General features: G+C 42.6%; 1 protein-coding gene and 1 pseudogene across 1 annotated transcript; both read left to right on the top strand.

Moving 5' to 3' along the window:
- Positions 1–13,660: 13,660 nt before the first annotated feature.
- Positions 13,661–20,689, top strand: LOC112267742 (annotated as a pseudogene).
- Positions 20,690–37,044: 16,355 nt separating this feature from the next.
- On the top strand, positions 37,045–108,955 carry LOC112266608 (transmembrane protein FAM155A). Its single transcript, XM_024444235.2, has 3 exons — positions 37,045–38,305; positions 102,446–102,617; positions 105,810–108,955. Exons 1-3 carry the CDS (start codon positions 37,601–37,603, stop codon positions 106,136–106,138), a joined length of 1,206 nt encoding a protein of 401 aa, XP_024300003.1. The 5' UTR covers positions 37,045–37,600; the 3' UTR covers positions 106,139–108,955.
- Positions 108,956–134,136: the final 25,181 nt, after the last annotated feature.

The following is a 134,136-nucleotide window of genomic DNA, read 5'->3' as shown; positions in this document are numbered from 1 at the left end:
TACTCCACTTGCTATTTACTTCACGTTTAATTTGAGCCAATTTCGCCATGGGCTTGGAATAGGGCACCTGGCTCACGCCTGGGAGGCGGTTCCAAAACTAATGCGATCAATTTTCACACACACCAACTCGGGGCTCCCTGGCCAGAATAATTTAATCCCGTTTCTGAATCTGGCTCTGAGTTCCTCCCCTACGAATTCTAGAATGGAAAAACATTCTAACCATTATGATTGGTCCCAGAAATCGATGGGCTGGGCCAGAGCCAGAACACACGTGGGTAAAGCAGTGGTTTGAACATTTGTCAAAGGCTTTTATGATCCGATCACTGGTTATTTTGTTTTGTACAATGCTCCTTATTTTGACATGAAAAAAAAAAATACTTCAATGATGGCAGTTTAAGACTGATCTATGTAGTGAACATAGAGCAGTGGGAGAATTCACTTTGATTCGTCAGGCAAATCTTTTAAGAAGATCCTGTGATATCTTGAGTAGGTTGCATAAGAGGGAGATGTTCTGTGACCTCATGTCCATGGTTGTGATGACTGGAACAAGTACTGGGACAAGTTCCAGTGTGTGTTGTAATGTGCTCAGTTGTTCTCAGTGTCACGCCCTGGTCTTAGTATTTTGTGTTTTCTTTCTTTATTTGGTCAGGCCAGGGTGTGACATGGGTTTATTTTGTGGTGTGTTTGTGTATTGCGGTTTTTCGTAGGTTTTGGGATTGTGGCTTAGTGGGGTGTTCTAGCAAAGTCTATGGTTGCCTGAGGGGGTTCTCAATCAGAGGCAGGTGATTCTCGTTGTCTCTGATTGGGAACCATATTTAGGCAGCCATATTCTTTGAGTGTTTCGTGGGTGATTGTTCCTGTCTCAGTGTTTGTTGTCACCAGATAGGCTCAGTCACTTTGGTTTTTCCTTGTTTTGGAAGAGAAGAGAAGAGAAGAGAAGAGAAGAGAAGAGAAGAGAAGAGAAGAGAAGAGAAGAGAAGAGAAGAGAAGAGAAGAGAAGAGAAGAGAAGAGAACGAGCGCCATTCTCCTTGCGGAGATGGTGCAAAATACATCAACATGGTTGGTCCCTGGGATTGGGCTGGCCAATACGATTCGGTTTGCTTGGAAGGAAAAGGAGTTGGAGCCTTTAGGACGGGAAACTTTTGGAAGGATAATATTGATGGGGATTCTAAAGCTGACGGTGAAGGACTTGTTTTGTTTCCAAGGCAACTCGTTGGAGGGAGCATACGACGTGGCACTATATACAGAGGAGAAACACGATGATATCCTGAGAAGGGCAAGAGCAGTGGGAGGTGAGAGGCCGATGAGCCACTATGAAATAACAAGCCTGGCGAAGAACAACTTTAGGGTTGTAACTGTCAACATTTACAACCCATACGTTAAGGACGAAGAGGTGAGGGCCTTTCTGGGGAGATACATGGATAATGTCTCCTCAGCAAGGCACCTCAAAGACTCCCTTGGGTTTTGGAATGGGAGGAGAGGCTTCCAGGCCCTCCTCAGGGAGGACCCAAAGGGACATGGTGGCTACCTCCATCCTCCTGCTATGTTCTCCCTAGGGGCTGACAGGGGGACGTTGTTTTATGCACGTCAGCCCCCATTTTGCAGGCGCTGTATGGCCTACGGCCACATATTTGCCTCGTGCAGCACAAGAAAATGCAGATTTTGTGGATCTGAGGAACACGAGGCGAGGGATTGTGACAAGCCTAAGGCGTGCCATGGGTGTGGCTCGTCAGCACACCTGTGGCGGGGGTGCCCGGCTCGTCAGAGGTCATATGCGTCTGCGGCTGTGGGGGGGGGAGCAGGAGCAGGGGATGGGGGAAGAAGAGGAGGGGAAGGAAGCACGCCTCATGACCAGAGTACAGGTCCAGAGGGGAAGACCGCAAGGAAGGAGGAGGAGCAAGAAGTGGCGGATGGAAGAGAGAAGGAAACGGAAGGCACGGGAGTAGGAGAACCAGGAAAAGAGGCGGAAGAAGGCAACCGAGTGGAGGAGCATGAGAGAGAAGAAAGCGAGGGAGGAGTGTTGGAGAAGGAGACGGTGGAAGAGCAAGTGGACTGGGGGGAAAGTGCCCTGGTGGAAGAGATGAGGGGTATGGTGGAGGAGCTGGCGGGGGGGAGGGTGGTATCTCTCCACTGCCGCCATCACCAAAGAAGAGAATGAAGAGGAGGGTGCGATTGGCCGACAGTGAGAGGGAGGGGATGGCCAAGAGAGTGATGGGGGTGGGAGAAACCTCTGGGTTGCTGCTGGTTTCCCCAGGCCCTCAATTTCTGTTGGGTGGGGTCACACCTAACAAGACTCAGGACTGGGTACAGGAGGAGGTGGGGAGTTTTTTGTTTGGGGACTCAGCCTCCCTGATTTTTTTCCAAACCAGCTGCAGCACTGGGGAGGGGGAGGAGTGTGGGGGTAGACCCAGGGTGCAGGGCACCCCGGAGCCAAACACTATTCCTGCATCCTGGGTTGGTGAGATGGAGGAAGAGGGGGGGGATGTCGGGAGTACGGATGGTGTTCTCACTGGTAGATATGGAGCAGGGGAGCATCGGGTGAGTCTCCTGTTTTTGTTTTTTTTCTGTCTGGGTTTAGAATTTGAGTGTATTACATGTTTTTATTTTATTATTTCATGGGGTCTAATTTTACTTTTGTTAGTTTAAATGTAAGGGGTTTAAGGGATTTTGTTAAGAGGAGGGCGGTTTTTAGTTATTTGGAGGGTGTGGGGTTTGATTTTTGTTTTTTACAGGAGGTTCACCTGAGGGATGGAGGGGATGTTAGTAGGTTTAAGAGGGAGTGGGACATGGGGGAGTCGGTTTGGGGTATTGGGGGTGCACTCATCGGGGTAGGGATTTTGTGTGGGCACAGGGAGGTAAAAGTGGAGGATTCTTTTGTGGTAATGCAGGGGAGGGTTATAGGGGTGGATGTCACGATAAGGGATTGTAAATTTAGATTAGTGGTGGTGTATGGGCCACAGGTGGTGGCAGACAGGAGGGAGATGGTGGACTGTCTGACGCCCCTGTGTGTCACAAATAGGAAATTAGTGATAGGGGGGGGGATTTTAATACAGATTTAGGAATAGGGGGGATAGCAGTGCAGGCGCCATTACCGGGCTAATGGCTTGCCATGGTCTGGTTGATGGTGGTCTGCACACTACTCCGAAAATGTCCGGTCCTACATGGCGCAACTCCAGGGGGGTTGAGCGGAGGCTCGACTATATTTTTGTACCCAGGTCTTTGGGTAAGTTGTCTGGGCGGCTGTTGCCTGTTTTCTTTTCGGATCACGACGGGGTGCTCCTGCAGGTGGGGTCGCCAGTCTGCCTCTTTGATAGGGGGTACTGGAAGTTAGATCGGGATGTGAGGATTAGGGCTTTTATAATAGGGTATTGCAAGAGGAAAAAAAGGGAGGAGAGGAGGGAGGTGGATCGTATCCAAAGGTTAATTGAACTCGAGTACGAGGCAGGCAACCTCGGCGGGTCGTTTGACTGGGAGAGATCCGCTACCCTAAAGGCGCAGCTCAGGGAGTTGCAGGAGCGGAAGGCTCGAGCTTTCCTGGAGCGTGCGCATAGTGGCTTTCTAGAACACAATGAGACTTGTTCCGCTATGTTCTTTAAGTCGGTTAGGGCCAGACAGAGTAGGAAGGTAATGCATGGCATTAGGGAAGAAAATGGTAGTATAGTTAGAGAACCAGAGGATATGGTCAGGGTGACAACTGATAATTTCCAAGGTTTATTTAAGGAAAGGGAAATAGATGTAGAGCAGGGAAATGTGTTTTTAGAACACTTGTCCAGGCGGTTGCCGGAGGACATTAGAGAAGTGATGGAGGCCCAGATTTCACTAGAAGAGGTTGAGAGCGCTCTTAGGAGGATGGGAAAAGGGAAGGTGCCTGGAATGGATGGGCTGCCGGCTGAGTTTTATCTCAAGTTTTGGGGTATACTTGGACCAGTGGTCCTCGAAGTCTTGAAGGCCATCCTTGAGACGGGGGTCCCGGGGGGATCAATGGCTGTTGGTGTGCTGTCACTTTTATATAAGAAGGGGGAAGTAACAGACCTTGGCAACTGGCGGCCGTTGACCATGCTGTGTGTAGATTACAAGCTACTTGCAAAGGTTTTAGCAGACCGGTTGCGCACAGCCCTTCCCTACGTCGTCCATGAGGATCAGACGTGCGGGGTAGAGGGCCGCTCTATTAGATGGAACCTACAGTTAATCAGGGACTCCATCGCTTGGGTTGAAGATAGAGGACTGCCTTTAATAGGGACTAGGTCCCTGTGGCGGGATCAAATCAGCGGAAATTTTAGAGCGCCACCGAAAGTTTTCGATAAAACTCAAACTTTCATTAAAACAAACATGCAAGGTACTGAATTAAAGCTACACTCGTTGTGAATCTAGCCACCAAGTCAGATTTGTAAAATGCCTTTCGGCGAAAGCATGAGAAGCTATTATCTGATAGCATGCACCCCCCAGAATACCAGACCGTCAACAAAACAACAGATTTTGCGGTAAAACATTCATTACCTTTGACGAGCTTCTTTCTTGGCACTCCTATATGTCACATAAACATCACAATTGGGTCTTTTTCCCGATTAAATCCATCATTGTATACCCAAAATGTGATTTGCTGAAGACCGGTCTGATCCAGAAAAATGCCCCTTTACAAGACGCAACGTCACTTTTTAAAATTACAAAAGTTGCCTATATACTTTTACAAATCACTTCAAACTACTTTTCTAAACCAACTTTAGGTATTAATAAACGTTAATAATCTATCAAATTGATCACGGGGCGATCTGTATTCGATAGCAGCAAGTCTTGAAATCATACTCCATGTTTTCACTTTCATAACATCCTGTGGTGAGCCCCAAGAAAGGAAGTACGTCATCAAACCAAGGATAAAGGAGACTGAAAATGCCAGCACTGGCGACATCGTGTGGAAGCTGTAGGCGTTTACAGGGGATCCCCATGTATTTTCTTCAGCCTTAGACAATACATTGACTGGCGGATGAATATTATTTTTGTGTTTTTGGTGAACAGTTTTTCGAAGGATTTTCACTCCTAAACACGTTATGTTATAGCCACAGACACGATTTAACCAGTTTGAGACTTCAGAGTGTTTTCTATACACACACACTTATCATATGCATATACTATATTCCTGGCATGAGTAGCAGGACGCTGAAATGTTGCGCGATTTTTAACAAAAAGCTGCGAAAATTCGCAGCCTCCTTAACAGGTTTAGTGGTAGCAGCGCTAGATCAAGCGAAAGCCTTTGATCGCGTGAATAGATCCTTTTTATTCAGAGTGTTAGGTCGATTAGGATTTGGGGAGAAGTTCATAGGATGGATTCGTACATTATATGTCGGAGCGGGGTGCCGAGTTAGTGTAAATAGTCACTTGGGTGATGTTTTTGACCTCTCGTCTGGGGTCAGGCAGGGGTGCCCACTCTCGGCTCTCCTCTTCGTTCTGTACATGGAGCCTCTGGGGGCTGCCATTAGGGCAGACACATGGGTGGAAGGCTTGTTGATCCCTGGAAGTGGTGGGCTGCGTGTTAAGATGACGCAGTACGCCGACGACACTTCCTTGCTGCTGTGCAAGGACTCGTGCCTGACAAGGTCCCTTGCCATCTTTGGGGATTTCACCCGAGCGTCGGGAGCGGTTCTGAACCATGCAAAGTCTTCCGTCAAGTTTTTCGGAAGATGGCGCGGTAGAACGGATGTGCCCGGGGGGGTTATCTCTCTGTGAGGGGGCCCTGAGGATTCTCGGGGTCCATTTTGAGACCTCCGGCTCAGCGACGCTAAACTGGAACATGCGTATCGCAGTGGTACAGAGGAAGCTAGCAATGTGGAAGGCTAGGTATTTGTCTTTTATGGGCAAAGTCCTGGTCCTAAAGGTGGATGTGTTGCTGTCTCTTTTGTATTTGGCGTACATCTACCCATTGCCGGCTTGTCTGAGGAGGCCTCTAGTGATGCTTGTGTTTCAGTTCATGTGTAGTGGCAGGCGCGAGTGGGTCTCCAGGGCACGCATGCTCTGTCCCATCGGGGAGGGAGGTAGGGGGGTACCACATTTCCCCCTCAAGCTGGACGCAATTTTTGTTTCTTTCTTGTTAACGGAGCTTGCTCATCCAGTGATACACCCGTCCGGTTACCTCCTGCGGGTGTTCTTCTCGTATCAGGCGAGAAGCGTAATGGTGTGGTCTAACACGGGTCCTCGGGCGGAACAGCTGCCGTGGCACTTTGGTCATGCGGCCAAGTGGCTGCGTGCACACCCTGAGGTTGAATTTGCCTGAGTAGGTTTAGATCACAGGCACCTGTACGAGGAGGTCAGAAAGGCAGGGAGTCCGGCGCCTGTAGTGGGCATCTCGCAAGTGGTCTGGGAGGGAGTACAGGCGCGGGGTCTGGACAACAGGCTCAAGGACCTGAATTGGTTGAGCCTCCATAAGTGCTTGCCGGTACGTTCCATCATGTACCGGTATAATTTGGTGCAATGCCCCACCTGTCCAAGATCCTCTTGTGGCAGGGAGGAGACTGTGCGCCATGTCTTTTGGGACTGTGCCTTTGCCGGAGTAGTATGGGCTAGGGCACGGGTGTTGTTAGGTTTGGTAAGGGGGGATTTTGTATTGACATGGGCCAGGTTAGAGAGAGGTGTAGGGAGAGCGAGAGCGAGAGGGACGGATAGGGACAGGTTTCTGCTCTGGCTTCTCATGAGTCTCTTTAAACGGGGGCTGTGGGAAGCCAGGCAGAACATGGTGAAGACAGGGAGAGATTGGGGGGTGAAAGGGATAGTGTTGAGGGTGGAAGGAGATTTGAGGGGGAGGATGAAGAGGGAGGAGAGGAAGTGGGGGCAGCATGCTGCTCGGGAGAGGTGGAAGGGGGGTTTAGGGCTGGGTGTCATTTAGATTTGTAAGGGGATAGATTAGGGACGGGGAGATAGGGAAAGGTAGTTTGTAGGGTGACGGGGAGGGAAGATGCTCCCCTGAGGTTTTGTTTGGGGTTTTGTTTTGTTTAGTTAAATTAAAATACCATCGTTGGAGTATGTATGAAAATGATGAGTTGTAAAGAATGAATGGTATTGAAGATACTAAATTATTTTTTATAAAATTTTTAAAAAAGATAGGTTTTCACGTTCCGTTTGTTGTTTTTGTATTGTTCATTTTTTCTTCGCTATTAAACATGTATCTAACTTACCACACTGCATTTTGGTCTGACTCTCTTTCGACGGAAGAAAACCGTAACAGAATCAACCACAACTGGACCAAGTGGCGTGGTGACAGGCAGCGACAGCAACAGCAGCGAAAAGAGGAATGGACATGGGAGGACGTTATGGACAGCAAGAGTATGGACTATACTACTTGGGAGGAGATAGACAGGTGGGCGGTTCGACCCAGAGAGAGTGCCGGAGCCCGCCTGGGATTCGCTGGAGCAGTGCGAGGAGGGCTATAGGAGAATGGAGTTGAAGAGACAAGCACGGCGGCGCAGAAGGAAGCCCGAGAGTCAGCCCCAAAAATTTCTTGGGGGGGGGCTCAGGGAGAGTGTGGCAGAGTCAGGGTTCAGACCTGAGCCAACTCCCCCTGTTTATCGTGAGGAGCAGCGATCACAGGACTTCGGGACTTGGGAGGAGATATTGGATGGAAAAGGACCCTGGGCACAGCCTGGAGAATATCGACGCCCCAAAGATGAACTGGAGGCGGCGAAAGCGGAGAGGCACTGGTATGAAGAGGCAACACGGCGACGCGGATGGAAGCCCGAGAGTGAGCCCCAAAAAATGTATTGGTGTGGGGGGGCTCAGGGAGAGTGTGGCAGAGTCAGGGTTCAGACCTGAGCCAACTCCCCCTGTTTATCGTGTGAGGAGCCAAGGAGGAGACCAGAACCAGAGCCGGTGTTGGAGGTGAGTGAAGCAGAGACTGTGAAGGAGTTAATGGGGAAAGTGGAGGAGAGAGTTATGAGGGAGTTGCTAGTTTGGTGCTTTAGGTACGATATTCGCCCGACGGAGCGTGTCGGGGATTTGATGGCACCTGGGTCAGCGCTCCATACTCGTCCTGAGGTGCGTGTTAGTCGGCTGATGAAGATTGTGCCAGCCTCACGCACTAGGCCTCCTGTGTACCTACCTAGCCTTGCACGTCCTGTGCCAGCCCTGCTCTCAGGCTCTCCAGTACACCTTCACGGTCCGGTCCATCCTGTGCCACCTCCACACACCAGTCCTCCGGTGGCAGCTCCCCGCACCAGGCTTCCTGTGCGTGTCCTCGGCCCAGTACCACCAGTGCCAGCACCACGCACCAGGCCTTCAGTGCGCCTCGCCTGTTCAGCGCTGCCAGAGCCTTTCTCCTCTCCAGTGCTGTCGGAGTCTCAAGCCTGTTTAGCGCAGTCGGAGTCTCCCGCCTGTTTAGCGCTGCCAGAGCCTTCCTCCTCTCTAGCGCTGCCGGAGTCTCCCGCCTGTTTAGCGCTGCCAGAGCCTTCCTCCTCTCCAGCGCTGCCGGACTCTCCTGCCTGTTCAGCGCAGCCAGAGCTGCCAGTCTGCATGGAGCAGCCAGAGCTGCCAGTCTGCATGGAGCAGCCAGAGCTGCCAGTCTGCATGGAGCAGCCAGAGCTGCCAGTCTGCATGGAGCAGCCAGAGCTGCCAGTCTGCATGGAGCAGCCAGAGCTGCCAGTCTGCATGGAGCAGCCAGAGCTGCCAGTCTGCATGGAGCAGCTAGAGCCGCCAGTCAGCCAGGATCCGTCAGTCAGCCATGATCTTCCAGATCCGCCAGTCAGCCAGGATCCGCCAGTCAGCCAGGATCTTCCAGATCCGCCAGTCAGCCAGGATCCGCCAGTCAGCCAGGATCTGCCAGAACCACCAGCTAGCCAGGATCTGCCTGAGCTTCCTCTCAGTACTGGGCTTCCTCTCAGTACTGGGCTTCCTGTCAGTACTGAGTTTCCCCTCAGTGCCGAGCTACCCTTCAGTCCCGAGCTACCCCTCAGTCCCGAGCTTCCCCTCAGTCCCGAGCTTCCCCTCAGTCCCGAGCTTCCCCTCAGTCCCGAGCTTCCCCTCAGCCCCGAGCTTCTACCTCAGTCCCGAGCTGCCCCTCAGTCCAGTGGGGTCCTTGGTGAGGGTTATTAGGCCAAGGTCGGCGGCGAGGGTCGCCAATCAAAGGACGCGTTACAGGGGGACTAAGACTTGGTTGGAGTGGGGTCCACGTCCCGAGCCGGAGCCGCCACCGTGGACAGACGCCCACCCGGACCCTCCCCTATGGGTTTAAGTGTGCGGCCGGGAGTCCGCACCTTGGGGGTTCTGTCACGCCCTGGTCTTAGTATTTTGTGTTTTCTTTATTTATTTGGTCAGGCCAGGGTGTGACATGGGTTTATTTTGTGGTGTGTTTGTGTATTGGGGTTTTTCGTAGGTTTTGGGATTGTGGCTTAGTGGGGTGTTCTAGCAAAGTCTATGGTTGCCTGAGGCGGTTCTCAATCAGAGGCAGGTGATTCTCGTTGTCTCTGATTGGGAACCATATTTAGGCAGTCATATTCTTTGAGTGTTTCGTGGGTGATTGTTCCTGTCCTTTGTGTTAGTTGTCACCAGATAGGCTGTGTTGTTTTTGTATTGTTCGTTTTTTCTTCGTTATTAAACATGTATCTAACTTACCACGCTGCATTTTGGTCCGACTCTCTTTCGACGGAAGAAAACCGTAACACTCAGTTCCCACCACAAATCCCAGAGGCCTGAAAAGGTATAGGGGGAAAGTTTTTGGAAAGGGAGAAAATGTCAGTCAAAATGTAGAAATTCCACCCTTGGTCCTTGTATGGAACAGTGTCACACCCTGATCTGTTTCACCTGTCTTTGTGATTGTCTCCATCCTTCTCCAGGTGTCACCAGTTTTCCTCATTAGTCCCCGGGTACTTATTCCTGTGTTCCCTGCTTGTCTGTTGCCAGTGTGTCTTGTTTGTCAAGTCAACTAGTGTGTTGTTTTCTGTTCTCCTGCTTTTCCCCTTTGCTCTGTTTTGCTAGCACCCCCAAAATGTTGAGACATTTCTTGTGATGGAAAAACAAGTCAGAGATTTTAAAGTGGAAAATACAAACTTCAGAAGCATTTTTAAACCTCAAATACACTGCATTGCAGAACAGTTATCCTGCAACAGGGTGGTCCATTTAAGATCCAACATCTGTAGATGATCTGGTGGAATGACAATGAGATAAAAAGTGATACACACACACACACACACACACACACACACACACACACACACACACAGATATTGTGTGGAGGTCAATCTAAATTTAGTAGAAGTATGCTCTGCACTGTCTGGCTCTCACTGCCAGTAGAATAAAGTAAACACAGCAGGACTATCCACACCACTGGCGTACCTCACGCCCTCGCAATGTGGGCAGGACTATGAGCTCTTGGGGGCCCTCAACCCAATACTTTTTTGATGGTTTGATGTCCAGGGGCGCTGTCCCCCAAGATAGCATATGAACACCTCATAAGCCATGTTCCTTGCTCAGACAATGCGAGTGGGCCTTGCAAAACTGTAGTATGCCACTGACACACGCACGCACGCACGCACGCACGCACGCACGCACGCACGCACGCACACACACACACACACACACACACACACACACACACACACACACACACACACACACACACACACACACACACACACACACACACACACACACACACACACGCACACACACACACACACACTGTATGGGGTGTGTATTACATGAACTTACCCTGTCTCCGACCTGCGTGTTGTATAATGTTTATGCTGCTGCAGATACAGATGGAGGCAGATTAAATAAAACCTGCATTGGCAACGTTGATGCACTATCTTTGTTTACACAAAGATACTGCCAGCAGCACATACCTATAGGTGTCTCAACTGGGAGCCTAGGGAGCGAGGCTTGGTATTTTTACCGTACTTAACACAATTTTGTACCAGGTCATATTTAAGCCACAAAAATGCTAAATGAAAATATGCCCCAAAGTAGACCCCAAAATGTCATTCTTATATGCTACTATGAAAATACTGACATGTGGTTTGATATAATTTTTGTGTTAGGAGTTTTGTGTAAAGCCTGTGACTTTGTTTTGTGTAACTTGTCTGTGGCACTTGTTCTCCGCAACAGTTTTAATGAGGGATGGATCATCCATCACTGTTTCTGGGATATAATTACTGCAGCAAGTCCGTATTCATAAAGCGTCTCAGAGTAGGAGTGCTGATCTAGGATTGATAAATACCTCCCCTGGTATTAGGACCATAACAGTCCCAGTAGAAGCTTACTTACAGTTAAGTCAAGATCCAAACATGTTCCATCGGCAGCAGCAGCAGTAGCTGACGTCACTTGTTTACCATCTTCTAGGTCGGCGCTCACTCTACCTCGCTCTCTGACTGTGGCACATAGAGCACTGTTATGCAACCTCTGTTCTGAACCTGGCTAACTCTGCAGTCCTATGCTATGACTGACTGTGGATGTTAGTTTAGCTCAAACATAGGCCTATATCCCTGGCAGGCATCTGCTCCTGAGTGGGGCAGTGGTCTAAGACACTGCAGTACCTGATTTGAATCCAGGCTGCATCACATCTGGCTGTGATTGGGAGACCCATAGGGCAGCGCACAATTGGCCCAGCATTGTCAGGGTTTACGGGGTAAGCCATCATTGTAAATAAGAATTTGTTCTTAACTGACTTGCCTAGTTAAATAAAGGTTAAAATAAATAAATAAAAATAAAGGAGCCATGTCCCCCTATGATAAACCAACATTGTGTGTGTTCTCTGTCCTGCGGCTCCATCTATTCCTGGTTGGCTTCACTACAGCAGCTTCCTGGGTGGCTTCACCACTGTTGACTCAGGACTATGCTGCTCTCTCTCTCACACATGTAGGGGGAGAGGAGGCCCTCTAGTGGGCAAAGATTAATTAGCAAACCAGATAACCTGCTTCAGAGGTAGAAGTTGCCCCCAAAGCACAGATCTAGGATCAGATTGCACTACCCTGAATTCTTACCTTAACCATTAGGAGTATGAAACAATATCTGACTTTCTATCAGTGTCAGGGTATGACCAATAAGTGTCTCTGCATCAAATGCACACCCTATAATTATTATTATATTATAAATAAATGGAGTGAAGACCCTGCTTGTCTCTTTGTGTAATCATAGATATATTGGTCACTGGTTGAACTACATTACCAGTCAAAAGTTTGGACACACCTACTCATTCAAGGGTTTTTCTTTCTTTTTTTCTACATTTTATAATAATAATGAATACATCAAAACCATAAAATAACACATATGGAATCATGTAGTTGTAATATTTGTGTTGTGGAGAAATGACCAGGCAGGAGACGGGAGTACAGTTAGTTTTCGTTTAGTCAAAACCCCTCGTGCTCTATAGTTCCCGGCACCCCAGTTGCGCATGTGCATTTCCTATTAGGTGTAGTAACATAACACTGCTGTAAATGCATTACTGCTTAGTAACAGCACAGTAACTAATATAAACAGATGTAGATCCCAGATACTACACTCCTCCCCCATAGTGTTTAACTCCCAGAGAACAAGGTAAATATGTTAGGTAACTACTAATGCAATATCTGAACAATGCATTCTTAAACATTTTTCAACTACTGGGTTGAAGCAGACTTTTCAGAGCCCAGCACAAATCCAGGGGATTATTCTGCCCCGAAGATGGAGTTTGTGTCCTAATAACTAACCCAGGTAATGTCCTTTTTCTTTCCTTTTATCTAGGACATATTAAAGTGTTTGTTTTACTGTCCGTTACCTCCTTAACCAGCTCAACTCACAGGTCAAGCTTTTGAGGTGCCCTTCGCTGTCGAATAGGATATCTCCGCTCCTCCTGGGCTTCCTGTGGTGGGCCAGGTTCGGGTGGAAGGTCAGGCTCGGTCTCTCCCGTACGTCCACAGTCAGGAGAATAGTCCTGGGGGTCGTTATTGTTCTTGTTCTCTCGGCGTGTCTCTGCTGGGGCGTTGGACCGTAGCAGATGATCCACATGAACGTTGACCTGGCGATGACCAATTTGGACTTGGTAAGTAAAAGGTCCTCTGCATTGCAAGATCACACCTGAGTTCCACAGGCGCTTGGGGTGTCTGAAATCACGTACCATCACCCTCTCTTCCTCTTTGAATTCTCTGACAGTCTTTGAGTGTCTTTCATGAGCTTTCTTCTGCTGTAGCTGGTGCTTTGCCACAGTGCTTGACAAGTCTGGTTTCAACAATGTCAGGCGGGTACGTGGTTGGCGTTTCAGAAACAGTTCAGCTGGTGTACATTCCGTTACTGTGTGTGGGGTGTTACGGTAAGTAAACAGGAACCGCGGAATCCTTTGGTGGGTGGGCACAGACTGAACCTCGAGTCTAGTCCAGGCCTTCTTAAAGGTTTGCACTCCCTCCGCTGCTCCGTTTGATGCCGGATGGTAAGGTGGTGACAGGATGTGCCTTACTCCATTGTTCTTGAGAAACATTTCAAAATCGTTTGACGTGAACGGAGGGCCATTGTCCGATACGAGCTCCTTGACTAGTCCAAAGGATGCAAACAGGTGTCTGAGAAGATTGATGGTCTTCTCAGCTGTGGTCAGTTGAGTAGGGAACACTTCCATCCACTTGGAATGGACATCAACGACAACAAGGAAATGTTGCTTGTCAATTTCGGCGTAATCCACATGGATGCGTTCCCAAGGTGTAGCAGCCCAGGACCATGGATGAAGAGGTGCAGCAGCAGGCTTGTTGCGAACAGCTTCACAAGGTGAGCAGTGGCCTACATGCTGTTGAATGTCCTGATCCAGTCCAGGCCACCACAGATAACTGTGAGCGAGTGCTTTCATTCGAGTGATCCCTGGATGTCCCTCATGCAGGTCAGATAGCAGTCTCCTCTGGAATTTGTGAGGTACCACCACCCTTGATCCCCACAGAACACACCCGTGATCAGTGGACAACTGGTCTTTCTTGTCGATGAATGGACGAAGGTTATCGTCATTTACGAAGGTTGGCCAACCGCCTAATGTTAAGTCCAAGACTTTGGAAAGCACTGGGTCTTTCCTTGTTTCCTCTGCTATGTCAGAAGCAGATATGGGCAGTTCATCAATGAGAGAGATCTGGAAGACTGCTCTATCATCTTCACTGTCGGAGTCACTATTGCATGGTAGTCTTGATAGTGCATCGGCATTTGCGTGATCACTGGATCGTCTGTACTCAATCTCGTAGTTGTAGGCTAACAATATCAGAGCCCAACGTTGCATTCGAAGTGCAGCAAGGGTTGGTATAGCTGATTTTGGTCCAAGGATGGCCAACAGAGGCTTGTGATCTGTCAGCAGTTGGAACTTCCTTCCGTAGAGGTATTTGTGAAACTTCTTCACTCCGAATATTATGCTCAGGGCTTCCTTCTCAATTTGAGCATAATTTTTCTCACTTGGTGACAGAGTCCTTGATGCAAATGCAATAGGGTGTTCTTCACCTGACGGTAGAACATGTGAGATGACGGCTCCTACTCCGTATGGAGATGCATCACACGCAAGTCTCAGCTTCATCTCTGTGTTGTAGTGGGCAAGCCACTTGCTCTTTAGCAGACGCTGTTTGCAAGTCTTGAATGCTTCTTCGCATTGTGGGGACCAATTCCACTTTGTATCGGCCTGCAGCAGTTGGTGAAGCGGATGCAACAATGTGGACAAGTTTGCCACAAACTTTCCGTAATAGTTCAGGAGCCCCAAAAATGACCTCAGCTCTGAGATATTTGTGGGTGCTAGTGCGTTTACGATTGCTTCCACCTTGCTGTTGGTTGGGTGCAGGCCTTGTGCATCAATCTTGTATCCGAGATACTCCACTGAGTCCTGGAGGAACTCACACTTGCTGCGTTTCATTCTCACTCCATATTTCTCCAGTCTTGACATCACTTTGTCCAGCACTACAAGGTGCTCTCCAATGGTTGGTGCTGACACGAGGATGTCGTCCATGAAGCACACAACATGGTCTATACCGTCCAAGATCTGATCCATTGTTTGTTGGAATATCGCTGGAGCTGTCGAGATTCCATAGGCCAAGCGATTGAATCTGAATAGCCCCTTGTGTGTATTGATGGTCAGATACTGTTCTGACTCCGGATCCAGCTTCAGTTGCTGATAAGCGAATGCCAGGTCCAGCTTACTAAAAAACTTCCCACCAGCTAGAGTGGCAAACAGATCCTCAGCGTTTGGTAGTGGATATTCCTCTGGTAGTATGCAGCAATTTACTGTGACCTTGTAGTCACCGCACATTCTGACGGTCTTGTCTTTCTTTGGGACTACAACAATCGGAGCGGCCCAGTCGCTCCTCGATACTTTTGTGATTATGTTATTCTTCTGTAGGCATTCCAGTTCCTTCTCTACTGCTTCCTTAAGAGCATAGGGAACCGGACGTGGTTTGTGAAAGATAGGCTTGGTTCCTTCTTGCACACTCTGACTTTTGCTGTGAAGTCTTGTATTTCACCGTAGCCATCTTTGAAAAGTTCAGTGTAGCCTGACTCACTGGTTTGTCATTTCTGAGACTGAAGATTTCTCCCCAGATCAACTTGATCTTTTGTAGCCAGTTTCTGCCCAGCAAGGCTGATTTTCTCCTTTAACAATGACAAGCGGTAGCGTCCACTCCCTTCCCCTCATACCGGACTGGTACCTGGATCTGCCCTAACACAGGAATAGTGTCACCAGTGTATGAAGAAAGGCGGATGGACGCGGGCTGAAGAGGACACTCTTTCAGTTTTTCTTTGTAGAGTCTCTCTGGAACCAGAGATACAGACGCTCCGGTGTCCAGCTGCATTTTAACTGGTTTTCCCACTAACTCCATGTTGAGATAGATTCCATCTTTTAGTTGTTGAGCTGTGTACACTGTGAACAGTTCCAATACTGTTTCAGTTGTATCTTCCTCTTCTTGTGCTGCGTCTGACACTTTGTGCGCTCTTGCTGTGCGTTTTGAGGCTTTACACATTCTCTGTAAATGTCCAACCTTTCCACAATTGTGGCACTTTTCATTATGGAATCGACATTCACTGTGCTGATGATTATCTCCCCCACATCTGTAGCAACTTGGCTTAGACCTTTGAGATGTGGGCTGCTTTGTTCTTGTGTAACCTTGAGGACGGGACTGAAAAAAGTGTGACCTTTGTGAGCTTTTTCCACCACGTGCATCACTGACCTTGTGAACACCTTTCTGACGTTCTGCATGTCCCGATAGCTCAAAAGTATCCCTGTGGGCAAGCTCGAGTCCAAGTGCTATATCACAGGCTTTCTTAAAGGTCAGGTCCTTCTCTGACAGGAGCCTTCTGTGATATGCTTCACCTGTGAGACCACATACAAACTTGTCTCGTAGAGCATCATCAAGAAATCGTGCAAACTCACATGTACTTGCCAGCCTTTTCAAAGCAAGAATGTAGTCAGCCACGGTTTCCCCTTGACTCTGGTGACGTTGGTAAAATCTGAAACGTTCTGCAATGAGAATTGGTTTAGGCTTGAAATACCTTGCAAGAGTTTCAGTCAGTTCTGCATAATTCAACTCCACTGCTTTCATTGGTTCAATGAGACCTTTCAGCAATCCATACTCAGTTGGACCCAAAACACTGAGAAATACGTCTGCTTTCTTTCCATCTTTGATTTCATTTGCAGCCAGCCAATGCTCAAAACGCTCCAAATAGGAATCAAAATCCTCTTTTGTAACCTCAAACTCTGGTACTCGACCAATGGTTACCATTTTCACAGTTAATTGTTCAGTTTCCTTATATTCCTTAATTTTCTGAATATTCATCTACTTCTTCACTTCAGTTTCTGCAATTACTTCATTCACTGCACTCATTTGTATTAATGTACACACCGTGTTACGTCCCTTCTTCCTTTTTTCTTTCTTCTTGCCAATATTTCTCCACTGAGATCGCCTAATTTCAATGGGTTCATTGAGACAGTTTTTAAAAATTTAACCACCAGAGGGCAGTGTCGCTATTCTGGACTCCAATAGTCTTGCTACTTGGCAGCTCCTGAATACTGTACTAGCAGTGCTAGCAGTGGTTAGCCTTTTATACTGGCGAAAGAAAATAAAAAATAACTGACGAATTACATAATTATTTTGAGTTTCATTACTCACGCAACATTCTTGCCTTCAAGCAATGTCCGTTTATGTAGTTTAATCACCTCGTCGCCACTGTAATATTTGTGTTGTGGAGAAATGACCAGGCAGGAGACGGGAGTACAGTTAGTTTTCGTTTAGTCAAAACCCCTCGTGCTCTACAGTTCCCGGCACCCCAGTGCGCATGTGCATTTCTTATTAGGTGTAGTAACGTAACGCTGCCGTAATGCATTACTGCTTAGTAACCGCACAGTAACTAATATAAACAGATGTAGATCCCAGATACTACAGTAGTATCATGCCCCTGGGCAGTGATTGGGGACACTACCCTGTGTAGGGTGCTGTCTTTCGGATGGGACGTTAAATGGGTGTTCTCATTGTCTGAGGTCATTAAAGATCCCATGGCACCCATGTTAACCCCGGTGTCCTGTCTAAATTCCCAATCTGGCCCTCAAACCATCACGGTCACCTAATAATCCCCAATTTACAATTGGCTCATTCATCCCCCTTCTCTCCCCTGTAACTATTCCCCAGGTTGTTGCTGTAAATGAGAACGTGTTCTCAGTCAATTTACCTGGTAAAATAATGAATAAATAAAATAAATAAATAAATAAAGTAACCAAAAAACTGTTAAACAAATCAAGATATATTTTAGATTCTTCAAAGTAGCCACTCTTTGCCTTGATGACAGCTTTGCACACTCTTGGCATTCTCTCAACCAGCTTCACCTGGAATGCTTTTCCAACAGTCTTGAAGGAGTTCCCACATATGTTGAGCACTTGTTGGCTGCTTTTCCTTCCCTCTGCGGTCCAACTCATCTCAAACCATCTCAATTGGGTTGAGGTCGGGTGATTGTGGAGGCCAGGTCATCTGATGCAGCACTCCATCACTCCTTCTTGGTCAAATAGCTCTTACACAGCCTGGAGATATGTTGGGTCACTGTCCTGTTGAAAAAACAAATGATAGTCCCACACAAACCAGATGGGATGGCATATCGCTGCAGAATGCTGTTGTAGCCATGCTGGTTAAGTGTGCCTTGAATTCCAAATAAATCACTGACAGTGTCACCAGCAAAGCACCCCTACACCATCACACCTCCTCCTCCATGCTTCACCGTGGGATCCACACATGCGGAGATCATCCGTTCACCAACTCTGCATCTCACAAAGACACTCATCAGACCGAAAGACAGACTTCCACCAGTCTAATGTTCATTGCATGTGTTTCTTGGAAAAGCACGTATCTTCTTCGTATTGGTGTCCTTTAGTAGTGGTTTCTTTGCAGCAATTCAACCATGAAGGCCTGATTCACGTAGTGTCCTCTGAATAGTTGAGATGTGTCTACTTAGACGTCTTGGGTCTCCCCAAGAACAGACCGGAGGCCAACAATCTGTTGAATTACCGCACCCCCAACACATCTCAGGGGAGGCTTATGGACTACTTTGTGTTAAAGAAACGCTGCACAATCCAGGGCAACTTCACCATCAGAGAAGTCAATGACTTTCTGGACTTGGTGGCCATCAACAACGCCAGTAAGCAGAAGGACATGGTGAAGCACCTTATCACAAAGAGTACGGCACTGGATCAGAACTGGCTTACCCGCATGATCCTGAAGGACATGAAGCAGGGGGTCAGCAAAGAGACCGTGCTCCAGGTGCTCCACTCAGATGCAGCCGAGCTCTACAATATCACCACAGTCCTAAACAAGGTATGCCGGCAGCTCCACAACCCCTCTGTCCCTCAGCGAATTGTCCATTGGCCTGTTCTCTGCCTTCAAATCTATGCTGGCCGCCGTGGCCAACATGCACCAGGTGGAGAAGCAGATGGGCAACAGCACCTTCTTCATAGAGACCAAGCTGGATGGAGAGCACATCCAGCTGCACAATGATGGCGACATCTACAAATACTTCACGCGGAACTCCTTCGAGTACACCCAGTAATTTGGTGCTGCGCCGCTAGATGGCTCCCTGACGCCTTTAATCCACAATGTCTTCAAGCCCCATGTAGTCAACTGCATCCTGGATGGGGAGATGGTCTACAACCCCACCGCTGACACCTTCATGCAAAAAGGAAGCAAGTTTTACTTCAAGAGGCTAGTGGACGACTCCGAGCTGCAGACGTGCTTTTGCGTTTTCGATGTACTTCTTGTGAACGACCACAAGTTTGGCAACGAGATGTTGAAGGAGCGCCACAACAACCTTCAGGCGGTCTCCACTCATGTTAAAGGGTGGATACACGTGGTTCTGAAAACAGAGGCCGAAACCATGCAAGAGGTGGTGAACTCCCCTCAATGAAGCCATTGAAAACAGGGAGGAGGTCATCATGGTGAAAGATCCCTGATCCATCTACAAGCCCGATAAGTGAGGTGAGGGCTGGCTCAAGCCGGAGTACGTTGATGGCTTGATGGATGAGTCCGACCTGTTGATTGTCAGAGGCTACTGGGGAAAAGGAAGGCGAGGTGGTGGTATGATGTCTCATTTACTAGTCGCGGTGGCCAAAGCTCCGAAGCCTGGAGAGAAACCCTCCGTCTTCCACAAGCTCTGTCGCATCGGGTCTGGCTACACCATGAATGAGCTCTACGACTTGGGGCTGAAGCTGGCCAAGCACTGGAAAGTCTACCGGAAGAAGGACCCTCCGGCCTCTTTCCTGTGTGGGACGGAGAGACCGGAAGTCTATATTGACCCATGCAACTCGGTCATCATCCAGGTGAAGGCAGCAGAAATAGTCAATCGTGACATGTACAAAACCAACTGCATGCTACGCTTCCCCAGAATAGAGAAGATCCGGGAGGAAAAAGAGTGGCACCAGTGTATGTCTCTAGCTGAGCTCAATCAGTTTCACAACAAGCCGTCTGGGAAGTTGTTCTTGCGCCACCTCCGCATCAATGACAATGACGAGCCCGAAAAGAAGAAGCGAAAGGCACCGGCAGCAGCCAAGCCCAAGAAGTCTGTCGGCGTAATCGACCACTTCAAGTCCCAGGAACTATCTGACGTCATCAAGGAGACAAACATGTTCGAGGACGTGGGGGTCTGTGTTATGGACGGAAATGAGGCGCACCCCAAGGCGGAGCTAGAGAAAGCAGTGGCCCGATGTAGCGGTTTTGTGGTCCAGAACCAGGGACTGGACACCCACTGTGTGATCGCCGCTGTGGAGAACATACATGTGAAGAACCTGATCTTTTCAGACCAGCGTGACGGGGTGTGGGCTGCCTGGCTGCTGGAGTGCCTTCACAGGAAGCAGGTGGTGCCATGGAAACTGTGTCACATGAAACACATGTTGCCCTCCAGTACTTTGCCAAGGAATACGACTGCTACGGAGACAGCTACTTCGTGGACACGGACGAGTAGCAGCTGAGGGAAGTCTTCGGTCGGATTTGTAGCGTGGACACTTTGACGGCACAGTGCATCGCTAAGTTGGAGGAACGCTATAGCTGGGATGACCTCCCCACTAGCATGTTCAGACCTTACAGGGTCTACCAGGACAGGTATGCAGACATAGGAGACCCTAAAAGCACCTGTCTGGACACATTTGTCTGGGCTCTGGAATTCCACTTACACAGAGTTACAGTAGTGGAGAAGCTCGGGGTCCCTCATGTCAGAGTGGCGGAGGAAACAAAAGTGTTGGCTTTAAGAACCCTGAGATGACTATTTACCAAAAGGTTTAAGATTGTTAGAGAGTCATGGGTAACAGAGTCTACCAAAGCAGGGTTTTTGCGGAATGACAATGACTACCTAGTGTGATGGTTAAAGCCAATCCATTAAGTTATCTAATGCAAGCACTGGACACTCAGCACATTATGATTGATACATCTCTGGGATTGTAATATTTTATATTTTTTAATATTTTAACATTTTATTTATTTTAGAGTGTAAATAAATGTTTGTTTTAAAGGGTTTTCTGAATCAGAAGGCAGCGTTATGCAGTGTTTTTCTACACATTTGAATATGGATAAAGGGAACTCAAGGATATAGTGTAGGCCTATATCTAATGGTGTATCTACTGTAATTGAGGTAAGCTATTTCAATGTCCTTACCAATGCAGACTATTGTGTTAAGATATTTAAAGACTGTCTATCCCATTGTTTCCCAAACTGACAGGGAGACATCAAGGGTTAAACATTTTGTTTTTTGCCCAGCTGATTGAAATGATCAAAGCTTGATGACTAGTTGATTATTTCAATCAGCTGTGTAGTGCTAGGGCAAAAACCAAAACTGCAACCCTTGGGTTCCCGAGGACCGAGTCTATCCCCTAAACTATTTGTTACATTTAATGCAATTTATATTATACTGTATCTTAAAAAACAATATTTTCAATTCTCATGTTTTGGAACTAAAATAAATATTTTGAATAAATATGCGAATTGGTATTAGAAGATGGTCTTTATGTATTGTCCAGGTATCTACATATTTAAACAGTTGATATGATGTTAACTTCAGTAAATTAACTGACTTTGATGAAAGAAAAAGTGATTTTTATATATCTGTTAATTTGAGACGAAAAAAATAAGAAACCCGCACACTTCTCTTCCTAGTAAGCTTTACATATCGGCCTCAAGGCATTCGTCAGAGCTGGTAATTAAATGACATCTATATGCAACAATTTCTACAATTTTACTGAGTTACAGTTCATATAAGGAAATCAGTCAATTGAAATCAATTCATTAGGCCCTAACCTATGGATTTCTCATGGGGTGGATGAATGGCACGACAATGGGCCTCAGGAGCTCGTCACTATATCTCTGCATTCAAATTGCCATTGATAAAATGCAATTGTGTTCATTGTCTGTAGCTTATGCCTGCTCATACCACAACCATACTGTCACCATGGGGCACTCTGTTCACAACGTTGACAGTTGACAGCAAACCGCTCGCCAACACAATGTCATACACGTGGTCTGTGGTTGTGAGGCCGATTGGATGTTCTGCCAAAGTCTCTAAAATGATGTTGGAGGGTTATGGTAGAGAAATTAATTCCTGCAGTCAGCATGCCAATAGCACGCTCCACCAAAACTTGAGGCATCAGTGGCATTGTGATGTGTGACAAAACGGCAGTTGTCTTTTATTGTCCCCAGCACAAGGTGCACCTGTGTAGTGATCATGCTGTTTAATCAGCTTCTTGATATGCCAGTATAGATCTACAGTACCAGTCAAAAGTTTGGACACACCTTCATTCAAGGGCTTTTCTTTATTTGTACTATTTTCTACATTGTAGAATAATAGTGAAGACATGGTACTGTACATTACATGAAAAACAACACACTAGTAAAGACAGACAATTGACCTTGAACAAAGTCAAGAATGGTCATCTGTCTTTGCTGGTGTACTGTTTTTTTTCATGTTTGTACCTTACAATCCACCTCCAGTAGCCATGCCTGTTGAGTGAGAGGAGAAAGAGTGCATTGCCTGGCCATGCTTTGAGTAGAGAGAATCAGTGAGCTGTGTGGGGTTCTTGAGAGAGATGGGCAAGCCACGGGAGTCCTCCAAAATAGGATCCTCCTGGGGCTCTCGGCAAAGATGTTCCCTCCCGAGAAAAGGTCACAGAGGTACCGTGGGACTGAATGTCTGTTGTTGTTCCCTTCCCAACCAGTCCCTGTTGAGTGTATGGATTTGTCTGAAATGACACTCTATTCCATATAAAGTGTACTAGTTTTGACCAGAACCCATAAGGCTCCGGTCAAAAGTAGTACACTATGTAGGGAATAAGGTGCCATTCGAGATGCAGGCCGTGAGTTTTAGGGCTTTTTATCTCAACCAAGTAAACAGTGTGGTTTAATTCAATTGAGTCTTAAGAGTTATTGGGGTCCACATTGACAGCAACCTGTGAACTAGTTGGAACATTTTATTTGAATAAGTGCCTTCGGAAAGTATTCAGACCCCTTGACTTTTTCCAATTTTTTTAAAAATATATTTTTTATTTATTTGACCCCTTTTTTTCTCCCCAATTTCGTGGTGTCCAATTGTTTTGTAGCTACTATCTTGTCTCATCGCTACAACTCCCGTACGGGCTCGGGAGAGACGAAGGTTTAAAGTCATGCGTCCTCCGATACATAACCCAACCAAGCCGCACTGCTTCTTAACACAGCGTGCACCTGGCCACCTTGGTTAGCGCGCACTGCGGCCCGCCACAGGAGTCGCTGGTGCACGATGAGTCAAGGATGTCCCTACCTGCCAAGCCCTCCCTAACCCAGACGACGATGGGCCAATTGTGCGTCAGCTCAAGGAGCCCTCCCCAAGCCCTCCCTAACCCTAAACCCCCTCCCCCCAAAAAAGTGAAATAGCACATTTACATAAGTATTCAGACTCTTTACTCAGTACTTTGTTGAAGCATCTGTGGAAGCGATTACAGCTTTGTGCTTAGGGTTGTTGTCCTGTTGGAAGGTGAACTTTCGCCCCCAGTCTGTGGTCCTGAGCGCTCTGGAGCAGGTTTTCATTTCTGTACTTTGCTCCGTTCATTTTTGCCTCGATCCTGACTAGTCTCCCAGTCCCTGCCTCTGACAAAACATCCCCAAAGCATCATGCTGCTACCACCATGCTTCACTGTAGGGATGGTGCCAGGATTCCTCCAGACGTGACATTCAATCTTGGTATCATCAGACCAGGGAATCTTGTTTCTCATGGTCTGAGAGTCTTTAGGTGCCTTATGGCAAACTCCAAGTGTGCTGTCATGCCTTTTACTGATTGGGGCAGTGGCCACAATACTATGAAGGCCTGATTGGGGCAGGGGTGCAGAGATGGTTATCCTTCTGGAAGGTGTTGTGGCAGAATCAGAATTCTTTAGGTAACATTTATAAATAAGATGTTTTATTTTCATAAGCATGCTTATGTGGGTAAAGTTACTTGGGCCCAGAGAGGGGAGAGTTCGGGTTAGTCTTATCTGTGAATGTGTCTGTAAACTATTCCTAATCCATGTGAAGGGATGGTGTGATTAATGGGGAACAAGTTAGGTTGGTTCCACAATGTCTGTGTGCCAGTCACGTCTCTCTGTAAGCTTGTCCAGGAGGGGGTGTATTTGATATATGCCATTGAATGGGGTAATGTTTTTGGTTCTAAGTGGTACCAAGAACGAGATAAGAGCTTTGGTTTAGGAGACCAAACTGAACAATAATTTATAGCCAATGCTGTCTGGCTATGGAATACTCCTTTTTCTGGTAAAAGGTTCTTTGTATAATGTTCCTAAGATCTGTTATTCGTCATGTGAGCTTTGATGGGTGTGTCTTGGCTATAAATGATACTAAGGACTGTTTTGTAAGCACTCTCAGAGAATTCATTTATAGACACTGAATTGATCTGAGAGTCACAGGGCTATGGTGAAGCTCATATAATTAAAGATGGACTCTATGATAACTCTGACTTGTGTGTGGTTTGCTCTCTCATGATTTGGTAATACAGGAAATTTCCACGACAAAGGTTCTCCCATCTCCACGGAGGAACTCTAGAGCTCTGTCAGAGTGACCATCACGTTCTTGGTCGCTTCACTGACCAAGGCACTTCTCTTCTCTCAGTTTGGCCGGATAGCCAGCTCTAGGAAGACTTCTTCCATTTAAAAATGATGGAGGCCGCTGTATTCTTGGGGACCTTCATTGCTGCAGAAATGCTTTGGTACCAGATCTGTGCCTCAACACAATCCTGTCTCGGAGCTCTACGGACAATTCCTTCGACCTTATGGCTTTGGTTTTTGCTCTGACATGCACTGTCAACTGTGGGACCTTATATAGACAGGTGTGTGCCTTTCTAAATCATGTCCAATCAATGGAGTGTACCACAGGTGGACTCTAATCAAGTTGTAGAAACATCTCAAGGATGATCAATGGAAACAGGAAGCACCTGAGCTCAATTTCGAGTCTCATAACAAAGGGTACTGAATACTTACAGTACCAGTCAAAAGTTTGGACACACCTAGTCATTCCAGGGTTTTTCCTTTATTTGTACTATTTTCTACATTGTAGAATAATAGTGAAGACATCAAAACTATGAAATAACACATATGTAATCATGTAGTAACCAAAAAAGTGTTAAACAAATCAAAACATGTTTTATGTTTGAGATTCTTCAAAGTAGACACCCTTTGCTTTGATGACAGCTTTGCACACTTTTGACATTCTCTCATCCATATTCAGTCTTGAAGGAGTTCCCACATACAGTATGCTGGGCACTTGTAGGCTGAGTTTCTTTCACTCTGCTGTCCAACTCATCCCAAACCATCTCAATTGTGTTGAGGTCGAGTGATTTTGGAGGCCAAGTCATCTTATACAGCACTCCATCCCCCTCCTGCTTGGTCAAATAGCCCTTACACAGCCTGGATGTGTGTTGGGTCATTGTCATGTTGAAAAACAAATGATAGTCCCACTAAGCACAAACCAGATGTGATTGCATATTGCTGAAGAATTCTGTGGTAGCCATGCTGGTTAAGTATGTTTTAGCAGGGTTGTTCTGTAGGGTGACCTGATTTGTAGCTATGAACATCATTTTGTCAAACAGATTGTGAACTGAAAAATGTAAGTTTGATTCTAGAGGAGGGACAATGAACATACAAATATTTGAGTTAGGGTGTAGGGGTAGATTTATGTAATCTTGTCTTCAGGAGATTTTACTATCTATTTACTTTATTTAGGCTGATTAGTGGAACAATTATCATTATTAACATTGGTCTAAAATAATCAACAATTAGTGTGCTTGTCAGCAAGATCACTACTGTTATTCTCCACACTTATTTTATTATTCCACTTCTTCCCAATTTTGCCAGGGTAATCTGATATGCCTACTTGTGTCTTTGAAAATGTATTATATGAAGCTATGTATTATTGCAGCCATTCATGGACAGTTTTGAATAAGTCATACAAAAAAGCTTGGCTATTAAATGCTCCAGGAATCAAATGTAATTTTTGACATTTTAGTGTTGTGCACATGCTTGACAGAAATGGTAAGGGGACTCAACTCATAAACTTACATTTTGTCTATGTAGAGTAAGATGATGGAAAGGATCTTCAAATAATAGACATAAACCACCTGAATATTGATACTCATTCTATTTTTCTTGAAGGTTGGGTGATTTTGAGAAATTATTGTTATAGCAAGAACATTTTCAAACACCCAGCACTTGGGAAACATAGATCAGGGATGGCCAACCCTCCTGGGGAGCAAGCAGGATTTTCTTCGAGACCTATTTGAAAGAGAGAGTTCACCCAAATTGCAAAATACAAACTGTTTGTGTCCTTACCTTGAAAGCAGTCTATGGACAACGATACTGCAATCTATGATTTGGTTACCCACTGCCATCAACCATTAATATTATTATTTCCTGTGCAGAGACTTGGTGTAGTGATAACACACCCTTGCGCGTACAACTTTCCACCTGAGAGCAGGGATCCCTGCTTCCAACTTTCCCACTGTTTCTAGCATTTGCCTTTCTCCCCACTTCATTACTGTCTGAATAAAGTGTCAAACCTCCCCAAAAAAATTTGTTAAAGTTTCACCCCCCAAAAATCTCAGAGTAACAAAGTCGTAGAATTTTGAGTGTTCATTTAATGTTCAAAGTATCCTGAATACACCTGGGTGGTTACATTTTTTCTCCCCACCCTTGTCATAGGCCTAAGCCATGTCAAAATATGTAGAATTGCAGGAAATTAGCTTTAAAACAGTATAATGATCTGTTTAGGGGTTGTGCTAGGGGGAAATGAAATTCACATAGCAAATCTCACTCCAAGCTTTCTTCAAAAGTTGGTAGCCCTGCGTTTCAATGTTATGAAAATACATTTGTTTGCTTTACATTTTCATAGAGTTTGTCTTCAGTTGAGTTTATATGTGGCTGTAGCTGCATTTCCGGAGGTAACCATCCCGTTTTGCCCCCGTCCCTCCCCCATGGGAGCCTCTTCTCTAGAGTCCAAAATCTGTATCACATTCTGCGCATGTGATTCTTTACGTCTACTTTATGCATGCCTTTTTTTGTCACCCAACCTTCACATTTCTCACTGTCAATTGTGAATGATAGTTTTTCAAGTTTTACCGGTGAAATGTCCATACAGCATCTGCATGCCAATCATTTGATTTCAGTCAATTTCATTGGAATATGCATTTACATTTTCTTGCGTTATGTACAGTGTGGTTTTGAAGTATAGTGTTGTTCTGAATTAAGTACAGTGAGTGAATTTTTGAGTTTTAGAGTTAAGAAATTGTAACATACCTGTGTTATTTTACAATCAAAGAACATATTTTACCCAGTGTGTGTGCTGTTGATTTTTGACTGCATTAAAGAAAACATTTGATCATTTGCAAATTCATCCTAAAATCTCATAAAAAATAGGTGGTGTTTTTCATCTTACAGTAACATTATACTATGCTATTATATTAGTTTCTGTTATGTACAGTGCCTTCAGAAAATATTCATACCTGAATTCAAAATGTATTAAATATATTTTCTTCTCTTACCCATCTATACACAATACCCAATAATGACAAACTAAAAACATGTTTTTAGACATTTTTGCAAATATCTTGAACATTATGTATAGAAATATTGAATCTACATAAGTATTCACAACTCGTAGTGAATACTTTGTAGAAGCACCTTTGGCAGCAATTACAGCTGTGCATCTTTCTGGGTAAGCCTCTAAGAGCTTTCCACACCTGGATTGTGCAACAATTGCCTATTATTCTTTGAAAAATTCTGTAAGCTCTGTGAAATTGGTTGTTGATCTAGCTTAATCTGACATATTTTGATGGGGATTTTTTTATTATGTTACTGGGTGTCTTAATTGGACACAAATTAAAAGGAAATAACGACCAGAATTCCGAAGCCACAGAGGACGCAGCCACACTTTGGTCTGAGAGACACTGTTGATCATCCGTACAGCCTTGCTATTCTTCTCCTGGTCCTGAATGACCAAGTACCTCCCATTTGTGGAGCCCTTCCTTGTTGATGTTACTCAGAGGCTGTGGACCTTCCCGTTGTAGATGGAAAGAGGCTGGAAGGGCATCACAGATTAACCCCGGAGCTGCAGATTGGGAGTGCAGAGCACCTTGAGCACTTTACTGAGGAAGTCTGGGTCTCTGACCTCCAGGTAAGTGAGGTGACAGAGGTACAGAGGGACGGGAACTCTTCGATCCAGTAGCTCAGGCAGCACGGGCTTCCGCTCCAGACAGTCTCTGAACAGCGGCTCCTCACAAACTCGTGGCTAAGGACCAGCAGCACCTTCTGACTCTCCTGGTTTCAGTCAAACATGTTCTCCAACACGGTACAGCTGGGGACAAAGGTCCTCTCATGGTAGCAGAATTGCAGGCCGTAGGACTCAGTCAGTGCTTCTGTAGCTGAAGAAGATGTGGTAGCTTTCCCCCTCTCTCAAGCTGATGTTGCTCCTCATCTCGCCAGCCTCAAACAAGTTGGTACAATAAAAATAGATAAGATAATTTAGATAATGTTTTTTGGATTACAATTATTTGTAAGATTCTTTAAAAACACAAAAACCTATAATAACAGCTTTTTTTTTAAAGGTATTCCTACAGTAGATAGAAAGAAGGTGAGAAGATCTGGTAATCTGCCCTGAAAATCAGTAAAACCTTTAATTATGTGTAAATAATAATCACATACGTAGTACTACTGCATGTGTGTAAACGGTTAAAACAAATATGACACCTGCCATTCTAACAATTGCAAAACTATCAGGATTAGTATGAACCTCTATCAGGAAGGGCTTTAAAGGTGAACTACACCAGAGTAAGAGGAAAAGAGACAGTGTTGCCAACTTAGTGAATTTGTCGCTATATTTAGCGAGTATTCAGACCCCTCTAGCGACACATTTTTTAAAAATCGACTGGCGACAAATCTAGCAACTTTTTCTTGTCTTATTGTAGACTTTGAGACTCTGACGTGAAAGCAGGTATCGTTCTTACTCTTCTCAACAAGCAGTGGGAGCTGCGTGGGCCCCACCCCCATCCCAAAGCACTCACAGGCAGCCCAGTCCTCAGCAGTCCCTCCCAGATGCAGTCAGAGCAGGAGATGTTCCCCCCTCCGCATCCAGACTGCAAATGAATCGCTGGCTGATCCCCGCCCTGGCTTGCATTCAGAGCGGGATGTAAATGTAAAATGTTCTTTGTCTAAAATAAATAACTGCACAAAAATAAAGCACTGCATTTGACTTAAACAGCCTCAGTCACTTACTCACCTTGTCCACTGTGTGTGTGTGCCTCTCTGTGACATAAGCTAAACATCTAGCTGGCTAGCTCATCATGTCTCAGTCTAAACTGTACACTCAAAAATACAGAAAGGAGTGGGAATCAAACCCTGAATTCAAAGGCTGGTTGAAGCTGTTTATTGGTGATGATACACGGACATACTGCCTGTATTGTAAGGCTGATTTCTACGCCAAACTTAGTGATGTAAAAAAACACATATGACAACTCAAAAACAACCTCAAAAGGCAAAGCCTTATAACAGTTCCACCCAAAACAAGCTGCCATTTATGGTTAAAAAATTGACTCTGCAAAAAAGGCTGAGGCCACCATGGCATCAGCTATTGCTGAACACTGTTCCATGCTGGCATGTGATCACATTGGAGAAGCATGTAGAGCTGCTTTCTCAGACTCCACTGCTGCTACCCACTTCAAAATTCACAGGACAAAGTGCACAAAAATGATTAATGGTGTTCTAGCACCATACTTTCCGAAATAGTTGGTCGCAGATGTGGGTGACCAGCGTTTCAGCCACCTCCTCGATGAGTCCACAGATGTGGGTGACCAGCGTTTCAGCATCCTCCTCAATGAGTCCACGGATGTAAGTGTTTCTAAGTACCTGGGGGTTGTGATAAGGTACTTTAGTGACACCAAGCAGACAATTGTATCAACATTTCTGTGGCTTGTTGAGTTGGAGGGAGGAGATGACAAATCTATAGCCCGTGCTGTTGTGGCTTTCCTCGAGAAATGTTGTCTTAAAAAAGAGAAACTCCTCGGTATAGGGACTGACAATGCCTCTGCTATGATGGGGATTAACAATGGGGACCATAAAGCGCTGAAGGAGGAGTATGGCCTCATATCTGGTTCTTATTCGCTGTGTGTGCCACTCTCTGCAGCTTGCTCATTTGTAGTTCTAAACATATTTAGTGTGTTTTTTACACACTTTTTGTCTCTCCCATGACCTTACTCCTCTCTCCTACAGCATCCATCACAATTACATGCACATGGCCAATTATGCAAATTAGGTTATGACATCATTTAGCGACTTCTAGCAACTTTTAGGACAGCCAATAGCTACTTTCCTTACTGAGGAGTTGGCAACACTGAGAGAGGCCCATTGCTTTGCCTAGCAAGCAAGGAGTTTTGTATGGAGGTCAAAGAGATAGTGTCGAATTTGGTCCACAAAAAAATGTCTGGCTTATTTGCTTCGTGAGGTTTATTTGATTGAATATAAGCTTGTAATACTTAAGATGTTATGACTGTACTGTTATAAGTAGGACACATGACATCCCAACAACTTTGACTGCAGTCACTGATTGCACATGTGTTTCTTCTGGTGCTCATTAAGAAATGCATCGGCCATTACTGAAGCACAAACACGAGTTGTCTTTGGGGTGTGGTTTAATGTGGGTAAGTTGTGGTTTAATGTGAGGAAGTTTTGAATCGGTCAGTAGTCTACAGAGTAATATGAGAAGAGTGAAACTGCTGAACTTATGTAGATATTCTAAACAGTGTTTTGATAACTTGCAAGTGTAATAGTTCCATGTAAAATAACGCAGTTGCTATGCAACCAGCTATGTCATGCTTGCTGACAGTGCTTGGGATGAAAGAAGTGCAGGAGCTGTCTTTTTCTAAGTCTGTCCATTAGACTATGTTCACCGAAATTCACAAATTACATTATGCTATACATGTACAGATACCTCTGATCATTCATTGTTAAGGGTTCCTACACATTTTCCATGATTTCTTCATGCCTTTTAACCAAATGTTCATGAATATTATTACAGCTTACAAGAAAAAGAAAGTATTACTGACACTGGAAGGCTGATGTGTCTGCTCCCATGGCTTACCATCTCTAGCTGTTGTGCCCTTGATCAAGGCACTTAACACCCCACAAAGTAGAACTGCACTGTTAGTCACATGTTGTCAACATGCAGAGGGTTGGCTTTTGATCCAGCCCTGAAACACCTTGATAAGTCTGCTTATCAAGGTCCTGTTGAGGAGCTGATGTTTAGCCTACAATGTGGTTAGACCAGGGCTTGAACAAAAGCATGCACACCCAGTAGCTATGCTGGAGGATGGTTGCCACTCTTGTTAGAAAATTGTGCGACATTACAACCATACATTTTGTCTTTACAAAATGATTACCTCATTCAATGAATCAGGGATCAAATCAATAATGTAGGCAGCTTCAAAGCAAGGTATCTAACTAGACATGTTTATATATAAGGCTCAAATATTAATGTTCCAGGGAAGATCTATGCACAGAAAGTTATTTGTCAATCAGGCTATTGTTGGAATATTTGTAACATTGTCGCAATTACATAGCTACTGTTTAATAGAGGGAAATTCCAGCTTTCCAATGGTGCAGATTTATTTAGGCTACCTAGTGCCAGTGGAAAGGTGACAATGACATTAATGCTTATTTAGCTATAGTTAACTAGTGAGATAACTGCAACAAGTTATGTTTTGAATTTGCTATCTATTTAGTCTGTCTGTCATTATTTTATACCAGCAGCTGGAATGTTGTGCTCTCTCTCCTTGGGCAATGGACCCCTCTGGCACTCAAGCAGCACACAGACACACTGAAGGGATATTCCGATAATGGATGATATGCAGATTTTAAGTGGTTGATCAAATTTAAAAGTGTACATTGTACATTTCCAATGTATTTAATGAGGGATTTACCATCACCAAATGGACAGGCTGAAATCAATACCAACGAGCGATTGGACAGTGTCCATTACACATATGCTATATTGTCAGTGTGAACATGCTCTTCTGCAAGTTGACAAGGTCCATTGCCAATGTACAGTCAGAAGTTTACATACACTTAGGTTGGAGTCATAAATTCCAGAAAACGATGTCATGGCTTTAGAAGCTTCTGATAGGCTAACTGACATCATTTGAGTCAATTGGAGGTGTACCTGTGGATGTATTTCAAGGCCTACCTTCAAACGCCGTGCCTTTTTGCTTGACATCATGCGAAAATCAAAAGAAATCAGCCAAGACCCCAGACAAAAATTGTAGACCTCCACAAGTCTGGTTCATCCTTGGGAGCAATTTCCAAACGCCTGAAGGTATCATGTTCATCTATACAAACAATAGCATGCAAGTATAAACACCATGGGACCATACCGCTCAGGAAGGAGACGCGTACTGTAGAGATGAACGTACTTTGGTGCGAAAAGTGCAAATCAATCCCTGAACAACAGCAAAGGTCCTTGTGAAGATGCTGGAGGAAACAGGTACAAAAGTATCCACAGTCAAACGTGTCCAATATCGACATATCCTAAAAGGCCGCTCAGCAAGGAAGAAGCCACTGCTCAAAAACTGCCATAAAAAAGCCAGACTACGGTTTCCAACTGCACATGGGGACAAAGATCGTACTTTTTGGAGAAATGTCATCTGGTCTGATGAAACAAAAATGTATCTGTTTGGCCACAATGACCAGTGTTATGTTTGGAGGAAAAAGGGAGAGGCTTGCAAGCTGAAGAACACCATCCCAACCGTGAAGCACAGGAGTGGCAGCATCATGTTGTGTGGATCCTTTGCTGCAGGAGGGACTGGTGCACTTTATAAAATAGATGGCATCATGAGGAAAGAAAATGATGTCGATATATTGAAGCAACATCTCAAGACATCAGTTAAAGCTTGGTCACAAATAGGTCTTTCAAATGGACAAGCGTACTTCCAAAGTTGTGGAAAATGGCTTAAGGACAACAAAGTCAAGGTATTGGAGTGGCCATCACAAAGCCCTGACCTCAATTCTACAGAAAACTTGTGAAAAGAACTGAAAATGCATATGCGAGCAAGGAGACCTACAAACCTGATTCAATTACACCAGCTCTGTCAGGCGGAATGGGCCAAAATTCACCCAACTTATTGTGTAAAACAAACAGAAAAGGAAAAAGGGATCAGTGGTGGCTAGTAAGTTACCTTCGGTAGAAGTCGTGACAGACCACTTCTTTATTTACCGAGTCACTGGTGCTTTCTGCTTTAGTTGTTGCTTGTTGTTGCTTGTAAGCAAGAATCAGGAGGATATAATTAGGGTCAGATTTGCCAAATGGAGGGCGAAGGCAGAGCTTTGTACGTGTCTCTGGGTGTGGAGTAAAGGTGGTCTAGAGTTTTTTTCCCTCTGGTTGCACATTTAACATGCTGGTAGAAATGAGGTAAAACGGATTTAAGTTTCCCTGCATTAAAGTCCCCGGCCACTAGGAGCTCCGTGTGGACTTAGTGCTAGCATCGGTTTATGGTAGTAAATAGACAGATATGAAAAATATAGATGAAAACTCTCTTGGTATATAGTGTGGTTTATAGCTTATCCTGAGATACTCTACCTCAGGCGAGCAAAACCTTGAGACTTCCTTAATGTAAAGATTTCATGCAGCAGCTGTTGTTTACAAATATACACAGACCGTTACCCCTTGTCTTAATGGTTGCAGCTGTTCTATCTTGCCGATACAGTGTAAACCCCGCCAGCTGTATTTTAACCATGTAATGGGTGTGTGTTGGTGGCAGGGAAGTCAGGCGCAGGAGAACGAACTTGGTAAAAACGGAGTTGTTTAATAAATGCTGATAAAACTCCAAAAACAAAAATGTACAAAATAACAAAAGTGGGTACAAAACCCGTCACACACCAACATAATACATGCACATCACATACAATCAAACAATGTCCGACAAGGACATGAGGGGAAACAGAGGGTTAAATACACAACATGTAATTGATGGGATTGGAACCAGGTGTGTAGGAAGACAAGACAAAACCAATGAAAAATGGATCAGTGATGGCTAGAAGGCCGGTGACGTCGTGACAAACTATGTCGTCGTTCAGCCACTACTCGGTGAAGCATAAAATATTACATTATTTATTTTACTTTTACCCCTTTTTCTCCCCAATTTTCATTGTATCTAATTGGTAGTTACAGTCTTGTCTAATCACTGCAACTGCTGTACAGACTCGGGAGAGGCGAAGGTTGAGAGCCACGCGTCGTCTGAAACATGTCCCAACCAAGCCGCACTGCTTCTTGACACAATGCCTACTTAACCCAGAATCCAGCCACACCAATGTGTCAGAGGAAACACCGTACACCTGGTGACCGTGTCTGCATGCATGCACCCGGCCGCCACAGGAGTCGCTAGAGCACGATGGGACAAGGACATTCCTGACTGCCAAACCCTCTCCTAATCCAGACGACACTAGGCCAATTGTTCGCCACCCCATGGGTCTCCCGGTCCCAGCCAGCTGCAACAGAGCCTGGACTCAAACCAGGATCTCTAGTGGCACAACTGCAATGCAGTGCCTTAGACAACTGCGCCAGTAGGGAGGCCTCAGATATTATACTTTCTAAGGTGCCGTTGGTAGGATATTCGTGATCGTAGCTTGTCTATTTTGTTATCCAATGTTTGTACGTTAGCTAATAGGACTGATGGTAGAGGCACATTACCCACTCGCCATCAGATCCTTATAAGGCACCCATTACCTATGTCCCCAATATCTCTGTCTCTTTCTAACGCGAATGACGGGGATGAGGGCATTGCCAGGTGTCTGAAGTAAATCCTTTGCGTAAGACTCGTTAAAGAAAAAATCTTCATCCAGTACGAGGTGAGTAATCGCTGTCCTGATATCCAGAAGCTCTTTTCGGTCATAAGAGACGGTGACAGAAACATTATATATAAAATAAGTTACAAATAACGCGAAAAAACACACAAAATAGCACAATTGGTTAAGAGCCCGTAAAACGGAAGTCATCTACCTTCTGCGCCATTCAACTTTAACATATCAGCTAACAACATCATATAATATAGCAATCGGATGCCTAATTGTGCAGTCAATGACATGGAGCACAAACATTGGTTGATGAAATGCAACGCCTGCAATATAGTTGGGGGAAACGCCACCAAAAGCTTAATCATTAGAAAACATTTTCCCCCACTATACCCCATACTTGATTCATAACTGATACTTAAGAATGTAGGATGTTTTTAATGAGATCAACAAGAAAAAGACAATATTATTATCAGACATTAGTATATGATACATCAAAAAGACACCACACAACAAACTACCAATAGCAGGTGTTTCTCATAAGCAATGAAGTAGTAGCCTGCCTTTCTACTCCATATGGTGTGTGTGTGCCTGCTCTATTATCAATAATTGTTTCCTGGAATGCATCTATGTTTGCATAACCAATTCTGTGTAAATCCTGAAAATCTTCAATCCGTCCCTCCTGTTAACCCGCCATGTCAAGTGTGTTTGCGTGTCATTGTCTTTGCATGCATACTGTATGTGTGTATGCATGTGGTCATTGGATTTGTGTATATACAGTATGCGCGTATACATTAGTGTTTGATTGTGTTTCTGTGGTGTATTTGAGTTTTTATATTACTTTCTGCTGCATATATGTCTTTTTTGTGTGTGTGTGTGAGAGAGAGAGATTTATAAAGAAGGAAATTCAATAAGACACAGAAATAAATAAATAAAAATTCTCTATCAGCAAACCTCTGATCAACTTATCTGTCTGTATCATCTACACTACACTCTACTGTATATAGCACATCTCTCAGACCAGCTACCTCTCAGACAACTGGGCCCATATTCTTAAAGCATCTCATAGTAAGAGTGCTGATGTAGCTTCAGTTTGAACTTTTGATCACAATGAAAAAGATCACATGGACAAGGGGGACCTGATCCTTGATCAGCACTCCCACTCTGAGAAGCTTTATAAATATGACCCCTGACCTCAGTTCAGTTTCTCGTCTGTGGCCAATTGTCTATAGATTGCAGTCATCAATGGCAAGGACTCAAAGTGATGCAGAATAATTCCAAATGCATGATGGGGTGTTACTTTCCACTGACCTTCTCTTATGCTTTACTTTGGGTCAACCGGGTATTTACAAAGGATCCGTGAAGGAGTAGTAAAGACATTTGTATGGAGAATAGAGAAGGAACTAACAAGTATTCTACAGGAGAGAAGGAAGAGAAGCTGAAATTAGTTCAAGGAGCTTTGTTGCCAGGAATCTTTACCAAAGCTCATCTAGCTATTCACCTGTTTTATGCAATCTATACCACTCTGGATCGTCAGTTATTTAACTGTTTAAATGAGAAAGAAAAACTTTTGTTTGGTTTTTAAATGGTGTGTTTCAAATGTATCTTTGCTTTTATTGCAGTGTATAGGCTATACTATTTGTTTTGTATTTGAAGGACTGTTGCAAGATAAGCCTGTGGGATAAAAGAGAAACAAACAAACAACAAGGTCCACAGCCAAACAAAACACAATACATGATCAGTGTCCTTGGATTCAATCCTGAACCCATGTCACCCTGAATGACTGATTGTGCCATGAATAAATGTTATATTATTGTTATATAAACGTTATAATGATTGTATAATGACATGCACTTGATGAACATGTCAGACATAGCAAATGAAAGGAGTGTGGGTAAGTTTCTTTCTTTTGACCTTGATGGAAGTATTCACATGGCCATAATTCAGTAATAATTCCAAAATAATGCATGCATGCTATACATACAGAACACACTAAGTGTATTTTTTTGTATTCAACTCCACTAGTGGGGGAACCCTTACATAAATGAAATCATTCCCGGGTTTCAGGATCATGGACAGCTATCACTCGAACGCTTATGGCTGCGTTTTGTGACTGATGCTAAATATTTCATATTCAATTTTGTCATCTGTTAGGCTACTTGTTGAGCAGACTATCCTGTCTCTCGAGTCCACACTATTTCCTATCATCTGTTTTAGCTTTCAGAGTAGCTGGATGGCAACTGATGCTGCACCTTCTGAAAACAGACCCTCCAGGTGCGTCAGAATGGAACGGTCGTAGCGCTAAAGATGTCGCGCACGACACAAAAAAAGTGTTTCAAGAAGAACATGATGGCGGCAACTAACCCAGGACCAAGATGACAGTGGACATCAAAATACAACTTCTCAGGCATTTTGCTGGCTAGCAGACACGGAAGCGAAAGTCACTGGGCTGACATAGAACCCAGCCTTCATCCGAGAGCCACGACCGGCAGATTCAAGTCGAACGTAAATGCAGATTGCCGTAAAACGGGTCCACGCAAAGGTCCAGTGCTGAGCGCAGGCTAGAGGAGAGGAGGGGGAAGCGAGACATGTTGCTACAGAAAACTAGCATCTTCATCGGAGAGCCATGGAGAACGCGGCCCCATCAAATCACGGCTTAATCTCCTCCAATATATTACTTGAATGTGAATTACAGATAATCGCGGTGGTAAACCAGCAGCACTACCTACGACCCAACATTTAAGAGGTGAAAAACGCAAATTAGACCCCAAGTCAATGAATGTTGCGGCAGAGAAACCCCCACGGTGGAGTCGGCCGGTGAAGAAGCGCGTTCCCAAAATATGACCTGGGGTGCTTGGACGTGTCTGCAGCAAGAAGACGGCTTCAAAATCTGGCTAGAACCCCGCGAGAACTTAAAGCCATTCGCCGACTCAGAGAGGGCCCAGAGATGGCGACTGTCCTTGGCTTCACTCTTGTTTCTAACCATTCTGCTCTCTGATCACTTATGGTTCTGCGCCGAGGCGAAATTGACAAGGACCCGTGATAAGTTTGCATTGACGGACATGGGAGTTTACCCGTCTGCAAACCCCATCCCATCATCCAGCCTCCATTTAGCACACAGCAGCCTCAGAGAAAACGAATATGCTATTTTTATAGGGAATTCTACCAAACCTTTGTGGCGACTTGAAACTTGCCACCACGATAGTTTATCTAAAAACTGCTTTACTTTTATTGACGCCGATCATTTGTGCAAGGACCTTTCGGGAAAAGAACGGACCCGGACAGTAAATATAAGTGATTTGTACCTTTCATTTTGTAATTCTTATTCTCTTTTGGATTTGTTTTACGGGTCTACGAGTCCGGACAATTTGAACTGCAGTCCTGACGTGCTTATTGATGGCGATGTGGCGAGGTGCAGCCTGTGCGTCCAGGCGTACCAGCGCTACGACCAACACGCCCTGGAGAAATATGAGGAATTTGAGCTTATGACTCAGAAATATGAAACGGATGCATATTCAGTGAGAACATGCATGGATGAATGCAAGGTAGGCTGACGGGGATCATCCCCCAATCTGTTGATTTTTGCTAAATAGATACAGTTTGGTCCCATACAGTCGTCAATCGTCATGGTAACGGATGGCAGATTCAAGGAGATCCTTTGCTCTCTTATCAGAAGGTTCAAGCAGGATGAGAAGCATATGGCCTTGTACTCTAAGGTCTTTCATGTGTGTGCCTTTGGTTGCTTTTCCCCCAATTGAGGAGTTTTAAATCGGTTGTGGAATGGAGAAAGGGCCAGGCCTTTAGGTGTCATAACTTTGCTTCCACAGGCTTCACAATATCACCAGAAGTAGGCTATTATTTCCAAGCAAATATCAGCCATCTTTACATGTTAATTCTTTCTGTAAATTATGATATTTTCTTTTAGTGCTAGGCTAGTATATGGCAAAGACTACAGTAGCTGCTACTATTTTCCTATTCCTATTGTGGTGCGCATGCGGTGTAGCGGCCACTCGGTGCCAGGTGTTCCGCCATGGCCACCCCACTCCACATTGAGTACATTTCAATAACGTTATTAGGGCACCGGTGGCTTCCATGCCTAATCCGCTGGAATGGTCTTCCCCCCGTCGCATTTGGCACTGCTTGCTCGTTATTCGCTCGCTGTAGCCCAGGGCAGCATTTTTTTCAGTCGTAAACTCGACAATGGCGTTGACACAGAATTACGACAGCTGCTCTCTTTTTATCACATAATTTATACCTCAAATATGATCATGTGGCATGGAGGAAGCTTCGACCCTGTAGTTTTGTTTTACACTTCACCGACTGGTTGGTGAAGAGCCATTAAAAAAGAGGCCTATGTTCCAGTGTGCCCTTGCCATCTCTATTCGGCAATCGTATGCAACATTCACGAGTAGCCTGCTTGGAAAATATAGTTTATTCTGCATTCAGGGTTTTTGGTGTCAGATATCCTGTGCTCTTATAGGTTCAGTATAGAATTGTTGTATATTTTCTATTTGATTCTTTAAAATCCGCCACTATGGACTCGGATGAGAGCTGTCCATGGTTCTGAAACCAATCTATAGAAAGCCGAAGCTCCAAGCGAATGGCAGCCATGCGGTCATATTCATAAACCAGTTAGTGAAAACAAACAATAAACAAACAAAACACGGTGTGGGCTCGAATTGCTCCTAGACACGATCTTCAGTCAATTTTGCATTTCTCCAACTAATGGTTAAGGCTAGGATTGGGGGTGGGGGGAATGGGGCACCACCTGAAGTGCTCAATGAACACAGGTGTTTGTAAATCCTACACGAGTCATGATAATAGTGTGTGTGTGTGTGGTGCTGAAAGACATCTCCCAGCCTCCCACCAATAGGCCAGGAATCACTGTGATGAGGATGCAGTAATAGCCACACTATTTTTTCACAATTTTGTCAGGATACTTTTGGCAGGATGCTTTCATTCATGTGGAGCTTATTGTGGTTCGATAATGATGAGATAACAAAACAAAAACATTGGCCTACATGCTCATATTTGTTTGATAATTATCAAGGGATATCTCCATCACTACTAAAGGTTTGTTTTCTGTCTTATCAGTATTTTCAGTTGATTTGTTAATTTTTTCTTTTGACTTTCATCCTCTTTTTCTGTCTATCTGTCTCATCCTCTCCTCCAGTACTCCCTCCATCCCTGGTTTTGACAGGCAGATGAGGGATGTTGAGGGCATCACTGTAAACCCCAAAGCATGTTTTACTCAAATACGTCTAGTAAGTTGTACTCAAAGTCAATGAAAAGTCATTATTACTTAAAATGTTAATGTGGCACTGACTCGAAACTAAATGAGAAGTCACACCAACATGTTTTTTAAAGATACAGAATGATAACAAACAAACTTTTTTCCCAGCATGTTGATTTTATATAATTGTTTTTAATATCTGTGTTTTGGCATGTACATTGAGTGATTGATTGATTGATTCAATGTTATGCTACACAAAATACTTTTTGTAAACGAATCCAATTATTTAATTTTAGCCTTCGCAGTCATTATGAATGCAGGTTGCGGGTGAATACAAATCTCAACTGTTGGATAGCCTAATGCAGGCTAGATTCCAATAGGAATTATCAAAGCCAGCATAATGGCATTTACAATTAGTGTTTCAATATTCTAGTAATTTTCCCAGGTTTTCCAGAAATCCTGGTTGGAAGATTACTGGAAAAAATGTTTGGGAAAGTTTGGGAAATTTTGCAACCCTTACTTGCAGGCCTGATGTGGCCTGTAAAAACTATGAGTTTCAGGCCACTGTATAACGCCTTTCGGTATATGTAATGGTTCAATTATAATGATAATATTCACCTAGGAACTCAGTTGGGGAAGGCCAAAGGACTGTAAATGTATGAATTCAACAACCATCTCTCAGTCACCAACAAATACAGTCATCGGTGGTAACTATATAATTCAATCGAAAAGATAAGGCACACTGGGAAATCATTGGAGGCGTGGCTTAGTGGGGGCAGTCAACTAATAATATACCTTACAAAAAAAAAAAATGCATTTGTATTACTCACATGAAGGTAGTACCTGCTCACTTCAGCTATTTAAGTTTCTTAACTTATTTTTAGGTAGTCGGTTTACTCAAAATGTTTGAGTAGCCAGAACTTATCCGGTTTTAAAGTGTTAGGTGTGTTGTTATTAACTTTGCAATACAGCGGGCTCCAAAATTACTGGCACACCTGACTTGCAATGCACAAACAATACTTAAAAAATATAAACAATATCATTATAGAGATAATCAAAAAATACCAGCATGTGAGAAATACTGTACTTTATTAATGTTTTAATGGAACCCACCAAAAACATTTTTTGATTTAATTAAAAATCAATGTCCTCCAAATCAAGGTTTCACAATGAACATCTGAACAATGAACAAATATAACAAATTAAACCAGGAATTAAATTCCACTTATTTAAGTTTATCTAAGTCTTAAGGAACTATATTGAGCCATTACATTACTTCCCGTTTCACTAGGGTTTTAAAAATGAGGTAACACGCATGAAATATCCCTTTGTCATCCAACACCATGAAGAAAACAAAAGAACTGGCAGTTCAAAAGAGACAGATGGTCATAGACCTTCATAAATCTTGTAATGGCTACAAGAAGATCCACAAACGATTGAATATACCACTGAGCACTGTCAGGGCAATTAATAGAAAATTCTAATGATATGGAACAGTTGAAAACCTCACGTGTAGAAGAAGATGCAAATGCATTTTGCTCCCAGGATAGGGAGGACACAGACGCAAGCGCTTGGAGTTTGCCAAACATTATTTAAATTATGACTGGAAGAAGGTGCTCTGGTCAGAGGAGACCAAAATTGAACGTTTTGGTCAGATACAGCATCAGCATGTTTGCCGTCAAAACAGAGATGCATACAAGGAGAGGCCCCTCATACCCACGGTGAAATATGGTGGTGGGTCAGTGATGTTTTGGGGCTGTTTTAATTCCAGAGGTCCAGGGGCACTGGTTAAGATTGATGGCATAATGAATTCCACCAAGTGTCAGGCAATTTTGGCTGACAATCTGGTTGCCTCTGCCAGAAGGCTGGGACTTGGACGTAGGTGGACTTTCCAACAAGACAATGACCCGAAACATACCTCAAGATCCACACAGAAATGGTTCTATGACAACAAAGTCAATGTTCTGGCATGGCCATCTCAGTCGCCGGACCTCAATCCAATCGAAAACCTGTGGGCTGAGTTGAAGAGGACAGTTGATAAGAGCAAACCCAAGAATGTGAAGGATCTTGAAAGGATCTGCATAGAGGAATGGTCCAAAATCCCTCCAAATGTGTTCCTTAATCTGGTCAAACATTACAGGAAAAGACTCCATGCTGTTATCCTTGCCAGAAGTGGTTACACTAAGTAAACAATGAGGAGTGTCAATAATCATGAAACCTTGATTTTGGTGAAATTTATTTTGTATTAAATAATTGTATGATTTTGGTTGGTTGGTTCCATTGAAACATTAATAAAGTACAGTATTTCTCACATGTTGGTATTTTTAGTTTATCTCTATAATTATATTGTTTATATTTTTTTAAGTATTGTTTGTGCATTGCCAGTAACTTTGGAGCCCACTGTCCAATAATGGTAACGTATTACAGAGCTTCAGTATTGGAACAGTTATTCCAACTCCAACAATCATGCTTGCATCCCAAATGGCACCCTATTCCCTAAATCAATCAATCAATCAATCAATCAATCAATCAATCAATCAATCAATCAATCAAAATGCATTTATAAAGCCCGTTTTACATCAGCCGATGTCACAAAGTAATATACATAAATCCAGCCTAAAACCCCAAACAACAAGCAATGCAGATGTAGGAGCACAGCCAGAGCCCTCAAAAGTAGTGCACTAAATAGGGAATAGGGCGATTTGTGTGTTGTTTCTCTCTTTAACTACATGCTTTTGCCATCGAGTCACTTTGTTAGCCTGGTCCTATATCGGTTTGTGCTGACTTGCCAACTCCTATCGTCAATGTTTGGTGTGACAGTGAGAATAGAAGTTGACAAGATAGCGCAAACAGATCTGGGACCAGGCTAGAGTGGCAATGCGTCACAATATAGTGTGCCTGATGTAGTGCGTTCGGTTGGCCAAATGACTGCTGTCACAAGGTCAGGTTCACAGAGAGGTCACACTTCAGTTGGATGGAAACATCTGGACATAGATACTTGTGGTCCTGTGTGGCTCAGTTGGTAGAGCATGGCACTTGTGGGTGTGTCTGTGTGTGTTTAAGTGGGGTCTGGTGGCACTTTACATTGGTGGATGGGCCCCTAGTAATGGCTGGAACGGAATTAATGGAATGGTATTAGCCATTACTATGAGCCGTCCTTCCCTCACCACAAGTGAGTGAGTGAGTGATCCCTCTGCCCCCCCCCCCACACACTTTCTAAATGTAATCCGTTACATTTACCTGTCTAAAATTGTAATCCGTAACCTAACTTTTGTATTATCCAAACTCAGTAACGTAATCTGATTATATTCTGTTACTTTTAGATTACTTTCCCCTTAAGAGGCATTAGAAGAAGACAAAAATGTATGTTACCAATTGAACGACATCTATTGCAGGATAAATCAATTTTAAAGTTTACATAACTGGCCAAATATGGATTTGACATTTTACTTCATGGGTTGGTGATGTAGGCTTCTTCTAACCTATCTCTTTCTACTACATATAATAATAAAATTCAATTATAGTCTATCAGTCTATCAGAATTCCAGCCTAGCTCGCACACGATTTTTCAGTTCTGCTCACAAATTGTCTATAGGATTGAGGTCAGGGCTTTGTGATGGCCACTCCAATACCTTAACTTTGTTGGCCTTAAGCCATTTTGCCACAAGTTTGGAAGTATGCTTGGGGTCATTGTCCATTTGGAAGACCCATTTGTGACCAAGCTTTAACTTCCTGACTGACGTCTTGAGATCTTGATATGCTTCAATATATCCACATAATTTCCTTGCCTCATGATGCAATCTATTTTGTGAAATGCACCAGTCCCCTCCTGCAGCAAAGACCCCCACAACATGATGGTGCCACCCCTGTGCTTCACGGTTGGGATGGTGTTCTTCAGCTTGCATGCCTCCCCTTTTTTCCTCCAAACATAATGATGGTCATTATGGACAAACAGTTCTATTTTTGTTTCATCAGACCAGAGGACATTTCTCCAAAATCTACAATCTTTTTCCCCATGTGCAGTTGCAAACCTTAGTCTGGCTTTTTTTATGGAGGTTTTGGGGTAGTGGCTTCTTCCTTGCTGAGTGGCCTTTCAGGTTATGTGGATATAGATAGTTTTGTACCCATTTCCTCCAGCATCTTCACAAAGTCCTTTGCTATATATATATATATATAAATCCTAAAATGGATGTAGCAACTATCAAAATTGTGCAAGCTTGAGCATGTGTCAATTAGGCCTGTGGATTTTTTTTTTTATCAGCATGAATTTGATTGAGCAATTTAAGCCTTACATTTATTCCATAGGCTTGCACCCGCACTATGCAGCTGTTGAAAGAGCACATTTTTCACTGGCTGTCCACTGGTTTCAAAAACAATGAATGATAGGCAGGTTAAACTTCTTGAATTCAACCATTATTAGGTTCAAATACACATTTCGTTTTGTGAACAGCCATTCACAACAACCACAATCCGTGAGGCACAGATAGATAAATGAGAGAGCAGCAGTGTGATTCACATCAATGCGTTTTGTAGATTTCAATAATAAGTGATATCCGTATTGCCGTAGACAACACTCTGCTGTCATCCTTACCTCCAAGCGTTTAATTCAAGATGGATAATCTTTGGATGCCGTCAGTAGTCGCACCATTGGAAGACATAGCTTTGACTGTAGCCTACAAAAGCCTATTCCTGCTCTTTTCTCGCCATCCATCAAACACATTTGGTTTGTCATCATAGCGGTCTCTGACTTATGGTCAGACTCGCTCAGCTGGAACAAACTTGCGCCTTTTTTCAATGCTGATTTGAATGTAATTGAAAAAACAGAGAAGTGTCAAATAATTTTTTCCGGAAACATCTATTTCTGAATTTAAAACTAATCTTCGAAGTAATTAACTAGTTTTTCAAAAGTATCTGTAATCTGATTACAATATTTTTGCTGTTAACATTAACCCAGCAAAGGAATGTGTGTGTGTGTGTGTGTGTGTTGATTGAGCGGGACAGAACTGGTGCTGAGAGGTGAAGGGTGACGTGAAACTTTCTGTGTGAAAAAAAACCTTCTCATTCATTCAAACACACACATACAAACGCTCGCTCACTCACTCACGGGTAGGTTGTTTAGCAACTGAAGCGGTGTGCTCAACCGTGGAGCAAAACAGGCAGTGTTGGTTAAGAATCAAAGGATTGTTGACAACATGTAAACTATATTTCTCCCCCAAATATTTATTGAAAACATAAATACATTTGCACAATAAGCAGTTGTTGTCTCTCAAATACATTTTTACAATTGTTGGTTAGCTAGCTAGCTTAAGTTTAATCACTATCGGGAAATTATGGTCTTTAGTACCACTTTGTAGGAGGTTTTTTTTATACTGCAAAGAAACTGTGGTGGAGGGTTTATGAGTGGCATTTCTGCATGTCAAATGTCTGTTTTTGTGTGTGTCTATATACTGTTTGTTTATTAATAACACTTTCACACTTACCATCTCAATTTGAAAGTCTATGCCAACGCCGTGGTTTATTGTCTACAATAAATATTTCATAATGACCTTGTTAGTGTCAGGATTACAGAAACATACTAAGATCAAAACCTATGTTGTGTTTTAGCATCTACACCAATTCTACTGTTGTGTTTTTTTCAGACCAGGTGTGATCTCAGGTCTATGGCCCTGTACACACTCAAGTTTTACAACTGATCTACAACTCATTTGACACAAAGTTTGTGATACAATGGAGAGTTTATCTGCACAAAAATATTTATAGAACTATTGGAGGTGTCTTCACAATGCTTGTGCAAATAGTTTTGTGCAGAGATCTTCGTTGTATCACAACCATTTGGTCAAATGTGTTGTACATCAGTTGTACAACTTGAGTGTGAACGGGGCCTATAAGAGTCAGTAGGCAACTTGACCTCACAGTTTCACTTTGGGATTTGATGTAACGTCGATTTTTGACCCATTAATTCTGCGTGGTTACAGGGTTAAAATGTCACGGTTTTCTTCCTGGGAAGGAGAGGCGGACCAAAACGCAGCGTGGTTATAGTTCATGGTTCTTAAGAAAACTCAAACATGAACAAACTACAAAACAATAAACGTGAAAACCGAAACAGCCCTATCTGGTGCAGTAAACACAAAGAAAGGAAACAATCACCCACAAAATACCCAAAGAATATGGCTGCCTAAATATGGTTCCCAATCAGAGACAACAATGAACACCTGCCTCTGATTGAGAACCAATCTAGGCAACCATAGACTTACCTAGACACCTAAACTGAACACAACCCCATACATCTACAAAAACCCCTAGACAAGACAAAAACACATAAATCACCCATATCACACCGTGGCCTAACCAAAATAATAAAGAAAACAAAGATAACTAAGGCCAGGGCGTGACATAAAACAGAAACAACTCAAAGGGTTAAGTTTAGGTATTAATTCCGAGTGGTTAAGGTTAGGGCTATGGTTTGGGGAAAGCATAAAATTAAATAAAAAATACATATAGTGCTCTCCCTGCTTGCTAGACAATTGTGAACTGCCATGGCGCAGTGGTTTATGCAGCATCGTCTGGCTCTGTGAGTTTGAGCAAAGTGCTGTGCCATAATGTCTTTGTTTTTATGGTTTGCGCCGAGAACGGCATATATCGAAGTCCTCAGGATAAAAATTGACGTGTGTTTCTAGTGACCAGCCTGTAATAGGAGCCATATAGCTACAGTTCGGTTCCCAGGGCTGAGGGCTGAGGGCTGGCTCCTGAATCGACTGGCCACTAATTGAGTCAGCATGTCAGCACTGCTACAGGTCACCGTGACTCTGGGCTTCCCCCTCCCTCTCTCCCCCTCGCTGCCGTGGGAGTTTGACCTTGTAACCTAGGAAATATTGATTTTAAATCCCCAAGGGTCTCTCTCTCTCCCCCCTCCTTCTCTCGTTCTGTTTCTCGACCTGACCGCTGAGAGGGAGGGCCGTTAGAGCAGCAGTGAGAGGCAATAGTTTGGCACCTACTGACTTGAGTTTCCTCTTGACTTCGTTGTTGCTTAATGCAGTAAAATTCTCTCCACTAGTGAGAGTGGGTGAGAGATTGAAACCTAATGATACCTTTACAGAATTCACCTCACCTCACTGTGTGTGTGTGTGTGCACATGGGTACACCTTCCCAGAATCTCCTCTCCAGTGTATGTGCTCTGTTGTGTGTGTGATCCCAAACCTAACCCCATCCTTAGGAAATTGAATGACATAGTCTAAGATTCATTGTCTTGTTCTATATCCCTAAGCGTGGTAATCTCAATGAAGGGAGCCTGGCGATGGAACAGCATTGTGGCTGTGTGTGTGTCTCCTAGGATGTTAAGGCTCTCCTCTCCTCTCCTCTCCTCTCCTCTCCTCTCCTCTCCTCTCCTCTCCTCTCCTCTCCTCTCCTCCTCTCCTCCCTCTCCTCTCCTCTCCTCTCCTCTCCTCTCCTCTCCTCTCCTCTCCTCTCCTCTCCTCTGTGTGTGTGTGTGTTGTGCTATACTACGTGCTGTGGGTACACCCTGCCAGACACCCTTGACAGGGGCCTGGCAGCTCCCCATTCATCACCCACCCACACCGTGGTGGGCACCATCACTCGCTCCCTCCCTCATTTCCTCCCCCCATCCCTGAATGAGATACAGCCCCATTCAATCACAGCAACAGTATGTTTATTTTCCTGAACGAGGGAGGAAAGAGGGAGAGAGAGAGGGTATGTTTCTGTGTATGTGTGTGTAAAGAGAGGGAAATGCAGGGAGAGAGAGAAAGAATGAGGGAGCTAGGGAAAAAGATAAATTATGAATGTGTTTGTGTGTGAGATATATTATTATATTACAGAGGAGAGAAAAAATATTCTGTGTGTTTGGGGGAGAGAGAGAGAGACAGAACAACAACAGCCACAGGAAACTGTGATGAGTGAGAGGGAAACTCAGGAGGAGGGAGAAGTAGAAGGACTTGACAGGTGTCTCCCTCGAGGGGAGCGGATAAAGATATTGTGACTTAGTGAAAGGCAATGAATGATGTCTCAAGATATGTGTGTGTGTGTGTGGTTGTGTAGGATTACAACAGGAAATAAATGTGACTAAAGGAAGTTATGTATAGGGTAGTAGTATCTTCATTGTCAGTGTGGTGTACTGTATAAGGTACAGTGGCTTTGGAAAGTATTCAGACCCCTTGAATTTTTCCACATTTTGTTACGTTACAGCCTTATTCTAAAATGGATCAAATCAAAAATTTCCTCAGTAATCTACACACAATAACCCATAATGACAAAGTGAAAACAGAGCGTGACTGCTGTATTTGGCGCATGTGACAAATAAAATTAGAATTGATTTGATTTGATATTTAGCCCCTTTGTTATGAGACTCAAAATTGAGCTTAAGTGCATCCTCTTTCCATTGATCATCCTTGAGATGTTTCAACAACATGATTGGAGTCCAACTGTAGTTAATTCAATAGATTGGACATGATTTGGAAAGGCACATACCTGTCTACATAAGGTCCCACAGTTGACAGTGCATGTTAGATCAAAAACCAAGTCATAAGGTCGAAGGAATTGAGCTTAGAGCACCGAGAAAGGATTGTGTTGAGGCACAGATCTGGGGAAGGGTACCAAAACATTTCTGCAGCATTGAAGGTCCCCAAGAACACAGTGGCCTTCATCACTCTTAAATAGAAGAAGTTTGGAAAGAGCTGGCTGACTGGCCAATCTGAGAAATCGGGGGAGAAGGGCCTTGGTCAGCGAGGTGGCCAAGAACGTGATGGTCGCTCTGACAGAGCTCTAGAGTTCCTCTGTGGAGATGGGAGAACCTTACAGAATGACAACCATCTCTGCAGCACTCCCCCAATCAGACCTTTATGGTAGAGTGGCCAGACGGAAGCCACCCCTCAGTAAAAGGCACATGATAGCTCGCCTGGAGTTTGCCAAAAGGCACCTAAAGACTCTCAGACCATGAGAAACAAGATTCTTTGGTCTAATGAAACCAAGATTGAACTCTTTGGCCTGAATGCCAAGCTTTACGGATGGAGGAAACCTGGCACCATTCCTACGGTGAAGCGTGGTGGAGGCATCATGCTGTGGGGATGTTTTTCAGCGGCAAGGACTGCGAGACTAGTCCCGATTGAAGCAAAGATGAACGGAGCAAAGTACAGATAGATCCTTGATGAAACTTACTCCAGAGAGCTCAGGACCTTAGACTGGGGCGCAGATTCACCTTCCAACAGGACAAAGCACACAGCCAAGACAATGCAGACTCCTGTTTAGGCTGTTTAAGTGTCCTGTTTAGGCTTTGGGACATGTCTCTGAGTGGCCCAGCCAGAGCCCCCACTTGAACCAGATCAAAATTCTCTGGAGAGACCTGAAAATAGCTGTGCAGCAACGCTCCCCATCCAACCTGACAGAGCTTGAGAGGATCTGCAGAGAAGAATCGGAGAAACTCCCCAAATACAGGTTTGCCAAGCATGTAGCGTAATACCCAAGTAGACTCATGGCTGTAATCACTGCCAAAGATGCATCAACAAAGTTCTGAGTAAAGCATCTGAATACTTATGTACTTTAAATGTGATATTTAAGAGTTTTTTTTAATTTAAAAATGATCAAAAATGTCTAAAAATATGTTTTTGCTGTCACGTCTAATCAAGGTGGGTGGAATCAGGCGCAGAGAGCAGATAGCAGATAGCGATATAAAGTTTATTCTCCGGTGAACAAAACAAACACGGTCAACCCAAACACACACAGGGTGAAATTATCCAAACACAGGATAACAGACTAACCGGAGAATAAGAAACACAATAACACTGACAGACGAAAATGAATGACAAAATAAACAATCCCGCACAAAACAAGGGTGGGACAACCTACATTATATACAGACACTAATTAACTAAACAACACACAGGTGAAACCAATCAGACAAAACCAACAAATACACGAAAAGGGATCGGTAGTGGCTAGTAGGACGGTGACGACGACCGCCGAGCACCGCCTGAACGGGCAGGAGAGCCAACCTCGGCGGAAGTCGTGACATTTGCTTTATCATTATGGGGCCATTGCATGTAGCTTGATGAAGAAAAAAACTATTTCATACATTTTAGAATAAGGCTAAGAACAAGGCTATTATCATAACAAAATGTGGAAAAAGTAAAGTGGTTTGAATACTTTCCACAGCCAGTAAAACTTTTAGACACACCTACTCGTACAAGGGTATGAGACATCCCGAAAATGTGTCTTCTCACGAAAACAACTTTAAAGTCAGAACGATTTGGCCTACACATACAGTGGGGCAAAAAAGTATTTAGTCAGCCACCAATTGTGCAAGTTCTCCCACTTAAAAATATGAGAGAGGCCTGTAATTTTCATCATAGGTACACTTCAACTATGACAGACAAAATTAGGAAAAAAATCCAGAAAATCACCTTGTAGGATTTTTTATGAATTTATTTGCAAATCATGGTGGAAAATAAGTATTTGATCAATAACAAAAGTTTATCTCAATACTTTGTTATATACCCTTTGTTGGCAATGACAGAGGTCAAACGTTTTCTGTAAGTCTTCACAAGGTTTTCACACACTGTTGCTGGTATTTTGGCCCATTCCGCCATGCAGATCTCCTCTAGAGCAGTGATGTTTTGGGGCTGTTGCTGGGCAACATGGACTTTCAACTCTATCCAAAGATTTTCTATGGGGTTGAGATCTGAAGCCTGGCTAGGCCACTCCAGGACCTTGAAATGCTTCTTACGAAGCCACTCCTTCGTTGCCCGGGCGGTGTGTTTGGGATCATTGTCATGCTGAAAGACCCAGCCATGTTTCATCTTCAATGCCCTTGCTGATGGAAGGAGGTTTTCTCTCAAAATCTCATGATACATGGCCCCATTCATTCTTTCCTTTACAGATCAGTCATCCTGGTCCCTTTGCAGAAAAACAGCCCCAAAGCATGATGTTTCCACCCCCATGCTTGACAGTAGGTATGGTGTTCTTTGGATGCAACTCAGCATTCTTTGTCCTCCAAACACGACGAGTTGAGTTTTTACCAAAAAGTTCTGTTTTGGTTTCATCTGACCATATGACATTCTCCCAATCTTCTTCTGGATCATCCAAATGCTGTCTAGCAAACTTCAGACGGGCCTGGACATGTACTGCCTTAAGCAGGGGGACACATCTGGCACTGCAGGATTTGAGTCCCTGGCGGCGTAGTGTGTTACTGATGGTAGGCTTTGTTACTTTGGTCCCAGCTCTCTGCAGGTCATTCACTAGGTCCCCCCGTGTGGTTCTGGGATTTTTGATCACCGTTCTTGTGATCATTTTGACCCCACAGGGTGAGATCTTACGTGGAGCCCCAGATCGAGTGAGATTATCAGTGGTCTTGTATGTCTTCCATTTCCTAATAATTGCTCCCACAGTTGATTTCTTCAAACCAAGCTGCTTACCTATTGCAGATTCAATCTTCCCAGCCTGGTGCAGGTCTACAATTTTGTTTCTGGTGTCCTTTGACAGCTCTTTGGTCTTGGCCATAGTGGAGTTTGGAGTGTGACTGTTTGAGGTTGTGGACAGGTGTCTTTTATACTGATAACAAGTTCAAACAGGTGCCATTAATACAGGTAACGAGTGGAGGACAGAGGAGCCTCTTAAAGAAGAAGTTACAGGTCTGTGAGAGCCAGAAATCTTACTTGTTTGTAGGTGACCAAATACTTATTTTCCACCATAATTTGCAAATAAATTCATTAGAAATCATACAATGTGACTTTCTGGATTTTTTTTCTCATTTTGTCTGTCATAGTTGAAGTGTACCTATGATGAAAATTACAGGCCTCTCTCATCTTTTTAAGTGGGAGAACTTGGCTGACTAAATACTTTTTTGCCCCACTGTATGACCACTCTATGGAAATATGAGACTCAAGAACATGGTGTTTTCCCTTTTACACTCACGACCCCTACAAGTGTCACAAGACTCGTCTGAAGGTAACCCATACAAATTAATGGAAGTATGGATGTAGTTTTGTGCCACCAAAAATAAGGGGTTAAATGTGTCCAGAAAATCTAAAATATTTCCTGATCTTTCTTATATCTCCGAGACATAGTACAGACACTTCAAAACCTTATTCATTATTATGTATTTTATTATTGTCTTTTTTGCCATTTATTAATGTGTAATTCAATACATTTCTATGGGCTACAGTAGTAAAGGCCAAATTGTATATTTAAAAAAAAATACAAATAAATAAAATTAAAAAGATAGCTAAAGGTTTCCTTGAATTCAAAATCAAATAGCTAAATGATCCATGGTATGACCATCTTACAACCATTCCACACAATAGCTTAGTAGAACCCCCCTCCCCCGACATCATGAATGGCCATAAATGGAACATTATGTTATATAACCATCAACCGTTAGCTTACCTTGTAACACCGATGTGTCATGACTGTTTGTGTGGGCATGATTGTGTGTATGTTCATGACTGTGTGTGTGCATGTTCATGATGACTGTTTGTGTGTGTGTGTGGGGGGGGTTCTACCTGTTTGTTGCCCCTTCTTGAAATTGTATCTGCAATTTGGAGGGCCTGGACATTACGAATTAGTATTAGCAATGAGAGTGAGAGTGGGAGAGAGATGGCGAGAGAGAAAATGCAAATTAATTTCTAATTATGTTCATGAATGGAGGGGTCTCTGTTTCACAGGTGCGCACAGGGGCCTTTGTGTCTCTCATTAGCGCCAATGCTATCGTCTTCTAGGGCCTGGCAGGAGGAGCAGTGAGCTGTCTCTCTTTCTTTGCTCCCACTTTCTCTCTCCATCTCTCTCTGGTTCTCTCAAAAAATACTGTGTTAAAAACAACCCAGTTTGGGTAAATATTGGACAGAACACACATTGGGTTATTTTTACCATGCCAGTTGGGTCACTTAGTTGGATTATTGAGCAATGCGTATCCTACGAAACAGGTTTGAGGAGGTAGTGAGGTAACTTTGGTCAACTCTGAGTTCAACTCGGGATAGCCGGTCATATGAAAGTGGCAAACCTTTTAGCCAGCTAAAATTCTAGGGCAACGAATCCTTCAGACCTACCCTGCTCTGGGGCAGGCTAACTCACAGCTAACTCAACTACCCTGAATTAAATCTGACGTGTATTCATGGCTACCAAGGGAAGCCAGGCTTCTCCAAAGAATGTACAAAACCCCCCTAAAAAAAAGACTATTTATCTTTCACGTGTCCTTCAGTTTGCAAGAGGCGGAATGTATCTTGCCCTAGAAAACCTCCAAGCAAACTAAACAGTAGCCCTGTGTGTCAGTATGTGTAGCGTATAAATCTGATGCTTTCTGGTTAGAAAGAGTATGACATTCTTCCCGCCCATACCATTAAATGCATGGGAAGCCAGCGAGCATTTGGCTTCCCTTGATATAAACAAATATAAAATAATAGCCAATCAGCTGTCGTAACTCTCCTGTGACGATCTGAAGGATCGGGTTACAGTGGGTCAGCGTGCTCTCTCTCGTAGAGGGGGAGAGCGGAAAGTCAGCTGTTTTATGGTCGGTCATAAAATACGCTGCCTCTGTGCTCTGTAGTGTTCGAGGTTGGAATGTAAACTGTGGTACACAGTGAAACCCTTGGACATAAGAAGTTGTAATAATTAAACAATGTTTATATTTTTGAGAATGTGGGAGTAATCTGTGGGCATTTAAGGGACATTTCGAGTGTGTTTCATTTGGTGATCTCATGAAGGATAGGAAACACATAACTGTATCTCTTGAAGTGTACATTTCCCAGCTGTCAGTTTTACATCTAAATATTGTGAAATGTATGTGATTAAACATGAAACTATTTGTGAAAAGATATAGAAGGTTTTCATATAAAGTTATCCAAATCAATGGCCACGTCGACGTGAGCATAGACATTACATCAGCGTCATGGACCGCCCTTTTCTCAGAAGTGCATTAAACCCACTTCCTACAAATGTACATTAAGTCAGAGAACGCCGGGACGGAGTCCCCACATTGGAATGGCTACAATTCTATAGACCATTAGACCAGAAAATATGGAGCTGATGCTAGATGTTGAAATGGTTAAGAACTACAATTCTATAGGCCATGGAGACCATATGGCTGTAGTTTTGGCTACACGGCTGGAAATGGTTAACCTCTCTTGGGTAGGGGGCAGTATTTTCACGTCCGGATGAAAAGCGTACCCAAAGTAAACTGTCTGTTACTCAGGCCCAGAAGCTAGAATATGCATAGAGTTCGTAGAGATTTGGATAGAAAACACTCTAAAGTTTCTAAAACTGTTAAAATAATGTCTGTGAGTATAGCAGAACTGACATGGCAGGCAAAACCCCGAGGACAAACCATCCACCACCAAAGAAACTCAGCCTACCACTATTTTCAATGGCTGTCACTTTTATTATAAGGCGAAGTCCTCCCAGATTCCAGTTCCTAGGGCTTCCACTAGATGTCAAGTCTTTCGAAAGAGTTTCATGCTGTTTTTTAGAAAAAATGAGCCAGAAATTGTAGTTTTCCTAAGTGGCTCCCATTTTGGCTGTAGTGTTTCCAAGCGCGTCAATGAGAACGTGTTCTTTGTTGTTTATCTCCGGTAAAGACAATAACGATTCTCCGTCTTAAATTGTATTGTTTATTTACGTATTAGGGTATGTAAGGTTTGATTATAAATGTTGTTTGACTTGTTTGGAAAAGTTTATTAGTAACATTTGGGATTCCTTTTGGGTGCATTTTGATGGAGGGAAACTGGGTGGATTATTGACTGAAGTGCACCCGCTAAACCAAGTTTTTATGGATATAAAGAAGGACATTAAGACCAAAAAGACCATTTGTGATGTAACTGGGACCTTTTGGAGTGCCAACAGAAGAAAATCATCAAAGGTAAGGCATTTTTTATATCGCTATTTCTGACTTTCGTGTTGCACCTGCCTGGTTGAAATATGTTTTTCATGGTTTTGTATGCGGGGCACTGTCTTCAGATAATCGCATGGTGTGCTTTCGCCGTAAAGCCGCACAGCAGCTGGATTAACAAGAAGTTAAGCTTTATTTAGATGTATTACACATGTGATTTTATGAAAGTTAGATATTTATAATTCTGTAGTTTCACACTCTCCAATTTCACCGGATGTTGGCCAGGTACTACCGCTAAACTCTGAGAATATGGATCACTACAGAATAAGAGCAAATCCTAGACATATAATTAGTAGTCTGCAGCTGGAAATTACATAAATCTAGTACGAGAATACCAACAACCGCAGAAGCATTTATTCTATGCAACTGTCACACCCTAAACCCACCTCCAGGTGTCACCTGTTTTCCTAATTTGTCCCTGGATACTTATTCCTGTGTTCCCTGCTTGTCTGTTGCTAGTTTGTTTTGTTGTCAAGTCAACCAGCGTGTTATTCCATTCTCCTGCTTTTTCCTTCTCTCTGTTTTTGCTAGTCCTCCCGGTTGTGACCCTTGCCTGTCTGGACTCTGAACCCACCTGCCTGACCTTTCTGCCTGCCCTGACCTTGAGCCTGCTTGCCACTCTATACCTCCTGGACTCTGACCTGTTTTTGCTCTTTTGCCTGTCCAGGACCATTCACTTGCCTACCCCTTGATTATAATACATTTCAGAGACTCTAACCATCTGCATCTGGGTCTCGCATTGTGCCCTTACATCAGTCGTACAGATGTTTTTGCTATTTCTATTACAACAGCCACTATCCAGAGTCTTTGAGCAAGCGACAGCTACGAAAGACATTGTGACTTCTGGGGAAGTTAACCAGAGACTCTGATGAACTGACTCTCCAGCAGACGGACCGCCAATTCCAACAGAGAAGAAAACAATGACATACGGGTGTAAATATATACATTGAAATGATTCTCGAATGAACGGCCGTTCATGTGCAAAGGATTAGCATTTCAATGAATATAATTATCACTTGTGTGTAGTGAATCCATTTTGTCTCTTCCACTCTTTTCCTGTCTCCACCCCTTTCCATTATCTACCAAGCCGTCATACCGGTTTAGCCTACTAGGGACTTATCAATGCATTGTGTTAGTAACCAATGTTGAGTCTGGACTATTATTAAATGTGAAAACTGTATATTATCAATTCTCTAGGTTTAATTGTTACGTGATTAAACTAATTTCCCGACTAACTCTTCAGATATTTTTAAATCTTATAAATTAGTCTTCCATTAATGATTATTAATTGTTACCTTCATTAGTTCTCATTATTGAATGTCGCAAACCCTTGGATATCTGCACAAACCCTAGTTTCAATAATGAATCAGCGATATACAAATTAGCTTAATTATTAACTAAATAATTACACATAACAAACAGTAGATATTTGGGTTTCTGAGAAAGAGTGGGGACTGAGAAAGAGCAGGAAAGACAAAATGGATTCACTACTATTCACTAGTCTATATTCATTGAAATGCTAATCCTTTTCACATGAACGGCCGCTCATTTGAGAATAATTGCAATGCATATATTAATTTCCGTATGTCGTTGTTTTTCACTGTTGGAATCACTCGATCGTCCTGTAGAGTTCATCAGGGTCTCTGGTTAACTTTCCCAGAAGTCACAATGCCTTTCGTGGTTGTTGGTGGTTAGGATGGATACTTCAGAGTACCATTGGGAAATGTTTTAATAGGATAGATGCTTCGGCGGTTGTCAGTATCCTCGTAATAGACTTATGTAATTTCCAGCTACAGACCAGTAATTAAATGTCTAAGATTTGCTCTTATTCTGTAGTCATCGATGGTCTCAGAGTTTAATTTCCAGCCATGTAGCCAAAACTACAGCTGTATAGAATTGTAGCCATTCCAATGTGGGGACTCTGTCCCGGCGTTGTAGGAAGTGGGTTTCATACTCTGTGGAAAAAGGGGCGGTTCTGATGCCTAAATGTGATGTCTGGGCTCACGGGGGTGTGGCCACTGACTAGTTAATATTTATATGAAAACCATACTCTCATTTAGAAGGTTAACGTCACATAACATCTTTTCATGTTTAATGACATACGTTTCAAAATATTTAGATAGAAGTAGAAACATTGTTTAGTTCTCCCAATTTGGGGATTAGGAGTTTTGAACAAAGAGAAGCACTTTGTTCTGCTGGACTCTCCCTCAATACTGTATACTGTAAAACCTTAATACTGTAAAACCTGACGTGGGAGCCACGATATGCACCCAAAAGGCCACATCTTGACACCAATATCTACTGTTTGTTTGTTATGTATTTCTGTGATTATTTAGTTAGTTAGTAAAATAATTAAGCCAAGTTGTATATCGCTGATTCATCATTTAGGGTAGGGTTCATGCAGATATCCAAGGGTTTGTGACGTTCAGTAATGAGAGCTGATGAGATACTAATGATACGTTAATAGAAGACTAATCGATAAGATATGAATATATCTGAAGAGTCGATTTGGGAAATAGCCTCTATAAATATTTTCCCATGGTGCCCCGACTTCCTAGTTAATTAAAGTTTACATGATTAGTTTAGTCACGCAATCATAATTACACATAGAGAATTGATTTGATAAATAAAGTCTTCACATTTAATGATAGTCAGACACAACGTTGAACCCCCTCCCCTGCAAGGAGTCTAAGATCGAATGAGGTCTTCATGATTTAATTAAGTATATATATTAACTGTGCAAACAGATTACTGTACAGACAGACTGTGTTAAATACGAATAGAGCCGTATGGTGTATGTGTTGCCCATAGAAGTTGCGTATCTGATGATGTCAGGGTGTCTTAGGAGTTGGTAAAGTTAGTGATTATATTTCTAGTGCTATGACATGATCCAGCAACTTATAGAAATTCAATTTAACTAAGAAGTAAAACATTTCTTACAAATCTTTTAAGGTGGATCTTTTAGATAATATCCCAAATGATTGGTTTCTACAAATGAGACAATTTAAACTTTTCCATATTAACCTAGACCAACTAGGCTGTCAGGTTAATTAAAGTGTAATTCCCAAATAGACTATACAGGTTTGATTTATCATTGATATTGGTTTATCAGTAAAATGTGCTTTTGCAAAGTTCATTTAGTACAAACCCCCAGTACTGATGGAAGTCCCACTTTCGAGGAAATCCCGTGTGACTTCGGCCTTAGGGATAAGTGAACCTGGTGGTGAATGTACCCTTATATTTGAACCTAGTTACACTTATAATAATCCAGCCAATCTTAATTGATTGGATATCATTGCCTCATTCAATTTAACAATTTCAATTGTCAAACATGCCTTTTCAGGTTCTTCCAATTAAATGAGAACCTATCCAGGTATGATTCATCATTGATTAATCAATTCAATTTGCTTTTGCAAATTAATTCACGTCCAACTCCCACATTACTGATACAGTACTGATGGTCCATTAACATCTATAAATAGATTAAAATGTTCTTTGCAGCTTCCAATGTATTTCAAAACCAAACTTTGGAAAAATATGATTTTTTTTCTCCTCTCAAATTTTGTAATAAAGTGCAAGCTCTCAGAATGCGTGGTCTCCATGCCCCCGCTAATTAGTGAACCCTCATAATTGATCTCTGACCTCCGCAGCGATACCAACCCTAATTATGCCATTAGTGGAAAAACAGTAGAAATCGCGAAAAACGCTCTCCACAATCAACCATTGGGCAAAGGTCTTGTAAAGGTTCTCTCCAGTTTAGTCCTGATGTCTTGCCACCCATGGTTGGCATCGGTCCAACACCACAGTGCACAGCTAAAGCACACACAGGACACGGTAGACATAAAGGGACAGGTGGAGAGAACCGGGAAACTGATGACAGAAGCAGAAAAGGGAACAATTCTGCTAGCTATGGAACTGCATTTGAAAACTGAACAATTAAATATAATTGCAAAAACTTATGACGATGAACGAGCACAAATTCTTCATCAAAATTGTCTTCTACAGGAACAAAATCGTCTTCTACAGGAACAACTTGATTTAGCCAAAACTAAATACGACAACGTCCACGCCAAACTAGACAAATCTGACAAGTTATCAACAAATAGGAGCGGTCAACTTGATAACATGCATGCAGTTTTGTTGAACGGTACTCAAACTAACAATGTTCTACTCTAAATGCTGCAGTCTCAGAAGAAAGGTCTTTGTTTCTGGCCATTTTGAGCCTGTAATCGAACGCACAAATGCTGATGCTCCAGATACTCAACTAGTCTAAAGAAGGCCAGTTTGATTGCTTATTTAATCAGAACAACAGTTTTCAGCTGTGCTAACATAATTGCAAAAGGGTTTTCTAATGACCAATTAGCCTTTTTAAAATGATAAACTTGGATTAGCTAACAAAGTGCCATTGGAACATTGGTTGCTGATAATGGACCTCTGTATGCCTATGTCAATATTCCATAAAAAATCAGCCGTTTCCAGCTACAATAGTATTTCACAACATTAACAATGTTACAGATGTTTGTGAATTTCTGATCAATTTGATGTTATTTTAATGGACTAAAAATGTGCTTTGCTTTCAAAAACAAGGACATTTCTAAGTGACCCCAAACTTTTGAACGGTAGTGTATACAGTCCAATTGATTATTTTGGTGTGATAACTATATTTTGTATATCTTTTGTTAGTGCTTTCATTCCGTTTCGATTCAGTTTATTTGACATTTAGGAAGTGATGGAGCCATAAACAGAGTCCTCATACAACCATCACTTAGTGCCACAACGCCGCTCATTTGGGAATGTAATTATATATTTTGTGAGTGTGTGTGCGTTGTTAACATCTACCTAAGTTACTGCCCAGATCTTCCATTCTGGACGACCAGACGACGGTCCGGAACAGTGATCCCCAAACAGGACATCCCCTGGCCATTCCTGTGGTACTTTGCAGCTTCCAGAAAACCAACCAAGGTAAACCACCAGAGGTGGACCGCAATGGCGATCACCAACCGGGCATCCACTGCCCATTCTTGTGGTGGACTGCTCTGCTTTCAGAAAGCCTACCAAGGTCAACCATCAGAGGGGGACTGCAACGATGATCCACAACCAGGACGTCACGTGGTAGTTATTTTTATGTTGGTTTGCAACTTGCAGAATCCTTCCAAGTTGAATCCACCAGAGGGGGACTGTCATAACTCTCCTGTGACGATCCGAAGGATCAGGTTACAGTGGGTCCGCTCAACAGTGTGCTCTCTCTCGTAGAGGTGGAGAGCGGGAAGTCGGCTGTTTTACGATCAGTCATAAAATATGCTGCCTCTATGCTCTGTAGTGTTTGAGGTTAGAATGTAAACAGTGGAACACAGAGAAACCCTTGAATCAGAAGTTATAATTAAACAATATTTATATTTTTGAGAGTGTGGGAGTAATCTGTGGGCATTTAAGGGACATTTCGAGTGTGTTTCATTTGGTGATCTCATGAAGGACAGGAAACACATAACTGTATCTCTTGAAGTGTACATTTCCAAGCTGTCAGGTTTACATCTAAATATTGTGAAACATACATTTTTTATTTTTTTATTTCACCTTTTTTTAACCATGTAGGCAAGTTGAGAACAAGTTCTCATTTACAATTGCGACCTGGTCAAGATAAAGCAAAGCAGTTCGACACATACAACAACACAGAGTTACACATGGAGTAAAACAAACATACAGTCAATAATACAGTAGAAAAATAAGTCTATATACAATATGAGTAAATGAGGTGAGGTAAGGGAGGTAAAGGCAAAAAAAGGCCATGGTGGCGAAGTAAATACAATATAGCAAGTTAAACACTGGAATTATAGATGGGCTATGTACAGGTGCAGTAACCTGTGAGCTGCTCTGACAGCTGGTGCTTAAAGCAAGTGAGGGAGATGTGTTTCCAGTTTCAGAGATGTTTGTAGTTTGTTCCAGTCATTGGCAGCAGAGAACTGGAAGGAGAGGCGGAATAATTGGTTTTGGGGGTGACCAGAGAGATATACCTGCTGGAGCACATGCTACAGGTGGGTGCTGCTATGGTGACCAGCGAGCTGAGATAAGGGGGCACTTTACCTAGCAGGGTCTTGTAGATGACCTGGAGCCAGTGGGTTTAGCGACGAGTATGAAGCGAGGGCCAGCCAACGAGAGCGTACAGGTCACAGTGGTGGGTAGTAAATGGGGGTTTGGTGACAAAACGGATGGCACTGTGATAGACTGCATCCAATGTATTGAGTAGGGTATAGACTGCATCCAATGTATTGAGTAGGGTATTGGAGGCTATTTTGTAAATTACATTGCCGATGTCGAGGATCGGTAGGATGGTCAGTTTTACAAGGGTATGTTTGGCAGCATGAGTGAAGGATGCTTTGTTGTGAAATAGGAAGCCAATTCTAGATTTAACTTGGGATTGGAGATGTTTGATGTGAGTCTGGAAGGAGAGTTTACAGTCTAACCAGACACCTAGGTATCAGAACCATCCAGAGTAGTGATGTTGGACAGGCGGGCAGGTGCAGGCAGCAGGTTGAAGAGTTTTACTTGTATTTAAGAGCAATTGGAGGCCACGGAAGGAGAGTTGTAATGACATTGAAGCTCGCCTGGAGGGTTGTTAACACAGTGTCCAAAGAATGGCCAGAAGTATACAGAATGGTGTTGTCTGCATAGAGGTGGATCAGAGACTCACCAGCAGCAAGAGTGACATCATTGACGTATACAGAGAAGAGAGTCGGTCCAATAATTGAACCCTGTGGCACCCCCATAGAGACTGCCAGAGGCCCGGACAACAGGCCCTCTGATTTGACACACTGAACTCTATCAGAGAAGTAGTTGGTGAACCAGGCGAGACAATCGTTTGAGAAACCAAGGCTATCGAGTCTGCCGATGAGGATGTGGTGTTTGACAGAGTCGAAAGCCTTGGCCAGGTCAATGAATATGGCTGCACAGTATTGTTTCTTATCTATGGCAGTTAAGATATCATTTAAGACCTTGAGCGTGTCTGAGGTGCACCCATGACCAGCTCGGAAACCAGATTGCATAGCGGAGAAGGTATGGTGGGATTCGAAATGGTCGGTAATCTGTTTGTTGACTTGGGTTTCGAAGACCTTAGAAAGGCAGGGTAGGATAGATATAGGTCTGTAGCAGTTTGGGTCAAGAGTGTCTCCCCCTTTGGAAAGCAGCTGCGGTCATCCCCCTCTTCAATCTGTGGGAATCTCAGACGACACGAAAGAGAGGTTGAACAGGCTAGTAATAGGGGTTGCAACAATTTTGGCAGATAATTTTAGAAAGAAAGGGTCCAGATTGTCTAGCCCGGCTAATTTGTAGGGGTCCAGATTTTGCAGCTCTTTCAGAACATCAGCTGACTGGATTTGGGAGAAGGAGAAATGGGGAAGGTTTGGGCGAGTTGCTGTGGGGGGTGCAGTGCTGTTGACCGGAGTAGGGGTAGCCAGGTGGAAAGCATGGCCAGCTGTAGAAAAATGCTTATTTAAATTGTCAATTATAGTGGATTTATCGGTGGTGACAGTGTTTCCTATCCTCAGTGCAGTGGGCAGCTGGGAGGAGGTGTTCTTATTCTCCATGGACTTTACAGTGTTCCAGAACTTTTTTGAGTTTGTGTTGCAGGAAGCAAATTTCTGCTTGAAAACGCTAGCCTTGGCTTTTCTAACTGCCTGTGTATATTGGTTTCTAGCTTCCCTTAAAAGGTACATATCACAGGGGCGGTTAGATGCTAATGCAGAACGCCATAGGATGTTCTTGTGATAGTTAAGGGCAGTCAGGTCTGGAGAGAACCAAGGGCTGTATCTGTTCCTGGTTCTACATTTATTGAAGGGGGCATGCTTATTTAAGATCTTGAGGAAGGCGTTTAAAAAACAAACAGGCATCCTCTACTGACGGGATGAGATCAATATCCTTCCAGGATACCCCGGCCAGGTCGATTAGAAAGGCCAGCTTGCTGAAGTGTTTCAGGGAGCGTTTGACAGTGATGAGTGGTGGTCGTTTGACCGCTGACCCATTACGGATGCAGGCAATGTGGCAGTGATCGCTGAGATCTAGGTTGAAAACAGCAGAGGTTTATTTAGAGGGCAAGTTGGTTAGGATGATATCTATGAGGTTGCCCGTGTTTACGGATTTGGGGTGGTACCTGGTAGGTTCGTTGATAATTTGTGTGAGATTGAGGGCATCAATCTTAGATTGTAGGATGGCTATGGTGTTAAGCATGTTCCCGTTTAGGTTGCCTCGCAGCACGAGCTCTGAAGATAGATGCGGGGCAATCAGTTCACATATGGTGTCCAGAGCACAGCTGGGGGCAGAGGGTGGTCTATAGCAGGCGGCAACGGTGAGAGACTTGTTTTTGGAGAGTTGGATTTTTAAAAGTAGAAGTTCAAATTGTTTGGGTACAGACCTGGATAGTAGGACATAACTCTGCAGGCTATCTTTGCAGTAGATTGCAAAGCCGCCCCCTTTGGCCGTATCTTGTCTGAAAATGTTGTAGTTAGGGATGGAGATTTCAGAATATTTGGTGGTGTTCCTAAGCCAGGATTCAGACACGGCTAAAACATCCGGGTTGGTAGAGTGTGCCAAAGCTAGGAATTAAACAAACTTAAGGAGGAGGCTTCTAATGTTAACATGCATGAAACCAAGGCTATTGCGGTTACAGAAGTCATCATAAGAGAGCGCCTGGGGAATAGGAGTGGAGTTAGGCACTGCAGGGCCTGGATTCACCTTTACATCACCAGAGGAACAGAGGAGGAGTAGGATAAGGGCACTGCTGAAAGCTATAAGAATTGGTCGTCTAGAACGTCCGGAACAGCGAGTAAAAGGAGGTTTCTAGGGGCGATAAAATAGCTTCAAGGTATAATGTACAGAAAAAGGTATGGTAGGATGTGAATACAGTGGAGGTAAACCTAGGTATTGAGTGATGATGAGAGAGATATTGTCTCTAGAAACATAATTGAAACCTGGTGATGTCATCGCATATGTGGGTGGTGGAACTGAAAGGTTGGATAAGGTATAATGAGCAGGGCTAGTGGCTCTACAGTGAAATAAGACAATAAACACTAACCAGAACAGCAATGGACAAGGCATATTGACATTAAGGAGAGGCATGCTTCTTCGAGTGATCATAAGTGTCCAGTGAAACATGAACAGGAAACTATTTGTGAAACGATGTAATGTGATGTTAACCTTCTAAATGAGAAAATATGGATTTCATATAAAGTTAATCAAATCAATGGCCACACCCACGTGAGCATAGACATTACGTCTATGTCATGGACCACCCTTTTCTCAGAAGTGTATAAAATCCACTTCCTACTAAATTTCCTACTAAGTCAGAGAATGCCAGGACGAAGTCCCCACATTGGAATGGCTACAATTCTATAGATCATAAGACCAGAAAATATGGAACAGAAAATATTAACTCTATAGGCCACGGAGACCATACAGCTGTAGTGTTGGCTACACAGCTGGAAATGGTTAAACTCTGAGACTATCGATCACTACAGAATAAGAGCAAATCCTGGACATATAATTACTATTCTGCAGCTGGAAATTACGTAAGTCTAGTACGAGAATACCGACAACCGTGGAACCATCTATCTATGCACAACCATCTGTACACCTGACGTATCCATTACAACAGACACTATCCAGAGCTGCTGAGAAAGTGACAACTATGAAAGACATTGTGACTTCTGGGGAAGTTAACCAGAGACACTCTGATTAACTGACTCTCTAGCAGACGGACATTTGATTCCAACAGAGAAGACAAGAATGACATACGGGCGTAAATATATATTTTGCAATTATTCTCGAATGAGCGGCCGTTCATATGCAAAGGATTAGCATTTAAATGAATATAATTATCAACTGTGTGTAGTGAATCCCACTCTTTTCCTGTCTCCACCCCTTTCCATTGTCTACCAAGCCGTCATACCGGTTTAGCCCACTTGGGACTTATCAATACATTGTGTTAGTAACTAAGATCTACCGTTTGTTTGTTATGTATTTCTGTGATTAGTTAGTTAGTTAGTAAATAAATAATTAAGCTAAGTTGTATATCGCTGATTCATCATTTTCGCTAGGGTTCGTGTAGATATTCAAGGGTTTGCGACGTTCAGTAATGAGAACTGATGAGGTAATAATGATAAATTAATAGAAGACTAATCGATAAGATATGAAAAAGAGTCGATTCGGGAAATAGAGAACGATAAACATTTTCCTGTGGTGCCCCGACTTCCTAGTTAATTAAAGTTTACATGATTAGTTTAATCACGTATTAATAATTACACGTAGAAAATTGATTTGATAAAATAAGTCTTCACATTTAATGATAGTCACAGACACGACACAGCTTTGAGCTAAACTATGTGAGCTCAGCTGTGAATGCTCCTAGTCCACTATAATAAAGTGTTAATGGAAGGCAGTTTGAATTTAGCTTCAGACCAATCAAACTTGAATTGTTGCATCTTGTTGTGTTGTTGGCCTCCAAAGGCTAGCTAGGTAGCTAAAACCGTCCCTTTCCTAAATTAGCCATGGATGGAGATAAGGATTTGGACTTGCGGTTTTACGTAATTCTCCGTACTGGCCAATGATTATAATAGTAATTCTGATCCAACCATAAATTCATACATTGCGACCCTGGCCTGATAGGAAGGACGTTCAACATGTAGCTAAATGTCATAAGCTAATGTTAACTAGCTGGCCTGGTGGGAGTTTGGCTAGCAAGCAAGTATTTTAGCCAGGTAGCCTAGAACAACAAAAACTAAAAGCATGTACTGTATGACAGAGTCATAGACAGTTTAGGCAACATGAAAGAGAAGGATGGCATTTGTGTTTCTCTACAACTAGGGTGAATCAACATGCTTTTTCTACACACACACACACACACACATGCATACACACACACAGAAATCAGTCACATGGACAGTCACATCATATTTACCTTACGTGATTGGACTAAATAGTTATTGGTATCTTTTAGTTGTCACTGTATCAGACTATGCAGAGGTGATTAGATGATGTTGAAGTTGAAATGGTACTGGAATAGTGGAGGCAGCTTCCGTTTTCTTTGAAACTTGCGGTAACTCTCCGTGGTTCTAAATCAATAGTTGTTCAGAAACATTACCTTGCTTGACCATGCTATAGGTCATGTAACTGTTTGTTACATGCAATATGTTTTGTGGACTTCACGGGACAGATGTTATTCTCCAGTTTTGTAATGAAACAAATGTATGGTTGAATTTATTCTGCCACTGTGACTTCATATTGTCTTGGGCCTTAGGCCTACAGATCACGCTGTCAAGGCATATGAACTAACAGGTTATAAAGCAAACAAAGCAATTATCACAGCACACAGGTTGTTATATGGATTTTTTTCTGGATTGGCTTCACCAATAATTTTACCCACGCACTGTTACTGCTAAGCCACGAGTTGAGGACCAATGAAATCAGATTCCCTTCCTTTTGCAAAGATTGCATCATCATCATACCCTTCATTTGAGAAAGACGACAGAGTCAATATTTTATTAACCAAATGTTAATTTGTGTTTTACATTTTTTTAATGTTACAATATCACATTACAAATTTAGTAATGGCATAATGCATTTTAAACTTCACACACTTTTGTATGACTTAATACAATTATTTTATCAACAGGAGTGGGATTGATAAGCACACCAAAGCACAACAAAGTCAGCATTAACGATAAGTAATAAAGACATCATTTCAGAAAGCCTAGCTTTCTGAATTTGAAAAAAAACTTTTCTTTCATTTTGATTTTGGCACAAATGAAAAGGTGGCAGTGACTTGTCCATGGATTGATGTTTTAGCATTGTCTCAATGAAGAGTTTGGCATTCAACTAGCCATGTGTGAACAGCATGCACAGTTACAAGCCCGCCAGAGTTAGTGGCAGGCGGACGAGCAATCTACAATGAACAAAAATATAAGCGCAACATGTGAAGTGTTGGACCATGTTTCATGAGCTGAAATAAAAGGTCCCATTTGCACAAAAAAACTATTTCTCTCAAATTTTGTGCACAAATTTCTTTACTTCCGTGTTCGTGAGCATTTCTCTTTGCCTATATAATCCATCCACTTAACATGTGTGGCATATCAAGAAGCTGATTAAACAGCAAAATCATTCTACAGATGCACCTTGTGTTGGGGACAATAAAAGGTCACTCTAAAATTAGCAGTTTTGCCACACAACATAATGCCACAGACCCCTCAAGTTTTGAGGGAGTGTGCAATTGGCATGCTGACTGCAAGAATGTCAACCAGACAATGTTGCCCGAGAATTGAATGTTCATTTCTCTACTATAAGCCACCTCCATTGTCGTTTTAGAGAATTTGGCAGTATGTCCAAATGGCCTCACAACTGCAGACCATATGTAACCACACCAGCCCAGGACCTCCACATCCGTCTTCTTCATCTGCGGGATTGTCTGAGATCAGGACAGCTGATGAAACTGGGTTTGCACAACCCAAATAATTTCTGCACAAGCTATCAGAAACCGTCTCAGGGAAGCTCATCTAAGTGCTCATCATCCTCACCAGGGTCTTGACCTGACTCCAGTTTGGCATCGTACCTGACTTCAGTGGGTAAAATGCTCACCTTTGATGGCCACTGGCACTCTGGAGAAGTGTGCTCTTCATGGATGAATCCCGGTTCCTACTGGGCAGATGGCAGACAGTGTGTATGGAATCGTGTGGGCGACGCGGTTTGCTGATGTCAAGGTTGTTAACTTCTATAGGGTAGGGGTCAGGATTGGGAATTTTGGATGAAAAGCGTGCCATGAGCTGGCCACGCTCGTTCACGTGATCGTTAGCTTGCGTTCCATTGCAATTCTACAGACAAAGGAATTCTCTGGTTGGAACGTTATTGAAGATTTATGTTAAAAACATCCTAAAGATAAATTCTATACTTCGTTTGACATGTTTCTACGGACTGTAACGGAACATTTTGACTTTTCGTCTGCTCCCAGTGATTGCGCGTCATGGATTTTTGAACTCAAGGCGCGATCAACAAGGAGGTATTTGGACATAAATGATGGACCTTATCGAACTAAACAAACATTTATTGTGGAACTGGGATTCCTGGGAGTGCATTCTGATGAAGATCATCGAAGGTAAGTGAATATTTCTAATGCTATTTCTGACTTCTGTTGACTCCAACATGGTGGATATCTGTTTGGCTTGATTTGTTGTCTGAGTGCTGTACTCAGATTATTGCATGGTTTGCTTTTTCCGTAAAGTAAAAAAAAATCTGACACAGCGGTTGCATTAAGGAGAAGTGGATCTAAAATTCTATGCACAACAGTTGTATCTTTTAGCAATGTTTATTATGAGTATTTCTGTAGATTGATGTGGCTCTCTGCAAAATCACCAGATGTTTTGGAACTACTGAACATGACGCACCAATGTAAACTCAGATATTTGGATATAAATATGAACATTACCAAACAAAACACATGTATTGTGTAACATGAAGTCCTATGAGTGTCATCTGATGAAGATCATCAAAGGTTAGTCATTCATTTTATCTCTATTTCTACTTTTTGTGACTCCTCTTTTTGGCTGGAAAAATTGTGTTTTTCTGTGACTTGGCTCTGACCTAACATAATCGTTTGGTGTGCGTTCGTCGTAAAGCCTTTTTGAAATAGGACACTGTGGCTGGATTTATCAACATGTACGACATGTTCCAGTTCCGGCCAATATCCAGCAATTTCGCACAGCCATTGAAGAGGAGTGGGACATCATTCCAAAGGTCACAATCAACATCCTGATCAACTCTATGCGAAGGAGATGTGTCGTGCTGCGTGAGGTAAATCATGGTCACACCAGATATTGACTGGTTTCCTGATCCACTCATCTGCCTTTTGTGCATTGTTCTCAAGGGCTGACCATGTTCGGTGTTAATTCATTTCAGGTACACACTTGAAGCTTTTGGGGAGAGGATATTTTGGCCGCTTTCCCGATCCTCAATCATTTTCCAGACATATAAATTGCATTGTCTGAGCCAGAATGGCCAATAAGGGCAGGAGCCTATCTACTGTTTCTGTAACATGATGCAACTTGACCTACAAGTAGACTCCTGCCCTGAAACAGGACGCTCGTCTTTCGCCGTGTCTTTCCAGAAGTGTGCACTTGCACACTCTCCTTCATGTATTGAAAGGCACCTGACTTGTGAAAGCGAAGTGAGTTTCCAATATTGTTAAACCCATGTGAAAAAAGTGTGCTAATCATACAACCAGAATCCCTCAAGCAAACTGGAAAACAGTAGGTAACCTTAGATTTCCCTAGATTTTAAGTACACAGGTTGTGGGCTGGTATGATTCATTACACTTATGGCTCAATTCAATCGGTAGCACAGAAGATCAGAGTTATAGGACGATTTACATTTAAAGGTAATGTTTCCATGTTAGGTTAGTATTGTGGAGTAACTTCAATGTTGTTGATTCATCGTCAGTTTTCTCCTATCACAGCCATTAAACTCTGTAACTGTTTTAAAGCCACCATTGGCCTCATGGTGAAATTCCTTTGTGGTTTCCTCCCTCTCCGGCAACTGAGTTAGGAAGTATCTTTATAGTGACTGGGTGTATTGATACACCCACCACTCTTCAGGTTGATACAGTCATACTTTTGACACTTAGCTTCTGTGTCCATTTTGTTTCTCTTGAAACATGATCCCTGTGAGAGGCCATGTACAAAACTGATGTACAATATATTCGACACAATGTTTGTGATATACAGTAGCTGAGTTTCTTTCAAAATGTTATGCAGCCAAACCTGTTTTATCTCATATATATCAGTATATTGTCTTGTTACTTCATTGTTGTATTAACTAAAAAGCAATAAAAAATGTGTTGTATCACAACCATTGTGTCAAATGTGATGTACATCAGTTGTACAGCCTGAGTATGTATGGGGCCAGAGAGCGACTAGTCACCCTGCATGAGAGAGACAAACACATTTTACGTACGTTTTAGAGGGTCGGATCTTGGGGCAAAATGCAACTATAAATCAGTGGCAATGGTTGTTATATAACTCGTAACCGTTCTTAGAATTGTCTAACAAAGGTCATTAAACTTTGGACAGTGGCCAGCATTGGGCTATTAAAGAGCTTCCATATTGTCATGCATTTGTGTAGATTTGTCTGTATGCTCAGTAATACACTGTAGGCTATTACTAAGTGAAGGCATATATTCTCAGTCTTTCTATGTTTCTTCATTGATCAAACTGCTGTATAAACATATGCTGTGTTGCGTGTGTGTTTGTGAGATAATTTGACTTTAAACACACCTTTACAACCACATGTTATGTTGTGTGTGTGTGTGTGTATACATACTGTATATGTGTGTGTATGTATGTAAGTGTACAGTAAGTGTGTGTGTTGACGAAAGTCTCCCTTCCCTCCACTTGCGTCTTGATATCCACTATGCCTCTAGCTCTCTATCCACAGTCAAGTCCCTCACTCCACTGACATATTCAATTCAATTAGCATGCTGGCTTGGCCATGTCATCATCCTTGCCATTTTAATCATCCTGATGGGATGCATGCAGCTTAGCCAAGAGTGCCCTCTAAGGCTGCATCCCACATAGAACCTTATTCCCTATACAGTGGACTATTTTTAACTAAGACCCATAAAGCTCTGGTCAAAAGTAGTGCACTATGTAAATAATTGGGTGCTTTGGGACACAACCTAACTCATCCCTACCAGAGAGCAGATGCTAACCTACACTAAGGTGTTCAATGCAATTCTGCATAATGGCTGCATACGCTCCAGATTTCTACAGTTCGGGCTTAGCTTCCAAACAAACCAAATCAAATTTTATTGGTCGAGTACAAATATTTTGCAGATGTTATCACGGGTGTAGCGAAATGCTGTAAAAGGTCTGGGCATAGCTGGTGCAGAGGAGTCAGGCGCAGGACAGCAGAGATGAGTAATAAAAGTAACTTTAATCAAAATTACCAAATACATGTAGTAATACCAAGCCCACACAAAAAGACCGAAATACATAAAACAAACACGGACAAAAACCATGGGGAAAACAGAGGGTTAAATATTGAACACGTAATTGGGGGATTGAAACCAGGTATGTAAAACAAAGACAAAACAAATGGAAAATGAAAAGTGGATCGGCGATGGCTAGAAGGCCGGTGACATCGGCAGCCGAATGCCGCCTGAACAAGGAGAGGGACCGACTTCGGTGGAAGTCGTGACAAATGCTTAAGTTCCTAGCTCCATCAGTGCAATAATATCTAACAATACAAAATAATACACACAAATTAAGAAAGGAATTATGAAATATAGAAATATTAGAATGAGCAATATCAGAATCCGGAATATAAATACACACTGAGTATATCAAACATTGGGAACACCCTCCTAGGTTTTTTTCAGTATCCTTAGGATTCATATGTATAACGCACTTCCTTAGTTTAACAATACTTTGCCGGCATTGGCTCTGTACCAAAAAGCATCTGCTAACTCTAACATTTTAAATTCCATTATATCCCAACTTTTAAAAGGATACGCAACCTTCCCGGTCAGTACAGTTGCGGATTTTCTCGTTGCTGATATAGAACATTCTTTCTTTGTATTTTCACCCTATGAAATATTCTTCCTGAGGAGTCAGGGGCACCTTCCCAATGGGCCTTGTAGCCCGTGAACAAGCTATACCTCTTTGTGATAACTCTCAGTTTGGGACACACGACCTTGCGAAACACATGCCAGTCTTCAAGCCTGTAGTCCACTCCTAAGGTCTGGTCTGTATATTCTTCTCCTTCGGCTATGGAATAGAGTTTCACCCTACAGGCCGGGTAATCAAACATATACCCCCATAGTTGTCCATTAGACATCAACACTTGATCCTTCAGCACAGTTGCAGACAGGGTTCTATACAAATTTAGAAAACGCCTTTTTGGCACATCGTATATTGATGCTTTATACTCTTCCCTTTCCCTGTTTTATCCGGGCTCCTGCTTCCGATGTTAAAGGTCATCACGTGCATGTCAATAATTAAAAAATCCATGTTTTATTTCTTTCTTCTTTAGAGTGTTCTGTGGTTTAGCTCTCTTGAGGTTTCTTGGCACTCGTAGTGTTCACAGATCTTACTTATACTCTGGCTGACCTACCCTGGAAATTACTGTTTCATATACAAGATCCCTAAACAGCAGAGCCGTAAGTTCACTTCAACATTGCCCTATTCTTTCAAATGTTCAAACACCTTCCACAGTTCTACAAGTTCACTACACATCAATCATCATGACAGCTTTAGTGCAAACACAGGCATGAACACTCACTCAATAGCATGAGAACTTCCGGACAGGATGTACATATATGGCCATAACCACGTGACACATAACATTCCTCATCAATCACTTTTTGACACATACCGAATACTCTATTCTCTCTTACCTGGATTCACCGGGTCAGTCTATGTCATGGAAAGAGCAGGTGTTCAGACCCTTAATTTTTCCCCACATGTTGGTATTTTACAGAGCTATTTTAAAATGGATTAAACAAAACATTTTCCTCATAAATCTACACACAATACCCCATAATGACAAAGTGAAAACAGTTGTTTAGAAATTATTGCTATATTCTTAAAAATAAAAAACAGAAATAACTTACATAAGTATTCAGACCCCTTGCTATGAGACGAAATTGAGCTCAGGTACACCCTGTTTCCATTGATCATCATTGAGATGTTTCTACAACTTGATGGGAATCCACCTTTGGTAAATTCAATTGATTGTACATGATTTGGAAAGGTACACACCTGTCTATATAAGGTCCCACAGTTGACAGTGCATGTCAGAGAAAAAACCAAGCCATGAGGTTGAAGGGAATTTTCCGTAGAGCTCAGAGACAGGATTGTGTTGAGGCACATATCTGGGGAAGAACATTTCTGCAGCATTGAAGGTCCCAAAAGAACACAGTTGCCTCCATCATTCTTAAATGGAAGACGTTTGGAACCACCAAGACTCTTCCTAGAGCTGGCCACCCAGCCAAACTGAGCAATAGGAGAAGAAGGGCCTTGGTCAGGGAGGTGAACAAGAACTCAATGGTGACTGACAGAGCACCGGAGTTCCTCTGTGGAGATGGGAGAACCTTCCAGAAGGACAAACATCTCTGCAGCAATTCACCAAAGCCACTCCTTAGTAAAAAGCACATGACAGCCTGCATGTAGTTTGCCAAAAGGCACCTAAAGGACTCTCAGACCATGAAAAACAAGATTCTCTGGTCTGATGAAACCAAGATTGAACTCTTTGGCCTGAATACCAAGTGTCACATCTGGAGGAAACCTGGCTAACATCCCTACAGTGCAGCATGGTGGTGGCAGCATCATGGTGTGGTGATGTTTTTCAGCGGTAGAGACTGGGAAACTAGTTAGAATAGAGGGAAAGATGAACGGAGCAAAGTACCAAGAGATCCTTGATGAAAACCTGCTCCCTTGCGCTCAGGACCTGACTGGAGCAATTGTTCACCTTCCAACAGGACAATAACCCTAAGCACACAGCCAAGACAATTCAGGAGTGGATTTGGGACAAGTCTCTGAATGTAATAGAGTGGACTAGCCAGAGCCGGATCAAACATCTCTGGAGAGACCTGAAAATAGCTGTGCAGTGACGCTTCCCATCCAACCTGACAGAGCTTGAGAGGATTTGCGGAGAAAAATGGGAGAAGCTCCCCTTATACAGGTGTGCCAAGCTTGTCGCGTCATACCAAAGAAGACTCAAGGCTGTAATCGATGCCAAATGTGCTTCAACAAAGTACTGAGTAAAAGGTCTGAATACTTACACTACAGGTCAAAAGTTTTAGAACATTCACTCATTCATGGGTTTTTCTTTATTTTTACTATTTTTTACATTGTAGAATTATAGTGTAGATATCAAAGCTATGAAATAACACATATGGAATCATGTAGTAACCAAAAAAGTGTTAAACAAATCAAAATATATTTGATATTTGAGATTCTTTAAATAGCCACCCTTTGCCTTGACAGTTTTGCACACTCTTGGCATTCTTTCAACCAGCTTCACCTGGGATGCTTTTTCAACAGTCTTGAAGGACATCCCACATATGCTGAGCAGTTGTTGGCTGCTTTTCCTTCACTCTGTGGTCCGACTCATCCCAAACCATCTCAATTTGGTTGAGGTTGGGGGATTGTGGAGGCCAGGTCATCTGATGCAGCCCTCCATCACTATCCGTCTTGATAAAATAGCCCTTACACAGGCTGGTGTGTTGGATCATTTTCCTGTTGAAAAACCAATGATAGTCCCACTATGCGCAAACCAGATGGGATGGCGTATCGCTGCAGAATGTTGCAGTAGCCATGCTGGTTACGTGTGCCTTGAATTCGCAATAAATCACAGCCAGTGTCACCAGCAAAGCACCCCGACACCATCACTCCTCCTCCATGCTTTATGGTGATAAATACACATGCAGAGAACATCCGTTCACTCACACCGTGTCTCACAAAGACACAGCGGTTGGAACCAAAAATCTTGAATTTGGACTCCAGACCAAAGAACTAATTTCCACCTGTCTAATGTCCATTTGCTCGTGTTTCTTGGCCCAAGCAGGTCTCTTCTTATTATTGGTGTCCTTTAGTAGTGGTTTCCTTGCAGCAATTTGTTTTTCAGTCTCTCTGTCCCAGTTTTGATGCACCTGTACTGTCTCCGCCTTCTAGATGGTAGCGGGGTGAACAGGTCGTGGCTCGGGTGGCTATGTTCCTTTGATACTCATCTTGACCTTCCTGTGACACCAGGTGTTGTAGATGTCCTTGAGGGCAGGCAGTGTGCCCCCCGGTGATGCATTGGACTGACCGCACCACCCTCTGGAGAGTTGCAATGGTGCAATTGCCATACCAGGCTGTGATACATTCCTACAGGATGCTCTCAATGGTGAATCTGTCAAAGATACACCATTGTACTGAGGACTGTGAAGCAGCATGTCACTGCTATACTAATCTGTATTTATCTATGAACAGTTTTTAACTGAGCAGTTGCCCGAAAATGTAATGTTAAATTCTCCACCATAGGCTGCCTCCAACAATGTTTTAGGGAATTTGGCAATACGTTCAACTGGCCTCACAACTGCAGACCAGCCCAGGACATCAACATATGGTGTTGCTGAGTAGTATTTATGTCTGCAATAAAGCCCTTTTGTAGGGAAATAATTATTTTGATTGGCTGGGCCTGGCTGTCGGGTTATGTGAAATCGATAGATTAGAGCCTAATGAATTTATTTCAATTGATTTATTTCCTTATATGAACTTTAACTCAGTTAAAACATTTAAATTGTTGCATTTCTTTCTTAGTCTACATGGACCCTGATAAAAAGTACTATAGAGGCCTCCCGAGTGGCGCAGCGGTCTAAGGCACTGCATCGCAATGCTAGCGGCATCACTACAGACCCGGGTTTGATCCCAGGCTGTGTCACAACCGGCCGTGACCGTGAGTTTTATAGGGCGGCGCACAATTGGCCTAGCTTTGTCCAGGTTAGGGGATGGTTTGTCCGGGGGAGATTTACTTGGCTCATTGCCCTCTAGTGACTTCTTGTGGTGGACCAGGCACCTGCAGCCTGACTGATCGTCAGTTGAACAGTGTTTCCTCCGACTCAATGGTCTGGCTGGCTTCCGGGTTTAAGCGGGTGGGTGTTAAGGAGTGCGGTTTGGCGGTTCATGTTTCAGAGGACGCATGACTCGACCTTTGCCTCTCCCGAGCCCGTCGGGGAGTTGTAGCGATGAGACAAGATCGTAATTAGAATTGGGGATAAAAAACAAAAACAAAATATATAGTGTACTATAAAGGGAAATCATAATTTATTTGGATTTTCATACGATCAACAAACTATCTGTTGATAAGTAACTGCTTGCTAAGGTCACGGTTAGGGTTAGGTTTAGAATACGGGTAAAGGTTTGGGCTAGGACTAGGGTAAGGCTTAGTTGATAGTTAGTTGAAATGTTGCTGATAGTCCGTAGATAGTCTGTAGTGCATCTACATATGGACTATCCAAATAAAGTGTTACCTAAAGGAAAAAAGATTCCATTTGGAACACAGGCTACCATGTGGAGTACAGTAAGTCTGTTTTGACTCTGCGTTATGTTTCAATTGTCAACAATTTGAATGTTACTCTCTGTTATAGGCAGCCTATCACATGAAGTGCCGGGACCGGTAATAAACAAGGAAGTGACATCAGGAGGATTGATAGGATACTTCCTGTGAAGGCTATTGCAGCCTAAAGTCTAAGAGAGGTCCAAAGGAATAAAGCCACTGGTCCAAAGGAATATTCCCTTATATTCCCTTATATTTAAATGATCGACTGTATGTGCTTGTAGTTAAGTCATGGGAATGTGTCTAACAGCATACGTTCAGTTCATTGTCATTGGACTAATTCAAGCAGACTTTTCAGTATTTATTGTACAGTATAGCCTTAGGAGTTTGAACGATGGTGTTAAACTGTAACATCAAGACCAGGACTCATCCTGTAAATCACCATAGACTGGCATGCAAATGTCACACAACAATATTTAACCTGTGTTTGTACAGATGGGTTTGTGAGCTAATGGGGCAAAATAACTTATTAAGACTAGTTGGTCAAGGTCTTAAAACTTGTCACACCCTGACCATAGTTTGCTTTGTATGTTTCTATGTTTTGGTTGGTCAGGGTGTGATCTGAGTGGGCATTCTATGTTGGATGTCTTGTTTGTCTATTTCTATGTCTGGCCTGATATGGTTCTCAATCAGAGGCAGGTGTTAGTCATTGTCTCTGATTGGGAACCATATTTAGGTAGCCTGGGTTTCACTGTGTGTTGGTGGGTGATTGTTCCTGTCTCTGTGTTTTGCACCAGATAGGACTGTTTTAGTTTTTCGCACGTTTGTTGTTTTGTTAGTTTATTCGTGTACAGTTTCTTTATTAAAGTACAATGAATAACAACCACGCTGCATTTTGGTCCGCCTCTACTTCACCTAAAGAAAACCGTTACAAAACTGCTGTACTAAGACCTACTCTTAAGACTTTTATTAAAGCCTACTTTGAGTCCACCTCTGAGATTTACACTAAGCACCTGCAGTACTTTTGATCATTGTGGCCTAATGTGATGTACCTCCAACGCTTTGAAATCGGATACTTCCAATCAATCAATCAATTAAATGGATTTATAAAGCCCCTTTACATGAGCAGATATCAATGACTCCTCGTACCTCTGCTTCACAATCAAAGGTGTTTACAGAATCCCTCTCGACCTTTACATCCAACTTCTCTGTCTGCAGTGCAAAAACTGTGTGTGTGTATTACTTAGCTGTGGCTGATTTCCTGTGTGTATTCTGTAAAATAGTTGTCTAGGGTCTTTTTGCCTTATAGATCTTTGTATGTCATGTGATGGTTCAAGACCTGTATGCACAAAGCGTCTCAGAATAGGAGTGCTAATCTAGGACCAGTACTTGGGCATGTGTATGTTTACTGTATAAGAGACCTGCAGTAGTGCTTAATAGTAGGTGTCTGCCTTAAAGCGGAAAAGAAAAGAGTAAATTAGACTAGCACAGAGGGACACTACTCATGCTAACCTCGCTCACAGCACCATTTTCTCTTCATATCCCTGTTTGTGGCAATAGAAGCCTGTGTGACATACATGACACTGACTTTTGATAGTGTACGATCATCTGCTTATGATATTTGTTTATGTTCATCTGTTTATGCTGCTACAGCATTAGAGGAGCTCATTTATGTGTTTGTGTGTGTATGTTTGTGTGTGTGCATGTCTCACACATCCCACTCACACATTCATACATGTGTGTGTGTGCCTTTGTGTGTGTGTGTGTGTGTGTGTGTGTGTGTGTGTGTGTGTTTGCGAGTGTTTCTCACACACCCCCACAAATGACCCTGCTGTGATGCCTCTCTGCAGTGCTTGAGGATGTTGACCTTGGCAAGGCTTTGACCCAGTGAGCCTGGCAGCCTAGAACTCCATGGCAGGCTTTTATGAATGAACAACTGTGACTGGAATTTTAATGTAGCATCCAAAGCTAAACCCAGTGCTGCAATGAACAACCTAGCACAACACAGACATAAGTCGAATCTGCTTCTCTACGGATCAATGCCAAAGGAGGGAGTACATGGAAGTCAAATTATACAGTCCTGCTGTTAACAAAATGGTTTTGAGTTCAGATATTTACTGTAGGGCATTGTAAGGTAAACAACCCATCTGTATTTTACAATCCTGTTCATAATTGTTTTTTGAAACGCATTCTGGCACTTATTTATTTGGAGTCATAATGCTTACCATATACCATATAGACACGAACTGTGGCAGTTACCACCTACGTCCTGTATTTGAGGTGTTTCATCGGTCTGTATATTGTAGACCTTAAGCATTTAACATATCTGGTGACATCAGCCTCTCTACTCTGCAGATTGCAGGGCTGGTTTTCTAGGCACATGGTGTGTGTAGGACTGGGGGGTTGCTGCTGTGTTTTCTTTGTGATGCTGGTCACGTGCAGGCTCTCTACAGAGACCCAACAGGGAGGCCTTGACTGTCGCTCACTCACTGGGGCTCCCCCCGCACTGACTGGTTCAAACCAAGGTTTCCTGTCTGCAACAAAACCATTTAAGCCCACTGAGCTAAAGCCTAGACATTAGCTCGGGGAGTTAATGTGAGTCTTCAGGTCTCAATAAAGGGTACTCATCAAGTGAGCATGGTTCAACCTCTGTTATACTTTACCTGCCTTTGACCTCCTTTGCAAAGAGCCATCTGGGTCACGACAACAAAGTGAGCGACTGGGTTTCAAAGATTGGTCTACTCTACCTTCTGAGCCAGTATAGTAGTACAAACAGTCAGATCTTGTGCTTGATGTCCCAGCTCTCTCGCCTCTCATTAGCCTTGCTGACCGGCAGAGAGTGGTGTGTTTGCGATGGCCTGTCTAGAGCCCAGTTTATACCTGGTTTGAACATGCGTCCTTTGTCCAGATCTTGTCCAAATTCTGATTGTACCCACATCTTTCGACAGGTGTCGGCAATCAAAAGACTCATTTTGATCTGATTGTGATGAGATCTTCCTGACCACCTCCGGTAGTTGAAGATGCATCTTGTACAAATATCCTTGAAGTGTAAATTAATCCGTACAATGAAAGCATATACATTTGTCCAGTATCAATATTGTCCGACCCTAAAAAAATAAATGCACACCGACCAGTTGATTTAAGTGCCTACTGGCACTTTGGACCGATGCCACAGTACAATACTGTGTCCAGCTCTAAAGTAGCTTAAATAGTCCTTCATATTGTAGCCTATATCATATTGGACAATTGCCTTGCTCATGCTCACAGAAAGCTATGCGCCTCTACGCATCAGATTGGACATTTTCTGCACTTCATTGATAGCTGTAAAATGCTCAGACTCAGAATGAAATGGAAAAGGACTGCATGATAATACCAATGTATTATGTTCATATCTGATGTAGCAACTGAATTAGACTGTTCACCACTCTCCCACCATTCATAGGTGCCCAAAACCAGCTTCTTCCATTGATTCCCACTGGTGAGGTACTTTTTCTTAATGGGAGGAATCTCCCCTATTCTCAGAGTCATAGGCTGCATCTCAAATGGTACCCAATTCCCTATATAGTGCACTATTTTTGACCAGGGCCCATAGGGTGGTGCACCATAGGGAATAGGGTGCCATTTGGGATGCAGCCATGCTATTATTGTAGGCTGGAGGTAATAAACGGCATGGTTGTTAGTCTGGACTGAGTTCAGGATGAGGAAAACGTTGCAGACATTTAAGAAACTGTGCTGTTTTGAATGACAAGTTGAGGAACATTGTAACTATGGCAATAGACAAAGATTTGTAATTATGTAATTATGGCAGTAGACCAAGAATTTGGGGCTCTGGAGTGAATGGCTGACCGATTAAATGCAGCACTCAGGTGGATGAATAGCAAGCTCACTCAGGATCTTTACAAAGCAGACATGAGATGAATGGCATGAGTGATGTCGGGGCTGTTTGAAAGCGTTAAAGGGGCAATCTGTTAACCACAAAAGTGGCGGGGGTGGGTGCACTTTGTTGTTGTTTTGAATCCCAGATTGACCATTTACTGTAAGTGCTGGAGAGTCATTGTGCACGGTCGTGACATGTCTGTAGTCTGTGACTGTGAGGAGCGAGTGAAAACGGATGTAAAAGGGAATGGCAGAGAAGGCTGCTAGTGTTTAGTGGTGAATTCCGCCTCTTTGGAGAAATGCTGAGACACATTTTGACTTCCTCATACAGGGAGGCAACGGAGAAATGTGTCAAGGGAAATGATTAATTGACCTTACCAGTCAGCTACCTGTACTTGCAACATGGAATGTCATTGTCTACCTGTTAGAACATTAGCCCACACAGCTCAAAAATCTAAATATATTGTCAAAGACTCCTGCTAAAAGGTCAACGTGAGGATACCACACTCACACACTCTCTCTCTCTCTCTCTCTCTCTCTCTCTGCTCTACATTTGAGCTGCTCTCTGGTTGGTGAATGGGTTTTATGATCAAATATAACAAGTCAACAGATGACTGGTGACATGACAGTCTTGTGATCGACAGTAGGGGCTTGACCTCCTGGCTGTCTCCCTCAGCTCTGAGAACCACTCTTTGGTTGTTGTGATGTAACACTTTTGGCACTGCTGAAGTCAAATCTAGGATCAGTTCCCATTCCCCCAATCCTAACCTTAACTATTAGTGTGGAAAATACAAAACTGACCCAAAATTAGCATCTGGAGGCAACTTCACCCTATACCCCTGGCACTGGTCATAGATGGGGTTGCCCTTCACCCACACTCCACCTTGTGAGAAGTCACTCGGTAGTTAGTTGGTGGTACAGTAACCGGAAAAGGTTGGGAACCACTGATTTACAGTAAGCATGTATCCAAAATGAAGTTGCTGGGGTCTTTTTTACACTGCTTTACTAAAACTCCATTGGCCAATAGAGTACTGTAATTTACATAGCAGATGCTTTTATCCAAACTGACAACAGTAAGTCCATACATTTTCACCCCAGTGGGAATCAAACCCACATCCATGGTGTTGCTAGTGCCATTTACTTAAAACTGAGACACAAAGGACCATTTACAATACTTTAGTGTCAAAAATAATACATGATTGTGGAAGAGGTATTCAATGATCACACCTTTGACCAGATATGGGTTAGACAAGATGAAAATGAGATTTTCAGTCAATTTTGATGGGTAGTGCAAGTGAATAGCCTAATGTGAAAATAGTGAAAATGTACTGTAATTTACAGTACTGTAGCATATTATTTTCAGCACTTAAAAGGGCAATTCTGAAACAGGTAGGACTGTCTTTCATGTTTTTGCTAATGGTTTAACTGATTGTTAAAACGACTAAGTTGAGAATGTATCATTATGTTGTGTTTTGGTGATTAAACCAATATTTTCATTATATTTCACAGTAAACTTATATTTTGGATCAATGGTTGTGTGGCGAAAGATGTATCCGAACAAAATTAATTGCACAATGAAAGATTTGTCATAAATGTCATAAAAAAATGTTTTTTAAACGATGCAAGTCAGTTAATTCAGAACAAATTCTTATTTACAATAATGGCCTAGGAACAGTGGCTTGTTCAGGGACAGAACCACAGAATTTTACCTTGTCAGCTTGGGGATTCAATCTAGCAACCTTTTGGTAACTGGTCCAATGCTCCAACCACGAGGCTACCTGCCACCCCTAGATGCCATCAAGATGTTATTGCAAAAATGTTGGCATTTATTGTGACATGGTCTGGTTGTGTACTGGTTGCAGAAGGATGCCATTTTTTTGCGAAAATACATACATGTTTTTACATGGTTGTAATCACACCCACCTGATATACAGTATGTGCCTTTTGGTGTATTCAACCAACTGAATTTCACATTGTTCCGTGCACTCGTTTTTTGCTGACTGCCTCATTTCCTCATTCATTTCTTCTCCATCAGTCAGGCAGACGACAGGCATGTGAAAGGAGCGGAGGCTGAATGAGAGTGTTAAACAGAATAGGGAAAGAAAGGTTGCTTTTGAAGAGACGGTGGCGGTCAAGGCACCTCAGCTCTAGGAGCTGTCACTCAAAGGCAGCGGGCTTCCTTTTGAAGTGTGGTTCTCTGTAGGAAAAGGACCTAACTCTGTTGACCGCGTTTTTAATGATGGAGACCCGTGTTTTGTTTGGAAGAGACAGATTTTAAAAAGGAGATTAAAAAAATATCCCATTTCTTTATGGAAGAGAGAAGGAGGAGGAATGTCAAGTTGTCTTTTCCAGAGAAGAGCAGCACTTGCTCAGCAGATGGTGTTCTGTTCAATGGACTGTTTTTCATTTAGATTATTTTTTATCATTTATATACGTAGGTGGATCCCATTGAGATTAAACCTACATTGTATTACATGAGAGACCTGTACCCAAAAGACAGCAATCAAGACACTACAGTAAAATAACAATATGATTTACTGCCATTATTACTTCAGTATCCCTGGACGATTTATCCCTCCACAGATGTGCATGGTTGCAGGGTGTACATTTCCTCTCACTTCATGATGTAATGCTGAAATTAGTTATGAAGGCCAAGTTCCAGGCTGACTAAATTGTAGACTCATGCCAGATCTCACAATGCCTATATATGTGTTTAAATTTCTGATGCCCGATTGCGTAGACAATGATGTGACACAACCAATGGTCAAATCAAATCAAATGTACACATGGTTAGCAGATGTTAATGCTTGTGCTTCTAGTTCCGGCAATGCAGTAGTAACCAACGAGTAATCTAACCTATATCTGATATATTTGACATCAATTCCCATCAATTCCCATTATTAATGTGGCTGGAGTTGAGTCAGTGTGTTGGCGGCAGTCACTCAATGTTAGTAGTGGCTGTTTAACAGTCTGATGGCCTTGAGATAGAAGCTGTTTTTCAGTCTCTCTGTCCCTGCTTTGATGCAGCTGTACTGACCTCGCCTTCTGGATGATAGAGGGGTGAACAGTGGCTCGGGTGTGGCTCGGGTGGTTGTTGTCCTTGATGATCTTTATGGCCTTCCTGTGACATCGGGTGGTGTAGGTGTCCTGGAGGGCAGGTAGTTTGCCCCCGGTGATGCATTGTGCAGACCTCACTACCCTCTGGAGAGCCTTACGGTTGTGGGCGGAGCAGTTGCCGTACCAGGCGGTGATACAGCCCGACAGGATGCTCTCGATTGTGCATCTGTAGAAGTTTGTGTGCTTTTGGTGACAAGCCAAATTTCTTCAGCCTCCTGAGGTTGAAGAGGCGCTGCTACGCTTTCTTCACGACGCTGTCTGTGTGGGTGGACCAATTCAGTTTTTCCGTGATGTGTTCGCCGAGGAACTTAAAACTTACTACCCTCTCCACTACTGTCCCGTCGATGTGGATAGGGGGGTGCTCCCTCTGATGTTTCCTGAAGTCCACAATCATCTCCCTTGTTTTGTTGACGTTGAGTGTGCGGTTATTTTCCTGACACCACACTCCGAGGGCCCTCACCTCCTCCCTGTAGGCCATCTCGTCGTTGTTGGTAATCAATCCGCAAACTTGATGATTGAGTGGGAGGCGAGCGTGGCCACGCAGTCGTGGGTGAACAGGGAGTACAGGAGAGGGCTCAGAAAGCACCCTTGTGGGGCCCCAGTGTTGAGGATCAGCGGGGTGGAGATGTTGTTACCTACCCTCACCACCTGGGGGCGGCCCGTCAGGAAGTCCAGTACCCAGTTGCACAGGGCGGGGTCGAGACCCAGGGTCTCAAGCTTAATGACGAGTTTGGAGGGTACAAATGGTGTTAAATGCTGAGCTGTAGTCGATGAACAGCATTCTCACATAGGTATTCCTCTTGTCCAGGTGGATTAGGGCAGTGTGCAGTGTGGTTGCGATTGCGTTGGTTGCGGGCTGTGTCAGTGGCACTGTATTGTCCTCAAAGTGGGAAAAAAAGTTAGTCTGTTTGGGAGCAAGACATCCTGGTCCGCGATGGGGCTGGTTTTCTTTTTGTAATCCGTGATTGACTGTAGACCCTGCCACATACCTCTTGTGTCTGAGCTGTTGAATTGCGACTCTACTTTGTCTCTATACTGACGCTTAGCTTGTTTGATTGCCATGCGGAGCGAATAGCTGCTCTGTTTGTATTCGGTCATGTTTCCGGTCACCTTGCCCTGGTTAAAAGCAGTGGTTCGAACTTTCAGTTTCACACGAATGCTGCCATCAATCCACAGTTTCTGGTCGATGCAATGTAATGTCTGCAATGTATTCCAGCTGGTATGTGTGTGTGTACGCATGTGCGCGTGTTCCCTGTAATAACAGAGAAAGACAGCACATTTACACTGACTGATCTAATCTGTCTGAGAAGTCTGCTTCCTGCAGCCATACACAACTCAATTCCCCCTCAGACACATCTCTTTCCACGCACATACACAAGACACAGTCAGTCATACAGACACAGCTTGGATGCACACACACACACACACACACACACACACACACACACACACACACACACACACACACACACACACACACACACACACACACACACACACTGCTCACCTACAAAGTCAAACATACTGTATATTGTTTTCTCCATTGCCTTTTCAACATATAGTGCCTTCAATAAGTATTCAAACCTCTTGACTTTTTTTCCAAATGTTATTGTGTTACAGCCTGAATTGAAAATGGATTAAATGTAGATTGTTTGACACTGGCCTACACACAATACCCCATAATGTCAAAGTGGTATAATGTTTTTATTTTTTATTTTTTACAAATTAATACAAAAATGAAATATTCAAATGTCTTGAGTCAATAATTATTCAACCCCTTTGTTATGGCAAGCCATAATACAGTATGTTCAGGAGTTACCGTCTCACCGTGGAGGTATTTGACAGCCTTGAGGTTAGCCTAGCATCTTGCGACATCGAGAGAGAATTGCTTGGGGAAGATTAACGAGTTCATGTTTCCATGGGATATCGGTTACTGCTAAGGAGTATCGTCTGCATTTATAGCTGTGCTTGCTGTGGACCTTGTGAGGAAACCTGCACGGAACTGCTATACTTTGCTGGGGGAATATCTTCAAGTCGTGAGTAACCACAACGGTGGGGTGCTTCTGAACTTTATGTCTGTCGTAATATTTTTTTTGAGCTCCAACGCGCGCCAATGGGTTAAGCAAGCTTGAAATAATTTGGACATGGGTTGTGCACGACTCATTGTTTTTTTTCTTTTTTTTTTCTTCTGGTGTGGTGCATTGAGAATGTAATAATACACATCTTGAACCTTATGTATGTTGCCTTGGTGGAGTCATTTACTGTTTCAATTGCATTTAATGCATGGGAAAGCATATCCTTATACAATAACAAAAATCTAAAATCATTCTATCTGAAGTTAATACCGTAGTTGTCATCATCCTAGATAGTTTACAATAGGGATTGTTATTGGAGATGTGCTTCTCACCTAACATCCCATGCGGTTGAGATATTCTACGTAAGGTAATATCGCGAGAGTCAAATTCGAGCCTGGTGAGAGGGTTACGGGTACAAATAAAAAAACAGACATTGAATACCCCTTTGAGCATGGTGAAGTTATTAATTACACTTTGGATGGTGCATCAATACACCTAGTCACTACAGAGGAAGGAAACCATTTAAACATTTACAGAGTTTAATGGTAGGATAGGATGATAGGATGATAGGATAGGAGATTGATAGGATAGGATAGGAGAAAACTGATGATGGATCAACAACATTGTAGTTACTCCACAATTCTAACCTAAATGACAGAGTGAAAAGAAGGAAGCCTATATAGAATACAAATATTCCAAAACATGCCTCCTGTTTGCCAAAGTAATACTGCCAAAAATGTGGCAAAGCAATTCACTTTTTGTCCTGAATACAAAGTGTAATGTTTTGGGCAAATACAATACAACACATTACTGAGTACCACTCTCCGTATTTTCAAGCGTAGTGGTGGCTGCATCATGTTATGGGTGTGCTTGCAATTGTGAAAGACTGGGGAGTATATTCAGGATAAAAAAGAAGTTGATTGGAGCTAAGCACAGGCAAAATCCTAGAGGAAAACCTGATTCAGTTTGCTTTCCACCAGACAATAACCTAAAACACAAGGCCAAATCTACGCTGGACCGTGAATGTACGTGGCCGATTTACAGTTTTGACTTAAATCTACTTGAAAATCTATTGCAAGACCTGAAATGGTTGTCTAGCAATGATCAACAACCAATTTGACAGAGCTTGAAGAATTTTGAAAAGAATAATGGGCAAATGTTGCAGAATCCAGGTGTGGAAAGCTCTTAGAGACTTTTCTAGAAACACTCATAGCTGTAATCGCTGCCCAAACTGCTTCTACAAAGTATTGACTCGAGTGTGAATACTTACAATAGGTAAATTAGATATTTCTGTATTTAATTTTCAATACATTTGCAAAAAATTTCTAAAAACACATTTTCACTTCGTCAATATTGGATATTGTATGTAGATGTGTAAGCAAAACATATATTTAATCCATATTGAATTCAGGTTGTAACACAACAAAATTGGGAATAAGTCAAGGGGTATGAATCATTTCTGAAGGCACTGTAAGCCTATTCATCACGTAATTTATACCTCATTCAGAGGACTTGAACTACTTTGGACCAGGGCCCGGTGCATTATATGCAGATGTATGATCTTCATTTGAACCAGTTTGTTACAGCAGGAAACGAATACTGCAGCAATAGGATATGTGAATTATTATGTGGATGATAATTAATGGACATGTGTTGTAGGGGTTGATCTATTTTTCATAGGGCAATGTCAAGTCTGACATTTTAAAGTGGAAATTACAAACTTTAGAAGCCTTTTTAAACCTCGAATGCACTACACATTTGCATTTCCTGCCGTGCAGGAAATTTCTGAGCAACAAAAGAGTGATCAAATTAAGATCTTGCATCTGTAGAGAATAGTTTGTCATTTGTGATGCACTATATCTTTCCCCCAGTGAAAGCTCCAGTGGGCTTCCAGGATGTGTAGACTGAGGAGATGGGGGAGGGGAGCATGAACAGGGCAGGATGTGCCAGTACATCCTGGGGCTAAGCTTCCTGCCATCCAGGACCTCTAGAGGAAGGCCCTAAGAATTGTCAAAGACCCCAGACACCCCAGTCATAGACTGTTCTCTCTACTACCGCATGGCAAGCGGTACCGGAGTGCCAAGTCTAGGACAAAAAGGCTTCTCAACAGTTTTTACCCCCAAGCCATAATACTCCTGAAAAGGTAATCAAATGGCTACCCGGACTATTTGCATTGTGTCCCCCCCCAACCCCTCTTTTTACGCTGCTGCTACTCTCTGTTTATCATATATTCATAGTCACTTTAACTATACATTCATGTACATATTACCTCAATTGGCCCGACCAACCAGTGCTCCCGCACATTGGCTAACCGGGCTATCTGCATTGTGTCCCACCCACCACCCGCCAACCCCTCTTTTATGCTACTGCTACTCTCTGTTCATCATATATGCATAGTCACTTTAACCATACCTACATGTACATGCTACCTCAATCAGCCTGACTAACCGGTGTCTGTATGTAGCCTCGCTACTTTTATAGCCTCGCTACTGTATATAGCCTGTCTTCTTAATGTTGTTTTATTTCTTTACCTACCTATTGTTCACCTAATACCTTTTTTGCACTAATGGTTACAGCCTGTAAGTAAGCACTTCACTGTAAGGTCTACTACACCTGTTGTATTCAGCGCAGGTGACAAATAAACTTTGATTTGATTTGACAATGACAGGTCAAGCCAACAGAGAGGAGAGAGGCACTTCATGACTGCGCCATAATGAAAGTCATCCTGACAATAAACAACAATGTGATTAATATTATTATTATAAGTTTTTTTTTGTGGCGGGTGGCATTAACTCGAAAGAGCCGATAGATTTAATGCTAGCAGCGTGTGGCAGGGAATTTTGGCTGGCTCCCCAAATCAGGGGCATATGCTTTGCTTTGCTACACCACCCCACAGCCGCAGACTGAAGAAAAGCGCATCTGAATCAGTTGTGCCTCATTTGGCAGATAAATGGACTTGCCACGATGAAGTACAATGCCTCAGCTTGATGGAGAGATAATTACAAACATACGTGCTATGCTGCCCAATCCAAAATCAGCCCCTAACTGCTAGGCAGTGGTGTAATTTGGAGAGAATTGTATGGGTATAGGCAATATGGAAGTAGTTCCACCTTGCTATCTGATAGGTTAGGTATATTTTCAAATAAAATAAAATGTTATTTGTCACATGCACCGAATACATATTGCTCATGTCTATCCAGTCCTCACAGATCTATATACATGGTTAGGGAATATAGGGATATGGGGTCAGGGGTTAATTTGGGATTGCATGTTACTGTGATGTTAGGATGGGGAATGGCGATGATGTACTGTATAGCAGACCACAGCTTTTGAGTCGTTCTTTATTTATACCAGGCAACAGATTTGGGCCTAATTTATACAAAAACTAGCTCAATCCTTTACTTGCTGAACTGTGAGCACCAACTCAGACAACTTACCCAGAGCTAAACTTCATTCCACAGTTAGCATAGCATTAGCCAGTGCCTTGCAACAGTCAATTTGCATTAGTATTATCTAGCTCATCAAACTAATACGATACCTTTGTGTCATTGGGTAATCTAATCGTTTTATTGGATTCTGCATCACTGCCTCAATTCTCTAGCTTGTATTACCCAGTTTTTGTAGGATTTCACTTCAACATGTTCTTATACGTAGGCCTATAGTGCATAGCTTAGCCTTGCACAGCCGCCTAACAAATCATAATTACCAATGTTATAAAGCCAGACTCTGTTGTGTAGTAATTGTCCTCAATTCAAACACTTTTAGTCAAAAGATGAGGACCAACATGTTACGTTGACATTTTGTATAGCATATTCCACAATAGTATTCATGGCATTCACACAATAGAAGGTGTCAGTGTGCAACTCTCAATTCCCTCCCCCTGATGTGGTGTGCGCCCTTCCTCTCTTTTCTCTCAGAGAAGAACAGAACAGAAAAGGAGAGGAGAGGAAGAGCAGCATTGCATGCGAAATGATCTCGGGGATACACGTTAGGTCCAGGCGCAAAGGAGAGGAAGGCATGCACATGAGATGGAGACGAATGAGAGAAAGAGGTAGAGAGAGAGAGAGACATCAGCTCTTCTTTATAATCTAAATGCAAATGTGTGGAGTACAATAATAAAGTAAAATATTATCTCAAACACTTGTCTACTATTGTGTATAGTGTTTGCGTCCTGTGTGTGTGTGTGTGTTCGTCATTGATCAAACTGGTTTTCAGCACAATGGATTGCCTGTGAGAGAGTTTGAGTTTAAACACACCTTTACAACCACATGTTGTGTTGTGTGTAAATACACTGAGTATAAAAACATGAAGAACACTTTCCATGACATAGACCGACCAGGTGAATCCAGGTGAAAGCTATGATCTCTTATTGATATCACTTGTTAAATCCACTTCAATCAGTGTAGATGAAGGGGAGGAGACAGGTTAAAACTTCTTATGGCTGGGGGCAGTATGAGTAGCTTGGATGAATAAGGTGCCCAAAGTAAATGGCCTGCTCCTCAGTCTCAGTTGCTAATATATGCATATTATTATTATTATTGGATAGAAAACACTCTGAAGTTTCTAAAACTGTTTGAATGATGTCTGTGAGTATAACAAAACTCATATGGCAGGCAAAAAACTGAGGAGAAATCAAAACCGGACGTAAGAAATCTGAGGTTGGTATGTATTCAACACACTTCCCATTGAAATCCCCTTGAGATATTAATGAAGTTGCACTTCCTAGGGCTTCCACTAGATGTCAACCGTCTATAGAAATTTGAATGAGGCTTCTACTGTGTTGTGGGACTGAATGACAGCAGAATGAATCAGGTGTCTGGTAGTCAGCCATTTCCTGGTTATGCGCATTTCACATTATAGCGACCTGCGTTTCATGGCTCCTCAAGACACAAAGGAGTACTCCGGTTGGAACTTTATTGAAGACTAATGATAAAAACATCCTAATGATTGATTCTGTACTTAGTTTGAAATGTTTCTTCGACCTGTAATATACATTTTTGAAGTTTTTGTCCGACGTAACGCTGACCAGAACGAGCGTTTGGATATGTATACCAAACGCACTAACAAAAGTAGCTAATTGGACATTAATAACGGACATTATCGAACAAATCAAGCATTTATTGTGGACCTGGGATTCATGGGAGTGCATTCTGGTGAAGATCATCGAAGGTAAGGGAATATTTAGCATGTAATTTATGGTTTATGTTGACTACAACATGGCAGCTATTTTGACTTGATTGTTCTGAGCTCCGTCTCAGATTATTGCATGGTTTGCTTTTTCCGTAAAGTGTTTTTGAAATCTGACACAGCGGTTGCATTAGCTTCTTGATGCTACCCATCCAGTTAGCTGGATCATTTTCGTCAGCAACCGCTGAATAGCATAGCGCCACAGTCAAATAATATTACAAAAAAATATTCATATTCATGAAATCACAAGTGCAATATTGCAAAACACACCATAGCCTTTTGTTAATCTACCTGTCGTCTCAGATTTTGAAATGATGCTTTACAGTGAAAACAATCCAAGCGTTTGTGTAAGTTTATCGATAGCATAACATAACATTATGTACACTTAAGTAGCTAGGTCACAAAAATCAGAAAAGCAATCAAATTAATCATTTACCTTTGATGATCTTCGGATGTTTTCACTCACGAGACTCCCATATGTTCAGAAATCCACAGGAAAGAGCGGTCACGACAACGCAGACGTATATTCCAAATAATATCCATAATGTCCACAGAAACTTGTCAAACGTTTTTTTTATAATCAATCCTCAGGGAGAAACAATGGCCGCTTTACACTGTAGCGCAAAACTCACTCTGAGAGCCCCCACCTATCCACTTACGCAATGTGATCTTTCACACTCAGTTTTCAAAATAGAAATTAAAACGGCACAAGATACATGTATGTTTGAGGAATTTTAATTATGAGATTTCTGTTGTTTTGAATTTGGCGCCCTGCACTTTCACTGGCTGTTGTCATATCATCCCGTTAATGTGATTGCAGCGCAAAGAGGTTTTAAGGAAGGATTTTTAACCTCTTTGATGTAAATCCCGTGGTTCTGGTACTGGTCCCCGACCGATTTTTTCATTTATAAATCGATCTATGTACACCGTAGATCGAAATCTGACACCACTTCTACCATTTAATTCACCCTTCTGACTGTCCATCAAGTCCTGGCTGAACCCTACTTCACAGCCTCTAACAACACATATGCCTGGAATCCTTACATCATAACCCAGCAGCAGAGAGTCGCTGTAGCACATTCAGAGATCGATTTATAGCTAGTATTCTAAAAAATAAATTATGTTTGTCATAGATGGACGAGATTAATTTGAGGTGAAAGGCTAGTCTCTATGAGACGTTCACATCGATGGGGGCAGATGTTTTGATCAAGAGAGACCTTTAAAAAGTATGGACATTTTCTGAAACACTTAATATACAAATATGTATTTTACAGTTATAAGGAAGGTGAAATCATATAGTTAGCCCTATGGGTGGCAGGGTAGCCTAGTGGTTAGAGCGTTGGACTAGTAACTGAAAGGTTGCAAGTTCATATCCCTGAGCTGACAAGGTACAAATCTGTCATTCTGCCCCTGAACAGGCAGTTAACCCACTGTTCCTAGGCTGTCATTGAAAATAAGAATTTGTTCTTAACTGACTTGCCTAGTTAAATAATTAAAAAAGTTGTATAATAAATTAATTATACAAATGTTCAGAAAATATTGAAGCAATTTCAAACCATATACAGTTTTGTTGCATAGGAAATATTTCATATTTTCATATTTGTATCATATTTGTACTGTGAACTGTACTTGAGCTTGTGTCCTCAAAATTGACTACACCTCAGCAAACTATCTTACAGGAAAGGTGAGATTTGAGCCTTTCTTAGAGTACTAGTTATTGTTTATGGCCCTCTCATGGTAAATAATTACTTTTAGGTAATTATTTTAGGTACATTTGAAGCCTTGAGACATTTGACACATGGATTATTATGTATGTGTGCCGTTCAGAGGGTGAATGGGCAAGACAAAATATTTAAGTGCCTTTGAATGGGGTTTGTATCAAGAACTGCAACCCTTCTGGCTTTTCACACTCAACAGTGTGTATAAAGAATGGTCCACCAACCAAAGGACATCCAGCCAACTTGACACAACTGTGGGAAGCATTGGAGTCAACATAGGCCAGCATCCCTGTGGAACACTTTCGACACATTGTAGAGTCCATGCCTCGCTGAATTGAGGGGAAAAAGGTGGGGGGTGCAACTCAATATATGTGTATGTGTTTGTATATGTACATATGGCCAAAGGTATGTGGACACCTGCTCGTCAAACATCTCATTCCAAAATCATTGGCAATAATATGGAGTTGGTCCCCCCCTTTGCTGCTAGAACAGCCTCCACTCTTCTGGGAAGGCTTTCCACTAGATGTTGGAACATTGCTGTTTGGGATGAAGTGAGGTATTGTGTAAATTGATGAGGGATAAAACAATTGTAATACATTTTAGAATAAGGCTGCAACGTAACAACATTTTTTTTAAAGTCAAGGGGTCTGAATACTTTCCAAATGCAGTGTATAGTGTATCAGTTTGTGTGTGTGTGCATAGCTTAAAATAGAAACTTCACTTGCAAGGAACATTGGCCATGTTTTACCCCCCCTTTCTTTCTCTCCCTCTCTCTGGCAGTTCAAGCAGTGGATAGAGTGACTAATCCCATCTGGATCCTGATTGGTCAGAATTTGTATTGGTAACGGTGATGGTCATCAATGCTTGGAAAAGTTTCCTTGAAACGATACTGAAACCCATTGAAGGCACTAGGCTACTCACGCCATTATGCAATCACACACACACAGGTGCACCGCCAGAGTTATTTGTCCACATAATGAATGGGAACCCTATAAATATAATTATATGGGAAAATCCCCTCAGATCATGGCAATTTGACTGCACCCTCATGGGTACACTTATGGCTGCCGGTCCACCGATCAACCACCCACGTATTTCTATGCTGGGAACATGACCGAGGTGTTGTCTTTGGCATTGCAAGACCATGGGAATATAAGGTTCTATCTGCGCAAAGCATAGTTCTGAGATATTGAGCATCAAAGTTTCCACATCCAAGATCTCAGAACAGTTTTTTTGTAAATTCTTTCATAACCCACTAAAATTCTCACGTTAAAGATACCAAAATTGCATTTCTAAATCTTTATTTTTTTAGGGGGGTGCAATCACAGATATAACATAAGGTTAGAACAAACTTATCACATTTGATTGATTACTAGCAATCGAAAACTCAAGTCATGTGCATACGCCAGACCACAATCCCTGAAATGTCAATCTGGGTTCAGCCGAAAAGGGTCTATTTTTTATTATTATTTAAATTTCAATGGAAAGGTACAGACATTTAATGGTGAAATAAAGAGAAAACCCTCCAATCTTTCTAATGACATCATCAAATATATTAATTAATGTTCATCACATATTTGTTAAAGCGATAGTTCCTGAAAATTACAAATATATTATATCCTATGGATAAGTAGCAACATTCCTAAAGCTTAGCACTGGATGAGTAAACTGATATATTTTTGTGGTCTCTGCCACACAAAGAAACAGACACCTCACAAGTCCTCAACTGGAAGCTTCATTAAATAGTACCCGCAAAACACCAGTCTCAACGTCAACAGTGAAAAGGCAACTCCGGGATGCTGGCCTTCTAGGCAGAGTTCCTCTGTCCATTGTCTGTGCTCATCTTAATATTTTATTTTTATTGGCCAATCTGAGATATTACTTTTTCTTTGCAACTCTGCCTAGAAGGCCAGCATCCCGGAGTCGTCTCTTCACTGTTTTTCACTATTTTTACGGATACTATTTAATGAAGCTGCCAGTTGAGGACTTGTGAGGCGTTTGTTTCTCAAACTAAACACTACAATGTTCTTGTCCTCTTGCTCAGTTGTGCACCGGGGCCTCTCACTCCTCTTTCTATTCTGGTTAGGGCCAGTTTGCGCTGTTCTATGAAGGGAGTAGTACACAGCATTGTACGAGATTTTCAGTTTCTTGTCAATTATTTTAAACCCTACCACCCAACCCCTAATTTGAGTAAACTAATGGACAAGAACACTTAGGCTTGTACTTCCAGCTTATACATACTATATACATTTTAGGGACACAGTGTATTTTTAGTCCCATCCTTCAGCTACCCTCAACCCCTCATCATTTAGCTATTTGATATAAAAAATGAGTACCAATTTAGGTATCACATTTTTTTAAAGTATTTGATAAAATATTGAATTTGCCCATAACAACGCATTGAATAACACATTCATAAATGGCAAAAAAGACAGTCAAAGAATATATCATAAGGAATACGTTTTTGAATTGACTGTCCTATACCTAGCAGATTTAATAAAGCTCAGGAAATATGCACTGAACAAAAATATAAACGCAACATGTAAAGTGTTGGTCACATGTTTCATGAGCTGAAATAAAACATCCCAGAAATTGTCCATATGTACAAAAAGCAAAAAAAAAATTTGTTTACATCCCTGTTAGTGAGCATTTCTCCGTTGCCAAGATAATCCATCCACCTGACAGGTGTGGCATATAAAGAATCAGATTAAACAGCATTATCATTACACAGGCCACTCTGAAATGTGCAGTTTTGTCACACAACACAACGCCACAGATGTCTCAAGTTTTGAGGGAACATGCAATTGTCATGCTGACTGCAGGAATGTCCACCAGAGCTGTTGCCAGATAATTTAATGTTAATTTCTCTGCTATAAGCTGCCTTTAATGTAGTTTTAGAGAATTTGGCATTACGTCCAACTGGCCTCATAACCGCACATGACGTGTAACCACACCAGCCCAGGACCTCCATATCCGGCTTCTTCACCTGCAGGATCATCTGAGACCAGCCACTCAGACAGGTGATGAAACTTTGGGTTTCCGCAACCAAAGAATTTCTGCGCAAGAAACCATCAGCAACCGTCTCGTCGTCCCCACCGACTTCAGTGGGCAAATGGTCACCTTCAATGGCCACTGGCACGCTGGAGAAGTGTGTTCTTCACGGATGAATCATGTTATCAACTGCGCCGGGCAAGCGGTTTGCTGATACCAACGTTGTGAACAGAGTGCCCATGGCGGCAGTGGGGTGATATGGGCTGGCATAAGCTTTGTACAATGAACACAATTGCATTTTATCGATGGGCAGTTTGAATGCACAGTGATACCATGACAAGATCCCGAGGCCCATTGTCATGTGGCAGCATGTAGTGTTGTGCCAGTAACCTAAAGGTTGCTGGATCGAATCCCCGAGCTGACAAGATGAAAATCTGCTGTTCTGCCCCTGAACAAGACAGTTAACCCACTGTTCCAGGGTAGTCTATCATTGTAAATAAGAATTGGTTCTTAACTGACTTGCCTAGTTAAATTAAGGTTACACATGCCATTCCTCCACCGCCCTCACCTCATGTTTCAGAATGATAATGCATGGCCCCATGTCGCAAGGATCTGTACACAGTTCCTAGAAACTGAAAATGTCCCATGTTATTCAATGGCCTGCACACTCACCATATATATCACCCATTGAGTATGTATGGGATGCCCTGGATCTACATGTACAACAGTTCCAGTTCCCACCAATATCCAGCAACTTCACACAGCCATTGAAGAGGAGTGTGTCAACGGGGCACAATCAACAACCTGATCAACTCTATGCGAAGGAGATGTGTTGCACTGCATGAGGAAAATGGTGTTCACTCCAGATAATGACTTGTTTTCTGATCCACGCCCCTACCTTTTTTTAAAGGTATCTATGACCAACAGATGCATATCTGTATTCCCAGTTATCCACACCCATAGATTATGTCCTAATGAATTCATTTCAACTGACTGATTTCCTTATATGAACTGTAACGCAGTAAAATCTTTGAAATTGTTGCATTTATTCATCTGATGGCATTGAGGAGTTTACCACATCAGCCACCGGCTTCATTAATAAGTGCATCGACAACAACATCCCCACAGTGACCGTACATACATATCGCAACCAGAAGACATGGATTACAGGAAATATCCACACTGATCTAAAGGTTAGAGCTGCCGCTTTCAAGAATCAGGACATTAATCCTAACGCTTATAAGAAATCCCGCTTTGACCTCTGACAAGCCATCAAACAGGCAAAGTGTCAATAAAGGACTAAGATCGAATTCTACTACCCTGGCTCTGGCGCTTGTCGGATGTGGCAGGGCTTGCAAAACTATCACAGATTGCAAAGGGAAACCTAGCCATGATCTGCCCAGACGATCTAGATGCCTTCTAAGCTTGCTTCGATGCAAGCAACACTAAACCATGCATGAGAACACCAGGTGTTCTGGATGAGTAAGATCTTTAAACAGGTCAACATTCACAAGGCCGCAGGGCCAAATACTTATTTTCCACCATAATTTGCAAATAAATTCATAAAAAAATCCTACAATGTGATTTTCAGGATTTTTTTTCTCATTTTGTCTGTCATAGTTGAAATGTACCTATGATGAAAATTACAAGCCTCTCTCATCTTTTTAAGTGGGAGAACTTGCACAATTGGTGGCTGACTAAATACTTTTTTTGCCACACTGTATATAGCCAAGTTATAGTTAATCATTGTGGTGTATTTGTTATTACTTTTATTCTTATGTGTTATTACTTGTCTTTTATTTATCTATTTTCCTTCCGTCTGCATTGTTGTTGTCTACACCTGTTGTTACAAAGCATGTGATGAATACAATTGTGACCTGGTAGGGCTACTCGTGATTTCGCTTCAGGCTGAAGGTTCCATCTGCTCCATGGGTCAGGTACTTGCAACCAGTAAAACTGCCCTGGTCTTGGCACTTGATCTCCAGGAGGCAATGGGTGGGGGTTGTTTTATATTTGGTAGGTCAGAACAAATCCAAAGGGCAGCTCACCATACTCAGAAGGCACATACTGTTGCTCTGAGTTTGAGGCCAACAAGGTTTACATCTGGCAGTTGCTTCCAATTGCAGCAAGGTTTTGCAGGATGTTTCTTGCAAACTCTTTACTGGGTAATGGTGTAGGGGCTGGACAATAGAGGTTTGTCAAAATCCACTCACAAGTCCTCCAGGGACCTTGTTGGCAGGTGCATTGTCTTTCTTTGGTGGCATTACATTCAATATTTGAACTGTATTTACAGGTTTTTACTGCAGACCTGAGGTATGCATGGGAATGTGCCATGTTTGAGGCAAGGATGTTTTGCTCTCGTTTGGTGGAACAGATGTGTAGCCCATTTTAATGTAAAGCTATGGTGTACAGTAAACTGACGACATGGTTGCACTTTTCCTGGCCCTCTTTGCAGTTCCATTTAGTCTCCATGATGAATGGACTTTCAGGGGAGACATTTTCCTGGAAATAAGTAAAAACAGAATTGAGTTAGACAAGTCAACCTAATATTTATTTTAATACACCACAAGGGACACAGAAATAAGAACATAATAATGATATGGATTGTCCATACAATTCTATAAGCTATAACAAAGCAGAATCCAAAAGAAGAACAATGCAAAAAAGGCTACTTAGCTGAAATGTTTGATTATTGCATAGATTTTAGGGTTTTCAGTAGTGCTAGGTTTAAAAACTGGTAGGGCCAAAATTATTCAATTTGGGTCTATTAAATCTAATTGAAGATCCATAATCCATTTACATTTCAGCAGGGCGCTTAGCATGCAGATTTGAAATAATGTGGCAAACTGAAACAGGCTGAATATAAAGTTGATGTCATTTCTGCTACATTTTTGAGTGACTATTGATTATTTTAGTATGACATTTTTCTGGATTCAAATTAAAATGGGAATTGGGTAGGTTTTAACATACATGCAGTACCTTCTATATGTGGATTCCGTGGTTTATGGCATCCCGGCGCATGACTAGAATGCATACCACCACACTTGCAAGTAGAAATGGCCATACTCAATTGACACCCCCACTTATCTAACTGACCAGCAAACGATCTGAATTATGTACGAGTCACATTCTTTCGCATTGAGTGAAATGACCTTACACCTGCCTGCCTTAAGATGACAAGCACAGCCACAACAACAACAGTGAACATTACAGTAACTACTTAACTACAAAGGTTGTATGTTGTACCTGTACCAGGTTGTACCTGAAAGTATTCAGTAATATTGTCAATGAAGTTATGTTAAAATATCAACTTTACACCTTTTTCAATCTACAACGTTACATTAGCTATAGCCAGCTAGCTAGCTACTGAGCTAGCAACAAACTGGCTGCAAAAACACTTAACGTAAACTCATCCCATTCTGTACAAATGTGCGCAACCGCAATATTCAAACGAGGCTACAAAGAAAACTAATGGGATTGTAAGCGACTGTGTTGACGGCAAAATCGGGGGTGTGAACTAGGTTTCTAATTCAAGTGTTGATCGACATGGTAATGGCTCTATAGTATTGAAGAAAAGTTGAAAAAACTTACATCTTGATGTGTCATGTCGTAACGTACAGCACGCATAAAGCAACTATTTATGTCTTACAATCTCTCTCCATCAGCTGTAGCACTTCTATCATCTGTTAAAAACAAGAAATGGACAGTGACGGGGGTAAGGGGGGGAATACCTAGTAATTTTTTTTGTCATCATTGCATGCGATCATCATTCTCAAAGCCGCTGTTTACTTGTAAGATCACTTTAGCACCGCCCTAAAAACCCGATTCATATTCGACACAAACCTTCAAATAGGTATGTAATGACACATTATATAAACTCTTTATAGTGTTTTATTGACATTTTAGAGGCGATAAGTTGGACAGATCGAGTGAAAAAAAGCAATTTTCCCACACAACATCTCTCCTTCTCACTATCAAGCATTAGTTTCGCTTCCCACCCGCCATTTTTAAAAAGACCCGACGGGGCTCATTGCCTGCTTGAATTATGCAGAAACAGGCAGGATTTAGGTCATGTAATTGATATTGTTGGAAAGGGGAGAAATTGTGCTTTACAATGGTATTGCCATTACAGTTGATCTGGAAGTATTAGATTTTTGGGGCGCTAAAATAAGGGCAATTGTACGGACCAAGGCGATGTACGAGTTTACGTTATAGACATAATCTTACCTTGTACATTGTGAATGTAACTCCCGATTAATTTACTGTAACCTTTTAGTTGGACTGCCTTGGGCAGTCTGACATCTTCATCTGCCCATTTATCGATATAAGTCGATGTTATAGCCGGCAACAGTTGTAACTATGTGCACGTAACATTAAAACTTCAAACTTGTAAAATGAGAAGTCCACACAATTGTGGTTTTGACTTCCGGGGTTCTCCCCTAAGCTATATTACCATCATAATATAATAATGCATGGAATTTAGCAGACACTTTTCTCCAAAGCGACTTACAGTCAAGTGTGCATACATTTTGTTGGTCCCAGGAATCAAACCCACTATCCTGGCGTTGCAAGCGGCATGCTCCACCTAATGGGCTACACAGAACCACCATCAAATGGCCACAATAATTGAATGACAGACAATATCTGGTTCAGGACTCCAGCCCTGTAGGTTCCTGTGATTCACCAATATTAGCTTTACACTTTTTCAAACACAAAATAAGAAATAAATGGACTACCTTAAATGAAGAATGGTACCACAAAGGTACTGCCCATGATGTCACAGATGCCATAATGGCACAGGAACTCTGTGAACACTACAGACAGTTTTGTGGGAGGCCTGGCCGAAGCTGTTCATGATGCTGAAATGGACAGAGTCAGTCTGGTGGAAGTCTAATGTAACCTGATAGATGCTGTCCGTGGTGCTGAAACAGTGATGTCCTTGGGAAAACTGGTGTATATTTATTCACAGTTAAAACAAGCATAGCTTTATCTAACTGTGTTCCTGCGGGTGTGTGTGAATAGATGAGGGTGTGTGAATAGATGAGTGAGTGTGTGTGTGCGCTTGTGCATGTGCTTCTCATTCAAATGCAGCTTGTGCTCAAAACCCCCTATGTTTGGTAATGTAAAGGAGTGCTGTACCGTTTACGTCACAGATGGAGAATGAGTGGTGATTATTTTTTCTTCTCTGGTAAACTATTCTTTATCTCTTTTATGAGTTAGAGTTGTGTTCAGGTTACTCCAGTGCCAAATTCAGCATGGCACAATGTTATGGAATGTTCAGTTAGAAATACATTAAGAGAACAGACATGCCTCTCATACAGTATATGTAGGGTAAGGAATAATGTCTGCTTTATTTGTGGCATTTCTATTTGCAACATTTAGTGTTTTGCACACTTCTGAACATGACAAATATCATTGCACCAGTTGTTAATCACTTGCATTTTTCACTCTTTGTTGTTTCTCCTCTGAATGGAGCATGGCCATGCTGAAGCCATTGGAAAAAGTGGCACTTAAATTCTGACCTTGGCTCTCAGCCAATGATGCGGGCCGTTCGGGTCGATATCATCATTATCGCTGTTTAGCATGCTCAAAGACTAATTTACACTATAACTCCTAGGAAACTTTGCCAGCTCTGATCCGTTGACCTTTAATATTGTGTAGACCAATCCACTGAAACACAAATTAAACAGTCTGATTACCAGCAATGACGAGAGGGAGGAGGTGAGGGCCCTGGAGGAGTGGTGCCAGGAAAATAACCTCACTCTCAACGTCAACAAAACGAAGGCGCTGATCTTGGACTTTGCATGCTGCTTTACTCATTTCATATACTTTATTCTACTGTATTTTAGTCAATGCCACTCCAACATTCCTTTATACATTTCTTAATTCCATTATTTTATTTATTTTTAATATTTCAAATGTTCACATTTATTTAACTTAGGCAAGTCAGTTTAGAACAATTCTTATTTACAATGACGGCCTACCCCGGGCCAAACCCGGATGACACTGGGCCAGTCATGCGCTGCCCTATGGGACTCCCAATCAGGACTGGATGTGATACTTTTAGATGTTTGTGTATTGTTGTGAATTGTTCGATACTACTGCACTTTTGGAACTAGGAACACAAGCATTTCGCTACACCCGCAACAACATCTGCTAAATATGTGTATGTGATTTCATTTTTTTATAGTCAATCCCTGATAGGTACATTATGCATTTTTGTGTGAAGGTGGTGTCGTCTACTGGGAGAAAGGGAGATTGCACTGGGGGATGGGGGCCATTGATTTGTTTAAGGGCAGAGTCAGTTGTACAGTACATTGGCATTAGCAGCACTACAAAAGGTCTTGTGTGGCTCAGTTGGTAGTGAATGGTAATTGTAATGCCAGGGTTGTGGGTTCAATTCCTCCTGGGACTACAAATATGAAAATGTATTTATGTACTATTGTAAATGTCATACTTTATGGGGCTTGGCTGGGTATCAGAGAACCTCATCCTGAGGATCAATTAGGAAGAGACATTCTCCTCTGCTGGTTGTATATAGGTAATAGCAGCAAGAGTAGGAGTGCTGAAGAACTGAAAGCTTTATGAACACAGGCCCAGGTGATTCCAAATACAATGTACGGAACAGTAATTAGTAGAATCATTGAATTCAAAATAATTTTATTCCTTTCCTTAGGTTCTGATACTGCATAATTGGACATTTGAAAGTGATATGGCAACAACCCCACCCAGCCTTCCTTGAGTTGTAAAATTCTGGTAACTTTCCAAAAAATGTCCCAGTTTTCCATAAGGAGGATTGCCATAAGCTACTTCCTGCTTTTTCCCCACTAATACCAATCATCTCCAACCAGTATTATGGGAAAACTGGGGAAATTTGGGAAAGTTATGGGAATTTTGTAACTCTATACCTTCTGCTATTCTTTTCATATTGTTTTTATATACTCCTTTTAGGTATCATGTAAGTATGAAAGTAGTATAAGAGGAAGGAAATAAGTACAAGTAGTATAAGAGGAACCTTGCATCTGTATTTACCAAAATAGCTCAACAATGGCACACTGCCACAACTCCTTGATCTCCTCGAGATACTTTAAATAAAAGCACTCCTAATTACAACAAATATGATTTAGTCACATGTCATGGGTGGATTACATTGACAATTGATGATTGGCATCTGGTTGTCTTTTATACAGTCATGTATCTCTAACACATCAATTTATAAGGCTGAATAACATCGAATGGGATTTTGCAAGATCTGTGAGAAATTGTTAAATCTCTGTTTCTGAAAAATTCCTATAGTATTTTCTGGAAATATGTGTACTGAAAAATCTCTAGTTTTGAAGATAGGATGGATGTTATTTAATAACATTCAGAGCCAAACAGAAGACAACTGAGATCTTTGTTTTTGAACAGACATAGCTTAGTCTTGATGTCAAAGTAATAGTTTGCTTATTTATGATGTGCTAAAAGTGAACTTCCCCAATTTACATATGGGTTTCATTTGGTTTAACTAACATGCTCTATCTTCTACCTCTCAGGCTGCCTACAAACCGTGGCTGTGTGCACAGTATTTCCCCACCACACAGAGGCATTGTAGAAGGACAGTACCTTGTCTCCAGTACTGCCTTGAGGTTCAGCAGAGGTGTCCCTTCATACTACCGGACAACGACGATCTCATCCACGGAGGAAGCCCCAGCTTCATATGTACAGGTGGGTGTGGTGGTTATGGACTGATCAATCAGTCAGTCAATCAATCAAGTGTGATTTGTAGCCACAGCTTATACGGGTGGGCGTATATCCATCTATGCTGTTTACCTGAGATGCACCATGGATCTAGGATAGATGGGCTTGGGTCAATTAATTTTGAAATGTACTAATTGTAGGAATTTATTTGCACTCCTATGTCCATTGACAGGAATTTAGATGGAATTGTATGTTGCAAGATATATTTAATTGTGCTCTTGTGCCCCTGATGATCCCTTGTAAAATTACTTTTCAGTGGTATCGATAAAGTTGTATGGTTTTGATCTCTGGTACTCAAGCCAATAATGTACTTGTCACTAGCGACATCTAGTGGACATATACGGCAGTGTTAGTAAAATCAATGACACTTCCCTCTCAGTGTAAAGTGTATTGCTGAGACAGTCACTGTGATGGGGTTCAACTCCAGAGTAGTATTTTAATATTCCACAGTGATCAAGACAGAACCAAAATAACATGACCTGCCCTGTCCTGATTTGATCTCAGTGGGGTGCTCTGTCATTTCCTCCCCCAGCCCCAAAAATGTTAAGTATTTCAATACCGTAATTAGAGCAGCCTTTGATATCTTTGTATTACTTGTGCGTCAGCGATTAAATGGTAGGCTTTGCCTTTTGAGATCCCCATTTTCTGATACTCATTTGATGAGATGACACAAGTCGTGACATCAAATCAAATGACATTTTATTGGTCATATACACATGGTTAGCAGATGTTATTGCGAGTGTAGCGAAATTCTTCCGCTTCTAGTTCCGACAGTGCAGTAATATCAAGCAAGTAATCTAACAATTCCACAACAACTACCCAATACACACAAATCTAAGGGACGGAATAAGAATATAGAATTATATGGATCGGCATAGGCAAGATGCAATAGATGGTATAAAAATAGAGTATATACAGTTGAAGATGGAAGTTTACATACACCTTAGCCAAATACATTTAAACTCAGTTTTCACAATTCCTGACATTTAATCCTAGTACATATCCCCTGTCACAGGTCAGTTATGATCACCACTTTATGTTAAGAATGTGAAATGTCTGAATAATAGTAGAGAGAATGATTTCTTTCAGCTTTTATTTCTTTCATCACATTCCCAGTGCATCAGAAGTTTACATGCTACCAAATACTAATTGAGTGTATTGCCTTTAAATTGTTTAACTTGGGTCAAACATTTTTGGTAGCTTTCCACAAGCTTCCCACAGTTAGTTGGGTGAATTTTGGCCCATTCCTCCTGACAGAGCTGGTGTAACTGAGTCAGGTTTGTAAGCCTCCTTGCTCGCACACGCTTTTTCAGTTTTGCCACAAATTGTCAAGGCTTTGTGATGACCACTCCAATACCTTGACTTTGTTGTCCTTAAGCCATTTTGCCACAACTTTGGAAGTATGCTTGGGGTCATTGTCCATTTGGAAGACCCATTTGAGACCAAGCTTTTAACGTCCTGATTGATGTCTCTAGATGTTGCTTCAATATATCCACATAATTTTCCTCCCTCATGATGCCATCTATTTTGTGAAGTGCACCAGTCCCTCCTGCAGCAAAGCACCCCACAACATGATTCTGCCACCCCCATACTTCACGGTTGGGATGGTATTCTTCAGCTTGCAAGCTTCCCGCTTTTTCCTCCAAACATAAAGATGTGGCCAAACAGTTATATTTTTGTTTCATCAGACCAGAGGACATTTCTCCAAAAGGAACAATCTGTGTCCCCATGTGCATTTTTATGGCTTTTTTTTATGGTGGTTTTGGAGCAGTGGCTTCTTCCTTGCTGAGCTGCCTTGACCGGTATGACGGCTGCGTGGTCTCATGGTGTTTATACTTGCGTACTATTGTTTGTACAGATGAACGTGGTACCTTCAGGCATTTAGAAATTGCTCCCAAGGATGAACCAGTCTCGTGGAGGTCTACAATTGTTTTTTTGAGGTCTTGGCTGATTTCTTTTGATTTTCCAATGATTTCAAGCAAAGAGGCACTGAGTTTGAAGATAAACCTTGAAATACATCCACAGGTACACCTCCAATTGACTGAAATGATGTCAATTAGCCTATCAGAAGCTTCTAAAGCCATGACATAATTTTCTGGAACTTTCCAAGCTGTTTAAAGGCACAGTCAACTTAGTGTATGTAAACTTCTGACCCACCAGAATGATATAGTGAATTATAAGGGAAATAATCGGTCTCTAAACAATTGCTGGAAAAATGACTTGTGCCATGCACAAAATAGATGTCCTACCGACTTGTCCAAAACTATAGTTTGTTATTAACAAGAAATTTGTGGAGTGGTTGAAAAATGAGTTTTAAATGGAGTTTTTTTTAGTCCAATCTAAGTGTATGTAAACTTCCGACTTCAACTGTACATATGGGATGAGTAATTCAAGATATGTACAAATTATTAAATTGACATTGTTAAAGTGACTAGTGATCTATCTATAAGTCTGTATGTAGACAGCAGCCTCTCTGTGTTAGTGACGGCTGTTTAACAGTCTGATGGCCTTGAGATTGAAAAATAGCTTCTGTCTCTCAGTCCCAGCTTTGATGCACCTGTACTGATCTCGCCTTCCAGATGGTATCAGGGTGAACAGGCAGTGGCTTGGGTGGTTGTTGTCCTTGATGATCTTTTTGTCCTTCCTGTGACATCGGGCGCTGTAGGGGTCCTGGAGGGCAGTGGTGTAGATTATATTTACCGTGCTGCAGTATGGGGTCGCTACAAAATGTCACTTACGTCTTTTTAATTTAGAGTTCAATAAAGGATCATTAATGTTAGGCTATGATACAGCATATAACATAATGATACTGATAGTTTATTCATATGAAGACTGGGATAAACATGCATACTGACTGGTATTTATGCTCTCATGCACATGGTCATCTGTCTTTTATTTGGTGATACATTTCAACAAAACACTGCATTACCACACTGCAAGTAAGGCTGGGACTAGGCTGGGTCATTTATTTAGCTTATTGTGGGTCATCTGAATGAATGAATACACTTTATTGGTATTGGGGAAATTGGGTTTGTCATCATCATCAGACACAGGCATGGATGATACAGACACACAGGGATGCATGAGAGGGATGCACAGAGACATGAGCATCTATGGCTTATATCAGTGTTTACCCACTACTCTCTTCGTCCCCCACAGGGCTACTGGGGAGCCATGGGCAGCCCAACAGCCAGGCAGAGTGCTGCGACGTTCAGTGGGACTCTAAACCGGACAACCGTTCTCGTGGGACGCTGAAAAGGACTCCAACTCCCTCCTGCCATCACCAACAGGGGGCATCGACATCAGTCACCTCGGCCGCCACACCCACCAGACAGTGCAGCAGTAGCGGCCGGCTGAAGCTGTGCATGCTGGTCTTTGTTCTCCTGCACACCGTAGTCACCATTACCACCGCATCCCACAATTCCACTGGGGTCGTCGGTGTGGCAGCCATTTTCCCCCTGGAGGAAAGCTCCTCCAGTGAGGAATAATGGAAAAAATGTGCAAAAAAACTCAATGTTTTATTTGTGAATGAGTGAGTTGCAAAACCGGTTCTGACCAGTTCTGGCTCTCTGTTCAGAAAGAACCCTGGAAGGTCCCTGGTATGTGCTGTCGAAGCCTCTTTGGGCCACAGGAAGTGAGAGCAATTTACCCGGAGCAAAGGATTGTAGTCATGTGGTGAGGCGACGACGTGGGTGGGGCCAACACATCTCAGACCAAAGGATCAATATCATATCACCGTGTCAATCTAAACCTGAGTTCACCTTTTCAGTCTCTTGTTTCTTCAGGATGTACTTCATAGTTTTTTTCTCCTCCTGGTTCAGTTGTTTGTGGAGTTTGTTGGAATGTGAGTGGGTTGTCTTAGAACACATAAGAGGCAGAGAATATTGAAAAAGGTATCACCAACCTGTGTGTTTTTATCCACCCCTCTCTTAACCAGTAACATTTAGCTGCTCCTGGATATGCTAACAATATTCTTAACTCAAACACTCACAAACAGAAAGAGTAAACACTTATTGATCCCCCCTGTCCTGGTGGATACATAGAACATTTCAGTCATATCAGGGTTCTCTCATGGCAGTACATATAACTCTAATACAGAGCCAGTGAAGAGCAGGTGTACTATACCTTTCTACACTGTTTTACCGACCTGAACCGTATTGTGCTCACTTGGATTATTTTCCTTACACGGTTGCATGTAAACCAGGCCAGTGAAGTACAGTACAGCTCAGCTCATTTTAGCTCGGCTCAGTTGTGTGAATAGGGTAGCAGTGGAGGTCTTGTCACATGGATTCAAAATGTTCCCACCAATGGACTTCAGTGTACTTCCGAGTTCATATTATTTGAGCCAATAAGTTTCTCTCTCATTATCCTGTGTCATGCGTTTGTATGTGATGGGCCCAAAGGGGACGTCAGATTTACGAAGTTCAATTTACCTCAAATCAAGTGACCTATTGGCTTAGATTGACTTTTTCTAAAGCAGTACATCCAAGAACCGTATGTTTGGCTTTTATATTTGACTCACTTCACTTCACACAGTGGGAGAGGCGTCACAAGACCTGGGTTCAAATACTATTTGTTCTCTTTGAAATATTTTAGCTGTACTCGATTGAGCTTGCCTGGCGCAATGTAACCAATGGGATTGTCCCAAAAGTATAACTGAAAATCTTGCCCATCTCATCTCCAGACAAGCTCAATCAAATGCTCAACACACTTGACAGAAAACGGATACAATTTTCCATACCCTCTACAATCATACATACCCTCTCCTCTTTGTCTCTATTTGACCTTATTGACCTCATTGTGACCAAGATAATCACCTTGTATCTTTACACAGAGCTAAGGCCTTAGCTAGTAGGCGTTTGTGTGAAGGTAAGGAGTTCTCAAGGGATGGCTCTACATACTGCATTTCCTTCCGTTGGTGTGACTGCTGCTAACCGGTACTCATTGATATGGCACATTTGGGAAGAAATCTGATAGGCTCCTTATGCTTTCACCTTTGACCTTGACATCCCTGTCTTATCCTTCCCGTTCAACTGAGTAGCGCATATTATGACACCTTTGTTTTTTCTATATAATCGGTACTGCCGGAATAACTCTGAAGTCAACCGTACTCGGGCATGAAGACATCAATCTGACGATTAAGGTGACATTTCCTCAAGACCCTGATCTTGGGTCAGTTCTGCATTTGACCCACTAATGGTAGGTGTTAGAATTGGAGGAGGGAAACTGATCCTAGATCTTTCCCTAGGGAAAACTTCACCCTGAAAGTCTATGTGATTTAGCCTTTTCACATTATTTTCCCCTTAGGTTCTCGTAACAGTTGATTTTCTCACAGACACTCATCGAGGTGAACTGTTCTTTGTAGCAATCAATGAGCAACATTACTTTATTGTTTCCCTCACCTTTACTTTATTCCCCCAAAAGACAGCAGCGGATGTACCCCTCTCTGTAGAAATAATCTCCCACAAACTCCCCCAAACATTCATGATCTGAACCTTGTGGATCTATGCAGATGTCCTACCCCTGTCTGGCCCCGTACATACTCAAGTTGCACAACTGATGTACAACACATTTGGCACAATGGTTGTGATACAACTGATGTTTTTGTGATTCAACAGAGAGTTTGTCTGCACAATGGTTGTGTAATTATTTTTCTGGAAAAAAAATACTATGTTGAATGACATGTTATGCCATATGCATTGTACTTCAGTTGAACAACTGGAGTGTTTACTGGTGTAAATATGTCCTAGAGAAGTGAGATATTCAAGATGTCCACCTCTTGGAGATTTCTGTTTTTCTATTTAGGGGAAGCTTCTTGTGTTTGTTTTTCTTGTTTTTGGTTGCATTTTCTGTTAATGGTCTCACTTCAAACAAACTACAACTTGTAAAGGCTTTATAAGCATCTACAGTTTGTAGTACTTATGAGTACTTTATGTATGCTTTATAAAGCCTTTTAATGTTGTACTTCGTTTGAAGTTGGACCTTGTTAAGAACTGTCTACAGCATTGTATGTCAGACCAGTAGGAAAGAGAAGATTGGGAAAAGGTGTGATAGGTGTGTGCAAGGAAAATAATGAAGAAAAAGAAAATTGTAAAAAAAATTTTACACAGATACCTTATCTTACTATTGTCATATTATCATACGATAGATGCTTTAGTGCAATTATCTTTTCTTTTTCTACAAAAGAGTTTGATGAAATAATTTATAATGCGTCTCGAAAGTCATCATCTTTTTTGAACATAAGAGAAATGCAGCCACATTTATTAAAATTTTGTTCAAAATAAATAAAACTATGTTAAATATGATTGTTGACTGCTTCTTTTGGATTGTATTTTATTTCGTACCATTGACTAAAGTTACCTGACTATAGGCCTATAGCCAGATCAATTAAATTTGGCCAACATTCTGTGGTAAGTGGGCAATCTGGGATTCAAACAATAACAACAACAAAGAGGACACCCGCCACTTTTTTGGTAAACAAGTAAACTTCCAGGGCCAGTTTTACTCTGCATCTGCAACAGGTGCAGGGTTAACAAATACATGTATTTGCCACATGCGCCAAATACAACAACTGTAGATTTCACCGTGAAATGCTTATTTACAAGCCCTTAACCAATATTTACCAACGCTAAAATAAAAAATAATAAAAAGTAACACAATAAGAATAACAATAATAAGACTACATACAGGGGGGCACCGCTAAGGGTGCAGGGGTACAGGCTAGTTGATGTAATCTGAACATGTAGGTTGGGGTGAAGTGCATATGCATAGGTAACAAACAAACACTGAGTAGCAGTGTAGAAGAGGTGGGGTCAATATAAATTGTCCAGTGGTGATTTTTATGAATTGTTTAGCAGTCTAATTGTCACGCCCTGGCCATAGAGAGTCTTTTTATTCTCTATTTTGGTTAGGCCAGGGTGTGACTAGGGTGGGCGTTCTATGTTCTTTTTTCTATGTTTTTATATTTCTTTGTTTTTGGCCGGGTATGGTTCTCAATCAGGGACAGCTGTCTGTCATTGTTTCTGATTGAGAACCATACTTAGGTAGCTCTTGCCCACATGGGTTTTGTGGGTAGTTATTCTCTGTTTAGTGTTTTTGTTACACCTTGCAGAACTGTTCGTTTGTCGGTTTGTTGTTTTTGTTCCAGTTTTCATCTTTATTAAAATCCTTATGAATATGTACCACGCTGCTCTTTGGTCTTCTTCTCCTTCTCCCGACGACAATCGTTACAGAACTACACACCCCAACCGGACCAAGCAGCGTGGTGACCAGGAGCAGAGGGTTCTGGACTCCTGTACTTGGGAGGAGATATTGGACGGCAAAGGGACCCTGGGCACAGGCTGGGGAATATCGCTGCCCCAAGGAAGAACTGGAGGCAGCGAAAGCTGAGCGGTGTCGATATGAGGTAAGGCAGCGCAACAGGCACGAGAGGCAGCCCCCAATATTTTTTAGGGGGGATACACACTGGGAGATTGGCGGAGTCAGGTGATAGACCTGAGCCAACTCCCTGTGCTTTCCGGAAGAAGAGCAGTACTGGTCAGGCACCGTGTTATGCGGTTAAGCGCACGGTGTCACCAGTACACGCTCATAGCCCGATGCGCTATAGGCCAGCCCCCCGCAAGTGCTATGCGAGTGTGGGCATCCAGCCAGGGCGTATTGTGCCGGCTCAGCGTGTTTGGTCTCCGGTACGTCGTTTCGGCCCAGGGTATCCTGCACCGGCGCTGCGTGCTGTGTCTCCGGGGAGCTGGGAGGATGCAGTGTGCCCTATGCCTGCGCTCCGCCCGTGCCGGGCGAATGTGGGCATTGAGCCTAAGGGAGAGGTGCGAGTTGTATGCACCAGATCTCCAGTGCTCACCCACAGCCCGGTTCAACCTGTGCTTGCACTCTGGAGGGTCCGGGCTAAAGTGGTCATCCAGCCGGGAGGAGTGGTGCCAAGGCTGCGCACCAGAGCTCCAGTGCTCCCTCACAACCTGGTCCATCCGGTGCCTCTTCCACGCACCAGGCCTAATGTAGGTCTCCCCAGCCTGGTGGGTCCTGTGGCAGCCCCACGCACCAGGCTGTCCCTCCGTCTCCTCCCTCCAGGATCTCCCGTCAGTCTGGAGCTGCCAGAGCCGCCCGTCAGTCAGGAGCTGCCAGATTCACCCGTCAGTCTGGAACTGCCAGAGCCCCCCGTCAGTCAGGAGGTGGCAGAGCCACCTGTCAGTCAGGAGCTGCCAGAGCCGCCCTTCACTCCGGCGCTGCCAGAGCCAGCCTTCACTCCGGCGCTGCCAGAGTCGCCGCCGTAGGAAGGCCCACCAAGACCCTCCCGTCCCGAGCCACCCGTCTGTCAGGAGCTGCCAGACCGCCCGTCTGTCAGGAGCTGCCAGAGCCGCCCTTCAGTCTGGAACTGCCAGAGCCCCCCGTCAGTCAGGAGCTGGCAGAGCCACCTGTCAGTCAGGAGCTGCCAGAGCCGCCCTTCACTCCGGCGCTGCCAGAGTCGCCCTTCACTCCGGCGCTGCCAGAGTCGCCCTTCACTCCGGAGCTGCCTGAATCGCAGCCCCTCAGTCCACCTAAGTGGGCCAAGACTGAGGTGGAGCGGGGTCCACGTCCCGCATCCGAGCCTTCGCCGTAGGAAGGCCCACCCGGACCCTCCCCTTTAGAGACAGGTTTTGCGGCCAGAGTCTGCACCTTTGGGGGGTGGGGGGGTACTGTCACGCCCTGGCCATAGAGAGGCTTTTTATTCTCTATTTTGGTTAGGCCAGGGTGTGACTAGGGTGGGCGTTCTATGTTATTTTTTCTATGTTTTTGTATTTCTTTGTTTTTGGCCGGGTATGGCTCTCAATCAGGGACAGCTGTCTGTCGTTGTCTCTGATTGAGAACCATACTTAGGTAGCTCTTGCCCACATGGGTTTTGTGGGTAGTTATTCTCTGTTTAGTTTTTTTGTTACACCTTGCAGAACTGTTCGTTTGTCAGTTTGTTGTTTTTGTTCCAGTTTTCATCTTTATTAAAATCATTATGAATACGTACCACGCTGCTCTTTGGTCTTCTTCTCCTTCTCCCGACGACAATCGTTACAATAATGGCTTGGGGGTAGAAGCTGTTGAGGAGCCTTTTGGTCCAAGACTTGACGCTTCGCTACCGCTTGCCGTGCGGCAGCAAAGAAAACAGTCTATAATATAAAGAAAACAGTCTATTGGGTGACTGGAGTCCCTGACAATTTTATGGGCTTTCCTCTGACACAGCCTATTATATATGTCCTGGACTGCAGGAAGCTAGGCCCCAGTGATGTACTGGGCCATTCGCATTACCCTCTGTAGCGCCTTACTGTCAGATGCCGAGCAGTTGCCATACCAGGCAGTGATGCAATTGGTCAGGATGCTCTCAATGGTGCAGCTATAGAATCTTTTGAGGATCTGGGGACCCATGCCAAATCTTTTCAATCTCCTGAGGGGGAAAGGTTTTGTCGTGCCCTCTTCACAACTGTCTTGTTATGTTTAGAACATGATAGTTCGTTGGTGATGTGGACATCAAGGAACTTGAAGCTCTCGACCTGCTCCATTACATCTCCGTCACTGTTAACGGGGGCCTGTTCTGCCCGCCTTTCCCTGTAGTCCACGATCAGCGCCTTTGTCTTGCTCACATTGAGGGAGAGGTTGTTGTCCTGGCACCACACTAACAGTTCTCAGACCTCCTCCCCATAGGCCGTCTCATCATTGTCGGTGATCAGGCCTACCACTGTTGTGTCGTCAGCAAACTTAATGGTGTTATAGTTGTGTTTGGCCACACAGTCGTGGGTGATCAGGGAAAACAGGAGGGGACTAAGTACACACCCCTGTGGGGCCCCAGTGTTAAGGATCAGCGTGGCAGATGTTTGTTGCCTACTCTTACCACATGGGGCGGCCCGTCAGGAAGTCCAGGATCCAGTTGCAGAGGGAGGTGTTTAGTCCCAGGGTCCTTATCTTAGTGATGAGCTTTGAGGGCACTGTGGTGTTGAACGCTGAGCTTAGTCAATGAATAGCATTCTCACATAGGTGTTACTTTTTTCCAGATGGGAAAGGGCAGTATGGAGTACTATTGAGGTTGGGGCAGTATGTCTGTGAGGATGCTAGTGGCGCCGAAGAACATGGCTGACATTTTACATTCTCCCAACCAATTGTGCAATTTTGTTATCTTCAGTTTCTTGGCAGTTTCTTGCATAGAATTGCCTTCATTTCTCAGAACAAGAAAGTCATTTGTTTCTGGACGTTTTGAGCCTGTAATCGAACCCACAAATGCTGATGCTCCAGATAGTCAACTAGTCTAAAGTTGGCCAGTTTTATTGCTACTTTAATTAGGACAACAGTTTTCAGCTGAGCTAACATAATTGCTAAAGGGTTTTCTAATGATGAATTAGCCTTTTAAAATTATAAACTTGGATTAGCAAACACAACGTGCCATTGGAACAGAGAAGTGATGGTTGCTGATAATGGGCCTCTGTATGCTTAAAAATCTGCCGTTTCCAGCTACAATAGTAATTAACAATGTCTACACTGTATTTCTGATCAATATAATACTATTTTAATGGACACATTTTGGGATTTTCTCTCACAAACAATGACATATCTAAGTGAAAACAAACTTTTGAAGGGTAGTGGACATACATACAGTTGAAGTCGGAAGTTTACATACACTTAGGATGGAGTCAATAAAACTAATTTTACAACCACTCCACAAATGTCTTGTTAACAACCTATAGTCGAATAGGACATCTACTTTGTGCTCGACACAAGTAATTTTTCCAACAATTGTTTACAGACAGATTATTTCACTTATAGTTCACTGTATCACAATTCCAGTGGGTCAGAAGTTTACATATACTAAGTTGACTGTGCCTTTAAACAGCTTGTAAAATTCCAGAAAATTATGTCATGGCTTTAGAAAATTCTGATAGGCCAATTGACATAATTTGGGTCAATTGGAGGTGTACCTGTGGATGAATTTAAGGCCCACTTCAAACTCAGTGCCTCTTTGCTTGACATCATGGGAAAATCAAAAGAAATTAGCCAAGACCAAAAATGGTGGACCTCCACATGTCTGGTTCATCCTTGTGAGCAATTTCCAAACGCCTGAAGGTACCACGTTCATCTGTATAAACAACAGTACGCAAGTTTAAACACCATGGAACCACGCAGCAGTCATACCGCTAAGGAAGGAGATGCATTCAGTCTCCTAGAGACTAACGTACTTTGGTGCGAAAAGTGCAAATCAATCCCAGAACAACAGCAAAGAGCCTTATGAAGATGCTGGAGGAAACAGGTACAAAAGTATCTACATCCACAGTAAAACAAGTCCTATATTGACATAACCTGAAAGGCCACTCAGCAAGGAAGATTCCACTGCTCCAAAACCGCCATAAAAAAGCCAGACTACGGTTTACAATTGCACATGAGGACAAAGATCATGCTTTTTTGGAGAAATGTATGTTCTGATGAAACAAAAATAGAACTGTTTGGCCAGAATGACCATTGTTATGTTTGGAGGAAAAAGGGGAGGCTTGCAAGCCGAAGAACACCATCCCAACCGTGATGCACGGGGGTGGCAGCATCATGTTGTGGGGGTGCTTTGCTGTAGGAGGGACTGGTGCACTTCACAAAATAGATGGCTTCATGAGGGAGGAAAATGATGTGGATATATTGAAGTAAAATCTCGAGACATCAATCAGGACGTTAAAGCTTGTTCGCAAATGGGTCTTCCAAATGGACAATGACCCCAAGCATACTTCCAAAGGAGGCCTACAAACCTGACTCAGTTACACCAGCTCTGTCAGGAGGTATGGGTCAAAATTCATCCAACTTATTGTGGAAGCTTGTGGAAGGCGACCCGAAACATTTGACCCAAATGCTTCCAAATATTAATTGAGTGTATGTAAACATCTGATGCACTGGGAATGTGATGAAAGAAATTTTAAAAAGTCTCTACCATTATTCTGACATTTCTCAATCTTAAAATAAAGTGGTGATCCTAACTGACCTAAGACTGGGAAATATTACGAGGTTTAAATGTCAGGAATTGTGAAAAACTGAGTTTAGATGTATTTGGCTAAGGTGTACGTAAAACTTCTGACTTCAACTGTTCATACACGCTGTATAAATACATGTACATACATAACTCATACAGATAAATAAATACATTAAAAAAATAAATAGAAGGCATTTGAACCTTCTGGCACAAAGAGAAGATTCACATGGAAGACAAGTCTATAAACAATCTACAGTATATCCAGACGTGCCATTAACCACATAGAAGCTAAATATTTGTACATTTGAATTATAGGTAGCCATTTTTCTTATATTTCAGGATTTATCTAAATATTCTGCCAACGGAAATACACAATGGACAAAAAAACATTTCAGTGTCTCCTCATTACTCAGCCACGTAATGCCAGGGTATATCTGGTGTGCTTTCTGGAATGAGAGCAAGCGTATATCGTTGTTGAAAGTGAAATAGAGGATACAATTAGTTTCATTCTCTATTTCTTTGAGGTCATAATAGTTACATAGTCTTTCCTCTTTCATATCGCCACAATTCCATCCCGTTTCAATACGCAGAGGCAATATCCCTGATCTTACCTGTGCACGTAGTGATCTCTTGCTTTTTAGGTAGGTTAAGCATAATATATCTCTCACACACAAATTCACTCTTAATCAAACAAAAGGTTCTCAATTAGGGTTTATGATTAATCTCCTCCACCCATTTATTTTCATATTGCATCAACGGTTGTTTTTTAATCATATCTATTTCTCCCTTAATTTGTTTTTCGTGTACAGATGTTCACAAATGTCACACATTTCAGTTTCCCAGGCTCCCCCTATAGATCCCAATTCCTTCAACCTCAAGACTTACCTGTCTATATAAGGTCCCACAGTTGACAGTGCGTGTGCCTTTCCAAATCATGTCCAATAAATTGAATTTACCACAGGTGGATTCCAATCAAGTTGGAGAAACATTTCAAGGATGATCAATGGAAAAAGGATGCACCTCAGCTTCCTTTCGAGTCTCATATTTTTTATTTTTTTATTTTTTTATTTCACCTTTATTTAACCAGGTAGGCTAGTTGAGAACAAGTTCTCATTTGCAACTGCGACCTGGCCAAGATAAAGCATAGCAGTGTGAACAGACAAGACAGAGTTACACACGGAGTAAACAAATTAACAAGTCAATAACACAGTAGAAAAAAAAGAGTCTATATACATTGTGTGCAAAAGGCATGAGGAGGTAGGCGAATGATTACAATTTTGCAGATTAACACTGGAGTGATAAATGATCAGATGGTCATGTACAGGTAGAGATATTGGTGTGCAAAAGAGCAGAAAAGTAAATAAATAAAAACAGTATGGGGATGAGGTAGGTAAAAATGGGTGGGCTATTTACCGACAGACTATGTACAGCTGCAGCGATCGGTTAGCTGCTCAGATAGTAGATGTTTGAAGTTGGTGAGGAAGATAAAAGTCTCCAACTTCAGCGATTTTTGCAATTCGTTCCAGTCACAGGCAGCAGAGAACTGGAACGAAAGGCCTGCTGGAGCGCGTGCTATGGATGGGTGTTGCCATCATGACCAGTAAACTGAGATAAGGCGGAGCTTTACCTAGCATGGACTTGTAGATGACCTGGAGCCAGTGGGTCTGGCGACGAATATGTAGCGAAGGCCAGCCGACTAGAGCATACAAGTCGCAGTGGTGGGTGGTATAAGGTGCTTTAGTGACAAAACGGATGGCACTGTGATAAACTGCATCCAGTTTGCTGAGTAGAGTGTTGAAGCAATTTTGTAGATGACATCGCCGAAGTCGAGGATCGGTAGGATAGTCAGTTTTACTAGGGTAAGTTTGGCGGCGTGAGTGAAGGAGGCTTTGTTGCGGAATAGAAAGCCGACTCTTGATTTGATTTTCGATTGGAGATGTTTGATATGAGTCTGGAAGGAGAGTTTACAGTCTAGCCAGACACCTAGGTACTTATAGATGTCCACATATTCAAGGTCGGAACCAGGCAGCGAACGGTTGAAAAGCATGCATTTGGTTTTACTAGCGTTTAAGAGCAGTTGGAGGCCACGGAAGGAGTGTTGTATGGCATTGAAGCTCGTTTGGAGGTTAGATAGCACAGTGTCCAATGACGGGCCGGAAGTATATAGAATGGTGTCGTCTGCGTGGAGGTGGATCAGGGAATCGCCCGCAGCAAGAGCAACATAATTGATATATACAGAGAAAAGAGTCGGCCCGAGGATTGAACCCTGTGGCACCCCCATAGAGACTGCCAGAGGACCGGACAGCATGCCCTCCGATTTGACACACTAAACTCTGTCTGCAAAGTAATTGGTGACCCAGGCAAGGCAGTCATCCGAAAAACCGAGGCTACTGAGTCTGCCGATAAGAATATGGTGATTGACAGAGTCGAAAGCCTTGGCAAGGTCGATGAAGACCGCTGCACAGTACTGTCTTTTATCGATGGCGGTTATGATATCGTTTAGTACCTTGAGCGTGGCTGAGGTGCACCCGTGACCGGCTCGGAAACCAGATTGCACAGCGGAGAAGGTACGGTGGGATTCGAGATGGTCAGTGACCTGTTTGTTGACTTGGCTTTCGAAGACATTAGATAGGCAGGGCAGGATGGATATAGGTCTGTAACAGTTTGGGTCCTAGCAAAGGATCTGAATAATATATCACGTGGAATGCGCGTGACCAGGAAATGGCTGACTGCCAGACACATGGCTCATTCTGCTCTTATTCAGTCCCACAACACAGTAGAAGCCTCATTCAAATTTCTATAGACGGTTTAGTGGAAGCCCTAGGTAGTGAATCTTCATTCATACTGCAATGGGATTTCAATAGGGAATGGTTTGAAAATATACCAACCACAGATTTCTCACTTCCTGTTTCTTCTCAGGTTCTTGCCTGCCATATGAGTTCTGTTATAATCACAGACATCATTCAAACAGTTTCAGAAACTTCAGAGGGCTTTCTATCCAATACTAATAATAATATGCATATATTTGCAACTGAGACTGAGGAGCAGGCCGTTTACTCTGGGCACCTTTCATCCAAGCTACTCAATAGTGCCACTGCAGCCATAAGAAATGTCAAAGAACCTGTTTTCACTTCATCATTATGGGGTATTGTGTGTAGATTGATTAGGATAAAATTATTCAATCCATTTTAGGTTATGGCTGTAATCTAGCAAAATGTGGACAAAGTCAAGGGGTCTGAATACTTTTCAAATGCACAGTCCAAACATTTAGTGAGAGAGAGCCTCAATCACATTTATTTCCTCATTGTAGGCTGCACATGAATTATGGCAAACTGCCAGTCACTTCTTTGGTCACGTTTGCGTGGTAAAACAAAAACACCCTAACGATTGGTTGACAATTGAGCCTCCCACAATGCAGGTGATGGCTGCAGGATGAAGTTGATGAAAAGCAACTGCAGAAACTTGTAGTCAACTCCATTCAAAACTTGATGATTTTTGTAAATTTTATGCAGTCAGACAATTTTTATCCCCAGAATGCAACACACTTTGAAAAGCTTGACCATTGACTTGACAAAAGTGATCAGCTCAAACGCTCCCAGCAATTCCATGGCCGACTACAATGCAGATCTTGCAAAGCATCAAACAATGGATCAGATTCCTATATCATATGATGTGATTAGCTGAAATGTTAAACACTTATCCAGCTGTTGTGAGATCTGGCAGGTATCTGCATTGTAGTCGGTCTAGAATGCAGCCAATATTTGTAAATGTATCCTAGAAAAAATACCGTCACAATATCCTCACTGTCATTGCAGGTGTGAAGCCACTAGAGGAGTGTAGCTCCTGAGTCATAACTTTGCAATACACACACTGATTCTCACATGTAGTACGCAGTAATGCTTTCCTGCACCACAAGATGTCATTACATAGCCACTATACAGCCAGAGCTTCATCCAGCGTGGAGATCAAATTATATTTGTCACATATGCCGAATACAACAGGTGTAGTAGACCTTACTGTGAAATGCTTAATTACAAGCCCTTAACCAACAATGCAGTTAAAGAAATAGATTTAAGAAAATATTTACTAAATAAACTAAAGTAAAAAATAAGTGACAATAAACAGCAAGTAGCAGCAGTGTAAAATCAAAGGGGGGCCAATGTAAATAGTCCGGGCATCCATTTGATTACATGGTCAGCAGTCTTATGGCCTGGGGGTAGAAGCTGTTTGGACCTAGATTTGACACTCCGGTACCGTTTGCCGTGTGGTAGTAGAGAGAACTGTCTATGACTTGGATGACTGGAGTCTTTGCCAATTTTATGGGACTTCCTCTGACACCGCCTAGTAATAGGTCTTGGATGGCAGAAAGCTTGGCCCCAGTGATGTACTGGGCCGTACGCACTACTCTCTAGAGCTTTATGGTCAGATGCTGAGCAGTTGCCATACCAGGCGGTGATGTAACTGGTCAAGATGCTCTCGATGGTGCAGCTGTATAACTTTTTGAGGATGTTGGGACCCATGCCAAATATTTTGTCTCCTGAGGCGGAAAAGGTGTTGTCGTGCCCTCTTCACGACTGTCTTAGTGTGTTTGGACCATGATAGTTTGGTGGTATTGTGGACACCAAGGAACTTGAAACTCTCAACCTGCTCCACTGCAGCCCCATCATGAGAATGGGGTAAGGTTCGGCACTCCTTTTCCTGAGTCCACGCTCATCTCCTTCATCTTGTTCACGTTCAGGGAGAAGTTGTTGTCCTGGCACCACACTGCCAGGTCTCTGACCTCCCTATAGGCTGTCTCATCGTTGCTGATTATCAGGCCTACCACTGTTGTGTTGTCAGCAAACTTAATGATGGTGTTGGAGTCGTGCTTGGGCAGGACAGGACAGGACTAAGTACGCACCCCTGAGGGGCGCCCGTGTAGAGGATCAGCGTGGCAGATGTGTTGTTGCCTATCCTCACCACCTTGGCGCGGCCCGTCAGGAAGTCCAGGATCCATTTGCAGAGGGATGTGTTTACTCCCAGGGTCCTTAGCTTAGTGATGAGCTTTGAGGGCATTATGGTGTTGAACGCTGCACTGTGGTCAATGAACAGCATCCTCACATAGGTGTTCCTTTTGTCCAGGTGGGAAAGGGCAGTGTGGAGTGCGATTGCCCCATCTCTTGGGGCGGTATGCGAATTGGAGTGGATCTACGGTTTCCAGGATAATGGTGCTGATGTAGGTGGTCCTAAAAGTACAGCTAATAGGCTCATTTTCTGACAATGTATCCCAAGGGATTTTATATACCCCTGGTAGCATTTGCTAATCATAATGGTCTATCCACAGGAGGTATTTGAGACCATAGGCTTGCTAGTAAAATACATGAGGTGGTATTTCAGGGGGACTCCGGGCACAGAAAAATGTATTTGGGAACCACTGCTCTAGACTACCTGCCAACTCCAATAACCATTGTGTAATAATGTAATGTATAATAAATACCATTATAATATAATGCCTTCTGTATGGAGAGTCAACCCTAGGAGTAAGTTATCTCATCGCTAACACTATAACACTAATGAGTCTGCACCACTGATTGTGAAACCAAAGGTTTTGGTTGGGAGAACAGTGCTGTGTAAAAGTATTATTCTGGTGTCAGTTGCTGCTCTCATCTAAGGTGAAGTTACACTGCAAACATTGTGTTTGCATTCAGTCGGTGGTGTCTTTTGTCTGCTTTTTTTAACTTTAACACCTGTTGATGCATTGACTAGTTCCGCTTCATGTCCATGAATAGTTGTGTGGCTGTTGATAGGCTAAAAGTCTCATTTATACCCAGTTCTAACATACATCCATTGTCCTGATCTCATTTCACATTCTGATTGTACCCACATTTTTTGGACAAATGTAGATGATTAAAAGGAGCATTCTCATCAGATTGTGATCAGATCTTCCTTACCAGATGATCTTCCAGAGGTAGTCAGGCACACATTGTGGCTGAATAGCTTACAAGTGTAGACAGTTCTGGCCAGTGAAACCATTTAATTAATCATTATCCTGCATACTAAAATCCTTGACAGGTGGTACCATTTAGCCTCGCGAGCCAGCTTGATCTTGCAAGCTTATCATTTGTCTTCGCTAGCTTGCGAAATCAAGTTGGCTTGCGACGCTAGGCCACAATATGTGTTTTAAAATAAATAAACACATATTATTTAGAAAGAATAGCTGTGAAATCATTTGCCTAGAGGGATGGACCAGGTAGTATAGTCACAATGCTGACACAGTGGACAGATAAGACACACATTTTAATACCATTTGTACACACATTTAAAAAATGTGGGAACAATAAGAATGTGGACAAGATCAGGACACATGATTTAGCTCCAGGTGATCTGAGATGCTTTCTTTTGTACTATTGTTTTATGAGCATGGCCTTATTTCTATTACAGCATATTGGATGACTGTCATTCATATTCCATTCACCTAGCTCAAGGTCACTTCGATAGGTTTAGGCTACTACAATGAACAAAAATACAAACACAACATGTAAAGTGTTGGACCCATTTTTCATGAGCTGAAATAAAAGATCCCAGAAATGTTTCATATGCACTAAAACCTTATTTCTCTCTAATTCTGTGCTCAAATATGTTTACATCTCTTTTAGTGATAATTCCTCCTTTGCCAAGATAATCTATCCACCTGACAGGTGTGGCATATCAAGAATCTGATTAAACGGCATTATCATTACACAGATGCACCTTGTGCTGTGGACAATAAAAGGCCACTCTAAAATGTGCAGTTGTGTCACACAACACAATGCCATAGATGTCTCAAGCTTTGAGGGAGTGTGAAATTTGAGAATTTGACAGTACATCCTAACTGCCTCACAACCGCATACCACGTGTAACCACGGAGTATGTCTGTATTTAGTAAAGTACTTTTGTGGGAAAAACTAATTCTGATTGGGTGGAACTGACTCCTCAGTGGGTGGACATGGCTCCCAAGTGGGTGGGCCTATGCCCTCCCAGGCCCACCTATGGCTGCACCCCTGCCCAGTAATGTGCAATCCATAGATTAGTGCCTAATTAATTTATTTAAATTGACTGATTTCCACCTATGAACTGTAATTCAGTAAAAACTTTGAAATTGTTACATGTTGCGTATAATTATTTTTCAGTATTTAGTTGCAAAAGCAACTAAAACAAGAGTTTCTATTGCACAAATTCAGGTAGATCCATCCCTGTTTTGCAACAGAATTGGCGGAATGAATTCACCCCTAATCACCCGCAGACACAGTTCACTTTTCATAACAGCTATACAAACAGCATCATCTCCTCCTCTCACAATTTCCCTTTGCTTGTTGACTTCAGTGCACAACACAACAGCTGTCTGTGACCAGGCAAAAAAACCTCTCCAAACCAAACCTTCAAACCATAACCGCTACACACCGCCTACATAGTTTTCACCATATTAGCTAACGTCATTATCAATATAGCTACTAGAACAAACGGGTTAGTAAACCCACAATTCAATCCATGTGTACCATCACGGAGTAGTGTACAGCAAGCAGTTTAGCAGTTACACCGGCTGGCCCCGGTGACAAAAGATTAATACAAATTAATACAATTGGAAGCATTGGAGTGTTGGATAGCCTTAGCCAGCTAGTTAACAAAAATGTAATTCCTCAGTCAGTTTGTTGCATGGGCTAAATTAATAACATTAGCTAGCGTACAGTAAGTGGAACAGAAAAAATAAATACAATGAAATCTCTCTCTCTCTGTCTCTGCTGGTTCTCCTTAATTTTTGAAGAAATGTATTTGTTCAAAACTGTTCAACTCTTGTCTTTCTCTCTCTTTGTGTCAACTTCTGACCACAGTACTAGATTCATTCTCTGATCCTTTGATTGGAGGGCCAACATGTCTGTTCATGCTGCAAGAGCTTTGATAGGTTGGAGGACGTCCTCTGGAAGTCGTCATAATTAGTGTGTAAGTCTATGCAAGGGGGTGAGAACCATGGCCTCCTAGGTTTTGTATTGAAGTCAATGCACCCACAGGAAGATGGAAAATAGCTGTCCTCCGGCTACATCATGGTTCTATCCTACAGTGCTCTTTAAGCTACTGTAGACCTTCATTGCAAAACAGTGTGTTTTAATCAGTTATTTGGGGACATACGAATACAAACTCAGCAATAAAAGAAACGCCACTTTTCAGGACCCTGTCTTTCAAAGATAATTCGTAAAAATCCAAATTACTTCACAATCTTCAGTGTAAAGGGTTTAAACAATGTTTCCCATGCTTGTTCAATGAACCATAAACAATTAATGAACATGCACCTGTGGAACGGTCGTTAAGACACTAACAGTTGGGGGGGGGGGGCGGAGCTAGCATGTTGGAGTGAAAGGCTGTGCGTGAGAGGCTCCTGCAACTTTTTTTGCGAAATAATCTAATTTATGGCACTTTTTACAACAAACGTTTCTTTCTAATACAAGATTGTAACTTTTTATATGAAAATGCCGAGTAATAAGCGACCAAAGGACAATAAATCCACAGCGGAGGCCTACTCCCCACTAAACAACGAGACAGACATGGCGGGAGGCACATGCAACAACGTGACACTTACAGAACTTACCCGGGCTTTGGGGGAGCTACATGTTGCTATAGCTGAGGATCTTAAGGCCACTATTGCTGAACTGGACACCAAAATCGAGAGCATCATTCGAACGGTCGCTTCGCATGGCCAGAGTATTGTGGACCTTGAGAAAGCTTCTGAATTCAACGCTGGTAGGATCGACGAGTTAGAGAAGCTATGCACGTCATTGCAGGATACTGTGCAGAGGCTTTCTGTGAAAGTGGTGGACCTGGAGGGCCGATCCAGATGTAATAACCTTCGCGTTGTTGGTCTGGCAGAGGGGGTAGAGGCAGGCTCTCGCCCCACCGACTTCTTCGCCAAGCTATTGAAGGATGCAATGGGATCGGATGTTTTGGATTCGGATCCCCAGCTGGACCGCGCACATCGCTCCCTTGTCCCAGTGCCTGGACCGGGCCAACGTCCTCGCCCAGTAATCATCTGTTGTCACAGTTTCAAGACCAAGGATCTTATCCTGTGTGAAGCTTGAATGAGGGGCAACCTGTCACATAAAGGGCATCCATTCCGTGTCTATGAGGATTATGCGCCCGATGTGGCAAAGCATCGCGCCGACTACAGAGATGTCATGACCAAACTCTACAAACTCCATCTTCGCCCAGCCTTACTCTTCCCTGCAACACTAAGAATTACCCCGCCTTCCGGTGAGAAGATTTGGCTCTCCTCGGTTTTGGACGCAGAGAAGTTTATCCGGGGATATACACCAATCCCCCGTACAGGTTAGAGTGCCTTGTTATTGCATGTTAGGGTCTGCTCAAGGACTCGAATCCATACTATACCATATTGGGTGAAAATGTATTAAACGGGCTCAACAAGGGCTACCGAACATGTAAGACGCTGAGCAGACCAATGAATGGCGGTCAGAGCTCTCATTTAACGTTAAATTCACTTTCATCCCGGCTGTGCTCAGAGCGATGCATATTTTTTACTTCCAGGTTTGATCACTGACACCTTCGGACGGATATACTTATATTCCCCCACTTTTGTTTTGTTTCGTTATTTATTTTACAATCCTTACATTATTCTTACTACCACACCATTTATTTATTGCTTGCGGGGGACTGGGGGTGATGGTTGGGAGGGGGCAGACACCTGGTTAGCAAGATGATGTTTTGTGCCGTTCTGCCTTTGTCTGGCCGTGGGCCTCTCTCCCGACTAGAGTCCCACCAGCCCGCTGCAGTGCTTATGTCTGTGTAGGTGTGCGTACATATAATTACTATTTGTACTTTATTACTATTTTCTCTTAGCATTTTAGTATTATGTATGTGTATATTTTAAATCAGTGTAGATTGTTATTCTGGGGTATGAATGTGTGTATGTGTATATGTGCATATGGAGGTATATACATATTCTTTAAATATATATTTTTATATATGATTTTTTTGTGTGGGTATGTATACATACATGTATATGTATGTATATAGGTGTATGTATATGTGTGTATGTATGTGTGTATGTGTGTGTATGTGTATATATATGTATATGTGTGTATGTATGTATGTGTGTGTATGTATATATATGTATGTATGTATGTATGTATGTATGTATGTGTGTACATATGTGTATGTGTATGTGTATGTGTGTATATATATGTATGCATATATTTTTATTTCTTTCTTATTAAACATGTTTTTTTTTTATGGGGGGAACGTTTAATTTAACAAATCCTTGTTCCGATCTCCTGACCCACTGTATGTAAAGGTACGGCTGACTATGTCGGTTGCGGATGGTTTATTTTTTGACCGGCAGTGCTTAGCAATATAATCTTGAGGCTATATCTTGCTTATCTCTGGGATTGACCCAGGATGACGCTTAAATGCGCAATATGTTTAAGTTGCAACTTATTCGGTTTAGGTTTATTAGATGCTAACTGAACACTTAACTCGCGGGAGCCTCCTCAGTTCATATGTTTGTAGAAGTTCTAGGATAGTGAGAGGTGAACGTATAGTTGGGATTTTATTTTTGTTTTACCTCTTGTTCGAGGTCGCGCCGTGCTTTTTGGCATCGGCCAGACAATGTGTTTATTATTTTTTTTTTCCTTTTTTTTTTTCTCCTGTTTGTACATGCCTGTTAAATGTGGGTTGATGGGGGGGTAAGTGTTGGGGAAATTAGGGGTACAGGGTGGGAAGTAAAGGTGCTTGCAGGGGGAGGGGTGGGTTGGATACTGCTCGGGTGTAGGTGCTACATATGCTGATCGTGATGGTTTGGTGCGCTTTCTTACCTTTTTATCAAGTTACATGGTATGCAGGCCACCATAGGAACTACAAACGAGAGGAGGGCGGGGCTTACATTCACTTCCTGGAATGTCAAGGGTTTAAACGAACCAATTAAGAGGGGCAAGGTCCTAGCCCACTTGAAAGCACTCTCGTCTGATATTATATTTTTGCAAGAAACCCATCTGAAGAATAACTCTCATAGCAGACTTAAGTGTAGGTGGGTGGGGCAAGTGTATCACTCTAACTTCTCTGCCAAAACGAGAGGCACAGTGATTCTGGTACGGAAAGGAATTCCCTTTCTACATAAAACCACTATTGCGGATAAAGAGGGTCGGTATGTGATCGTAATATGAGAAATCCACTCTACCTCAGTAACTCTACTAAATATCTATGGGCCAAACATTGACAACCCCTCTTTTTTCAAAAGAGTCCTTGCCCTGATTCCAGATATATCCCATACTAACCTGGTCATTGGAGGGGACCTTAACTGTGTGCTAGACCAATATTTGGATAGATCCTCTACCCGGCGAACCCCTACCTCCTATTCAAGCGAATTCTTGAATACCTACATAAAAAATTCGAACTTATTTGATATATGGAGGATCGCTAACCCTACGGGTAGGGAATACTCCTTTTACTCTCATGTTCACAAGGTTTACACTCGAATTGACTACTTTTTGTTGGATGCTAGACTACTCCCCTATACCTGTAATGTGAGGTATCATGATATTATAATCTCGGACCACAGTCCACTCACCTTCTCCCTGAGATTGGGTGACATTGTACCAAACGAGAGGGTCTGGAGGTTGAATCCTCAGCTCCTCACAGAACCAACATTCTGTGAATATCTTAAAGACCAAATTACATTTTTCTTTGATACCAACGACAACACAGAGACCTCCCCAGCATTATTGTGGGAAACACTGAAGGCTTATCTGAGAGGCTGTATCATCTCCTTTCAGGCTGCCAGGAGTAGGCAAAACAGAGGAAAACTGGAGGGACAAATTCACTTACTGGATAGGGAGAATGCTAGCCACCCATCTATGGAGAAACATAAAAAAATTACCTCTTTAAAATTTGAATATAATCAGATTCTCTCAGCTAAAATTGCTAAATCTTTTCTCTATGCCAAGCAAAAATATTTTGAGTTTGGTGTGAAACCACACAAATTACTCGCCAGACAACTTCGAAAAAATGTGAGTGACCAAATGATTCACAGGGTTAAATCTGCATCTGGGGAATTACTCTCTTCCCCCAAAGACATCAATGACAGATTATGGCAGTTTTATGAGACTCTATATACATCTAAAGCGGATCCTAACCCCTTAATTATGCAAACATTTTTGGAGGACTGTAATCTTCCTGCCCTGAACCAGGAAGATTCTAACTTCCTGAATAAGGAAATATCTCTTGATGAAATTCGAGAAACAATTAAATCTCTAAAGAGTGGCAAGACCCCGGGCCCAGATGGATACCCTGGTGAATTCTATAAAACATTCAGCAACATGCTCTCTCCCTACCTGCACAAAATGTTGGTTCAGGCCAATGAGGATGGAGCTCTCCCTTCTACTTTGGACGAAGCGTTCATTACAGTTATACATAAGAAGGGTAAAGATCCAGAAGAGGTAGGGTCATACAGACCAATATCTCTCCTTAATACAGACCAAAAGATTTTAGCAAAAACTCTGGCTAACAGGCTTAGCACTTTAATTGGCAAATTGGTCCATTCGGATCAGACCGGTTTTATCCCTAACAGAAACTCATTCTTCAATCTCAGGCGCCTCTTCAATATTATGTATTCTCAGAGGTTACCCAACGTGGACCTTGCCGTCATATCTCTTGACACCGAAAAGGCCTTTGACCAAGTTGAGTGGCCCTATCTATTCAAGGTCCTACAGAAATGTAATATTGGAGATAGGTTAATAAATTGGATCCAGCTTTTATATAGGAACCCCTGTGCCAGAATACTCACTAACCAATCATTGTCACCCCGATTTAACCTCAATAGGGGGACAAGGCAGGGTTGTGCGCTGTCGCCTATGCTCTTCGCCCTAATTATCGAACCGCTCGCTCAGACGATTAGATCTCATGCAGCAATACACAGCTATAATACTAAAGATACCCTAAATAAGATATCCCTATAAGCAGATGACATCCTCCTCTATGTAACAGAACCCCAGGCTAGTATCCCAGCCATTCTTGATGTGATCAATTTGTTTGGTACCTTCTCGGGATACAGAATACATTGGAACAAGAGTGAATTAATGCCCATATGGTCGCAAAATACCTCCTGGCTAGAACATCTCCCATTTAAGTTATCTTCAGAAAAATGTACCTACCTAGGAATTGTAGTTACCAAACAATACTCTTTACTATTTAAAGAGAATTTCCCCTCTCTGATACAAAAACTCAAAGCAAACATACTATTTTGGAGAACTCTACCAATTTCTCTGCTCGGAAGAATTAATGCCATTAAAATGGTCTTCCTCCCACAACTGCTCTACCTATATCAGAACATCCCAGTATTCATACCTAAATCCTTTCATAAACAACTGGACTCAATTATCAATCCGTTCATCTGGGATTATAAAACACACAGGATAGGTAAAAAACACCTCTGTAAATCCAAGATGGAAGGAGGATTGTCTCTCCCAAATTTTATATTTTATTACTGGGCCGCTAACCTCCGCGTTGTTACGTTTCTGTTGGACGACGTACTTCCGGCATCCAGCTGGCTTAGTATGGAACATGAGGAGTGTCACCCCTTCTCTATTGGCGCTGTGATTTTGTCGCCTGTCAATCTGGAGATGTCACTTTATTGTAACAATCCTATTATACATAGCACAGTCCGAATCTGGAAGCAAATTAAAGTCCACTTTGAGCTTAGACCAATGTCATTCATGCTCCCTGTCGCCAGGAATCCCTCCTTTGCCCCTTCTAACCTTGATAACACCTTTGAGCGATGGGGAGAGTTGGGGATAAGTACCATAGGGGATTTATACATAGAGGGGACCTTTGCTTCCTTTGAGTTGCTGAGGGAAACTTATAATCTTCCCAGAAGTCATTTTTTCAGATACCTACAAATTAGAGACTACGTTAGAAAACACCTCCCAACATTTGGGAATGCTAAACCTTCCATGTTTGACGGATGCATAAAAATATGCCCCACCTCAGATAAACTGATATCGCATCTATATGATGCTTTTCAATCTGTTAGCACACCTTCTACAGATGCCATCAAGGCAAAATGGGAGGAAGAACTAGGGACTGACATCTCGGTGGCAGACTGGGAAGAGAGCTTGGAGTATATCCACACATACTCCATTAATTCCAGACATCGTCTCATACAATTCAAGGTATTACACAGATTACACTATTCCAAAACTAAACTGCATAGGATATTTCCTGACACATCCCCTACATGTGATAAATGTCAGGCTACGCAGGGTACACTACTCCACTGCTTTGCCCTATGCTCTAGCTTGCATGGTTATTGGTGTGGAATTTTTGGGATCCTCTCTGAAGTTTTGGAGACTTCAATAGATCCAGACCCGCTTCTGATAATCCTGGGAGTATCTGAGTCCCTAAACGGATTAACCAACCCCCAAAAACAACTAATCTCGTACGGTCTCATCTCGGCAAAAAAACTAATCTTGTTGTTTTGAAAAAGGAGGGAAGCGCCCTCTACCAAATTATGGCTCAGTGCATTGGCAAACACTGTACACTTAGAAAGAATTCGATATATTCTGAACGATAAATTACCAACATTTGATCAATCCTGGCAGCCTTTCCTCTCCTACTTGGATGAGTCGGCGCTGTGAATTTGTACTTATTAACGCACTCTCAATTGTAATATTTGAATCTACCTTTGGGCAGCATGTGCTGGCCCTGCAGTTGAGGGGGGGAATAAGAGGGGGGAATATGGGGGGGGGTAGGGGGAAATCTTCCCTTTTTCTTTCTACGTGTCCTTGTTTTGTATGTCGTGTTTTGTATTATTTGTTCTGCACCCAGAACTCTGGTTCTTGTTGTTCCTGTATGCTCTTTTATGTTTAGATAAGAATTGTATACCTGTCTTGTATACCTATACACCATTCTTGTGTGTGTTTAATAAAAATATTTGAAACAAAAGACACTAACAGCTTACAGATGGTAGGCAATTAAGGTCACAGTTATGAAAGAGGCCTTTCTACTGACTCTGAAACACACCAAAGGAAGGATGTCCAGGGTCCCTTCTCATCTGCGTGAATGTACCTTAGGCATGCTGCAAGGAGGCACGAGGACTTGCCCAGGGCAATAAATTGTAATGTCCGTACTGTGAGACGCCTAAGACAGCACCACAGGGAGACAGGATGGACAGCTGATCGTCCTCGCAGTGGCATACCTGCACAGGATCGGTACATCCGAACATCACACCTCCGGGACAGGTACAGGATGGCAACAACAGCCCGATTTACATCAGGAATGCACAATCCCTCCATCAGTGCTCAGACTGCCCGCAATAGACTGAGAGAGGCTGGACTGAGGGCTTGTAAGGCCTGTTGTAAGGCAGGTCCTCACCAGACATCAACGGCAACAACACCGTCTATGAGCACAAACCCACCGTCGCTGGACCAGACAGGACTGGCAAAAAGTGCTCTTCACTGACGAGTCACGGTTTTGTCTCACCAGAGGTGATGGTCGGATTCGCGTTTATCGTCGAAGGAATGAGCGTAACACTGAGGCCTGTACTCTGGAGTGGGATAGATTTGGAGGTGGAGGGTCAGTCATGGTCTGGGGCGGTGTGTCAAAGCATCATCGGACTGAGATTATTGTCATTGCAGGCAATCTCAACGCTGTGCATTACAGGGAAGACATCCTCCTCCCTCATGTGGTACCCTTCCTGCAGGCTCATCCTGACATGACCCTCCAGCATGACAATGCCACCAGCCATACTGCTCGTTCTGTGCATGATTTCCTGCAAGACAGGAATGTCAGTGTTCTGCCATGGCCAGCAAACAGCCCGGATCTCAATCCCATTGAGCACGTATGGGACCTGTTGGATCGGAGGGTGAGGGCCAGGGCCATTCCTCCCAGAAATGTCCGGGAACTTGCAGGTGCCTTGGTGGAAGAGTGGGGTAACATCTCACAGCAAGAACTGGCAAATCTGGTGCAGTCCATGAGGAGGAGATGCACTGCAGTGCTTAATGAAGCTGGTGGCCACACCAGATACTGACTGTTACTTTGATTTTGAATCCCCCTTTGTTCAGGGACACATGAATCTATTCCTGTTAGTCACATGTCAGTGGAACTTGTTCAGTTTTTGTGTCAGTTGTTGAATCTTATGTTTATACAAATATTTACACATGTTAGGTTTGCTGAAAATAAACGCAGTTGACAGTGAGAGGACATTTATTTTTTTGTTGAGTTTATTTAATAAATGTTTGTCTAAAGGATAATTTTTTTAATGATTCATTATTTTTATAAAATTCACTGAGTAGGATGGTCCTCCCCTTCCTCTTCTGAGATGCCTCCACTGTCGCTGGCCACCCTAGAACAATCCAGTGCTCCATTAACCATTCTTGAGTGCTTTTTGATGAGTGTTTGGGGTTGTTGTCCTGCTGGAAAACCAACAATCTTTAACGGAGACCCAGTTTTGGGACACAAAAACTCCGAAACACCTTTATAAGCTACTGATTTCATGTCTTGCACATGTTCAAGCCCCAGAGTACTAGAGGCAGAAAAGCAACCCCACAGCGTTATCGAACCTCCACCATGTTTGATTGTAGGGAGGGTCTTCTTTTCTCTGAATGCTTGACCTACGACTAAATTAAGTATTCAAAGAAAATAACCCTCCTTACACTCAAACATTGGGGAGGTTTGATAATGCTGTAAGGTTGCTTTGCTGCCTCTGGTAGTGGGGGCCTTGAACGTGTACAAGGCATCATGAAATCAGCATACATTGTGAATTATTTAAGAAAAGTGCATGGGTAGAGCTGGGCAATATGGACAAAAATCCAAATCATGATAAATTGCCTGAATTGATGTGATAACGATAAAATGAACAATATGTTTATAACATTAATGTGCTCTACAGTTTGATTTTATTATCCTTTAATTAAACTACTACTTGTAGTTTGATGGTTGTAGCCATCAATTGTCCCATTAACGATCACCCATATTATAAAATGTATTCCATTTCAAACTTCACATTTCTCAAGTATAGGCTTCTTATCGTAATGAACAATATCAGCAAAATGCCTGCAATAAGTGATCCATACGGTTTATCGTCCCCGCTCTATTGCATGGCTGTCAATATATACACTGCAACTGCTGCCAATGCCAATACTATATTCTAACCACATCCCCTCTCCAGTCTCTATCACCGTATAACCTGGGCCTGAGGTATGAGTCCAGTGTATTAGAGTAGAACACAATGTCTCTCTCTTAAGGGCAGACTATTAACTTCAGAGTATTGCAACGGTATTGCAAGGGACAATGATGCTCTCAACCCTGGTATACAGTGTTGGTTCCCAGAAGATTTGGTTTAAAAGATTTGCTCCACGGGTACTGTTTGAAAATCAATGAGAAATCCAAACATGCTGTCAGTGTGCGTGTGCGTATATGTATGGATGAGTGTGTTTGCGTATGTGCGTTCATCCGTATGAGCTTGCGTTCTGTGTATGTGAGCGTATGTTTGTCTGTGCAGTTGTGCGTCAGTCGGTTTGTGAAAGAGTTTGTGTGTGAGAGAAATAATTATTCATAGCACATAGCAACAGATCTCTGGATTTAGTTCAGAGTCAGAGAGAACTGTGGGGCAAACTCTAGAATTCTGAATGCAAGAGGGATACACAGTATTTTATGTATTTAAATTCCCTCTAATGTCTAACTGCTATACAGCAGTGGTAAAATCTAACAAGATAATAGGAGTATTACACGGATAATCTCATAACCTTTCTGAAACACTGTATTTCAAATCAAATCAAATGTTATATGTCACATGCTTCACAAACAACAGGTATACACTAACAGTGAATTGCTTACTTATGGGTTATTTTCCAAAATGCAGAGTTAAAGATAAATAAAAATGTGAAGGAATAAAGGAATAAATACACAGTGATTAACGAATAACAATAACGAGAAAAAAATAACATGATGGTATTCCTTACACCAACAGCTTTTCTGCCTGGTGGTTCAGAAAAGTACATGTTGAATGTGTTTTTCCACTCTGGGAACACATCTTTATGTGGCTGCTTAACTAATCTACTCCACCCCCAATTTGTTTTTACTGCATTTGTTGTATCAATATTGTGTTACAGTGCAGTTTAACACATTTGTGTTTCAACAACACAAACAAAGATGGTAAAGGTGTTATGGCTCATAAAGGTATAGTGATGTGGGAACTATCTATTATCAAAGCCAGATTTACTCACAAATAAACCCTGATGCAGCCCAAGTTCACCATACAACATATAGCTCCAACAACCAGAGTGAGACTCTTCTCTACACACAGCATGTATTTGGACATTGAGCCAACATTTTAAACTTGGCGCTATAGCATTTTGTATTTGAGATCAAATGTTTCATATGAGGTGACAGTACCTTTTATTTGAGGGTACACTTTTAGAAGCAAAGGAGCCTGGAAGAACCTTTTGGGGTTAAAAAAAATTGCCACAGAGGGAGAACCATTCTGGTTCTGAAAAGGGCCTTTGAGGAACCCCTGTTTAAAGATTCAAACTAGAAGCTTTTTGAAGATTGGAGGCGTTGCTTATTGGAGGGGTGGCTTTCAGATAGTTATTTTTGTCCACCCGCTGAGTAAATTTAATTTCTGTTCATCATATTAAGTTTGTACACGTACAGTATTACATTTATTACATATAGTAATTATAGTAATACAGTGGTAACTATTCCAACTTCAGGATTTGCTCTTGAGGAACTCACACACCGCTATAAGCCTCATTGAAGCTACAAAACTGTCAATGTTCAACCTTAACATGTGATGGTAATACAACAGAACAGATGAACAGGAATGACATTTACTTCCACGGATGGCCAAAAAATATATATCTGAAAGCCACATCCATATTAAGCCATGCTTACAGTCCTGGGTTGCTCTAGGAACCCTTTGCTACATTGAAACATAAAATGTTCCTCCATAAACATCTGAACTAACCAAAGGTGCAAATATGAACCATTGACTAGCAATTGAGGAACTCCAGGGGTTACTTGAGGATCTCCAGGGTTCCTCAAGTCACCACTAATTCTAAGAGTGTATTTTCATACACTCTTACCATTTAGAAATGAAAGCACTTTATGTATATAGAGCACCCAATTGAAGTCATATGTGAAAACACAAATATATATTTTTTTGTGGATATAGCGTTTTGAAATAAAACTCTTCACATTCTCCTAACCTGCTACATTTTTTCAAAGTCACATATGTGTTACACGTTTGTAATAAACATTACCATCCAACAGTGACGCTGTTACGGTTTTCTAGGTGTGAAGGATAGTCGGACCAAAATGCAGCGTGTAGATTGCGATCCATGTTTAATGAACAACGTGAAACACGAATAAACACAAAACACTACAAAACAAAGAACGTAACGAAAACCGAAACAGCCTATACTTGTGTAAATAAATAAAGCGATAGGAACAACGACACTAAGGACAATCACCCACGACAAACTCAAAGAATATGGC

This window comes from Oncorhynchus tshawytscha, linkage group LG14 (genome assembly GCF_018296145.1).
Source record: "Oncorhynchus tshawytscha isolate Ot180627B linkage group LG14, Otsh_v2.0, whole genome shotgun sequence".
Taxonomy (NCBI): Eukaryota; Metazoa; Chordata; class Actinopteri; order Salmoniformes; family Salmonidae; genus Oncorhynchus; species Oncorhynchus tshawytscha.
Note: the sequence above shows the minus strand (reverse complement) of the source record. Positions and strands in the feature narration are given on the sequence as shown.

What these genes read in the sequence shown, in the direction of transcription:
- LOC112266608 (XM_024444235.2), top strand. Translation starts at nt 37,601, where the DNA reads ATGACCTGGGGTGCTTGGACGTGTCTGCAGCAAGAAGACGGCTTCAAA. An exon ending in CATGCATGGATGAATGCAAG is followed by an intron (nt 38,306 to 102,445) that starts GTAGGCTGACGG and finishes TCTACCTCTCAG; the next exon opens with GCTGCCTACAAACCGTGGCT. An exon ending in CCCCAGCTTCATATGTACAG is followed by an intron (nt 102,618 to 105,809) that starts GTGGGTGTGGTG and finishes CGTCCCCCACAG; the next exon opens with GGCTACTGGGGAGCCATGGG.